Consider the following 144,179-nt stretch of genomic DNA (forward strand, 5'->3'; position numbering starts at 1 on the left):
TTGTCTGGTGTTAAACTTCAAGGTTGAGCGTCCGCTGTCAACAACAAAAATTAATAACATACATATCCTCATTCCAGGGGAACGACTAGCACTAGTGCATTGACAGAGTTCTGTGAAAATATAGGGCGTAACTTCACGCTTCAAACTTAACAAACGTAACGAACGTTCGGTAACTATTCAACAATATGATATTAAGCGTAACATGATGTATTCCAATGAGGATGAAAACTAAGGAACGCATTTATCGGCAGTGGGATTCAAACGATTCACCATCCGTTTGCAGCAAACTCACCGGAATAGCGTGCCACTGACAACCGCGCCACGCTGCTTGGGTTGGCGTGCCCGATAATAAATAATAGCACAATGAGAACACAACTGTCCGGCTGCATAGCTGCTTACTAGCCTTCCGTTCTTGAGGTCCCGGGTTCGATTCCCTTCTGGGCCAGGGATTATTAGTCTACATTAAAAAGTGCATTGCTATGACTCGGGGATTGAGTCTTTCTTCAACACTTGTTCGCAACGTACTCACCACCACATTAACACGTGGCATTTCTCTTCTAATGGCTGGCGTCAAGTCGGGCATGTAACCGTAAAACTCTGCCAAATCTCCTATAACCACTGACCCAGCAGAAAAAGTGGGATGAAATTCCGTGTAATAGAAACTATCCCAGTGGCATTGCTGCTCGCTTCTGCCCAAGACAGTTCGGGTTTGATTCCCGGCCAATGCATGTGGGATTCACGAAATGAAATGTCACATCCTATAGGTAGAGTCCTGCACGGATGCGGATATCCGCGAAATTAGTGTCATGGCGGATGCAATGTGGATAATTTTGCTGACAGTTTCTAAATAATGTTTATTAATTTTTTCTCACGTAGCCTATTCTTTTGTTTTGGTGTGATCCTTTACAGTGGTATTGGAGATTGGTTTTTAATTTTGCTATTTGTTTTACGTCGCACCGACACAGATAGGTTTTATGGCGGCGATGGGATAGGAAAGGCCTAGGAATGGAAACGAAGCGGCCATGGCCTTCACTAAGGTACAACCCCAGCATTTGCCTGGTGTAAAAATGGGAAACCATCTTCAGGGGGGCCGGCAGTGGGGTTCGATCCCACTATCTCCGGTCGCAAGCTCACAGCTGCGCACCCCTACCGCACGGCCAACTCGCCCGGGGTTTCTGACTTTGGGGGGGGTCTGATGCCAGGTATATGGGCTACTGTATTATGTAAACAGATATATCCGCATCAACACTTTGGGTGTAATATACTATAGTTAATATTTACACTATCCGCGGATAACAATTCGCCGATGCGAATAACCATTCGTGGATGCGAATGCGGGTGCGGATAATATTTTGTATATCCACGCAGGGCTCTACTTATGGGTCGGATTCCGCATAATAATAACAATAATAATAATAATAATAATATAATAATAATAATAATAATAATAATAATAATAATAATAATAATAATAATAATAATAATAATAATAATAATAATAATAATAATCGTATGGCCTCAGCTGCCGTGTGTAGACATTTGAATTTGACGCCAGCTGACAGTCTGCTCGTCGATTTCGACTTTCCGTTCCTACCAGATGACAGACAGAGTAAACCGAATCTCTCTTGGGCGCCTGCGGCTGAGATTTAATGATTTTTTTTTTCGGGTAAACACCAAATGTGTAACCAGAGATCTTTTACATGCCGACATCGTACGACATGGAGTCTCGAACAGACCTTTGCCCTTCAAAAATCCGACTACCTCTGCCCGGTTTGAACCCACTATCTTTGGATCCGGAGGCCGACATTCTGCCACTGATTCACAAAAAAAAAATGGAGGTCTTACAGAAAATGATCACACAAGTAAAGTTCACGTAAAATTCTAAGCGTAATTACCTTATTTTGATAGAAAAAATGGGCAAAGCGTTTGTGTACTTTTTAGAGAGTAACACACTCGAACAGATTGGTCGTGGAAAATAGTGCTCATTGTTAGAGCAGGTGTTCGAAATGTTCACCATTGGCAGTAAATATATGCTTGCCACCTTCGAAGAAGATTCTGTGACCTCGTGGTTCTTGACATGTCCTGAGCAGTTTCCAAGACACGTTCCTGGAGGTTTTGCAAGGATCCCACATCTCTGTGATACACTTTAGATTCCATGTACCCTCAAAATGAATAATCTATGGGGTTTAGATCGAGGCAGATCAGTGGTTACTGACTGATAGTACGCCGATATGGAGTCCTTCTTTGTGTAAATCGTTGAGCGAACATCTCCGCAGCTGCACGAGCATTCTGTTCTACTTCGCCGTAAAAGTAACTCATGTCCGAATATTCAATCGATGTGACCCCCTGCGTCCCCCAACCACAGAGGGTACACAGAGAGAGAGAGAGAGAGAGAGAGAGAGAGAGGGAAAGAGAGAGAGAGAGAGAGAGAGAGAGAGAGAGAGAGAGAGAGAAAGAAGTGATCCGTCACTGCGAAGAATGAAGTAAAGGGCCACGACACGAGGGGCGTGAAAATGAGACTCCCTAAGCCTCGAATGCTCTAATACCATCGGGGTCGGAAAAGAACAAGAGTTGACCAAGTGAGGTCGGACAGGATAGATGAAAGTGAGGAGTCTGGCACAAGTAACTGGAAGCAATGCCAGGACTCAGCTAAGAGCCCCATGGTCACCAACCTACGCTCTCGACTTGTGAACGACTGCGGTCCCTTTTAGTCGCCTCTTACGACAGGAAGGGGATACCGCGAGTGTATTATTCATCTGCGTCGCCCACCCACAGTTGCTAATATGTAACTGACAGAAGTTTACTCGGAGACCTCGGGTTCGATTTCAGAGTCATGCAATCGAGAGAGACCAACAGCGGAGTTGCCTGATATGAGTGGCAGGGAGCCCAGTCATGATAGCTAAGCAATAGGGCTGAGAATGCCATCACCCCGACCACGTGGCACTCTGCAATCCTCTGGCTGGGCAACAGTGCACTTGGCAGTACAAGGCCCTAAATGAGCTGTTTATGTCACAGGGTTTGGTTTTAATTAGCAGAAGTTTGAGTATCGCCAGTAACGGCGAGACTGACCAGTCGATCTGCCACTGTCTAAGCAGAGTCTTGGAGGGGCGTGCCGCACCAACCAAAGAACCCAAATGGCATGTCTGGGCAAAACTCTGTAAACGCATACGGTCCACCCATCCAAAAGCTGGTTCTATTGCTAACACTAAGATCATTCATTGTTCGTATGTCAAGAAGAAAAGTTGATGTCTACCGCTGCGTACATCACGTTTGCCTTGACAAAAATCGATTTCCGTTTATGGCCATAAATAAATTGCAAGGGCAGGCTTTTAAGGAAATTAACATTCTCATTTCTAAGGTAGCATTCAATCACGGGGAGTTATGTATGACGTTCAGTTGGGTGAAGGTTCTGAAAAAACCTATAAATATTCTTAACCTAAACAAGAGAAGAGACCAATTTTCCGTCAGAATGTAAACATAAAAATAATCATTTATACAGAAATGCTGTTGCAATGTTACACAACGCACCGTCCACAGAATTAATTAAGAATGATAAAAATCTAAAATATGATTACCATTTAGTTTTTGTTATTTTTTGTTATTTGCTTTTACGTCGCACCAATACAGATAGGTCTTATGGCGACGATGGGACAGGAAAGGGCTAGGAGTGGGAAGGAAGCGACAGTAGCCTTCATTAAGGTACAGCCCCAGAATTTGCCTGATGTAAAAATAGGAAACCATGGAAAACCATATTCGGGTCTGCCGACAGTGGGGTCCGAGCCCGCTATCTCCCAGGTGCAAGCTCACAGCCGCGCACCCCTACCCCCACGGTCAACTCGCCCAGGACCATTTAATTGGAAAGTGTAATACAGTATTTAAGATGAATTGAGGCTTTTGTTCCAACAAGCCACTTGTTTGGTTGTATTCTGAGGGTAGGATTACTGTGAGCGTCAACGCAGTAAGTAAGTAAGTAAGTAAGTAAGTAAGTAAGTAAGTAAGTAAGTAAGTAAGTAAGTAAGTAAGTAAGTAAGTAAGTAAGTAATAATAATAATAATAATAATAATAATAATAATAATAATAATAATAATAATAATAATAATAATTGCTTCGCTCCCAGCTGCGACATCTTGTTATGTCCCATTGGGAGATGGAGTGGCAGGCCATTCCACTTCCCAATAAGCTGAGAGCGATAAAAGGAACAACGAAGGTATGGAGGACTTCCCTTCGGGCTTCGCGGAGGGAAGCCGTGGTATTATGTCGTCTTCGGATCGGCCACGGTATCTTGACTCACTCGCATCTTTTGAAAGGAGAACCCCCTCCGGTGTGTACCTGCGGCGACCATCTTACCGTGGTACACATCCTTACGGAGTGTGTGGACCTGGTCGATCTGCGCCGTAGTCTTAACCTTCCGAGTACTATCTCCCTTATCTTGCGTGATGACGAGCAGTCAGCAGACCTTGTCATCCGCTTTATGAGGGATAGTGGACTGTTTTCTCGTATGTGATGCTGTCCTTTGTCCTAGTGTGTTTTGTGTCACTTTCGCTTTTATCCTATTGACTTAATTTTAGTTTGTGTTGCGTATTTTAATGTGTTATTTTAACGTCTCTCGTAAATTATGTACTACCAGGCAATGCCTTATTCTTTTGTTTTCCTGTAGATTCTCTTATTTTATTCGAAAATAAGGCATTGCGTATTAGATCCACTGATTGTTTTAATCTCACCCTCATTTTTCTCCATCATTTTTTTTAACTCTAGTCAGTGGATATGTTTTTTTTTTTAAATTTTAACATCATCTCTCATGTCGTTTATCTCATTCCATTAGGGGCCGATGACCTTCGATGTTAGGCCCCTTTAAACAACAAGCATCATCATCATCAATAATAATTGCACGTGGCTATTGCTAGCTTGGTGCAGTGCTTGTAAGGCAGAGGGTGAGCGGCATCTGCCACGTATGGGAAAATCCGTGTTATTGTGATGAAGTATAGTGATTTGTGTATTGTATGAGTTGTAAGGATGTTAGGAACAGCGCAAACACCTGACCTCCGAGCCAGGGTAATTAACATTTTTAATGATATAGGGCAGGGCCTCTCAAACGGACCCTTCGATATATCGGAGGCTCTTTCTGTCCGTTGTTGGCCGGTATCCACTTTCAGTCGTCGTTTACACGGATGGCTCGAGAACAGACTCTGCTTTTGTTGTCGACACTGATAGGATTCTTTTTGCTCTCGCGGGAACCTGTAGTGTGTTCATCGCATAGCTCTATGCTATCCGTGAAGTTCTGCGGTATGCACTGTCCGATGAGCGCCGACACTTTCTTTTGTGTACTGACTCCTTGAGCTCGCTACAGTCTATTGATACCTGTTTCCCTCGGCACGCTCTAGTGCAGCGGATCCAGGACCTTGTTGGCCTGGTGTTCGGATAGCAGCACCAGAATCACGTTTATATGGCTCCCAAGCCACATGGGTGTAGAAGGAAACGAGATAGCCAAGGAGTCAGCCCCAGTTGCCTTACCAGGTTCCAGCAAGTGATATTCTCTCTCAGCTGAGACATCTGGTTATGTCCCATTCTTCTTCCAAATAAGCTGAGTGCGATAAAAGGTACAACGAAGGTATGGAGGACTTCTCCTTTGGGTTTCTCGGAGGGAAGCTGTGGTATTATGTCGTCTTCGGATCGGCCACGGTATACTAACGCACTCGCGTTTATTGAAAGAAGAACCTCCTCCAGTGTGTACTTGCGGCGATCATCCTACAGTGGTACACATTCTTACGGAGTGCGTGGACCTGGTCGGTCTGCGCCGTAGGCTAAAACTTCCCCGTACCATCTCCCTCATCCTGCGTGATGACGAGCAGTCCGCAGACCTCGTCATCCGTTTTATGAGGGATAGTGGTATTTTTTATCGTGTGTTCCAGTGTATTTATGTTCACTGCGCTTTTATCCCATTGACTTTATTTTAGTTAGTGTTGCGTATTTTAATGTGTTATTTTAACTTCTAACTTGAATTATATATATCTGCCTTATTCCTTTGCCACCTGTATTTTCTATTATTTTATAATAAATAAGGCGTTTTGAATTAGATTCACTGATTGTTTTAAACTCCTAACCATTTTCCATCACCATTATTTTAACGCCAATCAGTGGATACATTTTAAAATTTTAATTATCATATCTTGTCGTCCATCTTGTTCCATTAGGGGCTGATGACCTTCGATGTTAGGCCCCTTTAAATAACAAGCATCATCATCATCAGACCTATCTGCGTCGGTGTGACGTAAAGCCAATTGTACAAAAAAGTTTCGCGAAATTATCCCAGCGATTTAACCTTTATAATAGACACCTGGATTGTATTATTATTACTATTTTTGCAATTGGCTGTTTCGTCGCACCAACACAGATAGGTCTTATGGCGACGATGGGACAGGGAAGGCCTAAGATTGGGAAAGAAGTGACCGTGGCCATTATTAAAGGTCAGCTCCAGCACTTGCCTGGTGTGAAAATGGGAAACTACGGAAAACCATCTTCAGGGCTGCCAACAGTGGAATATTATTATTATTATTATTATTATTATTATTATTATTATTATTATTATTATTATTATTATTATTATTTCGCTTGTGGTTTAACGTCCCATTAGCACATGAAATGTTTTCGGTGACGTGAGGATAGGAAAGGGCTAAGATCGGGAAGATAGAAGCAGTGACCTTAATTAGCCCCAGCATTTGCCTGGTGTGAAAATGGAAAACCACGGAAGATCATCTTCAAAGCTGCAGACGGTGGGATTCGAACCCACTGTCTCTAGAATGCAAGCTCACGGCTACGGAGCCCTAACCGCATAGCCATCTCGCTCGGCACAGATCACTGAAGAACTATGAGGTAAAAATATAATACATGTAGGTAATAGGTTTCGGGACCAACATTAACTGTGCGTTCGGTACCTTACGCTGAAAAAATGAAATGGCGTATGGCTTTTTGTGCCGGGTGTTTCCGAGGACATGTTCGCCTCGCCAGGGGCATGTCTTTCGATTTGACGCCCGTAGACGAACTGCGCGCCGTGATGAGGATGAAATGATGATGAAGCCGTCACATACACCCAGCCCCCGTGCCAGAGAAATTAACCTGTGATGGTTAAAATTCCTTAACCTGCTGAGAATCGAACCCGCGACCGCTGTGACCAAAGGCCAACACGTTAACCATTTAGCCATGGAGCCGGAAGTACCTTACGCTGATCGCGTGAGACTCTCTCTCTTCCATTAAGAATGGCAGCCATCGGACAAGCAAGCGTGGACCAAGACAGCAGTAGTCCTGTTCCAAACCAGGATTTAAATTCTTGAACAAGTGGAAATTCGAACCTGGTTCCTTCGGGAGCAGGTTGAGTCACCCCCCGTTATGCTTCTCGTCGGGGCTAGCAGAGAAATTACGCACAAGAACAGAACATATTTTCATTCATTCACTCATAGGAGCCTCCGTGGCTCAGACGGCAGCGCGTCGGCCACTCACCGCTGGATACCGTGGTTCAAATCCCGGTCACTCCATGTGAGATTTGTGCTGGACAAAGCGGAGGCGGGACAGGTATTTCTCCGGGTACTCCGCTTTTCCCTGTCATCATTCATTCCAGCAACACTCTCCATTCTCATTTCATAGCATCTATCAGTCATTAATAAATCACTTTGGGAGTGGCGACCCCATCGTACTAATAGCCTATATCTGCTTCATTCATTCCATCCCTGACCCGGTCAATGACTGGAAAGCAGGTTGTAGGTTTTTGAATTCACTCATATGAGCTTTGTTGTTTCATTTAGTAACATGACTATGAGGGGTGACTTCTGTTAGAGTACCAAACTCCTAACATTTCCTACTCTGCATAATAGTGTAATCGTGTGCTGTCCTCAACGAGTGAGAAATCGAACTGGATCTATCGGGTAGCAGATAGTGACAGTACGTGTACGCTTCACCACGAGGCAGGAGGCGACTGACACACAAATACAAAATATAATTTTTCATTCATTCACTGGAGATCTGATATCGAAGTGATGTTAGTTGTGGGATGCCTGTTGTTTATTATACACTATTAAATACATTCTGCATACATTAATGTAGTAGTTCATTTGTCAACTTGACTCTGAGTAGTAGGTTTCTGTTAAAATATAAATGTAACAACATTTTATCATCATCATCATCATCTGTTTACCCTCCAGGTTCGGTTTTTCCCTCGGACTCAGCGAGGGATCCCACTTCTACCGCCTCAAGGGCAGTGTCCTGGAGCTTCAGACTCTTGGTCGGGGGATACAACCGGGGAGTATGACCAGTACCTCGCCCAGGCGGCCTCACCTGCTATGATGAACAGGGGCCTTGTAGGGGGATGCGAAGATTGGAAGGGATAGACAAGGAAGCGGCCGTGGCCTTAAGTTAGGCACCATCCCGGCATTCGCCTGGAGGTGAAGTGGGAAACCACGGAAAACCACTTCGAGGATGGCTGAGGTGGGAATCGAACCCACCTCTACTCAGTTGACCTCCCGAGGCTGAGTGGACCCCGTTCCAGCCCTCGTACCACTTTTCAAATTTCGTGGCAGAGCCGGGAATCGAACCCGGACCTCCGGGGATGGCAGCTAATCACGCTAACCACTACACCACAGAGGCGGACAACAACATTTTATACTCTACATAATAATGAAATAGTGTGATGATACTTAAAATACTGTTTTCCAGGTGGTAGAATTTGACAGGAAACAAAAAAGGCCAGGAACTTACAAGGTGACAAGCCAAATACGTTAAATTTCACTTCATAGCGCGAATAGCATTTTCTGACTGCAACTTCTTATTAGAATAAAAGATGTTAGAGAGGTCATGCACTGCGAAAGTCATTCAAGGAAATTATACATATCTACTGTTTATTTTAAACGAATGCATACTTATTGCCTCGAGCATACTAGATGGCATATTTAAAACCCATCAGTTGCTTAATATAGTCCAGTTTTCACAATTTAAAAATTGAAGTTATACATATAAAGTTAATTGGTAACGTTAGCAAACCTTATATTGTATTCCCTTACGGCTCACTGCCGGCCATTTAGTCAATGTCATGTTCTGTAATGAGGAGACGGGAACCTGACTGTGAGACTAGATTTTCATAGCATTTATATGTACATAACAATAAAATCGATGCACCTGCTCCAACTATTCTTGACTCAACCATTCCTTCTTGAACATAGATTACATTTGATTCATAGTTCATAATTGGATTTTGTATTAGGAATTTAATTTTGAAGATACGCCATAGGCTTACACGTTTCTGCTAAGTTATACAAACTTCAACTTAAAAATACTCCGGAGTAATCCTAATATGAAATAATGTAATGGGAATAACTATCTTTACTCTAAACACGTAAGGGCTCGTTTTATAGTTCTATGTTTCTAGTCAGTAGGGGCTACCTGGCCGAGGCGGTAAAGGCGTGCTCGGTTCGCCCGGAAGAACGTGAGTTCGAATCCCCGTCAGGAAGTCGTAAAATTTAAGAAATGAGATTTCCACTTCCGGAGATGCATATGGCCCTGAGGTTCGCTCCGCCTACACCAAAAATGAGTACCAGGTTAATTCATGGGGGCAAAGGCGGCCGGGCGTAGAGCTAACCACTCTACCCTACCACGTTCCGAGGTTAACAATGGTGGAAGCCTTCACCTTCCACTCCTCCAAGGGCCTTCATGGCCTGTACGGAGGTGGCTTTGATTTGCTTTGTTTCTATTCAGTTACTAAATTCTAAACTAAGTGTTTTGTACCTTATCTAATTTTTACACTTTACGCGAAACTTAATATTAATTAAAATATACTTCTACCTAAAAACACTAACATAACTATGTACATAAATAAAAGTAATTAAGTTCACGTGATGATAATAATTAAAAAGAATCGTAATAACAACCTGTTTCCTTATCGGACGCGTGGTGTTAGTTGGTTGGGGGCTCACCGGTCTTGTCCGGAGCGTCTGAAGGGGGTTAAATAAAATACCTCTCGCGGACCAAAATTTGGCGCAGCCAGAATGCATCCTGTGGCAATCTCTAAGGCTCAATACCTTAGCTGTAACACGGAGGTCGATGGCGATCTCCCAGATATCTTCAACTTACTAGCATGATGGCGACAGCTAACAAAGCAACTACCCCAGGTACTAGTAGACTTACTAAGTTTCCTCGGTCGTCGGTTTCTCGGTCCGGCTCCATGGCTAAATGGACTTTGGTCGAAGAGGTCCCGAGTTCGATTCCCGGCCGCGTCGTAGATTTTAACCTTCATTGGTTAATTCCGGTGGCTCTGGCGTTGGGGGTGTGTGTCTTCAGCATTAGAATTCGTTATAGATAAGACCCTATCTAAAATATGCGCAATTCGCCTATAAAGCGTCAACTCAAAGACCTGGATTCTGTTGTTATTATTATTGTCATGGATTCTGGAGAATCATACGAGAATGTACTGGAGTTTTCCAAATCTTTTCGCCCAAAATGCAAATATTTTAAAAATAACTACTACAACGAACTACTATTTCGGAGACGCCAATGTGCCGGAATTTAGTACCGCCGGAATTCTTTTACATGCCAGTAAATCTACCGCCACGAAGATGACGTATTTGAGTACCTTCAAATACCTCCGGACTGAGCCAGGATCGAACCTGCCAAGTTGGCGTCAAAAGGTCAGCACCTCAACCGTCTGAGCCACTCAGCCTGGCGCAAATATTTATTGGCACTTAAAAACATCTATACACTTCTTAATATTGACAAGCTAAAGCGCCTAATGGACACATTAGACGAATTCAACATCAACATTTGAGCACTCTAAGAAAGCAGGTATACTGATGAAGATCATTTTGACTCAGGAAGCGTTTAAAGGCAAACCAAAAATCCTCATCCATAACAAACCATTATAATTCGGCACCGGATTTGCAGCCAGAAGAAATATCAGAAACTCAGTGCTAAATTTTATATCTCCTTCTGAAATAACTTAATGCTTTCGATCAAATCAGGAAACAAAGCTTATACACTTATCAGTACCCAAGTATCTACAAACACAAACAAAGAGACCTGCAGAATGTAGGGAAGTTCTGGGAACTACTACGAGAATCTACAGCCAAATCTCCAAAACACAGTATCAACATTCTGCTGGGAGACTTCAATGCTCAAACTGGCAAAGAAAGAGCATTCAGGACTACTATATTATGTCTCTAGCCTGTTCACTAATGAACCAATATAAATGGAGAAAAAGTAATTTTCTTTTGTGAGGAATTATATCTCAAATGAATACCAACCATTTCCTGATGCTTCCACACAAGGAAACAGCATGGAGATCTCCGAACATACAATTAGGTGAATTATAACTCGAACATGTGGCCATTTCCAAGAAAACCAAAAAGAAATTATGAGTGTTAAGGTCAAAAGAGGAATTGCTGACTCCGCCACCACCTATCTATTATAAAAGTAAACTTTCAATTTAAAAGCCAGAAACCCAGAACAACCAGAAACCAAAGGTACGACCCGGAATTTCTTAAACAAAACCCAAATACCTGCCTTACGAATATATCTAGGATTATCCTTACAACTGGCTAAAACTCAAAGGCACTCTCGAAAGCTTCCCAAAACATGAAACGCAAACACAGATGACAATGCCACAGAACTTAGAATTGCGATCTGGAAAAAAATGGAATTCCCTTCAACCTGATCAAAATCGGCATGAACTGATTAAAATCCAGAAACAAACCCCGAAAAACGCAAATATGATCCAAACACACTGGGAGAAATCGAACAAGATTTGAAGAAGAACAACACACATAATGTCTACAGAAGACTAAGAGAAGAATTATCAAAGTACCAGGCACCCAGTTTCTGTTTCAAACGTCCAGATGAAACTCTGGAAACAAATAATGAGAAATATTTTGAAGTCCTAGCAAATTATTTCAACGACCAATTAAAATGTGAACGTAGGAAAGAACAACTAATCTTTGAAAAACCTACACCAAACTAGACTCAGTACCCCCACATTAGAAGAAGTCAAACAAATAATCAGGGAACTATAAGACGGCAAATCATCAGGAGAAGATAGAATAATAAACCGTTAGAGGAGATACTCTCACTTGGAGTGTGTGTAAGTAGAGTATCGTCCTGTGTTATGAATTTACCGAGCTCAGAACATTTTAACCAAGCCTCGGACCTATGGGAGTAACGGCATCACACTCCCATTTGACAGGCGAGGGCCTCCTTGGAAACAACTTGGCGAACGAAATGGAACAATATTAATGGGGCTTATGGAAGAAAGAATGTAGAACTGACTGAGTCAGCAAAGAGGATGCATCTGGATGTGTTATGAGTAAGTGATATTCGGGTAAGGGGAGAAACGAAGAAGAGATAGCAGATTATAAAGCGTACTAGACGGGTGGTAAAAAGGGAAGGACAGAGTGTGGGGTAGAACTGTTTATCAGGTATACTATTGCACGCAACATATCTTCTGTTAGGCACGTAAATGAGCGAATGATGTGTATAGATTTGGCAGTTAGAGAAATTAGGACGAGAATTTTATCAGTGTATTCACCATGTGAGGGTGCATATGAGGATGAAATTGGAAAGTTTTATGAAGCATTGAGTGACATCGTAGTCAGGGTCAACAGCAAGGATAGCATAGTGCAAATGGGCGATTTCAATGCGAGAGTTGGTATTAGAAGTGAAGGATATGAAAGAGTGATTGGTAAATGTGGGGAAGATATGGAAACTAATGGGAATGGGAAGGGTTTTCTGGACTTCTGTCTTAGTATGGTGTTACCAGTTTCGAATACATTTTTCAAGCATAAGGCTATTCATAGCTACACAAGGGAGGCTAGGGGTACCAGATCCATAATAGACTCTGTCTCAACCGACTTCGAAATCAGGAAGTCTGTTAGGAATGTACGTGTTTTTCGGAGATATTTTTATGATACAGTCCACTATCTGATCTGTAGTGAACTAAGTATCTCTAGGCCTAGGATAGAGAAAATGTAATTTGTCTGAAAACGAATAAGGGTAGAAAATATTCAGGACGAGTAAATTAGACAGAACTACACGTATGATTAGTGAGAAGTTTCGAACAGTGGACGGTAAGCAGGATCAGGATATAGAAAGAGAATGGGTGACATGCAATGATGCTGTAGAAGAAACAGCAAGGGAATGTCTAGGAACGACCGTGTGTAAAGATGGGGAAAAGTGAACATCTTGGTGGAATGATGAAGTGAGAGCAGCTTGTAAACGTGAAGAAAAGGCTTATCTGAAATGGTTCCAATCAGGGGCCGATGCAGACAGGGGATTTTACGTAGATCAAAGAAACAGAGCAAAAAAAAAATGTTGAATCCAAATAGAAGCCATCGGAAGATTTTAACAATAACCTGGAAAGGGTAGGCAAGGCAGGAGAGAATAATATCTGGACAGTAATAAAGAATCTTAGGAAGGGAGGGAAAAAGGTAATGAACAGAGTTTTGGGTAATTCAGGTGATCTCATAATAGATCCCAGTGAATCACTGGACAGGGGGAGGGAATATTTTGAAAATCTTCTCAACGTAAAAGGAAATCTTCCTGGTAGTGTCACGAACAACCACGGTCATGGGGAGGGGGAAAATGATGTTTGTGAAATTACGCTTGAGGAAGTGGAAAGGATGGTAAATAAATTTTATTGTCATAAAACAGCAGGAAAAGATGAAATTAGAACTGAAATTGTGAAGTATAGTGGAAAGGCAGGGATTAAATGGCTTCATAGGGTAGTAAGACTAACATGGAGGGTTAGCAAGGTACCTTCAGCCGTAATTGCACCTATCTATAAGCAAGGGAACAGGAAGGATTGCAACAACTATCGAGCTATCTCATTGATTGATTAGTATACCAGGCAAAGTATTCACTGGCATCTTGGAAGGGAGGGTGCGATCAGTGGTTGAGAGGAATTTGGATGAAAACCCGTGTGGTTTCAGACGACATAGGGACTGTCATGATCAGATTTTCAGTATGTGCAAAGTAATTGAAAATGTTACGAGAGAAATAGACAGTTGTGTTTATGTTTCGTAGATACGAAGCATATGAAGGGGTACCGAGAGAAAAGATGTTCGCCATACAGGGGAACTATGGAATTAAAGGTACATTATGTAAAATTAATCAAATGCATTATATTGACAATTGTTCTGCAGTGAGAATTGATGGTAAAGTGAGTTCTTGGTTCAGGGTATTTACAGGGGTTAGACCAGGCTATAATCTTTCACATTTGCCATTCGTAGTTTACATGGATCATCTGCTGAAAGGTATAAAGTGGCAGGGAGGGATTCAGTTAGGTGGAAATGTAGTAAGCAATCTGGCCTATGCTGACGACTTGGTCTTAATGGTAGATTGTGCCGAATGCCTGCAGTCTAATATCTTGGATCATGAAAATAGGCGCAATTAATAGAGTATAAAAATTAGCCTTTTGAAGACTAAATTGATGTCAGTAGGTAAGAAATTGAACAAAATTATTGTCAGAGTGGTGATACAAAGCTGGAACAGGTAGATAATTTTAAGTATTTATGTTGTGTTTTCTCCCAGAATGGTAATATAGTAAGTGAGATTGAATCAAGTTGTAGTAAAGCTAATGCAGTGAGCTCGCAGTTGCGATCAACAGTATTGTGTAAGAAGGAAGTCCGCTATTTTCAGACCAACTTTGACTTACGGCAGCGAAATCTGGGTGGACTCATGATATCTTATTCATAAGTTAGAAGTAACAGACGTGAAGGTAGCGAGAATGATTTCTGGTACAAACAGGTGGGAACACTGGAAAGATGGCACTCGGAATGAGGAGATACATTCTAAGTTGGGAATGAACTCGATGGATGAATCTGTACGCATGAACCGACTTCAGTGGTGGGGTCATGTGAGGCGAATGAAGGAGGATAGGTTATCTAGGAGCATAATGGACTCTATTATGGGGCTGAGAAAAGTAGAGGGAGACCATGACGACGGTGGTTAGATTCAGTTTCTAACGAATTAAAGATAGAGATATAGAACTAAATGTGGCCACAGCACGAATTTCAAATAGAGGATTGTGGCGACGTTTAGTAAGTTCACAGTTGTTTACAGACTGAACGCTGAAAAGCATAGCGGTCTATATCTGGCTCCATGGCTAAATGGTTAGCATGCTGGCCTTTGGTCACAGGGGTCCCGGGTTCGATTTCCGGCAGGGTTGGAAATTTTAACCATCATTGGTTAATTTCTCTGGCACGGGGGCTGGGTGTATGTGTCGTCTCCTTCATCATTTCATCTTCATCACGACGCGCAGGTCGCCTACGGATGTCAAATCGAAAGACCTGCATCTGGCGAGCCGATTATGTCCTCGGACACTCCCGGCACAAAAAGCCATACGCCATATCATTTCATTTCATAAGGGTCTATAATGGTAATGTATGTATATGTATGTTGGAAAGAAGTGTTTCGTGAATGGATAGGAGGAACGCCGGTATAGCAGGCATTTCAGGTTGCAGTTAGGCAACCCTTTCCATCGCGTCTGACGCGTAACACATGACTTAAGTCCCGCTGCTAACTGCCAATGCTAAGCAACGTCACTGCATAACAGCGGTTTGCTTGCTGATTTTGACACTTCCAAACAAATGCAGACGAATGGATAGCACTGTCCTGTGTGCCATTTTATGAACCACAACATATTCAATTCTCATTGAAATCCCTTCATGGAAACGGAAGTTATTCAATATAATGTAACCTGAAGAAATCGCGTGACGTAGCAGGTCCAGCGGTATATAAAGGAGCCTGCCAGAGCACTTATCAGCTTACTCACCATCGAGAGGTCTGCCTAGTAGGTTCGTTAGTGAACTCAGTGATAACATCCCGTCTTAGGACGAAGTTACGTTCCACTACGAACTTAGAATTCCACGGGTGAGAAGTGGGACTTCAACTCTTCGAGAACTTTGAATTTCGTGAGTGCGAAGTGGACTTTAAACTCTTCTAACACTTAGAACTTCTCTTGGTGGGTTGAACTTACATTTCTAACATTCGTGTGAACGAACTTCAAATTTTTCTCATTGAACTGGTTCGACTTCGTTCGAACTTTGAATATTTCATCTGAAATTAACTTTAACTTCATTTATTTTGCTCAGGCAAAGAACTTCGAACATTTCTCGTAAGAAATATCTTAACTTCATTCTTGAAGTGCAGAACTTTAATAGAATAAACTCTTTTAGTTAACAAGTGACATATAATATATTCCCACTACACTGAGTGTAATTGTAGACTGTTAACAAAAGAAAGAATGCCTCTCATTCATTAGGAAACTCAACCCAAGTCCGATGCGTATTCTTGTAGAATAACTTCGTGTGATACAAGACTTGCATCTTTAGTGTTAACTGTCGGTGTTCGTGCTCGTTTCCGCGAATAAACTCTTTCGTTTGACGCATTAAATTAGTTCAATTTACTTTCAGTATGGCAAGTAACCACCAGGTCTTTTTTAATGGACATTCGAACATAGTTCAATTCCTTTTCTGTGTGACAAGTAACTACGAGTTCGATTCTGATTGATATTCGAACCAAAGTCAGTTTTCTACGTTTCCTACTGGATTAGTAATTACGTGTTCGATTCTATCTGACATTCGTACCTAACTCAATCTAGTATTCGCATTATCAGTGAAAGTCAACGAATTCCTTTAAACAAATGCAAACCGAATTCGAGTGATACAGAATACGCTGATTCTAGTGAAATTCGGGGAACTTTCTAATTCTGGACAGTCGCTCAACGTAACCAACGAGTGAAGTAGACCCCGCAACGAGACCGTCCAGAACATCCAGACCTTATAGAACTTTCATCAAGGGAACATTGTTCCATGGTGCCTATAGGGATTCTATGGTGAGGACAGCCCAGCTGACGAGCCCAGGGGGACGTTGTTCCATGGGGACGACATCGCCTGCTGAACGACGAGGAGGACAACACCCCAGAACAGTCGCACTTGTAAAATGTGATACACCCTTGCATTACTTAATAAACTCAGTTCTTTGAAAAGACTCAAATTATTGAACTGATCTCCTCTCTCTGTACCCGCTCAAATAATGTGCCGTAACCACCCTGCAAACTCTCATGCTCAATCAAATAAAAAAGTAAAGTATGGGCATTTCCTGGTACAGTACAAATTGGCAGACTACTTGAAAACAAAATTCACCTCGATTGCTTAGCATTTTGTAGATGCAATTGCATTCCTTTCCAACAGTAGAAAAGAAACAAACAAATCCACAGCAGAACACGAAATAGTGGCCAAAACCGGACTCAAAATTTCACTTGAAAAGACGCAGTATATGGAAGGAATTAAATCAAGATTCGGCAATAAATTATTCATCACCAAATTCGGTATAAAACTACCAAGTACATAAGTTCAACTGTCAATGCAAAAGTATTATTCAACCAGAAGAGGTAAATCGGGAAGCAGACAAAGGAAGATCGTGCTAAACTGCAGAGAGCTTACAATATCACCAGGAACAGAAACAACAAAAATCTGTATTAAAAATGCAAAATTACGGCAGTACAACACAGTCATCAAACCAGAGGCACTTAATGTATCCAAATCCGAAATAAACGGCGGCAGGTCACAAGTGGAGACATCGTAAAACAACAGTGGTAAATTACTCAGAAAATCTTGGGACAAAAATACGACAATGGAATTTGCATGAAAAAAGAAACCGCAGGAAATTTATTGTCACAGAAAAATCACGGCAATTAAAATTCTACGGACACTTACACAGAATATATAACAACTGACTGACAAATAAACTTCTAAACCTAGTACTATCACTGACAATCTGCAACAATTATTTAATGGAAATAAAGGACACCTTGAATAAGTTGGTATTGACGGGGAAACCATTCGAAATAGTGAAAAATTTAGAAGCTTAATAATCAAATATAAATTTGCAGAGACACCTGAAATAAAACATTCATAATGGACAGAACAACGCCGAAAAACACCCGGTGTACAAATGAAGATATATTGAAAAGAAAAGAAATGTTTGCATTAAACGAGTTCAAACGCGCTCCTTACAGTAGTTGGTATAACGAATCAAGAATAATAATTATTATTATTATCATTATTTATTGGTACAGGAGGGTATGCAGTAATATTAGTACGCCTAGGTTCAGTATGCAATACGTTCTTATCCATAGCTTTGATATGTCACATTCCAGGCGGTTCACCAGTGCCGCACTTTCTACTTGTAAGTGTCCCGCATGCAATAACGAAAAATGGGATGTCTAATAACGGTTCAGAGGGGTATTACTGCCTGAAGATAGGTGACGTCAGAATACGAAGAGATAACAACCCGACGGCCAATTGCGCTACACTTCTAATGTACCCCTTGCGTTAGAAAGCCTCGTTTCGAGCGCATAGTAGTTGGCTGGTATTTGGTACAGCTGTGCTAAGGTTTCTGTCAACATATCGACGATGGCTGGTGTGTTCAGCAACCACGAATACGCAGGTATAATTTTAATCTGTGAAGAAACTGGTTGGAATGCAGTCGAGGGTCGCAAACGGTATGCACAAGAGTTTCCAAATGGTCGCCCGCATTCTGTACAGGTATTTTGCCAAATATAATTGCAATTAAGAGATAATGGATCGTTCAAGACACATACAAATAACTTTTTAGTGGTGACGTCTATAAATTAATGAACGATTATACTTTATTTTCTGCATCTTTGGCCTATTTACAAATGTAACCTCTTATTTGTTTCACATCGGAAATATAGCACGTTGTGGCACTCCTTTTCAAGCCAGCGTTTAGGCATCCCATTCATCATTAGTGTATGCGGGACAGTTCGCCTGTCAGTTCATTAATCTTCCTTTTCTTTTCCTGTTCTGTTAGGGCCTAATATATTTGTTAGAATGTTCCTAATTTTCCGTTTTCCTTGTGTAGGTTAGACATTCAGAAGCGTATAATGCTTATCGCCTTATCACTGTGATGTAATGTTTTAATTTCGTTCTGATGGATAATGACTTCTTATTATGTATGTCCTTCCTTCCCACTCCTGTCCCATTCCTGTCTCACCATCACCGTCGGTTCGACGGAAAGCAAACTGTAACAAATTTTCTATACTATCACTGCTATAAATGAGAAGTTCAAATTACGATTTGTTTGTTCTGTCCTGTGACAAGAAACATATTCAGAAATAGCGTTCATCGACAAACAGCAACAAGAATAATGGTAATTCTCAAATTGAATTTAGCTATCATAACTTGAAGATGCTGGAAAATTTGTCTTAATCGTTAGCACCCTATTATATGAGATCGTTAAAAGTTCCTTTTCCGTCGCTCTAAAACATATGGGTAATATTTTTTTAAATTTGGAATACATTATATTAAGTTATTAACGGTTAGGTTAGTAAACACTTAATAATACTACTGCTGAGAAATAGGCAGAACGTCGACTAAGAGTTATGGAGACAGAAACACTGTGAGATGGTCAGCCGGTGTTACTAGTTGGGCATTATTTGCAGAGGAGACAAACTAAACGATGTGACGTTGCGCTGATCCAGAGAAAAATGTAAGGAAGTCGAATACGATGGTATGTACGTGTGCTTCCTTACCATACTGTGCCATTCCACTATTCCAGCACTCATGCTCAATCGAATTAAGACGGACGCTATTACTAGTAATGGAGTTAGGCACAATGAATAAATTACATAAGATATCAATGAACTGAGAGTAACGCAAAGTTGGAATGAATAAAATCGTGGTGGCAGCGACTAAGACAAAATAGATATTCGAATCGTTATGGACGACACTGTTTAAAAATACAAATGAAAGCTTAACTCAAATGCATGGACGTGTTCTGCAGAAGAAGTGGTAAAATTGCATCAAATTATTAGAAACAGTGAAGGAAATAAAAATAAATTTGTTTATAGGACATATATTAGTCTACAGCACAAGAAGATATTATAAGATTTAACGAATACGCGTAAAATAATAAAACACGCCACATAAACTGATTCGCAGCGGCAACTAAGAAGAGAGACGACAAGGCCGTGATTTCAATAAATAATAATATTTACTATTCCGCACTAGAGACGATAAACAACAATATTAAAGCCATTCTTTATTATAACAAATTGAACTATCTGCAGACATATGAGAGATCTAATAGAAACATTGCTATTATACGAAGTTATATTAAGCGGAACCCAATTATATAATTCATATTAGAAGGCTTTGGAACTGTTATAATGTCACAGCTGATCTCATTATGTATTCTGTATTCTCAATCCAGTTTTTGAACGAAACCATGGCTTACTAAGAAGACTGGGAGTCGACTATCCGGATAATTCCGAACTGGACCGACATGGCTGAGATGACCCCTGGCCTACCATGACACCAACGATGCCGGCCAAGCAGAGCTGTAGAGCATGACCAAATGATAAATATCATTCCGGAAAGTGATGAAAAAAGATAAGGTTTCTAAAATCATGTGTATAAATAAATAATAACAAGGTTAGGATGTCTGTAGTTAAAGCCTACATTGATAGATATGTGTTTATAGAGTCTTCAGAATGACTTAAATTACATTATATTCTCGCGAGTGATAATTTTTGCCTATGATATAAGGAAATGGGTAGTCTTCACCAAATATAAGTCAAACTCAAAGTTAGGAAGTAATAAAGCGTTAATAGTGTTCTAATGAAAACAAAAAATCCCAATTAGGCATGTTATACTGTACCATATGTGGAATGTTAATAAGAGGGATAATTTTAGGACCTTCGATACGCAATACCAAGTGATATTACGATGTGTAGAGGTTATATGTTACTGTAATAAATTAGGGTATGCATTACATATGGAGAAAATGGCAAACTGAAAACATGTTAACATTATTTGATAGGATATTGGTCTGATACTGCGAGTAAATGTAAATTCTTCGAGTGACAGAAAAGAGATATATAGTTGAAATATATGAGGGAATATGAAGTGACATATAGTAAAATGAGTTATGATGAAAACATAACAATATCATATGTTGTGAATGAAGTATTTGTTGAATGAATATGTAATACTACGACGAGATATGAAATATAAATGATTTACTGGAAGAGTAAGGAAGGAAATATTGTCGCACAGCAGGATCATATATGTGTATTATACAGTAGCAGTATATTGTCCGAGAATCCATATCCTAGATTAATGGTGTCGTGGTTATTCATACAGATACTTATGGAATATCGTTGTAGGTCGAGGTCATCAAAAAGGAATTCTTATAAGAATAATTGTCTGTCACTTGCATATTTTAACCTAATATTATTATTTTAAAAGCCATTTTTTTCAAATAATGATGGCGTGACGGAGATTAACATGGAAAATTACTATCATATTCTGTGATAAATATAATTGAGATTAGATACTATATAGTGTCATCAAAAATGATTTTCCATAGGCACAATAATATTAGAATAACTCGCACATTAGGTCATTTATTAAGATATTTGGTCACATTTGAGAATCTTATCATTCTATTAGACACACCCAATGATTACTTGCGCTAAAATGAATTGATATAAAGTATGATTATGTTTAACATGGTAATTTTAACTTAAATAGAAGCAGATTTCTGCTGTCGAGTGAGGATTTTTCAGAAGCTTATATTGAAATGCTACGAAATAAGATATCAATCTTGTGTTAACAAAACTTCTCCTAAGCAAAGTTAATGAAAACTAATGTAAAATAAGCAAAAGTGTTGTGCTTTAGGTGATTCTTGAACAACAGACGATATGATAATGTACAGAATGGTCCTTTAGATCGACACAACCAATAATTTCCCATGCCAAGATGCAATCTATATTTTAATGGATATTTTATTGGATATAATAATTTAAAAATAGTGAAAGATAGCAGAGGCAAGAAGCCAAATAGCATAATTGATGCCGATTATATAACCACAGATGATTATTACACATGAGAAGAATGAATAATAATCAAATTTTAAACATAATAGAATTATCCACTTTCTGGCAATTTCATGATACGTCAGATGGAGACGTTCATCATTTCCGATGATAGTTAATTTTATATAGCGTATCCGTGTTTTTTGAATACCACGATAAAATCTTTTTTAAAATAATGAGCCCTGAGATCTAGCCGGGATATCTTTGCTTCAGCAATCCTGGACGCGGGATGGGCGTAATACGACTACAATGATGTGGTGAGAAATTGATATAGCAATTATTGCATCCATTGCGAAATAGTAACTCACAAGACGGTAAGCTTAAATCTGAAATTGAGCTAATTTGTCATGACCAGGAGATGTTGGAAAATGTTTTCGTAGTTAACAACTCATAGTTCTTCAATAAATGAGGTTATTATAATTACGTTATTCTATTCTTCTTTCGTTGTTAGTTTCAGGACGTTCTAACACGCTAAAGCCCGCCGGAGAGATATCTAAGGGAGGACCTAAGCAGGGGTATAGAGTAATAAATACGTAACAAGATTGCGAGCAACTGCAAAAAGATCTTGACAGTGTTGTGAGATGGACAGCGGGCAATGGTATGATAATAAACGGGGTTAAAAGTCAGGTTGTGAGATTCACAAATAGCAAAAGTCCTGTTCGTTTTAATTACTGCGTTGATGGGTTGAAAGATCCTTATGGGGATCACTGTAAGTACCTAGGTGTTAATCTAAGGAAAGCCCTTCATTGGGGTAATCACATAAATGAGATTGTAAATAAAGGGTACATATCTCCGCACATGGTTAGGAAGGTACTTAGGGGTTGTAGTAAGGATGTCAAGGAGAGGGCATACAAGTCTCTGGTAAGACCTCAACTAGACTATGGTTCCAGTGTATGGGACCCTCACCAGGATTACTTGATTCGAGAACTGGAAAAATCCAAACAAAAGCAGTTCGGTTTTTTTGTGGGTGATTGCCGAAAAAAGAGTAGCGTTACAAAAGTGTTGCAAAGTTTGGCCTGGGAAGACTTGGGAGAAAGGAGACGAGCTGCTTGACTAAGTGGTACGTTCCGAGGTGTCAGTGGAGAGTTGGCGTGGAATGACGTTAGTAGACGAATAAGTTTGAGTGGTGTTTATAAAAATAGGAAAGATCAGAATATGAAGATAGAGTTGGAATTCAAGAGGACAAATTGGGGCAAATATTCATTTATACGTAGGGGAGTTAGTGATTGGAATAATTTACCAAGGGAGATGTTTAATAAATTTTGTACATTCTTTGCGTCGTTTAAGGAAAGGCTAGGAAAACAACATATAGGGAATCTGCCACTTGTTCGACGGCTCTAAATGCAGATCACTTTTGATTGATTGATTGATTGATTGATTGATTGATTGATTGATTGATTGATTGATTGATTGATTGATTGATTGATTGATTGATTGATTGATTGATTGATTGATTGATTGATTGATGATGATGATGATGCTTGTTGTTTTAAGGGGCCTAACATCGAAGGTCATCGGCCCCTAATGGTACGAAATGAAAGAACAAAAATTGCAAAGGCATCCACTGACCAAAATAAAAATAAAATATGGCATGAAGAATGAATGGATGGATAGAAACTCAACAAAACACAAACCAAACAAACAAAAACCAGTGGATCGGACTCAATACAGATCGAAAATAACATTATTACCGACCAAGGAACCACTTATAAAGCACAATGATGCTTGGTGTCTAAAGGGGGTGCAAAATCCACGTCTAAGGCCCCACAGAATGGTACATGTCGCGAGTAAAATAGAACCATGGTATGTGTCATGTTGGGGTATTAATCAGAAGTAGCGAAGACTCACGGTGTTCCACAAAAGATGGTACTACTCACAAGTATTGCAATACGTACAAGTAACGCAGACCTATGGTGTGACTCACACAATGGCCCAACTCAGAGTCAATGCAAACCAAGAAGGTTCCCCACCTAGGTGTACTAACTACGGGCGCCGGTATTCCCGTGGTGTTCCTCACATAGTGGGTACTAATAACAGGCAACGCAGACCCACGGTGCTGCTCATATAGTGGTACAACTCACAGGCTACGCCCAGACCCGCGGTGTTGCACACATGGGTACGACGCACGGGTACTGGAATCCACCAGGCCAGGCTTTTACTGCTACTAATCACAAACCTATTTCGTACCGAATTTAGTGGTACTACTCGCAAGTACAGGCAACCTATGGTGTTCCCCGCGTGATGGTACGATTCAAAATACGTTTCATGGTTCTAATTCAGTCAGCCCTTGGTCGCCCCTTTTAGTCGCCTCTTACGACAGGCAGGGGATACCGCGGGTGTATTCTACATGTGCGACCCCCACCCGCAGGGGGTAGTGTGTTTGGTCCGCGAGAGGTATTTTATTTCCCTCAAGTTCGCCGGCAAGCCGGTTAGGACCCCCCTATCCGCCACCTGGGACGCGCCACGTGGGAGTATCACCTCTCCCCCTGCTACGCCTGCGTAACAGGTTCGTGGGATTGATTGATTGATTGATTGATTGATTGATTGATTGATTGATTGATTGATTGATTGATTGATTGATTGATTGATTGATTGATTGATTGATTGATTGATTGATTGATTGATTGATTGATTGATTGATTGATTGATTGAACGTTAGGGTGATAAACTATACAATGACATGTCAATCCAATTTTTTGCCCCATCGAAAGTTATACATGGTCATAGGAAAACCACAAAACCTGATGGCGGTGTCATAATGAGGCGTACAAGGCATGAATAGGAGTGAGAGGTTTCCCGTTTCTTTCCTTACGCGTCCAGAAAGTGCTATTGCAGCACAACTGGCCCTAAATGTAGCACAACGAGACGTAATACTCGTCCTCCGGACATCATTACCGAGCACCATCCATAACTCGATACTGACACAGCCATAAAATACGACAGCATGAAGAGTGGGAATCTACCCCGACATGGCACTCGACTGAACGGAGACAGCACAGCTACATAGTGGACCCTGCCATTAGGTGGAACAAACGCTGATAAACATTAACATGTTAGAAAGGAATGATAAATTTAGGGCATGAGATTTGTATCTGTTCCTGTGCCGGAAGGCTAATTAAATACGTGCTGAAACCACTCTCTGTAGGATGTAAACACACACGGTACTTTAGACGATAATGATCGTGAAAACTTTCTAAGATGCTATCTTCGAACCATTGCGGTATCAATGTAGCAGAAGCTAGAAATTGGGAACAGTAATGGTTGCTAAGCAGACCTGTATCGCACAAACTACCATGTTGTTCATCATTATGAAAATAACTTGGTTGCTTAGTCTCATCTCTGTCTCTAAACATTGCTAGTACAGTAGCAGAGATAGTTATTTCTCAGTCGCTTTCATTCTACGTTAAAAATTAAGTTGGCCTAAACGTAAAACAAGCGACTCACGGAGAACATTAACAACAGCTGTATAGCGCATAAGTTGCTTACATAGGTGCACAAGTATCTGGCAGATGTAGGTGTCAAGAAGGAAGAGGTAGAGGACAGAAACACATTTAAGTAAAAGTATGTGGGAATGAGGAATGCTCCCGAAAATCCACTGGTCAAACCTCGGAATATCTCGATGCAAGGGCCAGAAAGGAGAAGACGAAGACAAGGATCTTTGGTGAGAATGCAAGGCGAAGGGCATTAGTCCCCGTGACAGAATCGCAGGTAGATTGTGTAAGGCTGTCTGTATCGATGAATGAATTAATTATACAATAACTTCTGAGCTTTATCTCTTGCTACTTTATTTTAATGTTAATGTCATTTGGCCTCCGGAGAGGCTTAGTGTAGGTTCTTCCAGTTGACGTCTGCACGACCTGTGAGAATAGGGCACTAATTATGACGAATTCTAATGCTGAATACAGTACACACACCGAGTTCCCGAACCATCGAACTTAACAGATGAAGGTAAAAATCCCCGACCCAGTCGGAAATCGACACGTGACCCAAGAGACCAAAATACTGCCCGCTAACCATCTAGCCATGGAATAGGAAAACTTGGTAATTAACGATTAGGATAAGTGAAGGTTCCTCTAGAAAGGAATGAGATAGCCTAAATATACACTTAAGAAAATGGAAATTGCAACACCATGAAGGCATTGGTCGTTTGTATTGATTTTCTAGATATGGAACGATGCCATGTAGGTATGTAAACGATCAAAGTTTCAGACCCATTAGATTGTTGCTACAGGTCTCCCCACGTGATTGGTTGTGGAGGAATCAACTCCAGTATACGGACTCTGGTGTAGCGTAGTTGACTTGCAGTCTATGCAGTGAAGTGTTCCCCGTCAAACATGTCTCGACGACAGAGAAGAGCACGCTATCAACAACTGTCGCCGTTTGAGAGGGCTCGGATAATTGGGCTGTGTGAGGCTGGATTATCGCTAAGGACTGTCGCTGCACGTGTTGGCCGACAGGCATCTACGGTACAACGTGTATGGCAGCAGTGGACGGAACCCCATGCAACAGCAGCGCAAATTCGAGCAGCTTTGGCACCCCACGTTACACAACAAACAGTTGGTAATCGCCTGCGTGCAGCTGGCTTACGAGCCCGTATCCCTGCAGAAGGTGTTCCATTGACCCCACAACAGCGACGTGTAAGGCTGGCCAGGTGTTGAGAAAGATCGACGGGGGTCAACGAATGGCATAGGGTCGTCTTTAGTGATGAATCGCGCTTCTGTCTTGCCCACAGTGATCGCCGGAATCGTGTGCGCCGACGTACCGGGGAGAGGGGCCGCCCACATCTTATTGTCGAGAGGCACACAAGACCAACACCAAGCATTATGGTCTGGGGAGCTATTGGCTTTAATGTGAAATCACAATTAGTGCTTGTTGAGTGCTCGACAGTACGTTGATAGGGTACTCAATCTAGTGGTTGTCCCTACGATGTCGAATATTGCTAATGGGATGTTTCAGCACAATGGCCGGGTTCATACTGCACGTATCTCCAGAGAAGCTCTCCACGACATCACAACCTTAGAATGGTCCGCCAGATCCCCGGACCTCAGTCCTATTGAGCATGCGTGAGACATGATGTGTCGACAACTGGCCAACCGTCCTCAGCCACCCACAACTCTGGAACAACTGACCCGTGCAGTGCAGCAAGCATGTGTCACAATTCCTCAGGAAGCGATCCAGGGCCTTATTGACCCCATGCCTCGACGAATTCATCAATGTATTGCAGCTCGTGGTGGGCACATCCTGTATTGATTGTTGTCTAAACTTGCGGTTAGAGGGACCTGAAAGTGTAATTATCGAATCACAACCGAACACTCGTCCTGCATGTTCAATTGCAGCAATGTAGCACCACTCCTTCTGGGTGTTGCAATTTCCATTTTCTTCAGTGTATGTATATTTATTTATTTATTTATTTATTTATTTATTTATTTATTTATTTATTTATTTATTTATTTATTTATTTATTTATTTACATACAGTATGTGAGCCATTTCATTGTAATAGAAACTTACTGTACACATTATGTTTTCTTGGAGACCGCCTCTGTGTTGTAGCGGTTAGGGTGTTTAACTGCCAACCCTAGAGGACCGCGTTCGATTCGCGGCTCTGCCACGAAATTTTAAAAGTGGTACGAGGGCTGGAAAGGGGTCCACTCAGCATCGAGTGGTCAGAGGCGGGTTCGATTTCCACCTCAGCCATCCTCGAAGTAGTTTTTCCGTGGTTTTCCACTTCTCCTCCAGACAGGTGCCGGTTTGGTACTGTGCCATTCCACTATTCCAGAAATTAAGATCAATCAAATTTAGACGAACGAGATTACTCGTAATGAAAGTAAACACGATGAATAAATTATATAAAATGTTTTTTGCTAGTGGCTTTCCATCGCACCGACAGAGAGAGGTCTTATGGTGACGATGGGATAGGAAAGGCTTAGGAGTTGGAAGGAAGCGGCCGTGGCCTTAATTAAGGTACAGTCCCAACATTAGCCTGGTGTGAAAATGGTAAACCACGGAAAACCATCTTCAGGGCTGCCGACAGAGGGATTCGAACCCACTATCTCCCGGATGCAAACTCACAGCCGCGCGCCCCTAATAGCACGGTCAACTCGCCCGGTATATAAAATGTCAAGGAAATTGAGAGTAAGGCAAAGTCGGAATAAATAAGATCGCGATGGCAGTGACCAAGACGAAATAGATATTCAAATCGTAAAAACCAACACTGTTTAAAGAAACAAAAATGAAAAGCTAACTCAAGGGACTACACGTATTCGGAGCAAGAAGCTGCATAAAACCTAAAAGATTAATAACGAGAGAAGAATTCAGGAAAAAGAAAGATATTTATAACGTCCAAACAAAATATTATAGAAGAATATATAAAAAGATTAAATAATACGCGTAAAATATTGAATTACGAGAAGTGTAAATCAAGTACTAGCGGCATTGAAAATCTTTAAAGACAAGGCCGTGAATTTAAGAGCAGATTTTCAATACATCTCAGCGTAAGCCATCCATAACTCGAAAAGCTATTCTATACGAGATAAATTCTAAATATTAGCAGACATATTGAGATATGATAGCAATTGAGATTATACGAAGCAATATTAAGCGGAATTAAGTAGTTAAATAATGTTACAAGGCTTTGAAAATAATAATATGTCACAGCTGATTTCATCAACGTTTTTCGTCTTTTCAACCGAGCTTTTAAGGAGATCATGGCTTGCTCAGATTTGAGATTGCCTATCGGATGATTCCTAGCTGGACCGACATGGCAGAAATGACCTCTGGTGCCTGATGACATCACGAAGACCGGCCAAGTAGAAATACCAGAATCCAGAGCTGCGGAAGATGACCAGATTACAGATATCATTCAGGAAAGTGAAGGAAAAAGAGAATTTAATAAAATATACATATTTCAATATGAAAGAACAAGGTTAGTATTTTATACTTAAAGCCCACAGTAACAGATATGTGTTCAGTGTTTTCAGAATGATTTAAATGATATTAGATTCTCGCAATTTATTTATATGTGCCAATGATGTAAAGGAATAGGTAGTCTTATCAGAAATAAGACAAACCCCAGTTAATGAATGTAATAAAGCAACAACTATGTTTCAATTAGAGAAAAGAATCCCAATTAGCCATGTTATACCGTATCATATGTGAAGTGTATAAGAGGAATCATTTTCGATACGCAATGCCAAGTGATATTATGATAAATAGAGGTTACATGTTTCCATAATAAATTAAGATATATGTTAGATACGGATATGATGAGAGACTGAAGATTTATGAATGTTATTTAAGAATATATTGATCCGCTACGACGAGTATTTGAAAATAAGATTATTTAAGCATCAAATAACATACATATGCGAAATGTATGAAAAGATATGATGATATATGATATAAAATTATGATGAAGATATTATGCAGTTATATGATGAAAATGGAGAATATATTGAAGGAATAAGTATTGTTACGACGAAATATGAGATGTAAATGATGTATTTGAAATGTTAGGAGAGAAATATTGACGCACAGTAGGATCATATAGACTACATTCATTATGCAATGATAATGTATTCTTCGAGAATCCATATCATAAATGCTAATGGTGAAATGGTAGCACATACATGAAATGTTATTATATATTAAGGTCATCAAAAAATCCCTATAAGTTTGATTAGTTACTCATTTGGATATTTTAACTTGATACTTCTATTCTGATATCACATCTTCCCAAAATAACGATGGCATACATAGGTTAACGTGGATAATTATTACTGTACCGGGAAGTACACCTCAACCCCGCGCATTTAAAAGAAGCGCCTCGAAGAACGTTATCTATCATACAAAACTTGAAACAGCTAGTACAGGAAGTTGGGACATTGACCAACAGATGTCACCACTAAAGGGATAGATTAATGTGACATTTTAAGGTTGCCTAAACTGACTGGATTTCTTGTGTTTTTGGGTGTTTGCCACAACCATTTCAAGAAGTTTTGGACTTTTGTCCATAGATGTCTCTATTAACAAATTGATGTCATGCACTCTGGTGCAAAGAGGACCAACTAGTAATTGAAATACATTTTGTGTTTATGGGTTTTCTGATCAGAATGGACTTTCTTAGTTTTTTATATTTCAAGGTTTGCAACACTTCTTATTCATCCCGCCAACGTGGGATTCTAACCAATCATAAATTTCATGTATTTATTTTTCAGCCAATCGTACGCTTCTTGTACCTATTTTATCCGTCAATAAAAATAAGAGGGAGTGTCCGGTTTTAGTCCAGTGCCTTCTAGAACCCCCTTCTCGGGTATAAAAGCTGACGCCTTTTCGAGTTAACTTGTCTTTCGATCGTCGTCTTACTGAGTGTGTGTGTTAAGACAGGAACCGGGTCCTCAATCTTCGGCAGGCAGAACATCAGCTAAGGTAATGGCCAACAGTTATTGCATCTAAATAGTTACCTCTGCAAGCTGACCCGAGAGGAAGGTTCCAATCTTTAACTATGTAACTGTCAATTTCCTAAAATTTGCTCCTTCTCATGTAAAATTTCATGTAAGTCCTAAGGACTTCAGCTGTAAATCTGGGATAGAGAGTGCGTTACCCTCTCGAATTCCCCTCCAATCGATTTAGATGTGACTACGGTTTTGGTAACTGCTTTTCTCTTGTAAATTGTAAATTAACTTGTCCATCTAGTCACCTCAGTAGTTTGGGATTAGCCTCTGCATCATCGGGCCGCGAGCCCAAGTAGGGTTTTTACCTTGGTTTTCAAGGAGCGCAAGTGTACGCCTCCATCCTTTTTTGAGTTTGGGCCAGTAATTTAACCGGTTCTTTTTCACGAAGGCCCATTAGAATAGGTAGTAGATACCCCTGTTTAAACTGAAAGATAATTAATATGGTATTGTAAATTGTAGGTTGTGCCTAGAGAGGCCTGAAGGTGTAATTGTATTGAGCAGAGACGCTTTTGCCTTGAGTAGGCCGTAAGAGTTCAGGAGCGCTGTCTCCATGGTAGAATTTGTAGAGCATGTAAGCTCTTTTGTGGTAATGTAATAGATATTTGTGTACTATTGAGTGGTGCCTTTGGAAGGCCATAAATTGTAACCGTTGGAGCAAAATGCTCTTGAAAATTGTGGTTTGGGAGATATCTCTCCTTGTCTATCTAACTAAACGCAATATTTGAGATATTGGGACCTTGTAAATTATGAAAGTTAAGCTCAATATTGTAAATTACTAATTCTTGGTTTCTCTGTTCTGTACCAAAATTGCTCTGGACCTGAAATTTTGTTCTTTCACCAAGTGAAGAGTTTTGTTGAAATTTAATATCTGAAAAGAAATATAACCTTTATTTTAAAGTTTTAAATTCATCTTTGACTCTCGTAGATAGACCCATTCCAGCCCGCACATTCTTTGATCCACGAAAATACGGTAACAATTACTATATTGTATGACGAATATACCTGAGAGTAGATATCACATAGTATCTTCAAAGAAGAGCTTCCCTTGGCAAAATACTTAGAGCATATTGGGCCATTTATTGATACACTTGGGTATAGTTGAGAATATCATTCATTACCTTGTTATACGTCCAATGATGATTTGCTTTTAATAATTAATTGATATCGAATATGATAATGGTTAATGCAATAATTTAATTTCAACACGAACAGACTTGTGTTATAGATTAAGACACATCATTTTCCGGAAGCTTCTCTTGAGGCGGTAGAGGTGGGATTCCTCGCTGACTCTGACGGATAAACCAACCCTGGAGGGTAAACTGATTAAGAAAGAAAGAAAGAAAGAAAGAAAGAAAGAAAGAAAGAAAGAAAGAAAGAAAGAAAGAAAGAAAGAAAGAAAGAAAGAAATGTTTTGTTGAAAACTATTTATATACTTAATTTTGTATATATGTGTTATCAAGAACATACAAGATTACCGGTCATATTTTAAAGAAATGTGGCTTTTAGAATGCATCTATAGTATCCCCTGCCTGTCGTAAGAGGTGACAAAACTGGTACCTCCTAGAGGGTTCTCAAATTATGACTCCACCTGTGGGTGGGGGCGGTGGAATACATCCACCGTACACTCAGCCTGTCGTAAAAGGCGACTAAAGGAGCTCTGAACTTTGGAGCGTGGGTTGGCGGCAACGCTTCTCCTAGGTGTGTCTAGCATACTTCCACTTGTGTCAGGCTTCTCACCTCCATCTTTCCTGCCTGACCTCACTTGGTCAATTCTTGTTCTTTTCCGACCCCGACCGAATTTTGTTCCCGCCCTTCGAGGCCCTCGTCTTTCTTTGGCCAATACCTTCCATTTTCATGTTACCGAACCCCTTCCATTTTCTCCCTCTGATTAGTGTTAATAGAGGGGGATTACCCAGTCGTACTTCCTATTAAAACAGTAATCACCAACACCACTCCAAATTTACGAGAGTCTTACCGGGCGATTTGGACGTATGATGAGGGGCGCGCAGCTGTGAGCTTGCTTCCGGGAGATGGTGGGTTTGAATTCGACTGTCAGCAGCGCTGAAGATGGTTTTCCATTGTTTACCATTTTTAAACCAGGCAGATGCTTGGGCTGCACCTTATATAAGCTCACGGCCACTTCCTTCCTATAGGCTTTTCCTTTCCCGCCGTCACCATGAGACCTGTCTGTGTCGGTGCGACGTAATGCGAATTGGAAAAAGGAAACGAGAGAGTCTTTGGCGATCCCCGAGCACCTAGCTGAGTCCGACATTGCTTCGACTTACTATGCCAGGCCCTCACTTTCACCTTCCTTGATCAATTCTTGTTCTATTCCGACCTCGACGGTATTATCTTTGTGCGGCCTAGGTTGATTTTCATTTTCATTACCTTCTATGGCCTTTTCATTACTTGTTTCAATTATTCGGAGAATGTGTTAAAAGACAATGACCGGGCGAGTTGGCCGTGCGCATAGAGGCGCGCGGCTGTGAGCTTGCATCCGGGAGATAGTAGGTTCGAATCCCACTATCGGCAGCCCTGAAAATGGTTTTCCGTGGTTTCCCATTTTCACACCAGGCAAATGCTGGGATTGTACCTTAATTAAGGCCACGGCCGCTTCCTTCCAACTCCTAGGCCTTTCCTATCCCATCGTCGCCATAAGACCTATCTGTGTCGGTGCGACGTAAAGCCCCGAGCAAAAAAAAAAAGAGGATGCTTGCCCAGTTGCCTTTCTCCTTGAAACAATAACAACCCCATCACCGCTATCACTAAGGACAGAACGGAGCGAGTTGGCCGTGCGACAAGGGGCGCGCAGTTGTGAACTTGAATTCGGGAGATAGTGGTTTCGAATTCCACTGTTGGCAGCCCTGAAGATGGTTTTCCGGGGCTTCCCATTTTCGTACTTGCCAAATGCTGACGCTGTACCTTAATTAAGGCCACGGCCGCTTCCTCCCTACACCTTGCCCTTTGCTGTCCCATCGCAGCCATAAGACGTATCTGTGTCGGTACGATGTAAAACCAATTGTAAAAGAGAATCTAATGGCAGATACCTTATTTTCACAGTACGTAAAGTATTTTCACAACAACACATCGTTAAAATGTTATTATCTGCACGAATGTAGTTGCAATAATATTTCGGTGACAAAGCTCTCGATCAAAAGCAGCGCCTAGTCATTAACACCACTGGACTATAGATATTTACAGATTTTGTTCCAGCCACACGATTTCCTCAGCTGATCAGCTGTCTTTCAATGAGATCGGCTTGTCAGGACTGATACTCACGTTGTTTTGCCTTTAAACCATTTCAGACCTCAAGATTTCCTCCTTACAGAGAGAATACACTAAAAAATAAAAAGTGAAATTGAGTGCATAAGAGAATTTAAAGAATCACATAAAAGTATATTTAGAAATAAATTTATTGGTTTTCATGACGTGTTCGTTCCTACATATGACAAGCAATGAAAGTTATTTGTCTAATTTTATCCAGACATAAATGTTGAGGAATGTAAATCACATTCAAAATATGCATCTTCTTCTCGTTCTTCCTTACTCAACTATTTGAGGTCGGCACTGCGTGTGGATTAAGCAAAGTTTTACGGCTGAATACCCTTCCTGGTACCAGTCCTATGTAGGGGCGGGGGATATATTAAAATCGCGTTTACTTTGGTGGTTAGGAGTGTAAACGGTTGTATGCAAAGGAAGATGTGTTTTAAGACGAACAAAAATACCCACTTACCGAGATAGAGGAATTAACCAAACACGGTTAAAATCCCCGGCCTGACTGGGAAATAAACTCGGGACCCTTTGATCCGAAAGCCAGTACGCTGACCATTCAATGAAAGAGACAGACTCTGCTAGATGACATCTCTATTTCTGTTACAAAAACTAACCTGTCAACGACGGCTACACGACAGCTAGGCTTTATACAATATTAAACATCGTGCATATTTATTTATTTATTTATTTATTTATTTATTTATTTATTTATTTATTTATTTATTTATTTATTTATTTAATTTAATTTAAAAATTGAAAAAATAATAAAGTGCATTTCCTAATATATGCTCAATTAGGTTTTCAGGTTGCTGTTTTATTTATTCACTTCCTTTAACCAAATTATTCTGTATGTTAATAAAAGCAGAATCAGAGAAATCTCTGAAAACCTACAAGCCATTTCAAAAGTATAAGCAGCGAGGAAGCATTAGGGGAAAAGTAAACTAGGCTATTTGTGGACATTCTAATGGACTCTTGGTTTTCAAACGATTAGAACACAACCAGCAGATTCATTAGGAAATGTCAATCATTTGCCAGCTGACCATGCCTTTCATGCAACCCCCTTCCCAAACTCCCTGTTCCTTACCCATAGTACAAAAAATTTTTTTACACTTTCCTAGTTCCTGTTCAGTGCAGAGAACATTAAGTCTTACGGATGAACTCTACGCGCCAATTTCTGTACAGCACCTGCGGAAAGAAGGTGTAATAATTTATAGGCACAAGGCCGATTTCGATTACTCGCTCAACGAGCTAGCGGCTAAAGTGAGAGAAATGAGAAATTCTGCTCAATTTCAGTGCTACTATGAAAACTTAAATATACTGCCCGACAAGAAACGTTAGCATCCAGAAGGATTGGTCCAATATGATCCCATTACGGTATACGTGAATACCATTGATGTGTGAATAAATGGTTAATGCGTCATAGCACCGTCCTGGTGTCGATAAGTTGTTACCAGTCAACTGCTTTGAGTCAGACAGTTAAGCAAGACGTGCAGAGAGGACTACGTACAGTAACAAGCATCCGCGATGCCTCGCAGACGCGTTAGACGGCCTATCCACTAACTGACAGCATTTGACAGAGGCTGCATCGTGGAAGTGCATGAGGCTCGTTGGTCGTATCATACAATTGGCAGGCATATAGGCCATTCAGGTGTCACAGGGGCCTGATGTTGGACACAATGTGTACAGGAGAGCACTTAATCACGTCGTGTAGGTTCGGGTCGACCAAGAAACGCGATTCCGAGGGAGGACCGTCGTATGGTGCGCCAAGCATTGCGGGATCCCATAACTTCGACACGCGCAATCCGCAAACATATACATACCGGAGACTCTACAACATAATATGAGTTCCCGCACAATGTCTCGACGACTCGCATCCGCCGAATTAGGGTCCTATCACCACACGCGTCGGTTGCTATTGACACCAGAACACCAACAATTGAGTCTGGAGTGGTGCCGTGCCCGGGAGGCATGGACAAAAGATGACTGGCGTTGTATCATGTTCAGCGATGAGTCCCGCTTCTCCATAACCTGCGATTACCATCGAGTGCGGGTTTTTGGCGGCGTCGAGGGCAGAGGGCAGATCCTGCCCATACTGTGTAAAGACACACAGGCGTAATCTCTGACATCAAGGTGTGGGGAGTCATAGGATATGCGTTCAGGTCACCTATAATAGTGCTTCGGTAGACTTTGACGGCACAGCGATACGTCACAGACATTCTGCGTCCGTACGTCCTACCATTTACGGCACAGCAGCCTGGGGCAGTGTTCCAATAAGATAATGCACGTCCACACACATCATGTGTGTCTATGAGCTACGTAGAGCATGTTGAGGTCCTTCCCTGGCCAGCAAGATCCCTGGATCTCTCCATCATTGAACACGTGTAGGATGACATTGGACAGGGACTCCGTCCCAGTACCAACCTGCGGGATCTGGTGGGATAGCTGCAACAACTGTGGAGGCGAACTTGCCTCAGGAGAGGATCTGAAGGCACTCTGACACCATTCCGAACGGCATAAGGGCATGCATTGTGGCCAGGGGTAAGTTCGACAACCTACTGACCTGGCGCCATCATTTCACCTGTAACTGTCAACGGCCTTGACTCTTTCATTCCATACTGTAATTACTTCAATAAAGGCACACGGTCTTTCAGCATGTGTAGTTTCATTCACTTCCAACCACTCCTTCTGGGTGTTTAAACGTTTTTGGCCAGGAAGTGTATGATAATGGTAACCTATACTAATTTTTGTATCATTACGACTCGTATCTAATTCCACATCTAAAAGGATATCTCGGTAGTGATATTTGCAACCACCTAGACCACAGAGTTCATTACATCTCTATACTTAATGACTTGTTGGAGTGGCTTCCTAACCCGCGAACTAAATCGAGAGAAAATAGCTCACATTGTTTTATGCCATTATCAGTAGACCCACCGTGCACAATTATGCACATTGATTTTGTTGTAGCATATAATGGACCTTAAAAATCACCTATAGAACTCAGGATGTATTTTTCACAATTCTGAACATCAGATAGATCAAATTTGGCACTGGTGCAGCTAACTAGTCTATTTAATAGGGAGCTTAGAAGGAGAACTTAGCTGACGATCATTTGGTCGTCAAAGTAAGGGAATATATAAGAACCGTGTAGTTTTGATTTATTGCTATCGAATGTGTGTAAAACATTTCTGGTAAATTCTGTGTAAGTATAACATTTTATTATAACCTACCAAAGCTCCGCATCTTAAAATGATAATTAAGCTTATAGAAATTATGATAATAGAACTGAGTTGAAATAGATTTTTGTACAGCACACACAAGTTTGGAATGAAGGGACTGTTTAGGAAATCGTACGTGGAGAATTTTAATGTTTTTGTTACAACGTCTGTGCATTCGTAAAGAAAGCGAGATTGTCGATAAGTGAGTGTGATATCGGACTACTGTCAGCGAGCCTCTAATTTTCCAGGATTTCCGATTTTTCGTTCCAGGAAACCCATACGCATTTGTCAAGATTTGAACCATCCGTGCCTTTGTGAGAAGCCAGTCAGAGGGCTATTCAGGAATTAGTCTCGCAGGCGATCATATTTTCTAATGTTTCATCTTAAATAAACATTCTTGCCGAATATTACAGAGATAAGGCTATAAATAAATCAGGTTAAAATACATCGGACATCAAGTAAAAACGAGCTGTATATTCCCTCAGGCACCCACCAGTTTGTATGATTTTCGATGGCTTACAGAAACTGATCAAGAATACAAGTACAACGAGCTGACGAGCACAGATGAAAGAGTACGCTCTATACCACAAGGAAATAACAACTGAATGACAATAAAAAGGTGGAGACTTAAAGGTTTGGTAACGACGACTAATGTGAGCGATCACCAAAGTAGATAGTTATGTCTGTCTATCGGTCAGTTTTTGTTTGTCTTAGAGGCCACAGCAAACAATACAAATACCATGATCTCTACAACTCTTAGTGTCTGGTAGAAAATTGTATTATTATTATTATTATTATAATTAAAGAAGAATACGTTTTAATAAAATTGTTATTGTTTTAATGTTCCCCTCACTACTTTTTGAAGGTTTTCGGAGATGCCGACGTGCCGGAGTTTCGTCCAGCGGGAGTTCTTTTACGTGCCAGTAAATTTAGCGACACGAGGCTGACGTATCTCAGTACCTTCAAATACCATCAGACTGAGCCAGGATAGGACCTGCCAAGTTGAGGTCAGAAGGCCAGGGCCTCAACCGTCTGAGCCACTCAGTCCAGCAGAATACGTTTTATCAGAGGACATATTCGGTCAAAAGCGACATATGGACAAGAACACTCTGGCGTGGTCATAGCTACTATGTTCAGTGTGTGGAAAATAAGTCTAGAGTACACGTTTCGTTCATCTATTAGCGCATATGTTAAGACAACTAAGAACCGCCTATTTTTCTTACAATTGTCTTTGCGTCGTACCGACACAGGTCGGTCTTATGGCGACGATGGGATAGAAAAGGGCTAGGAGTGGGAAGGAAGCGGCCGTGGCCTTGACTAAGGTACAGGCCCATCCCAGCATTTGCTTGGTGCGGAAATAGGGAACCACAGAAAACAATCTTCAGGGCTGCCGACAGTGGGGTTCGAACCCACTGGATAGTGACCTCACTTTAGCGACTGCAGCTATCGAGCTCGGTAATTGTCTATTAGAATAAAGTAGAAACACATTCTTCGAAGTTATACTGAATAATACGAATAAAACAATAACGCCCGAGCATAATTCCTCGGCATATGGTATTCGGGATAAGCGAAAGTTCCTATAAAAATGAGCATGTAATGTCCAAAAATAAAAAAATATTATTAAAAATGTTTATTTTTGTGTCGTTTCATTATTCACGAAATCTGTTTAAAAGAAAGCCGGACTGAGCAGCTCTGGCTTAGAACGCTGGCCTTCTGAGCTCAAGTTGGTGGATTCGATCCTGGTTCAGTCCGATGGTGTTTGAAAGTGCTGAAATATGTCAGCCTCATATCGGTAAATTTATCGATACGCAAAAGAATTCTTGCGGAACAAAATTAGGCTTACTTGAGAGAGGCTACCCACTTTCATCTTTCCTATCAATCCGCGCATGGTCAACACTTGTTCTTTTCCGACTCCACCGATATTAGGTTTTCGAGGCCTAGGGAGTCCTTCATTGTCACGCCCTTCCTGGCCCTTGTCTTTCTCTTGCCAGTACCTACATTTTTGAAGTGTCCGAACTCTTCCATTTTACTTCTGATTAGTGGAGGATGGTTGCCCAGCTGTACTTCCTCTTAAGACAATAATAGACACCACCACCACCACCACAAAATATCAGCACCTTGGCGTCTCCAGAAACTGTAAAAGTAGGTACAGGGACGTAAAATAAATAATGTACGTTTAAAGAAAATTTGTTTCGACTAAATCGTTATCATTTTTATTATATGAATTATATTAAGAACAACATCAACATGTATTTATTCCTAAAAATACTACAGATTTTAAGAAACACTGGAACGCACGAAATCGCACTGAGGAAGGAATTTTTAAAATGCCATTAAATCTACTGGTACTGCTTGGGTCACTCGCAGCTTACAACATGAAAGAATCGTGCCTAGCCAACAGCACACCGGAGCTGGTCAAGCCGTGCCTGTATTAAGACATCCGTATGCAACTGTACATTATACGGAGTAATGTACACAGAAGTATTCCCGGAGCCAGAAAATGATTACGCATTACGATTGAAAAGGTGCGCTTATTAATCACCATGCCCCTTAGAATGACATTACATTGAATTTTAAAGAAAACCGAGCAAGTGGCCGTGCGGTTAGGGTCGATCAGCTGTGAGTTTGCATTCGGGATGTAGTGTGTTCGAGTCCCACTGTCGGCAACCCTGAAGATGGTTTTCCATTGTTTCACATTTTTGCACCAGACAAATGTTGGGGCTGTACGTTAATTAATGCCATGGCCACTTCCTTCTCAACTCCTCGCCCTTTCCTATCCCATCGTCGCAATAAGACCAATCTGTGTCGGTGCGACGTAAAGCAAACTGGAAAGAAAAAAAATGAGAGAAGAGGTGAGTGATATTGTTTGTTTGCCTCTCAACAACGCGGCTGGTCATGCTAGCCCGGGAGGGCATATATAGCAAGTAGAGATACAATTTTCCGCTAGTACGTCGACACTGTATTGTGCTTATTACAGCATAGCTTGCAATGGTGTCGCTACCGGCGTGCTGGCCGGCCAATGTCTTGGGAATGTGTAGTATCCAGCTGATGAGCTCATGTCACGCTGGTAATTTTTTACGATTGAGTTTCCTGAATTTTATTTAGCTATCTCAATCGGAAGTCATATTCTTGGTCAACGCGGCTGCAGTTCCAAGTCGGATTTCTAAAATATCAAGTCCGTGGTCGGCCGTGGTTCACTTCTGACGAAGCAGACAAAAGTTTTCAGGAATGAATGCATTTGAGTCTCATTTTGCACGATAAAAAACCAAAACGAAAACATGTCTATTATTCCAGGCAGTGAAAGCGTCAATGTAAATAAATTTTCGAATGTTTAACATGGAGATAGTCAATGACTCTATGTTAATAAGGATACCAGAGTATGTGGGAAGGCCCATATATTTTATAGTTATCGTTTACATTGTCAAAAGCGATTTCACTTTTGAATCAATTGCTAATTAGGGGAGTGGCGATATTTTTGCCGCATATAATTGATAATCAGAGGAGTAACCTATTGTAATACAAATCTTCCGGACAAAGCAAACGCGACATTGTGACTGTACCTGCGGCAGTCCGGTTGTTCTCTGGTGCCATACATCGATACATCATGGCCTGTTTGATTCATGGCTGTCATAAATTACCAGCCCCAGAATGAACACATTTAGTCCACCCTAGGGGCTGTAGTGTTTCACTTTTATAAATATGGTAATACTGGCCCCAGGCGTGCCACTCTCTAACGACTGAATTTAAATCCAATTTCAATTCTGTGTGCTGAAGAGGTTGCAGCCAGTGGCGACATTATGAGTCACATCCAACAGAGGAGTGAAATCTTGTTCTGTCAAGTGAGGTTAACCTTATTACCCTACTTTAAAATTATGGCACTGCGTACTGAAAATACCAGCGACTTCGTAGTGTTCGACAGTCGAAGTAGGAGGCAAAATATACCATGAAAACGAGACTGCCAATGAATGTCCGTTCATTAATAGCAATTAAAGTGTTATGAACGTCAGCAACTACTGTTCAGACAATTTATTTTACAAAGAAAACAATCACGTTCGATTTGTTGTTGGTGATTTTAAGAGATGTCGGGGTGCCAGAATTTTATCCTGGAAAGAAATATTATCCCGTATCTGTGCTCTACTGACACTCTCTCACTGTTGAACGATTTCTTCCAATGCGACTGATGTATTGCCAATTGAAGAATGGGCATCGTAACCAGAGAAAACGATGGAATGATGCTATTAAGTCTGCGATGAACAAGTGTCTAATTGACATCAGCAACTTGGAGGCTTATGTGGTGAAGTATTTCCCATAAAAGCTCACATAATTTGAAAAACAGTGGTGAAGAAATAAGCGGCAGACTCTGTAAGAATAAAAAACTTTGATAGACGATGTTCCAGTATTGCGGTAGACCTAGTGGTTCTGGAAGATTGCTTCCTTCAGCCATCTAAGAATCCATAATCGGCTATACTGAGACGCACTCGAAAGATAATTTGTATACTCGCTTGCGAATTCAAATCTGTGATCTCGATCTCCTAAGATGGTCACAACGCTAAAATAAAAAAGTTGAAAATGTGAACGTCCTACGGGTTCGAACCATAATTTCCTCTTCCCGGAGTGACATTCTATTAGACACCGCTAGGACGGTCAAAACGTGAGGAAGACACATTAAGACCGTCGATGTTAAACCCACTGTCTTTACAGACATAGACACATGGAGAGGTGATGATTTGGGTTTGAATCCCTTGGTAGACACATTTTAAGATGTTTCGGCTCCCTTTCTTCTTCGTTTGTTCCATTACCATCGATAACTTTGACAGTACATTGTAGATTTTTCGAAACCATTGAAGCCCGGTCAGATTGTTTAGGATGAGACAGAGCTACGTGCTTTGAGAGCGGTCCTAGAAGTAAGTAAGCAACCACTTTACTCTCTCATTAACTTTCTGAATATATAATCGTACTTCTTTGGGGTGAATATTCTACCTCAGAATAGTTCATTATTAGCGTACCATTTTCCTTGGCCTTTAGAAGGGAAACGAATGATCAAAAGGCAATGAAAGCATTGAGATCTAACTGCAGGATCCAAAATGATTACTTCATCATGGTCTGAAGACATTTGACAATGTACGCCCATGTATACGTTCTTGAACATAATAGATCCTACACCCCAAGACAGAACTTTGTGAGTAGAGTGCAGAATTGTCATAAAATGTTGGCGATTGGCGATTAATTCCGTGAACTTATATGGCTTTTATATGAGTTGTTCGTAATCTCTAAACTATGGTTTAATACAGGCCTATGCATGACTCATCGCAGGAAGCCATGGATCAGAGAGCTTCTGAATGATGTCATATTCCACCATTCTCCTTCCAATTGTACACATTGAATAGCCGGAATATAAACATTTAATGTCAACTTATCTGAAATGTGTTTTAAAAGAGGCAAATCCAGAACTTCACAGGTTAAAGAATAGCGTCAACACTTCGTTGATGTTATTGGCTAAACAGTGAGGTATGGAGTCGACTATTATCTAATACAAACAAAGAAAAATCTCGTGAATCTGAATGTAAGATCTTATTGATTTATTGTTAAGTTCAGCGGACACTTTGATCAAATTGTATACAACTTACATACTGTTCAGGACAATTGTGATGGCAATAATGGAAATTATTGTTGTTTAAATGGGCCTAACAGCTAGGTCATCGGCCCCAGATGGATCAGGACAATTGTGAAAGTTAAACATAATTTTAAATAAGTAGTGACTTTAAATACACCATCCAAATGACACCACGTAAGTTGTTATGGTGACTTGTGACTTCATCAATCGCTGACCATTAAGTTCGACTCTCGATCTAGGCAAGTATTTTTGCATGTCCGACTGTTTCGGATTCCACGAAATATCACAGAAGAAATAACCGATTATTTGGCTATTTAGTAGAAAATAGTTTTGGATACACTGGGCAATCACGTGTACACACATAACAAATACGATAAATTTACTTCAGTCAGTCAGTCAGTCAGTGATCCATAGTTTTATAGTTCTTGGTAACACATGTTTTGTTGTTTATGAATTATGTCCCTTCAGTACATCAGTAAGGACATTTCTATGAATATGCAGTTGTATGGTAATATCAATATTAAAACATGCCATTATATGATGTGATTTATGCCAGGAGATCCCAGTGTTGTTGCTCATTTAGTACCACCCGGAGGACACGTGTAGGGAAATTTCAGGTAAAACCTACGGACGTTGAGCAACGTTGTCCCCGCAATCAGAAGTGTAGACTCTGAGTCTTAGGAACATCTGCGAAGCCACACATAGTGTCTATCTTCTCCATGACTGCCGTAGTATTGCACGTTATAAATTTCATATTAGAGCCCGTATTGTCAAAGTATCAACTTGTGAAAATTTAGATTTGATAATTCCACCTTTATGTTACTGTAATTATATTTATTACTAGAGATGGGAATTATAGGCACGAATAGGTTAGAATGCAAATGTATTTGAACAAGGCGCAAGTGTATGTTACCCGCACGACGGTTCTGCGGTGAGATTTGCATAAATATTATCGATCTGAATTATCAGAAACCCTAAAATTTATGCAACTCCCCGACATATCTGTAGAGCGGCTAGTTTTCACTTGCGCCTTGTTCAAATACGTTTACATTCTAACCTATTCGTGCCTATAATTCCCATCTCTATTTATTACAAAGTCTACATTAAATTACACTCGTGAAACATGTTTCGTCCTCTTGTAGGACATCTTCAGTCACAAATACAAATTCATAACATTAAAAATAAGGCGAGGACACATTAAAATAAGTAAATCCAAAGTATTTGTATCTTGTGACGCGGCGTGATAGCGTCTTGTCAATCTTCAATGTTCATTTTTTTTTAGGCCTCTATTGTCAACACACAATCAGGTTCAACTTGGATCAGTATAACTCCACCTCCTAATCAAGAAATCTATTATAATGTGGCATCACCACAACACTGTTTTATGTACAATATGCACATAATTTTATTTGCATAGCCACTTACGGAGTTTTATAATTGACAAGTTGTTTTGAACAACAGTTTTAACATATGATTTTAATTGGACTTCATGCTTCATATCATGTTCACACCGCACCATTTTAACATTGAAGATTGACAAGACGCTATCACGCCACGTCACAGGATACAAAGACTTTGCATTTACTTATTTTAATATGTCCTCGCCTTATTTTTAATGTTATGTATTTGTATTCGTGACTGAAGATGTCCTATAATAGGACGAAACATGTTTCACGAATGTAATTTAATGTAGTCTTTGTAATAAAGACAATTACAGTATTGTAAAGGTGGAATTATAAAATCTAAATTTTCACAAGTTGATACCATGGTATTGGTGGTCAAACAAGATTGCTGACACATAAGGCAAATAATGTGAACCTATATATCAAGTGTCTCTCTTTGTAGTGTTATCTATGGATAGAATGCACACAAAAACAATATGGCTGATACTTAGGATACGACAGGAAGAAATATTTATGCCTAAAATAGGTGATAAACGATCACAAAACACTAACACACACCAAACACTTAATGCAGTGTCAAAAATACTGCCTAAAAACCACAAACACGTAGCATAGTTCTAACATATATGTAGAGATAAGACGCACAGGAAGCTTGCTGAAAGTAATTTCAACATGAATGACAGCTGGAAGCAATTATGGAAGACCTCTGCAACACCAGAGCAGCAAACCATGCCATGCATCATATCTAAGCCACCAGGTTTTGAGCTCGCCAGAAAAATTTGGTGTACTCTAAACCGAATCAGACCTAATTGTGGCAGATGTTCAGACTCCCTTTATAAATGGAAGAAAATTCCATCTCCCGAGTGTAGTTGTGGTGCTGTAAGAAAAAGTGTTCAGCATATTATCCAAGAATGCCCTTAGCATCCTTCCCATGAGATCCTTTTTTTTTTTTGCTTCTTTACGTCGCACCGACACAGATATGTCTTACGGCGACGATGGGATAGGAAAGGCCTAGGAATTGGAAGGAAGCGGCCGTGGCCTTAATTAAGGTACAACCCCGGTATTTGGCCTGGTGTGAAAATGGGAAACCACGGAAAACCATCTTCAGGGCTGCCGACAGTGGGGCTCGAACCCACTATCTCCCGATTACTGGATACTGGCCGCACTTAAGCGACTGCAGCTATCGAGCTCGGTCCCATGAGATCCAGCCGAGTTCCTGATGGCTACTCAAAATCTTGTTATTGCATAAGAGATACCAATCTGACATTGTGACATGTAAACTGTTTTAAAATACTTTTATTATGATGTGATTGTAAAACATACGATGAATAAATAATGGTATTAAAACTGACACTTAATTATCTGTATAACCTCTTTAAACAGTCTGGAATTTGAAATGATCAAAATCAACTTCAGCAAAATCGGATGAATATTTTTCAAAGCAACTTTCAATGATAAGTTTAAACATAATTCAAACGAAGGATAACGAATGCAGTGTTGTTGTTTCGTAAACTAAATATGTGCAGATGCGTTATACGTGGGTTGTAAATAAAGAAGCGGCAATATTCAATGAAGTAACAAGTACAATTTCAATCCATCAATGTAGTCACCCGCCAAATGCCACACCGTTTGATGACTGAGACCAACTCTTGCGGATAATTCTAGGACAGTCCATTGATGGTCTACAGAAATGAGACCATTCACGATGTCAATCTGGTCTTGAGGAATGCACGGCCGACCTGTGCGTTGCAAATCCGCAGCCTCATTCCGACCCTTACGAAATGCCTTGACTCATCATGCAAGCGTCGTATACGGTAATGGATTTTCACCACAGGCTTAACGTAGTCCTCGATAACATTCTGATGCATTTTTGCCACGGTCAACCTCGATTTTAATCCACTTTTTATAACATGTTTTAGAACATCCAGGCTACACAGCATTAACACTCCCAACTGGATACCCGTCAAATGGTCCGACTCGTTGGCTGACCGGCCAGCGTAACTGGCCTTCGGTTCAGAGGGTTCCGGGTTCGATTCCCGGCCGGATCGTGGATTTTAACCTTAATTGGTTAATTCCAATGGCACGGGGGCTGGGTGTATGTGTTGTCTTCATCATCATTTCACCCTCATCACGACGCGCAGGTCGCCTACGGGAGTCAAATAGAAAGACCTGCACCTGGCGAGCCGAACCCGTCCTGGGATATCCCGGCACTAAAAGCCATACGACATTTCTTTTTTTTACCTGTCAAATGCACGCTGCACATTGTCAACAGCGCTTTCATATTATATTTGTGCATGCCCGATCTCCTATGAGTGTGTGGACCACGTTGCTAATACTTTACTTACAGCCCTCGTATTTATGTAAACATTGTACCCATGCCAGTGATGTTTTGGAGTTAGTCAATCCTTTTCAAACTTATCGCTTTGACAATGTTACCACACGAGTTATAAGAAATATGAAATTGCTAACCTGTAGAACTACAGGGGCATTCTTTTATCTATTCAGGGGAATGTCACTCGCCCGGTCGCCTGCGCCGTGAGCATGTCTCCCGCCAAGCACTAACTTGAGTTTTCACGCAAGTTTTCCAGCACTTTATGAAGGTATTATGTATTTACACACGCTCAAGCAATGAAAATGGCATTGTAACAACTCACTGAGCACTGAACACGTGAACACTTGACCCATTACGCTGATAAAACTCTCAGAAAACGAGGGGAACGTGTGGCGCCGAGAAGCGCATTACAGTAAAGTGCTTGGCGGTGGACAAGGCCGCAGGGCTGGTGACCGGGCGAGTGACAATCCCCTGCATAGATAAAAGAATGTTCCTGTATATCATATGACACCTAAGAATGAAAGAATCATAAGGCGGATTATTTCTTAAATCAATCAATCAATCAATCAATCAATCAATCAATCAATCAATCAATCAATCAATCAATCAATCAATCAATCAATCAATCAATCAATCAACCAACCAATCAATCAATCAATCAATCAATCAATCAATCTACTGGGCGAGTTGACCGTGCAGTTAAAGGCGCGCGGCTGTGAGCTTGCATCCGGGAGATAATGCCTTCGAATCTCACTGTCGACAGCCCTGAAGATGGTTTTCCGTGGTTTCCCGTTTTCACACCAGGCAAATGCTGGGGGCTGTACCTTAACTGAGGCCACGGCCGCTTCCTTCCAACTCCTAGGCCTCTCCTATCCCATCGTCGCCTCAAGACCTGTCAATGTCGGTGCGACGTAAAACCACTAGCAAAAAGTCTATCTATCTATCTATCTATCTATCTATCTATCTATCTATCTATCTATCTATCTATCTATCTATCTATCTATCTATCACCACTGACCTCCATTTAGGGCTGTCACCCTGGTGACAGATCCCCTATCATTTGTGTACCTAGTCTTTTCTTAAACGATTTCAAAGTAATTGGACATTTATCAAACATATCCCTTCACAAATTATTCCAATCCCTAATTCCTCTTCCTAACGAGTATTTACTCCAGTTCGTTCTCATTAATTCCAACTTTTTCTTAATTATATTATCTTTCCTACTCTTAAAACTCCACTCAAACTTATTCGTCTACTAATGTCATTCCAAGCCATCTCTCCGCTGATACCTCGAAACATTCCGCTTAGTCAAGATGTTCGTCTCCTAAGTCTTCCCAGCCGAAATTGGCAACATTTTTGTAACACTACTCCTTTGTCGGATATCACCCAAAAGAATCGTGCTGCTTTCCTTTAAATCTTTTCCTGTTCTTGTATCAAGTATTTGTGGTGAGGGTCCCATGTAATAGAACCATGCTCTAATTGGGATCTTACCAGTGACTAGATATAATTCGACCAACGGTTCTAAACCTCTTATGTCAAGCTGCTGAGTGACGAAAAATAGGAGAAATGAATTATACTGAATAGAATAGAATAGAATAGAATAGAATAGAATAGAATAGAATAGAATAGAATAGAATAGAATACTCCCGTCTCCCAGTTCCGGATTGCCTGAAACTGGGGAGAGAGCATTCGTTTATTGCAATTCATTAAGTTTGATACATGACTTACATTTCCTTCTCACAGTTATTTGACTTTAACTATATTAAATATAATTTATTTTGTCCTAGACGTTAACAATATTATATAGTCTAGGACAACATGTATCTTCCCCTTTCTTAGCTTATTTAATACTACATTTAATATTAATTAAACCTACTAGTGGTGCTAACTCATTAATTACAATATAAACTAGCTACTTACTACTACTGTCCGGCCGCACCATCACCCCTGGTGAGAGAAAGGCCACCTTTCCTGTGATGGCACGACCGGCCCTAGCCATGGGGCCCAAGAGAGGACCCCACCGCTACCTCTACCAGATGACAGTGCAGCTCTCTCACCATCCCATTTGCGGCCGGCCACTTGGAGCTGGAACCGCTCTCGTCCTGTTCCCCGCCTCTCTCATTCCTCATCCCACATGTATCTCCATCCTTCTTTATGGTAGGATCGTCCCACCCCACCCTGTTACGAGCATGCCTTCCTTTCCTTTATCCATTTCCTATACATAAATAGTTAGAAAGCAGCACAAGCCCTCATATACACCACTAAGTGCCCTCAAAATATTTATATGAATTATACTGCCTGCACCTACAGAATTTAGTGTAAAACACTCGTTAGTTATTGATCATTGAACATTTTAGACTGAGTTGTCTGTAATAATGCTTATATAATAAAGTGAAACATCTGATAAAAGTGCAAGTTGTCAAATTACCTGTTGTAGTCATCTAAATTTAAAACAATTATCAAGTAAAAATAAAATTATATTCACCTTTCATGCCAAATCTCTGAAAATGTATTGAAATACACTACCTGAACAAAAGTATCCGGACACCTACCTGAAACAGCACTTAAGAGTTTACCCCTGTCACGATTCCTTCTATTGGACATTAATATGGGGTGAGTCGACCCTTCGCTCTTTCTGACATCTTGACGCAGAAGAATTGTCGAGATAAGAGGCTAGAGTATAGAAAGCAGCAGTCTGTGTGTAATGAAAACCTCGTAAATCTTAACCGCGAACGTATGAAGAACTTGACTTCCAGTGACGGGCGTATTAAGTAAAAATGTCTAAGTTGTCAACCCATTCATGATTTTTTTTATCCTAGTGGCTTTACGTCGCACCGACACGGATAGGTCTTACGGCAACGATGGGATAGGAAAGGCCTAGGAGTTGGAAGGAAGCGGCCGAGGCTTTAATTAAGGTACAGCCCCAGCATTTGCCTGGTGTGAAAATGGGAAACAACGGAAAACCATCTTCAGGGCTGCCGAAAGTAGGATTCGAACCCACTATCTCCCGGATGCAATCTCACAGCCGCGCGCCTCTAACTCGCCCGGTATTCATGATTCTATGATGCTATGCAACATACTTATATAAACCTATTGAGATGCCGGCCTGACTGGCTCAGACGGTTAAGGCTCAGTTTTTCTGAGCCGAAGTTGGCAGGTTCGATCCTGGCTCAGTCCGGTGGTATTTCAAGGTGGATTTACCGCAACGTAAAAGAACTCCCGTAGGACACAATTCGGCCACCTCGGCTTATCCGAAAACCTTGAAAGTCGTTAGTAGGACATAACACCATTATTATTATTATTATTATTATTATTATTATTATTATTATTATTATTATTATTATTATTATTATTATTATTATTATTATTATTGAGATGGACGTTTTTGTTTGGGGTACTATCAAGGGTACAGTATACGAGACTCTTGTATCTTGAAAGGAGGACCTTACCGCAAGAATCCAAGCAGCAACTAAAATACGGAGTACACAGCCACATGTCTTTGACCGTGTGCACCAATTTCTGCACCAGCGAAGCAGAATCTGTAAGTCAAGTTGGAAGTCGACAATCCAAACATTCTTGACAAAACGTGGAACGTACAGCAATCGTCATATCCGACGCACTGTCAGAATTTGACGCCCCAGAGCGCCTAAACCATGCATTTCCGGACATGGGTCGCATTCAGTGTGAATCACCTCTGTATTAACATAAAAACGTAAAAACTTACAGTTCATTAAGGGTTAGGAATGGGATGGAAATGGCCGTGATATTAATTAAGGTGCATCTCCAGCATTTACCTGGAGTGGATTGGGAAACTACGTAAAACCATCTTCTGGGCTGCTGGGATTCAAACCCAGCATCTCCTGACTCATGCTCAGAACTACGCGGCCTTAACGGCATGACCAACTCGTTCTACGGTATTATTAATATTATTATTATTGAAGTTGTGTACTATCCCTCTACATCTTGTGGTAACCAGTGTGTCTGGTAATCTTGCCGAGAGCAGTAACAAGGTAGCACGCCGATCGTATTACCTCAGCAAGTTTCTGCGAAGGAATGCAGGTAGACAAGTGTATTTGTTGAAATAAAGTGCTGGGTAATCGAAACTCGAGGAAGAGATCAGCAAATTACTTCCAGCTCGGTAGCAGTAGCTATTATCATCATGTTGGCTCGGTTCAAGGTTGTGCAAGCTCCACTGCCCCACTCAGTTGTCCAGGGCGTTAAGGTCACTGCTCTCTCGTTGGCGGACCTACTGAAAGACAGTGCGTCTTCTATCATGATGTATGTTAAACACACGTCATTGTTTAAAATGTAATTCCTACTTTCTCGCTCACTCCATCCAGCAATCGTTCACTCTCTCATAGAAACTCTACCTTTCATTCCTTCAGTCAAGCATTCTTTTTATTCTCCGTTGTTTTTTCCCGCATCGTCGTGGTGTAGGATATGTGACGTACATAAGGGACTGGCCCAGTTCTACTGCCAGATGGTCTTTCAGATTTCAATAATTTGAGGATATATGCATTCCACTATTATTGTACAGGTTTCTGTGGTAGTTGTAGAAAAATGGCATGACGTGTGTAAATGACGAGAAGTGTGTTACCTCAGGTAGTCCTGAAGTATATTTTTACAGCCAGATTATTTCTACTACGCAGCAGACACGACAGAATAATATCTTTCACATTTCTGCGTTAAACAGACTTTATACATTTAAACACCAAACGTTACTTACAATAAGAAAATGCCTGGAGGATCTGATGCCAGAGTGAACCTGCTATGCATATAACATTTCCCAGTATCATCTTTTAAATTCATTTTGAAGAATGAAAAAAAAAAAAAAAAAGATTGAAAATTTCTCTACATTCATACACAATCTGTACATTATTCTTGTTACTTTTAAGTCTGCAGGGATGTCTGGGCTCCATTTCTTTTGCAACTGTGTAGGCTATTTCTAAAGAGAACAATTTTTTAGTTGGTTCACTTTGGCAACAGACCCTCCAACTGATGTGCGGAGATGAGTTTCGATTTTAATGCTTCTAGGAGATGTTTGGATGACCTGGGTTAAGACAAACACCCAATCTCCGAATCAAAGGATTTTACCGAACGAGGCAAACACTCCAACACGTCCTGGAACTGAACCTAGGACTCTCTTCACCGAAGGCCGCTACCTTTATTTATTTATTTATTTATTTATTTATTAATACATCCATAACAGGGTATATCCCCAATTACAATGGATGGTACAAAATACATTCAATATATAAATGTTACCTATATGTACAAAATAATATATAACAATTAAAAACCAAGATTGCCTTGACTAAATTAAGAATAATTTTAACATATTTTCAATAAAACATACAAACATATAAAGTATTAAAGTTAAGGAAGATAAAACAAATAAGCAGAGAAAAAATATTCAAAAGAACGGCAAATACACGAACACATATACATTTGAAAAATAATAGTGGCATTACATACATCATATTTCAGTGCTGAATTTTCTCCAATAAATTATTCATTATAATGTAAATATTGTTTTAAAATTTTTGAAAATAAAGGAAGTGATAAAGCAAAATCTATTTGTCTGCTGTCTGAAGATATTTTGTTATATACTTCACACATTTTTACAACAGGTGAATTTTTATGATGTGAGTTGCTTGAGAAGGGGCAGTAAAATGTTTGTCTCAAACGAAGAGTTACTCCCTTGGTATTGAAGTTGATTCTTTTAAGAAACTCTTGGTTATCTAATATTCCATTAACTGTCTTGTAAAGAAATATCTGTTGAGCTAATATTCTACGTGTACTGAGCTGCATTAAACCAAATTCATTTAATAGAGTTCTATAAGAAACTCTTTGATGATATGATGATCGGTTATATTTTTTAAAATATAAATATCGCAAAAATTTGTTTTGTATTTTTTCTATTTCGTTAATTGTACACATGTACTGAGGAGACCACACTACACATGCATATTCAAGTTTACTTCTAACAAGATGACTGAATAAGATTTTAAAAGTATATTCATCGCTAAGTTCCCGAGTATTTCTAATAATAAACCCTAATTGTCTAAATCCATCATTTGTAATTTTGTGAATGTGACTGTTGAATGAAAGTTTTGAATCAAGCATAACACCCAGATCATTTACTAAATTACACCTCTGCAAGATCTCACCATTTATACTGTAGGTATTCACAGTCACATTCTTATTGCGAGAAAACGTGATCACAAAACACTTTTTAATATTGAAAAAAAGCCTGTTTGCAACACACCATTTGTAACAGTTGTTCAGATCGGCTTGCAATTCCATAGCATCATCATACCCCGTAATTTGCTTATAAATCTTTAAGTCGTCAGCAAAGAGTAAGCATTTTGAATATTTTATTACATTCGGTAAGTCATTTATAAATAATAAAAAAAACAATGGACCAAGATTTGAGCCCTGAGGGACTCCAGAATTAACTTTGAACTTGAATGAAGTATTTTGTGCGTAAGATACAAACTGTTTTCTGTCTAATAGATATGAAGAAATTAATTTCAGAAATTCAGAAGATAAACCAAATAATGATAATTTTCTCAAAAGAATACCATGATCAATTTTATCAAAAGCTTTTGCAAAATCAGTATAAACTGCATCGACAGGAAGCCCTTCATTCAATGAATCAGAAATATCCTGAATAAAGTTCATAAGATTAGTCGTAGTAGAACGCTTGGGATAAAACCCATGCTGAAATTCTGATACGTATGGTTTGATATGATTAAATATTCTAACATAGAGTATTTGTTCAAAGAGCTTCGCTGGAGCACATATTATTGAAATAGCTCTGTAGTTCTCAATTTTCGAACTATCACCAGATTTAAGGATCGGAGTTATTTTACTTATTTTCCAAATTTCAGGAAATATTTGCGTCTTTAAAATTAAATTATATATGGTACATAGTGGAACCATTAGCACCTCTGCACATCCTTTAATAATGTAAGGAGATATGTGATCAATTCCCGCCGATTTAGAAGCCTTAAGTTTTGTTACTGCATCTTTATACTCGTCTTCGCGTATGGGACCCATCTGCAAACTATGAGCAGTAATCATTGACACTGACTCGGAGGCTATATCTAAAGAAGGCTGGGGTGCATAAACAGTTTGAAAATAACATGCAAACGCATTGGCTATTCCTTGCGCAGTTACAAAATGTTTTCCACCATATGTCATACACTGTTTGAACAAACTATTATTTCGTTTACTTTTTATGAAACCCCAAAACGTTTTCGGATCATTTTTATATTATCCTGTGACTGTAATATATACAATTTATATGCCCTTGCAATAAGTGTCTTAGACTGTTTTCTTAATTGTTTGTACATGTGCTTTATGTGCTTCCTGTGAATCTCCTTTAATTTCAACATTTTAATTATATCTAATGTAAACCAACAAGGGTACGTTCTTTTCTTATTCACTGTTTTTTTAGGAACATATTTTGTGAAAAGGTTATTAAGGACTTCATAAAAATAGCTTACTGCATTGTTGGGGTCTTTGCTCAATAGTAACTGATTCCAGTCATACTTTTGTAACGATGCATACAACTCATAAAAATCGGCCTTCTTGAAATTGTAGATGCTGACAGGTAATATTTTGACTCTCTCAATGTTAGCAACCAGTTCAAAATATAAAGCAGGATGATTAGAATCTTCACGCACAAGGGGGCAATCTCTTCTGAATACATTAATATTTCCTACATAGTTGGACAGAACTAAATCAAGTGTTTTACCATTGGCATTTTTTACGTTATTAAACGAATTCAGATTGAGTAAAGCAATAAAGTTAGCCAGAGCAAGACATTTTGGTCCACAGTTAAGTAAATTACAGTTACTGTCATTGATCATAGGTAAGTTAAAATCACCCGTTATAACAACATTATAATGTTGTATGAATTCAATGTTTTCAAGTACAGCAAAAAAATTATTATAAGTTTCTAAATCAGAGTTTGGTGGAAAGTAAACAGTTACCACGAGATATACCTTTTCACCTAAAATAAATTTAACACAGACACATTCGATGTTCTCTACATCAATTTCTACAAGAACAGATTTAAAAGTATTGGCAACAGCTATCATAACACCACCACCTTTTTTATGAACACGATCTCGCCGAAAAACATTATATCTTGTATCAAATATTTCTCCATTATATACGTTCTTCGTCAACCATGACTCTGTAACCATAATCACGTCATAATTACTAGCAAGGACACTTGTGTATATCTCACTTATTTTGGTGTTCAACCCTCTAACATTCTGATAGTAAAATGATAACAATTTATCCCTTACAGCCATCTATATCATGCCAAATTCTTAACATCATCAATCGTTCTAAGAGTATATACATAAGTGTCACTTGCTTTCTTCCTAAGTTTAATATTTCCTGCATTATCCACCCACAAATATGCAAAATCTCTCTCCCTTTTCACCTTTCTCGCTTCGCTGAAAATAATCCTTCTGTTTAAAGTGAGATTTTGGTTGACATAGATAGGCCCCCCAGAGGTAAGTCCAATGTCAGCACAGCTCAAGTTACGTTTAACCTTACGCCTCTGGAGAAACATCCCTATCAAATCTTCTAACAAATTTCACGATAACTCCGGCGTGAGGTTGACTTACTGGCTTTTTTAACCTATGACATGTGTCAATCATATTATCAGTCACAGTAACATCTAATGCCCGACCTACATTTTTCACTAAGGAGATCACATCTTCATTTGGCGTTTCAGGAATTCCATGTATTTCCAGTGTATTCCGCCTTCCATATTGGTCTAGGTCATCTATTTGTTGCTGTAAGTTGCTGATCTTGTTCTTTAATGCACAGTTCTCTGATTTAAGGCTCTCAATAACTTCCTTACATGATTTCAATTCTTCTCCATGACTCTTGAGTAAAATAAAGTTTTCCTCCAGTTTCTCATGAACCGAGTTCAGAGATTTACCGAGCTCTACCTCAAGATTCTTACACGATTCCTTAACTTCTTTACTAATTGAAAGCAGAAGTCGATATATCTCGCTTACAGTCGGTATATGTTCTGCAACTTTACTGCCCTCCTGATCACTCACATTACTACAGGGAGTTTTCTCACAATTACTGCATAACCACATCTCATCATTGGATCGCAAGTTTTTCACGTACTCTTCCGTAAGATTTACACATGCACTATGAAATAGATTACTGCATAACTTGCACTGAATTTTTCCATTTACATCCTGACGTGCCACAGCTTTAGAACATTTCCCGCACAGACCCATATTACAACAGGAAATACTTGTGCTCTGTACAGATAAACTTTCGCAATGTTAGCTGTACTCGTTGCAATCGATTCAGTACAATACACTTTTACTCCTTGGAAACAGTGAACACTGAAGTTGGTAGCAGTTTGTAACAATCGATAGTTCACTTGACGCCACAGAAATTTCAACACTCTATGTTGGTAGCAACTTTGTAAACACTGTTATAGATTGCACTGAATCTCACTACAGTTTAAAAACTGATTTACAGCACTTAGTTGAGCTACAATTGAAATGTTTTTACGTCAGTTTAAACATGAGTACTTACAGTTTGAAAAAATTGCATCCTTTTCAGCCAAACATTACTATATCCACTATAAAATCTTGAAAGCCTAGAGCACAAGTCACTGCCTGCCTACCTCGCCATGACAATAGACAATAGCTCTCAGCTAATAAACCGAACATTTTTCGTGAAATGTATACATTATGTTTTTCCTCTCAACATTCTTTGCTCTTCAATTGAATTTGAGAAGATGTTACAAATGGTAGTATTCTGTCTTCCTGAGTCCGAGATGGTGGGTTCCTTTGTTCCCAAAATAATAAGTACATTATACGTTAAATACAAGCCTTCTTTTTCTCCGCGGTCTTTTCTCTATTACCGAGCTCCAGCACTTTGAATGGATTTAGCACATTCGTACTGCCGGATGCCTTTCCTGACGCCAACTCTAAGGGGAGGGAAGTATTCATTATTGCGTGTTTATATGATGGTTTATAGTGCAATATGATGTATGTAAATGAAGATAGATATTTATCAGAACGAACGCAACAAGCTAGACGAATTAACCACACAAGTTAAAAATCCACGACCAGGTCGGCAATTGAATCCGGGGCCCTCTGAACCGAAGACCACTTCGCTTACCATTCATCCAAGGAGCGAGACAAGTTAAATATAAATACAGCGCCCAATTTTTCTTATTTGAACCCTACTATTTGGTGGATGAAACCAGAATTACTTTCTTCAAAAAGACCAAGGTGGTGTCAATGTATTGGGCCGATGACCTTCGATGTTAGGCCCTTTTAAACAACAAGCATCATGAGTGAATGTCTGCATTACTAATCGCAACGAAAATATATGTTTTTTTTTCTTGTTGTTGTTTGAGTCACCAGTCCATAGACTGGTTTGATGCAGCCTCCATGATACCCTAACCTGTGGTAACGTTTTCATTTTTACGTGAATACTACATCTTACATCTCCTCTAATCTGCTTGTCAAATTCATACCTTGGTCTACCCTATCGTTCTTACCACTTGCACTTGCCTCAAAAACCTGGGTGTCTTAAGATGTGCCCTATCATTCTATTCCTTATTCGGGTTAAATTTCGCCAAGTCGTTCTCCTCCCAATAGTTCGATTTAGTGATTTAGTGATTCGATATACCCATCTAATCTTCAGCATTCTTCTGTAAAATCACATTTTCCTATTCAAAATCATCCCCACTGTGGCAAACTAGCGAAAGTGACGAACTACATGACCTGTACTTCTAAAGTTTTGGTCCAGATTTTATTAATTATATAATCTAGCCCAGGACCTCTCAAACGCCCAAAATCTCACGCGTGCAAACTGAGGCGCAGAGTTCCTGTGCACAGTGCATCGGGCCCACTCGGCTCGGATTTGGAGCGCTACGGACCAAGTGAGGAAGAGGGAGACAGGGGGAGCGAGTAAGACAGGCGTGGGGAAAGAGAGAGACAGCGCTATTGGTCCAATTCGAGGAGTGCGGGGTTCTGCACTCTGGTCAACCAAGCGAAGTCGTCTTTTGCACCGTGCACAGTGCATGCAACCTGAGAGGCCCTGAATTCTAACCTCTGACAAAGTCTCACATCTGCAGCTCGTTCTGTATGGTTAACATATAAAGCCAATCATTAAATATAACAGTTGATTTGGCGTGAGTAATCACAACTTCTTTCAGCTCCCCTAATTTTTTGACAATTTTCACATTCGTTAGTTTACCACAGCGGGGACGAAATGTTATCAACTAGATACCCCTACAAGCGCTCAGAAAAGTGCAATAGAAATTTAGATAAACCTTGTATATGATGTTAGAAAAGTGACAAACAGTGTTGAAGGAAATTTGCAGCCGATGTTAAAAGAGCATAAAAGAAGTAGACGCTTCCTTTCTTTAAAAAATGTAGATAAACTGCCGTGTATTAGCTAGCCACAAACTATCGATGGCGACATTAAACTTCTAGCAAAAAAAAAAAGTCGATGATAATGAGTTTCGGTCTTGCTTTTGAAAGGTGAACCACACATTTACAGTCAGGAAGCGTACACACTTGAGGAGACAAGCTCACAATCAAATTCAGATTCTTAGTAAACAATGCGCATTTTCTAAACAAGGATGAGTTAATTTAATTAGAATTCAGTGTAGCTGTTGCGAGCCTGGTAAGGCAAACCCTCCCCCGAGAGTGCGCTGAGTCTGTATTGTATAGGAATCTGCGTGTTAGTGCGGTGGAGGATGATGTTGTGTATGCTATAAGAATTGCAGGAATGGTGGGAACAGTCTCCGAGTCAAAAGAATTAGCAGTTTACGATTCAAATATCTCTACTCGGTGGGTAATCAAACCTGGGGAACCAAGGACCGAAGGCCCAGACGCTGAGTACTCTCCACAGAACATAAACTATCTTATAGAGCACGTGATAATTTTCACTTGTATATAGGCTGAGTAATGACGGAGACAAATTAATATTTTGTTCTATAGTGACAACCATCTCCTGCAACGAATCTATACTTCAAGTCTCGAACTATGAAACAGTAAATGACGGTTCTAAGTTCTAGGTATTGTAGAGCAGCTAATGTGATACATACCATCTCGAGCTCAAAGAGAACTTTCTAGTGGTACCCACCATGAGGGGTCGAAATGTGTATTTAGTAGGTCAAATTGTCGATTTCAGAAAAAAATCAACTTCACATTTTTGGCATCTCTTTGCTGTGTCTTTCTTTTGCGGTTCAGACCATTTTGTTCTATCTTTACACATCTTAACCACCTGCGTATGCCTTTTGGTTTCGGAGTTATTGGTAGCAAACCAAATTAAATGCTTCAAAACCATGACAATTTAAAAGCCATCTTGTGACCCGTATTTAACTGTGACCCATCGAGTGTCATGTCTGCTCTCACGCCAAACGGTACCTCAACCAATCGGATCGGATTTTTGGTCCCAGAGTCATAAGCCAGAATTTAAGCACACTATTTCGTTACACTAGATTTTCACTTCGAAAGGTGCATATGGCCCTTAGGTTCACTCAGCATACACCAAAAATTAGTACCAGGTTAATTCCTGAGGCAAAGGTGCCCGGGCGTAGAGCTAACCACTCTACCCCATCAAGTGCCGAGGTTACGGATAGTGGAAGCCTTTACCTTCCACTCCTCCAAGGGCCTTCATGGCCTGTACGGAGAAGACTTTGCTTTTGATTTACTATTCTTTTACACTAAGAAGGAATATGTTCTGACTTTATAGACTTTTCATGTCAAAATGTCCCATATACTACCTGTACAGTGTTTAGACCGGTGGCTCATTAACGAGCTGAATGCTGGCCTAGAGCATCAAAGCATGAACAGGCACTTCATGGTATGGAAATGAAGATGCTGCGGTGGTCCACTGGCTTGACTCGACCAGACCATATCAGGAACAATTCTGTGCGGAAGAAATACAAGGTTGCCCCAGTCACAAAGAAAATGCATGAATCATGCCTGCGATGGTATGGACATGCACTCCGGAGCAGTGAAACCTCAGTTGCAAAAACTGTCCATCAAGTGAACGTGGAGGGTCGCCTACCTCGAGGGCGACCTCAAACACGTTGGCTGGATAGGGTGAGAGAAGACATTCGGCTCACCAAACTCAGCCCTCGGGACGCTATGGATCGAGTGCAGCCAGTATACAACATTTGGGAGATGGTTTGCGTGTTTTCCAATTTTCACACCAGACAAATGCTGGGGCTGCACCTTACTTACAGTAGGCCACGGCCGCTTCTTTCCCACTCATAGCACTTTCCTCTCCCATCGTCGACATATGACCTATCTGTGTCGGTGCGACGTAACGCAAATGTTGAAGAAAAAATAGCTTTGGGTCGATTGAAGTGGAGGAAACATCGCAAGAAGGCAGAACCCAAATAAAGGGGAAAATGCAAAGATGATAACGATTATCTGGGATTCAAACCGCAGTCATCTCCATGAGAAGCTTGTGGAATCGTTATTTCGAAACGAAGATGAGTTCAGAGCAGATTCTTTCCTGAATATATGTAATTTCATTTTATTTTTTATTAACTGCAGTTCTCGGGGCCTTCAGTTCGATTCCCGGTACTGTCAAGGTATTTAGGTATGGTAGGAGGAATGTTGTGTGGTCAAAATGGTAAATGTAGATCACCTTCACTTCGGCTGTACCTAAAAAGATCCACACCACCTCGAGATGAGGACACGAGTTCTTTATGTTTTACCAAACTAGTAGCATTATAATACAAAAACCGGCTACATTTATAGTGCTCGTCGCTACAACCTAGCAAACTTTCTAATTCAATTTAATATCACCCCACTTACCGAATCATATGGCTTCAATATTTCTGCAATGCTAATTATTATTTTCCTCGTTCATTAACAAAAGTACTTAATGGATCATTAATATTTTAAGTATACCATTACACCTTAAGAGTACGGCCACCACCAAGAGAAGCAATTAGCATGATGTGCAGACAAAGGATGAGGTGTTGTCGGGATGGGCTATGTAATTACCGGCCATATTAAAACAGCTCCTCGTCAGTCGTGAACTATGAGCTCCTTGACTCAATGACTGGCTGATGAGTCTTCCCAGAAGAATAAATGAGGGGCATCCTAATTACATCTTCACGTTCTGTTTGATTAATAAGCTGTGTTGAGAACTTAGTGCTACGGGCGGTTTCATGATTAATCGTCTATTTTGTGTAATGGAATTAGGGTAAATAGAACTTTAAGGATTTCACTCTTCATGCACAATGAAACGGAAAATGCTATAATAAACCTCTCATATACACACAAGCACCCTTGATATTTTCTTTCTCTGATGTAAAATCCAACAAGCAGAATCTCACCAATCACCCTGGACGGAAACAAAATTTTTCACATTTTTGGAATTTTGACCCCTATAGGAGAATATGGTAATCAGCAAGGATAACATACCAAACACTGTTATCAACGCAGATGGAAACACCATTCAAATGGTGTCACATTTCAAGTACCTAGGATGCTGGCTTACACAAGAGTGGAATGTGGGTTTAGAAATCAAAGTCAGAATTAAAAGATCATGTGTGTAATCGTAAACTTCGATTCGAAACTCGTTGATTTGTAATGTGATGTTGGTGATGCTTTGCGTTTTCTTTGTTTTTTCCTGTTTTTCCTATTGGTTTAACGTTGCATTAACACATCGACGTAAGCATGGGAAAGGGCTAGGTAAGGTACAGCCCCAGCATTTGTTCGGAGTGAAAATCGGAAACCACGGAAAACGATCTCCAGGGCTGCCGACGGTGGGATTTGAGCCCCCCATGCCCTGAATGCAACCTCGCAGCTGCTTTTCGGCGTTTGCGGTTGGATGGTTAAGGTTTCATCAATGAACCGACCACAAGACACACCGCAGTTAGTTAAATATCTCATGGGTATACCACGTCACAAACGAGGAAGTAGTTAATCTGTCGTGCCGGGAAATCATCCTGTAACATCTCCGGAAATGAAATAGCCTGATACAACTGATTGCAAAAGGTAAGGCGGAATGCAAACGTGGGCGTGGATAGAGAAGGTTATCTTGGTCTCGGAACCTCCGACAGTGGTCCAACATCCATGTGCAGCTACTCCGATACGGAACACAAACAGGAAAAAATAATTCGTGATGGTCCCAGAAAAAGAAGAAGAATTTTAATTTTTGTAACAATTTGCTTTACGTCGCACCGACAGAGATAGGTTTTATGGCGACGATGGGATAGGAGAGGCTTAGGAGTTAGAAGGAAGCGGCCGTGGCCTTAATTAAGGTACAGTCCCAGCATTCGTATGGTGTGAAAATGGGAAACGACGGAAAACCATCTTCAGGGCTGCCGACAGTGGAGTTCGAACCCACTATCCCCCGGATGCAAACTCACAGCTACGCGTACCTAACCGCACGGCCAACTCGCCCAGTGAGGAAGAGAAAGAAGAAGAAGAAATAAAATCCAATTCCGAATGCAGTCCTCAACACTCAGTCAAAACATATAATCTTTCATTATCTTCAACTGGCTTTGTTGCATAAATTTTGAATTAGTACCGATTTGCTATTTCCATTATTGTCCAGAATTTGTTAAGCCTGTGCATGAAAATGATTGTTGAAAAATTGTTTAAAACTAAAATGGTTGTGGAGTGTTACTTATAGGAAGAACACAGGTTTTAAATGTTCTTCATCCCAGTTTTTTTTAAAACCTGTGTCGTTTTAATACTTCAATACCACTCCGATATTAGAATATCAGGAACTTCAAGTATGCCTAATCAACATCTGTCTGTCGCAACTATTTTATAGTTGTCTATTTATCACTTTAACTTTATCGCAACTACTTGCATTTTTATATATCAATTTATCGAAATGCCGCACTGAAACATCCTCCGTAAAATTGTTGACCTCAGACGCACAATCAACTGGATATAACTGTATTATTCTGATGAAGCCGACATACTCGGAGACTGAGCCCCGAATTGTTAAAATGCAGAAACAGTACAGTATATTTCCGCCCTGAAAGCTTTGTTCTCTGTAGAGGTTATGAATACCTATACAGGCAAATCCCATTATACGCGGATTCGTCATCCGCGATTTCGTATATACGCGATTTTGGTTTCAAGTCTAGTGCTGCCATCCGTTAAGAGTGCGTGGAAGCTGTAATACCTTAAGGTGGGTACAGACATACGTGCCGAACCTCTACGCGCATCTTTTGTCTTGTTGCTCGAGACGTGAATCGTCAGTTCCAATCAGTAGAGCTGTGAAGTTACACTTGACAGGTTTCGTATTTAAAACGCTGGATAAAATGAAAAGCTGTTGAAGGAAAGAAGGGTGTACCAAAGTCGTATTCGTTTGAAACAAAGTTAGAAGTTTTGGGTCGCTATGAGCAAGGTGAACGTATTGTTGACATTCAACATGCTTTGGGACTTAGTAAATCTACTGTGAAAAGTAATCGTGACAATGTGGAATCAATTCGAAAAGCTGCTCAATCTTCTACTAACTTATGTGTGACTAGAGTGACCAAATCTCGCTCAGAAGCGATGGAAAGAATGGATTGGTTTGAGCATCACATGCCTCTTTCTGGAGCTGCTATTCAAACTAAGGCCAAGAGCTTGTATGCCGAGTTTAGTTTATTATTGTGTGTTTCAATGTTAAATTTTTAAGTGTATACATTTTGTATAAAAAAGCGTTTCAAAAAATGATAATGGTTATTTTTTGTAAAAAAAAATACTAAGAATCATTGCTATTTTAAACTTAAAATGTGAGGAAACGGAAACCTAACCCTGTATTTTACATATAAAATGACACTCAATATCCGCGAAATCGGTTTGCGCGGCAAATCCGCGGAACGTAACTATCGCGTATAACGAGATCTACCTGTATATATTGAACCCTTTTGGTCAAAGGTCATGGGTTCAATGTATTATTTATTTCATATTTATGCACTTTTATTCGTTACTTATTCACTTTTGTAGTTATTCTCTAAGGAGTCAAAATAATACAACTCGAGCTTCAAAGTCTCCTTAAATAAACTCTGTACTTCTCTCTATTCTGTCACAGACAATCTGTAATTAAAGGGTGTAATTTTATTTCTTGTAGTCTATAGCAGAGGTTTTTAAATTATTATGAGATTTAATCCTTCACTCATGGCTAATGTTGTATGTCCGGCGCTCCCTTCTCGCTCCGCCAGCCAGCTACACGCGCGCCAGTGTGTCATTCTTCTAGCCTCGACGCGCAGCCCTCAGTGCGCGTGCCTGAACTGTCGTGTGTGTACTATAAAGAGGAACTCCCAGCCTGTCCAGATGCCCACTTGCCCCGGTGTCCAGCTCCAGAATACACCCTACGTCGAGCACGGAGGCTACTCCTCTTGAAAATGTGCTTCGACCAGGTGGACTGAATTTCTGGCAGTACGAGGTCTCACCTCTGGTCACCGCTCCTCTTATTCCGCTGCCCATATCCAGTCATACTATTACATACCGTTATATTTCCATAATTAATGCAAGCTCCCTTAGTTTCGCTAAGTAAGAATTCTTCCAACATTGAACTTGCTTTTATGAACTCAGCAAGGAAGGACTTTCCAAAACATTTATGTCAGTACTTCTGATAGTTTTCGACTATCGACTTTTCATATCAAGGACTATCTTTTCAAGATAGAAGTGGATGTAAATACTGCAAACTTGTATATAGTGTACAACAGCTAGACTCTTTCTCAAGATTCCTAATTCATTTTGCTTCAAGTTAAATTTCAGTTTTATTTGTGTAAATAGTGTATTTTGCATTTGAAGCGAATAATAAAGTTGTGTTTTGTAAATCTCAACCTTGGTTACAACAGCTAAAGTTTCAATGTACCCCCACGAAAAAACCTTAATTGATAGGTAAAAAATGAGTAAGTGGCTAATTATTATGGCTTTTTAAACTGACTATAAACTCTTATTATAAATACTCATAGTAAATAAGAAGATATTGTGAAAATTAACACATTTTTATAACACATCAAAAGAAACTTAAAGAGTTTGTGTCTGTATCTAGTATAATGCTGTACACCGGTATTAAAGTAACACAGGATACTCTCTTTATGTGAAACTTCCACAAAATGCTAGATTTTAGCTGAATATCAAATTAATAAATAAGGATGACAAATTTTCGATCTTAATTCTGGAAATCAGACACTGCGAACCATCAAAATTTGAATGTGATGGATGTGCCTGCATGAAGTGAGACAGTTTTCTGATGTGTAGCAGTCAGGTGAAAATTCAAGCTAAGCGTGGCTCCATATATACATATTTAACTTATTTCCATATTTTAATTTTTCTTCATTTTTCCCTGAAGGCTGCTCGCGACCCCACTTTAAGTCTTAGGTGTACACCTAGGGGTTCACGTACCACAGTTTGAGAACCACTGGTCTATAGGTTATATCTAACAGCATTTTGTCTTTCTCTGTTACTAAATGTTTTTTACAAACCCAGGAAAGAGTTTAAATTATAGAATATGTTGGCAGTTAATGGGTAAATAACAAATGCAGTATTTTATACTGAGAATCATTTGTCAGTCCTCTTACTAGATACGAGTATATGCAAATTTAGAATGATTTTGCATCGTATTTCTTTCTCAATACTCATGCTTTAACGTAGATCAGACGCTAGACTGCCAAGACCTAAACAGTTGCAGCCTATAACTTGTAGTTTCCAATTTGAACGTAGCTATTTTGCTACTGTAATTCTTCCACAGAACTGTTGCAACGAATTGTTTTAATAATACCTTATTGAGTGTGTGTAAGAATGATGGTAGAGGAGTTTAGAATAAGTTAGTCATAGGGGGCGCTCACATGAGGATTGATTTTCACCCATATGAGCGTCCACATGGTAGACTTTGTATAGGGGTGGCACTCACATGAAGATTGCTCTCCGCCCATGGGAGCGTCCACATAGTATAATTTTCGGGGGGAAAGGGGGGAGGAAGGGAATAACACAAGAGGGAGGGATAGGGCGGCCTATCTCAAAGGTTGTTGACAAAGGTGAATATATGGAGGTCGAGAGGGAGAGAGAGAGAGAGAAACGGGGCGCCTGGAGTGCTGGATTCCAGCGCGCGGGTGGCCTGTAATCAAACAGAATGGTGAGGATATAGCGTTGCCAACTGTGTAGAGGACCGGACGTTTCGTTCCAGGGAGGGCGGCACCATTTTTCCACACAAGCGGGGGGGGGGCGGTCAGTAAGGTAGTTATAAGGGTGTCACTCACATGTGGATAGGTCTCCCGCCCATGTGGGTGTCCACATAGTAGATTTAGTTCAATTTTATGTTTTAAGGGTGCCGCTTACTTGTGGCCCGGTTTTCCGCCCATGTGAGCGTCCACATAGTAGACTTAGTTTATTTTTATTTTGCGTCCACATGGTAGATTTAGTTCATGTTTTTCTCTTTGTAACGGGAACATGTATTTGGGCCGAAAGCCTGTAATGTTCTTCAACAAATATAAAATATAAAATAATAATACCTTATTCTGTCGTAGAGACAAATTACTTTTCAGAAAACAAATTAGTTTCATATGCAGAAAATTACATGCTGATAACAAAAATGTCAGGAGTCTCCAATTTAAACACCACCACTAAGCTTTTTCTCAAAAATATGTTATAATGCTTCATCGTTCCGAACTGTCGAGGATGATTGTGGTAGTGATTAATATTTTATAAGAAGCACATCTAGGCATCTTCATCAATCAGAACAGAGAAACTACAGAGGTGATCCTTCGAAGGATGCAGGTCCACGAGGAGCATGAAAACTGCAGTCTCCAGCCTCACCAAAGAAAATCGTCAGTGTTGGAAGAGAACAAGAACTGACCAAGGTAGGTCGAAAAGGAAAGATGGAAGTGAGGAACCAGTTACGAGACACATCTAGGTACCCGTGGTTGCTAACCTACGCTCAAATTTCAGAGTTCCTAGTAGTAACACGAACTATATCTGATGATTTGTAAGACCGTGAAAAGACAAATTGTCACAGTGTAAGGTTCTGAAAATTCTATTTGAGGAATGGTGATGAGAATAATAATGGCGTATGGCCTCCGGAAAGGCCTGGTTCGGGTCCTTTTCTCGTAGACGGCCTATTATTATTGTTATTGTTATTTATTGTCTTGTTTTATATGGCGGGACTCAGACTATGAAGCCTGCTATTCTGTCCGACCATATATACACCTGCATGAAGAGTTAAATATAAACTAAATTATCTACAACTTAATATCTTAAGGTATCAATTAAATGTTTTATTAACCTAATAACTTAGCTATGTTCTAATCCTACTATATTATAAAAAAATATTATTATTTATTAACCAGGTTTGACAGAGTTTCTTAAAGCGGAAGTGGTTTGACACGCTTCTAATTTCAGCGGGTAGGGAATTCCAAGTTCGGCTCTCGGCGACCACAAATAATCTACTGTAGCCAGTTGAGCGGTGAATGGGAATGCTTAGCACTGAGGTGGATGATGATCTGGTAGGAATATTAGAAGGTGATGCTAGGTAATGGAATTGTGTGGCAAGGTATTCACGTGTGTTAAGGTTCAGTATACGCTGTAACAGGGAAACAGTGTAAGTTTCGTCGCTCTCTTAAGCGTGGCAATGAAAGCCTGCCAAATGCGGAAGAAATTTGGCTAAACCTTGGTATAACTGGAATAAATCGAACACATGCGTTATGTGCCTTTTGGAGCTTGATGGAAAGTGAGGCGTTCAGGTTACTGTATACTACATCACAGTAGTCGAGTATTGGCATTACCGAACTTTGGATAAGCAGTTTTCTTACATTTTGGGGTGTAAATCTCCGAGTTTCTTAAGGGAATGTAAGGAATAAAACACTCGCTGACATATACCTGTTACATGATCGTTCCAACTAAGGTTTTTATCCATTATCATCCCTAAGTTTTTAACTGTGTCTTTGAATTGTAACTGAGTGCCTCTTAATGTTACTAAGTGGGTATGGACGTCTGTAAGTCGTGCGTGGGTTTCTTGGGTAGCTAAAAGAATACACTGCGATTTTTGGGCATTGAGTTTCAGTGCATGGTCATCGGTCCACCTACATATTCTTCGTAGGTCGTCATTCATATTATTTATTGCAGTCGGTAAGTCACGAGGATGTGCATGTGTATATATCTGTATGTCGTCTGCGTACACATGATATTGACAATGTTTAATTACTTGTGTTAGTCCTGAAATGAAGATCGAAAATAGGAGCGGTGCTAGCACTGACCCCTATTGTATTCCAGTCTCTACAGATTGCCATGAAGATAAATTTTTACCTGTAGATACACACTGCCGGCGATCAGAGAGATAGGAATACATCCAGGATAGTGTGCATTGTGAGAAATTAAGAGCACATAATTTTGCTATTAGTATGTCCGTGTCGACGCAGTCTAGAAGAGTTAAAACGGTAACTTCTCCCTTATCCATAGCTACTCCTATGTCATTTGTAACTTTAAACAGTGCAGTAGTCGTGCTATGATTGCTTCTAAAACCAGACTGGTATTTGTCAAGAAGCATATTGTTATTTAAATATGCGGTTATTTGTCTGTGAACTATTTTCTCCAAAATTTTGGACAGAAATGGTAAAATGCAAATGGATCGAAAGTCTTTGGGTTCCATGGGATTGTTGGTCTTAGGGAGTGGGCGAACAATTGCATATTTCCAAAGGGAAGGGTAATATGCCGGTTATCAGTTATTAGGCGACCTGCATGTCTGTGAAAATGAGGGCCCTGCCTAGGATGATTTCTAATGCTGAATACGCCACACACACTCAGCCCCCGAACCATTGGAATTAACCAATTAAGGTTGAAATCCCCAACCCTGCCAGGAATCGAACCCAGGACCCTATGGACCAAGGGTCAGCACGCTAACCATTTAGCCGGACATGGTGATGATGATGATGATGATGATGATGCTTGTTGTTTAAAGTGGCCTAACATCTAGGTCATCGGACCCTATTTGGAGAATGTCAATACTTCCTGTTTAGTTGAATATAGGCGCTTGTTTCTTACCTTTTGCTATTTCCTTTACGCCGCACCGACACAGATATGTCTTATGGCGACGATGGGACAGGAAATCCCTAGGAGTGGGAAGGAAGCGGCCGTGGCCTTAATTAAGGTACAGCCCCAGCATTTGCCTGGTGTGAAAATGGGAAACCACGGAAAACCATTTTCAGGGTTGCCGACAGTGGGGTTCGAACCTACTATCTCCCGAATACTGGATACTGGCCGCACTTAAGCGACTGCAGCTATCGAGCTCGGTGTTTCTTACCTTTAACCTCTCGTGAATGGTCTGGCTATTAGAAAATAAATTTTCACCCATTTGCTTTGATTTTAAGGAATATCTAATCTATTCCGTGGAGATGTTTTGTTCACCAGTGCAGTACAAGCACGGCAGGACAACAGCAGGAATTAGAAGTTGAATGCTCGAGAGGGGCTGCTACCCTTCACTCTTAGCGTTCATTCACGTATCAAGTACCATTGCACATAGAAGGGTCATATGAATCTACAGGAAATTAACATTTTTACACATATCTGTCTCTCCCTCCATTTTTTAGATTAACCTAATTTCTTCTTTCTTACTAATATTTTCTTTATTTTCTGAGTTGTATTTTACAACCCAAAAAGTGAATTATTCAGTTTAATGGTTAATATTTCAGTAGGATCAATGGAAGTAAACATTAAGATTTTTTGCAAAGTTACCCTGTACCTTCCGACTGCAAACAAAAATGTGTTTTCCATGTTAATGATGCTGTATCGCAATTATAGTGGGAATGACACTTTTTTGTTTGTTTGTTTGTTTGTTTGTTTGTTTGTTTGTTTGTTTGTTTGTTTGTTTGTTTGTTTGTTTGTTTGTTTGTTTGTTTGTTTGTTTGTTTGTTTGTTTGTTTGTTTGTTTGTTACCTGCTCCAACGTCCTCACTTATCGGCTTCGTACTCGTAGCAATGTTATAGTAATTTTGAACTATGGGCTGCCTGACCGAGGTGGTAAAGGCGAACTCGATTTGCTCGGAAGGACATGCGTCTGATTCCTCGTTAGGAAGGCGAAAATTTAGAAATGAGATTTCACTTATTGAGAGGAACACTAAGGTTCACTCAGCCTACACCAAAAATGAATACCAACCCAGCAAGCTGGCTAATTGGTACGAGTCACGAAGCTGTAACCTTACATTGGAGACACTGTGGGTTCACATCTTGCCATCGGCAATTTGTATTTTCCTATTTTCATACCAGGCAAATGCTAACGATGTGCCAATGAAGACCACAGCCACTTCCTTCCGTAAGTTCTTCGCCACCCAAAATGTATCTGATTTATTGCAACGTTACTAGCAAAAAATAAACTAATAAAAACCAAGTTAATCCTCAGGGGCAAAGAGCCGATGTTACGGGCAATGGAAACCTCCAAGAACCTCTCTAGGCCTGTATGGAGATGTGTTTGGCTGTGCTATATATTCCGAGTGTAAATACATTTATGTATAACAGGTTCTACCGGTTACGTCCCAGTGTTAGAGCACTAGAACATTTGTGTGTTAGTTCATCATGTCATGTACTCCAACGTCCTCTCTTGTCAGCTTGACATTCGTAGCAATTTTGAGTTGTAGTACTATTGAACTGAACCGTCAATTCCCATCTTGTTCATACTGTCATCTACTCTAACAAGCGTTTCGATGCTTAACAAGCGTGGCTCCAGTGGTCGTTAGACGATGATAAACCGCAGTGCTGTAAAGTGGTCTCTCGCTGCATATACCGTATTCCTCCACAGTAAGAAAATTCGATATGCTTGAGTGACTTCAATCACTGGTCGAATGAAAGGTGTGCAGGTGTCCACAGGTAGGAGTACTAATTGGTTTTGCTATTACGAGCAGTGGGCAGAATGGCCATTAGGACCTCAGCTCTCTTAACACCAGGACTGCTAATGGGGCTCTGCTGTTACCACCACCAAGGATATAATTACACTCAAGGAGAACCTGCGGTAACGTTCTCGAGTTAGTTTCCGTAAAATGATAACCTAGCGGGCAGAGTAATCAGCAGTAAGGCGCAATAAAAACATGGACACGATAATGACGTCAATCACATGCAGATCATATTCAATCTTCATATCTCATATTACACAGACGTTTCACAATACATTGACCTTCCAGGGAGCTTGAGACATGGTGAAATGAGGAAGAAAGGCTGAGGAAGAGGGATAGAGTGTTGGTTGTTATTATTGTTTTAAGAGGGAGTGCAGTTAGCTGCCTGGTGGTCATGATCGTCAAGTCAGTATAGTCTGACACCGTAGTTAGACGGTTCGAGTCCTATTGGCGTACAAATCAAGACCTCAGCAATGTTCGGAGATGGACGGCAGACAATGGTATAATGTAAAAGAATGTTATACCGTTGTCTGCCAACATAACTCGAACCGTCCAACCACGGCACAATGTTCTGAGATGGACAGCAGACAATGGTATAATAGTAAATTGCATGAGACTATGGTATAATAGTAAATTGCATGAGACTATGGAGTGGGAATGTGGGAAACTGAGAGTGGAATTTCTAGATCCTAATGGGTGGGTAGAAGACAGGGATCTGCACTCAGATGGCCTTCACTTAAACAGCAGTGGTACGTATAAGTTAGGAAATTTGTTTGCAAGGGTAATAGGGAGGTACACTCAGGGAACGGGGTTATCTGAGGAGCAAGAGATAAGGGTAGACAGATCTGAAGGTAAAGTAGGGATGAAAAAAATGTTAGCGCTGAACTGTAGAAGTAGTACAACTGGAGTAATACCACTAGAAGGAGAATGTGGAGGGAAAAAACTGGTCGCCTCTCCAGCTGGATGAAACCAAAAGAAAGCCTCCCTTCTGGCCACAAGGAGGTCTGGGCTACATGGAATGCGCTGAACAGACTACGGACTGGAGTTGGCAGAACCAAGCTGAATTTGCAGAAATGGGGGCTTCGAGTGCCTCTCCCTTCTGTGATTGTGGGGGAACTACAGACTGCTCAACACCTCCACCAGTAACAGTTACAGGGAGTAATTTAATAGATATACAGTATACTTACTCGATATTGTAATAGGAGTTAAATCATGGCTAAAAAATTATATAACGGATGCAGACATTTTCTCATGGAACTGAAGTGTGTATCGTAGAGATTGGATAGGAATGGTGGGAGGGGGAGTATTCATTCTGGTGAAAGAAGAATTTGTAAGCTACGAAAGTGATAGAACCAACTAGAGGGAAAAGTATCCTGGACGTGGTGCTGGTAAAACCAGAAGGGTGCCGATGACCTTCGATGTTATGCCCTTTTAAACAACAAGCAAGCAAAACCAGATGAGCTCTATAGAGAAACCGAAGCAGTTTTGTTTTTGTCGTAGTTAAACTTAAATGTGATAGAAAGGAAGGTCTTAAAAGTAGGACTATTAGGCAAAACGGTAAATAAAAATGTGAAGAGACTCTGGGATGGGTTTAAAGTAATTTTGAGGAATGTGAAAACAGGCGTGTACTTTTAAATGTGGTAAGGAATGGTAACGACCAGCCTTATTATAATACAGAAATGAAGAGACTAAGAAAGATGTGCAGATTGGAAAGAAATAGAGCTAGAAATGGCTTTGGAAGTAAGGAGAAATTGAAGGAACTTAGTAGGAAATTGAATCTAACGAAGAAGGCAGCTAAGGATAACATGATGGCAAGCATAATTGGCAGTCATACAAATTTTAGTGAAAATGGAGGCGTATGTATAGGTACTTTAAGGCAGAAACAGGTTCCAAGAAGGACATTCCAGGAATAATTAATGAACAAGGGGAGTGTCTATGTGAGAATCTTCAAAATGCAGAAGTATTCAATCAGCAGTATGTAAATATTGTTAGTTACAAGGATAATGTCCAGATAGAGGAGGTGACTAATGCTAAAGAAGTATTACAATTTACGCATGATAACAATGACATTTACAATAAGATACAAAATTTGAAAACTAGAAAAGCGGGTAAATTTGGTAACATTTCTGGGAATAGCCTATACTAAAGGTAATGGGCTGGGATATAGTATCATATCTGAAGTACTTATTTTATTATTGTTTGGTTGAAGGAGCTATACCAAATGAATGGAGAGTTGCTATAGTAGCCCCTTTGTATAACGGGAAGGGTGATAGACATAAAGCTGAAAATTACCCCCAGGCCAGTAAGTTTGACATGTGTTGAATGTAAGCTTTGGGAAGGCATTCTTTCTGTTTATATTAGACATGTTTGGGAAATTAATAACTGGTTCGATAGGAGGTAGTTCGGTTCTAGGAAAGGTTATTCCACTGAAGCTTAACTTGTAGGATTCCAGCAAGATATAGCAGATACCTTGGATTCCGGAAATGGACTGTATCGCGACTGACCCTATCTAAAACATTTGATAGGGTGGATCATGGGAGACTACTGGCAAACATGAGTGCAAATGGACTGACAAAAGAGTGACTGAATGGGTTGCTATATTTGTAGAAAACAGATCTCAGAGAGTAGATGTAGTTTTATCTGACCCTGTAATAATTAAGAGGGGAATTCCTCAAGGCAGTAGTACTGGACCTTTACGTTTTCTTATATATATAAATGATATGAGTAAAAAAGTGGAATCAGAGGTAAGGCTTTTTGCGGATGGTGTTATTCTGTATAGAGTAATAAATGTTACAAGGCTGTGAGCAACTGCAACATGACCTCGATAATGTTGTGAGATGGACAGCAGGCAATGGTATGTTGATAAACGGGGTTAAAAGTCAGGTTGTGAGTTTCACAAATAGGAAAAGTGCTCTCAGTTTTAATTACTGCGTTGTTGGGATGAAAGTTCCTTTTGGGAATCATTGTATGTACATGATTTTAAATATAGGGTGCAGATCTCTGCACATGGTTATAAGGGTATTTAGGGGTTGTAGTAGGGATGTAAAGGAGAGGGCATATAAGTCTCTTGTAAGACCCCAACTAGAGTATGGTTCCAGTGTATGGAACCCTCACCAGGAATACTTGATTCAAGAACTCGGAAAACTCCAAAGAAAAGCAGCTTGATTTGTTCTCGGTGATTTCCGACCAAAGAGTAACGTTACAAAAATGTTGAAAAGTTTGGGCTGGGAAGACTTGGGAGAAAGGAGAAGAACTGCTCGACTAAGTGGTATGTTCCGAGCTGTCAGTGGATAGATTGCGTGCAATGACATTAGTAGACGAATAAGTTTGAGCGGCGTCTTTAAAAGTAGGAAATATCATAATATGAAGGTAAAGTTGGAATTCAAGAGGACAAAGTGGGGAAAATATTCATTTATAGGAAGGGGAGTTAGGGATTGGTATAACTTACCAAGAGAAATGTTCAATAAACTTCCAATTTCTTTGAAATCATTTAAGAAATATCTAGGAAAACAACAGATAGGAAATCTGCACTCTGGGCGACTGCCCTAAATGCAGATCATTATTGATTGATTGATTGATTGATTGATTGATTGATTGATTGATTGATTGATTGATTGATTGATTGATTGATTGATTGATTGAAACACATTTCCTTGAAGCAAAAAATCCCATTAATCATCAGCGATTTTAGCGGCTTCCCTGTAACAGCATAACCTATGATGGTGCTATTTGAGGACCCAACCGGCATTCGGGCTGATGACCTAACAGACAGACAGACAGACAGACAGACAGACAGACAGACAGACAGACAGACAGACAGACAGACAGACAGACAGACAGACAGACAGACAGACAGACAGACAGACAGACAGACAGACAGACAGACAGACAGACAGACAGACAGACCTCAACCTCCACTTTAGTACACCAAAATTGAAGTACAATTTACAGGGTTTATTTGTAAAATAAATCTAAAAAATACGAAATAACACTAGTTTTCATTAGCATCACGGAGACTGCAGTAACCCAGGTAAAGTATACACAAATTGTCGTTGCGGGTCAGTCTCGTCCGAAACACTCGGAATGAAATGTGCAGCTAGGATAGTATGCCTACTTAGCTGGAAGCTGTACTTGGCAGTTAACAATGCCCATTTCGTGTACAGTTTCCTACTTACGGTAAAAAATTCCTTAATGAAGAGGAATTTGCTGAAATAAATTTAACATGATCATTTTTAATTGAAGCGAGAAAATATTCGTCGTACATTTAATTGGGTTCAATACCAGCCGCATTTGAATTCAACTAATATATACATTTTGTAACTACCTCTCCACCTCACCCCCTCCCCAACCCCGTGGGAGACTGTGATAGTGTACATCCTTGGTATCCTCTACCTGTCATGGCTGAAACGGGAACCACCAGGGGCTCTCAACTTGTAAACGTTGGTTGGTACCGCGGGTTCCCTAACTTCCACTTACTCGTTCTACACTCCTTACTTCCGTTTTTCCTATCTCGTCTCTCCTGACCAGCTTTTGTCCTTTTCTGACCCCGGCGATATTAGGTTTGACCGACCTAACAGTCTTTTATTTGTAAGCACTGCGTGTTTCTTCGTTCTTCGAAGGGTAGGACTTCTTTCGCCTTTTTCTCTGATTAGTGTTACGAGGAGACTTTTACCCATAAATAAATAAAAAATAAATGGAATCAGGAGCGAAAAGACATTCACATTGCAAGAATGAAGGAGTACTGGTCAAAGAAGAAAGCTGCTAGAGATAAGAACCACGTGGTCCATAGCAGGCCCAAACGGAACTAAAAATAAATAAATAAATAAATAAATAAATAAATAAATAAATAAATAAATAAATAAATAAATAAATAAATAAATAAATAAATAAATAAATACTTAATCTCCACTACTGTTGCCCAGATGACAGATCAGTTGTTTGCCTAGTTTTTTCTTAAATGATTTCGAAGAACTTTATTAAATTATTCCAATCCGTAATTCCTTTGTATCCTGATACGCTTTACTTTGTCTATTGAGGCAACCCCTAATTGCGGGAAGTCGTTGATTCATTCAATAAATATATATAAACGAATATTTGCTGAATTTTTCGCATTAAATAGCATAAATTTTTCTTCATATTATGATGTTTCTTACTTTTAAAAGCGCTAGCGAGGCTTATTCGTCTTCTAATATGATTGCAGTCCATCTTTCCGCGGACAGCTCGGAACATCCCGCTTAGTCGAACAGCTCGTCTCCTTATTTCTAAGTCTACCCAGCTCAAAGTTTGTAACATTTCCCCCACAATCACAGAAAGGAGAGGCACTCGAAGCCCCAATTTCTGCAAGTTCAGTTTGGTTCTGCCGACTCCAGTCCGTAGTCTGTTGAGCGCATTCCATGTAGCCCAGACCTCCTTGTGGCCAGAAGGCAGGCTTTCTTTTGGTATCATCCAGTTGGAGAGGCGACCAGTTCTTTCCCCCCACATTCACCCCAGTGGAAATATATTAATACGTAGCTACTTACAGAGGTCGTCATAAGGTACTTCCTACATTCCAACGCAGTAATTAAAACTGAGAGAATATTTTCTCATGATTTGACTTCAATCAATCAATCAATCAATCAATCAATCAATCAATCAATCAATCAATCAATCAATCAATCAATCAATCAATCAATCAATCAATCAACTCTTTTGTCGGAAATCACCCAGAACAAATCGAGCTGCTTTTCTTTGGATTTTTTCCAGTTCTTGAATCAGGTAATCCTGGTGAGGGTCCCATACACTGGAACCATACTCTAGTTGGGGTCTTACCAGAGACTTATATGCACTCTCCTTTACATCCTTACCATCAACTGTTTATCAACTGTGTTATTGTACGTACCGGTATGTCTTTGTGATTGCTCCACAAGTTCCAAATCCCATCAGGCATGCTTTTTTATCACTCTATCACCCACTCCCTTCGATCTTGTACTTTGCAGCATACCAGATTACTGAACGAAACTATCTTATAATGTAAGAGTCTTTATTTTTGCTATGTGCTTTACGTCGCACCGACACAGATGGGTCTTATGGCGACGATGGGATAGGGAAGGCCTAGGAGTGGGAAGGAAGCGGCCGTGACCTTAATTAAGGTACAGCCCCAGCATTTGCCTGGTGTGAAAATGGGAAACCACGGAAAACCATCTTCAGGGCTGCCGACAGGGGGATTCGAACCCACTATCTTCCGGCTGCAAGCTCACAGCTGCGCGACTCTAACCGCACGGCCAACCCGCCCGGTAAGTTGCATCATTACAGTCTATAGATGGTACATATAAATTATAGACTATGCACTATTTAATGCTAGGAATTCGGGCAACCATATTAATGTTGTATTTTAAGAAAAAAATAGTATTTTTAGTTTCAATAAGTATGCTTTGTTGTGCTTCTAATGGTATACATGAGTAAAATATATGATCTGACAAAACAACAAATTATATTGTTCTGATAGTATTCACTTAAAGTTATACTAAATAAATGCAAAATATTAACGCTAAATGAAAGTAAAAGAATAAATTCATCAGTAAAATTTTACACTAATCTTGCGAAAAGGTGCGAAAACAAAACAAAGCTCAGTTTACGTAGAAAGTTCTGAACCTGCAATACAGTTTACAGTTTATTTTTCAATGCATGAATCTCCCCTTCATCTTCATTGTTGAGATGTTGATTGAAAGCAAGCCGAATATGGACACCTAAATTTTCTTCTTTCGAAGACATTCTGCGAGATTTATGAATGCAACTAAGGGTCGATAAACTTCTTTCCACCGAGACACTGACTGGAGGAACTATCACAGCGTTCAGTATCATATGACATGGTGTTTGCCAAAAATTAAAAATAGAATATTGACGAAGACATTTCTTCATCGTTCAACGTGACCACATATACATCTTCATTATATAGTAATAGCCACGTAACGAAATACCCCAGAAAGTAAATATCGCCGCCCGATGTTCTTCTTTTCTCTATTTTGTAATGGCTGATCACTGCTGCCAACCTGCCTGGTTACATATTAAAATCACCAGACATAACCAAACAAACTAACCTCAATGTAAACACCGATAATAAATGTTTCCCTACCCTAGTAAATGATAAAAGTTAAGATGAAATAAATCAAGATATTCATAATTAAGTCGGTTTCCACGCTCAATGAGAAATTTAGGAAATAAACACCCTTTCTCACTCAAATTAATGTTACATATATCTGTCTTTATTTTGATATGCAGTAGGCGTACTATAACCATATTCTTGAAAATAGGGGCGTGTTAAACGATGCAATTTGTTTAATAAGTCTTTGCAGTGTGATTTTCGAAAGTCCAATGACTTCCCTTTCTTTTGCGCGAACATTTCCTTCTCTCTTCAATACCGGTAACCCGTAGCCTAAGGAGAGAGATTGGGCATATTTTCAGCCTGCAGGCTGGTATATCTTCACGGTTATCAGGAAACATATAGGAATACTAATGTGCCAAGCTACGTGAACGGAAATTAGGTCAGCTTCAAGCTCACTGCACAATTGAATATTAGTTCTACTATCTACTTCTATCGTTTTCACATACACCGAGGTGCCAGTATTTCGTCCCGCAAGAGTTCTTTATGTACCAGTAGATCTAGACATGAGGCTGGAGTATTTGAGCACTTTCAAATACCGCCGAACTCGAATCCGCCAACATGAGCTAGTCATACATTCTCTCCTTCACTCGCTTAAAATAATGTTAAACATTTCCTGCCTTTATTCCGATTCTGATGTATGCATTACTATAACTGCATTCTTAAAGAAAGGGGGGAGGGAATATAGATTGAATAATTCATTGCGGTTTCTGCAAGTTCAAGGACTTACCACATAAGACATATGTCCTTCCTTTTAATAATAATGCTAACAGCTTTACATCCCACTAAGAACTTTTACGGTTTTCGGCATTTGGCATTTTAAACATATTTTCAGCTTACAAGTTGGTGTATCTCAAGCTTACAACATTACCAGATTTTTACATATATATTGGCTTAAATCACATGAAGACAGGTTGTGATGCAAGAATTGGATAGGAAAGAGGGCTAGGATTTAAGATGTAAATAAGCGTACAGACACAGCACTAGCCTGAAATGAAAATGACGGGCAAAAAAAAACTTCAGACCTGCCAACTGTGGGGTTCGAATACATCACCATCTCCTGAAACCAAGCTAACAGCAATGTTATCAAACTGCACAGCCAGTTCACTCAGTTTCCTATGACGCGTAATAGGCCTACCACATGGGCGACCCACTTACCTGTATATGGATCTTCAATTCTTCAATTATACATGTATGCAAAAACATTATGCACCTTAGTAAGAGGTACTTCCCTAGTTGGTTCTCTGATTGGTGCACGTATAACAAATATGTTTGGGAAGAAATACTTTTATTTTATATTTATTTATATCATAAAGAAGTCATGTTGTCATAGCAAAACGAATACGCAACGAAGAAATGAATCCGAAGAGATAAGCATTATTTACTGCATTAAATATTAGTTTATTTACATGTTAAGCGATATGTAGTAGTAATAACAATAACAACAACAAACGTGTGCAATAAGGAAAAAGGAAATAAATACAAGTAAATATAAATATAATTTACAACATTTAGAGCCATTCCATGGTCACTGAATTACAAAGCAGGGGTATGAATAAACAAACATAATAAACATGAATACTAATATTTAAAAAGCAAAAAGCAAAGTCATCTCCGTACAAACCATGAAAGCCATTGGAAAGGGGGAAGGTGAAGGCTTCCACTATCCATGACGTTGGCACTTGGTGGGGTGGGGTGGAGTGGTTAGCTCAACGCATGACCGCCTTTGCCCCCAATAGTTAACTGGTACTCATTTATCATACGCAAAACATTCCTTCCAAATTACGTTAAACCTCTGTCACTCATTATTATTATTATTATTATTAATAAATTGCAAATGGGAAATACCCCGGTGGCAACGGTCACTTACAGTAATGTGATAATAAAGTTAACATAATTACCCAACTACAACAAAGAAACAAACAAACAAACAAACAACAAGAGTACAAGAAGCAGATATATGGAAGGAAAATATAACAAGAATTACTGCTAGTTTAATATTCTAAATCGAGCAACATCATATACAAATTCACACACAACTTAAGTATTTACAGTGCTTAACAATTTGGCTTACAATATTATAGGTTGACCTTACTACTAGCTTAACATTATAAGTGATAATAAAGTGAAGTTAAACCGTAATTACCCTACAACAACAACAACAACAACATTACAACAAGCAAGAAATACTACTAATTAAACTTTCTAAATCCAGTGTCATTATATACATATTCACACACAACTTAAGTATTTCCAGTACTTAACACCACAAATTACAATACTATAGATTGAACTTACTACTAGCTTAACACTACAAGTGATAATAAAGTTAAATCATACTACCCAACAACTACAACAACTCAAGTACAAAAAGGAATTCCATGGAAAAAAATATTACAAGAAATACTACTAGTCATTCTAAATCCAGCATCATGTACAGTTTCATACACAATTTAATTATTTCCAATACATCCGTATGCTGGTTTCTGGCCCTAATTTTATGCTTATGATAATTTCTCGATAAGTATGAGGGAGGTTAGATAGATAGATAGATAAAGAATGGGTGAACCCTGCCTTCGCAGGGCTCCACACGTAGGTCTGTGAAGACCCTTTGTGTCCCTTAAACGGGTTTGCCTAGTCCAGACCTAGTGCTCCTATAAAGGATACCAGTGCCCGGATGTTGGCATTCCTGATGTCTTCCAGGCTCACGAAATGTGAGCCAAGGTATCGATGTCTAGTGCTTGCAAGAGCCTCACACTGACATAACACATGCGCGGAGGTCTCCTCCTCCCTACCGCATCTTCTACACATCGGATCCTGACTGATTTTCATGATGTGTAGGTGTCTCTGTAAGGTATTGTCGCCTGTCAACAGTCCAACTACCATTCGCATTCTGGTCCTATTCAAATTTATCAGGACCTTTTTATAACTTTGGCTAGGCCCTTTGATAAGTTCACGTGCCTGCCTTGCTATAGTTAACCTCTTCCAAATGTCTTAAGTGAGACTGGTTTGTCCACTGGGATATTACCAGTTTCACGCTTCGGAGTGACACTCCCAGGAAGGGCTCTGGTCCTATAAAAGGACCTTTTGAGCCTTGTTTCGCTAGTTTGTCAGCTTCTTCATTTCCACTGATACCTGTGTGCCCAGGGACCCGTAATAGGGTAACTGAGCTAAATTCACACAGCTGATCTAACATCCTTTGGCATTCCCATACCATTTTTGATGTTGTTTTAACTGCACATAGTGCTTTTAACGCTTCCTGGCTATCGCTGCAAATAGTGATACAATGAGGGAGGTTATAACCTATTCCTAATACAACTCCAAGCAGCCCTTCCCGTATAGCTCTTATAAAGACCACACAGGCGAGCTCTAGTTCTTCTAGATTCAAGACTTTCCCAATTAATGGTATTCCTTCTATTCCCAGTTACGAAACGCATCGCTCTTCTTTGAACTTTCTCTAGGGAATTTATTAAACCAACATGCAGATCCATATTCGAGAATGGGTCTTACAACGTATTTATAACGTTTATTTAAACCTACTAGGGTGGTGAGCACATAAATAAGAATTCAATGAAAGTATTTTCCTTCTGGACCTTCATGCCAGACAGATTTTTTTTTTAAACAATTTTTTTTTCACTATAATATGATTTATCTATAGAGCAAAACCGCTATGCAGTGTGCGTATCATAGCAATCGAGATGGAATTGGTAATGTACTATGTATCTGTAGAGCCTATATACGACTTTTTACAATTACTTCTAAAGTGAATTTCAGCTGTGTGACAACGCTGAAAAGACTATGGACTTAGAGATTGGCATTCCTGAAGAGGGTTTTCTACACTTTCCCATTTTCACACATTGATTCAAGAGTCTGTATTGACTTGTGACAAAACGACTGTATTCTTCCGAAAACCACTGATAGGGACAGGTTTGGTTGTGATCCACCGAAAACAAATTATAATGACCGGTTAGGTAGTGATCCATCGAAAACCACTGATTGTCGCAGGGTTAGGTTAGGTTTGACAGGATTTGTAATTGAGCGACTGTTGTCATTGAAAAAACTGTCGTGACGACTGAAGGCAATAAACATAAAACTGAATCCATTGGTCTACAAAGTTTTCATTCAGTAGATACGCTAGGAACTGGCGAACCAAAACCGTACATACAAAGTTTACAGGAATCAACAAAACAGGATATTAATTCGTGGTACTCATTGTTCTTTAAAGAGAAGAAATATCCTGTCAACAATAGCTGCAGTGAACATGCTTTTTCACTATTATTGTCTGGCCCCATGGCTAAATGGTTAGCGTGCTGGCCTTTGGTCACAGGGTGTGGGTTTGATTCTCGACAGGGTGGGGAATTTGAACCACCGTTGGTTAATTTCTCTGGCACGGGGGCTGGGTGTATGTCGTCTTCATCAACATTTCACTATTATTGTGTAAAATAGAAACTTACTAGTTTTGACAAGTACAGTATGTTCAACAGCGACTCCTGAATGATGACGCGCAGGATGTCCAACCTCACTAATCTATGTTCCAGACTATTTCTACTTAAAAAATTGTATTTGTCCTTTAATGTGATTTTGCAATTTTTGCTGAATATTTATGTGGCTGAAATGAAGGTGGATAAGCTACATGGTCTCCTTTATATAGGAAGAATGTATCGTGGAAATTAACTCAATTTCGGTTTCATGTACATTACAGTTTCTCTAAGATATATTGATAGTAATTCAGTCATGTACGACGACGATGTATTTCATGGTAAAGACAGCTGCCTCTGTGGATCAGTGGTAGAGTGACGGCCTCCGAATCCCAATATAGCGGGTTCAAACCCGGCAGAGGTAGTCGGATTTTTGAAGGGCAGAAAAAAGTCCATTCGACACTTCATGTCGTACGATGTCGGCATGTAAAAGATCTCTGGTGACGCATTTGGTGTTTACCCGACAAAATTCATTAAATCTCAGCCACAGACGCCCAAGAGAGTTTCGGTTTACTCGGTCTGCCATCTAGTGGGCCTAGAGTATAACGGAACGTCAAAATTGACGAGCAGACAGCCAGATGGCGTCAACTTGAAATGTCTGCACATGGTAGCTGAGGCCATACGATTATTATTATTATTATTATTATTATTGTTATTATGGTAAAGACAAATTACTTTGCAATGCTATCTATCTTAATGGTAATGTACTATGTACCTCTACTAGTGTAGGCTACTGAGTGCTTGATTCGAAGCAGTGTATCGATTCATTCAGTGTCCGAGTGAATCGATTCACAGGAACGGCAAGCTCATGGCACACAAATCATGCACAATCACGGCTCAGTGAGCCACACGACACACACGGCTCCTTATAGGCACACTGGACACTGGCGGGGAGTCGAGCTTTCGCTGCAGTGAGCCACAGTGAATCATGGCACACTGAAAGAATCGTACGCAGTCATGGATCAGTGAGACACAACACACACATGGTTCATTATCGGTACACTGGACATTGGCGGGGAGCCGAACTTCCTCTGAAGCAATACATACAGAGTCATGGTACACTGAAAAAATCGTATGCTATAATGGACTCTCGAGCTCAGCTCATTTGAAAATAATACCTATTCGCATCCACTGTCCTCTTCTTACAGGGAGTTTTAAACAATACATGGATTTATTTGCAGTGTTAAAAAGATAGAACACAATTCCAAAGTACCTAGGTTGTAAGTAGGTAGTCAATTAGGTTATTCTAATTACTGTATTAGTTTAATCAATCAGTATCTTTATAAGTAGTTGACGTTCGACAATTACTTAAACTCAGCTCTCTAGCCTCCACACCTGGCTGAGTGGCTCAAACGGTCGAGGCGCTGGCCTTCTGAACCCAACTTGGCAGGGCCGAGCTCAGTGCGGTGGTATTTGAAGGTGCTCAGCCTCATGTCAGTAGATTTACTGACACATAAAAGAGCTCCTGCAGGACTAAATTCCAGCACCTCGACGTCTCAAAAAAAAACCTAAAAGTTGATAGTGGGACATAAAGCCAATAACATTATTATTTAGCCTACCCTATGACTATGAGTCATGCTCATGACCACTCGAAATTGTCTGTTTTATATTTGGAAGAACCACTCGGTATTCTCTTAGTTTGTATGTCGCATCATTGCACAATACTTCAATAATCGAATCACGAGGTTACCGATGTACGTGGACAGTGAGTATGTAAGTAGACTGATGCAATAGATTAAATAAATGATGTTTAATCAGAAAACCAGTGGGCTACTGTACATCTCCTGTAGCCTATACAAAATATGACGATTTTAAAAAAGCCTCTGCTGATAGAAAAAGACATTTTCAAAGATGACCGAGTTAGCTGGCCGTGCGTTTAGGGTCGCGTAGCTATGAGCTTGCATTCGGGGAATGGTGGGTTCAAATCCTACCGTCGGCAGCCGTTAAAATGGTTTTCGGTGGTTTCCCATTTTCACACCAGACACATGCTTGTGCTGTACCTTAATTAAGACCACGGCCGCTTCCTTCCCACTTCTAGCCCTTTCCTATCTCTTCTATCCTCTTTGTCGCCATAAGACCTATCTGTGTTGGTGCGACATAAAGCAAATTGATTTATATTTAATATGTGGGCTACTTATTGTGTACACAGGTATTTTTATATGTAATTCTCTCTATATATATACAGTATACGTGAGTTGTGACTTTCAGAGAACTGTGGAAAACCATTAGATAGTGTATAAAATTTAAGTTATGTCAGTATTTTAACAGGCGTACAATGTTTACATCGTGTATTGGTGACAGAGTGCTGTCTCCCTCTCTCTCTCCCCCCCTTGCCCGCTCCTCATCACATTGCGCCACAGCAGTTCTAGATAATTCCACTCCGATTGGACACTGATCCCCACCTGCACATCTATACCGCCCTGTAACTTGTAGATACACAATTCCCACAATTTTGAAATGTAACTTCGTTATATCAGAAAGGACGGGGCAATCAGAAATGTATTATTTCCCAGCAAAGTTATAACATTCTTAATCTCATGGAATGGCTCTTACAATGGTACAGCTAACTCCTCGGCTTCTCTTCTTTCTTCTTCTTCTTCTTCATCTTCTTCATCTTCCTCCTCCGATTCACTGCTTCCATGATGAATGACTAGTTCCTCCACTTCAGGAAGACCTCTCACCTCATTATTGTAGAACTCGACAATCTTCTTCTCAGTGTGTTTTACTTCATTTCTCCACATCTCTGCTGTCGCGTATAGGATATATTGAAGTATCACAACCTGACAAGTATATTATAAACTCCACTTGCATATATCCAATAAATAACATTTCCACTTGGCCTACCTGATCAAGAGATTCTTTCCACACAGCTGTAGCTCTGTCCAATCCGTGACCAGGTCTTGAAGCCACTGTTTTGTTATAATACTGTTTTGCCACAGACCATACAAATTCGATGGCATTGAAAAATGAGTGGTATGGAGGAAGTCGTAAGACAGTATGGCCTTCACTGTGCAGCATCTCGTCAACAATGTACCTGGTTTTAAAGAAACAGAGAAATATTGTTATGCATACATGAAAGTCAAATACACGAGTGTAAACAACATTATCTAAACTTATGTTTACGTGCTTCTGTACCTCTTTAAGTGACTTCGATTCATATTACACAACCTTTGCAGCTCATCTTTTGTGGCATTTTCTGGTGGAGAAACTCCATTCTGCCTTAACCATGACTGTAAATTAAAGGAAAAATAAAAATTAATTTCTGTAACATCATTAAACATCATTCAGTAGAAGGAAATATTCAATTAAGTATAATTACCACTAATTGATCCTTCCTCCATTTCGTTGTTGGTTGATGCTCAACAAGCTTACAGTGATATGGTGCATTATCCATTACAATAACACAGGGTCCTATATTTCTTAATCCTACGATTAATTGCGTCTTCACCCACATCTGAAATTTCTCGCTGTTCATAGCACCATGGTAATCCTGATTTCTCTTCAAGTTTGTAGCAAATATCAAATCAGCACCTGTAAGAATTTTAAGTTTTAGTATGAAGTTATTTGTTCTAAAAAAAGTATAGGCCTATTAATAAAAAATGTGATTTCTGTTGAATGATACAAAAAGCTGTCTGATTTTAAGTAAAACCAACTACTGTGTAGCAAAGTCACCTGATGATGAAGTCAATTAATTACTACTTACACTACTTTATCGTAACATCTCTCATGAATGTATCTCCATTAGTAGGCCTATATCTGGATTAGAAGTCCACGATCACTTGCATAAAAGATATAAGTATAAACACCCATTTCAATACCTTAGAACAAATGTAATTGCTGCGAACACTGAACCTATATCAGGCAGTAAGAAATAAGAAGCTTGGAAGGTGTTCAACAGTCAGGTATCAAGCACTGATTCAGGTGGAGATTGTCGAATGCAGAATAAACATAATAAATAGGCCTACAATACAAGTAATTTACTGATACAAATATCCAGTAATATTATATGAAAATACACTGAGTAAGTTTTGATTGAAATACCTCTCTAAGGTTAATCATTGGCCTAAAGTGAATACCTGCAAGTCTTTTTAATAACAGTGGAGAAGTCAAAATCAAAAACCACGTACAGAGCTCAATGAGCGGTAAGTTATAATGCCACTTCCGACCTAGTGCCAGTCAATTTCAATCAATCAGTCACCACTGATCTGCACTTAGGACAGAAGATGTAGTTTCAGGGATAGGCCTAGTATTTTCTTCAATAATTGCAAAGAATTTGGAAATTTATTGAACATCTCCCTTGGTAAATTATTCCAATCCCTAACTCCCTTCTTAAAAAAAAACAAATATTTGCCCCACTTTTCATCAACTTTAGCACTGTACTGTGATCTTACCTACTTTTAAAATACCACTGAAACGTATTCGTCTACCAATGTCATTCCACACCACCTATCCACCGACAGCTCGGAATATACCACTTAGTCCAGCAACTTGTCTCCTTTCACCCAAGTCTTCCCAGCCCAAACCCGACAAAATTTTTGTAACGCTACTCTTTTGTCAGAAATCACCCACAACAAATCGTGCTTCTGTCTTTTGAACTTTTCCAATTCTCAAACCAAGTAATCCCAGTGAGGGTCTCATACACAGGAACTGTACTTAAGTTGGGGTCTTATCAGAGACTTATGTGCCCCCCCCCCCTGCATCCGTACTACAAACCCTAAATACCCTCATAACTATGTAAAGAGAGATCACCTCACTACAATAAAATGAAGTAAAATAAATTAAGAACATACCAGGTACAAAGCCATCCTTCGTTCCAGCATGAACAATAACCAGTCTTCCTCCCTCAGACACAGGTCGACGAATTACTCCTTGAACATCATGTCCAGATTTGTGTGGTTTATTCCAGGAGTATGTGGGTGACCCTGAAAGACAAATGCACAATTGAAACCAAAGACACCTGATGAAGATAAATTATTCCAAGATTTTTTAAATGTAAAATGTAATATATAACATATATATTCACCATTCATAAAAATCCAAGTCTCATCCAAGAAAACAACAGGTTTTGGTTTCTCACTGTCCTTATTACGCATGTATTCCCTCAGAAAACAGGATCTCTTAAAACAAATGTCTTCATTTTCTCTAACATACGCATAGGGATCACCTTTACTCCACACAAACCCCATGGCCTTCAAAATTCTTCTTAATGATGTTTCGGAGCCCTTGTACAAATAAGTGTCATAATTTGCTTTCATGTGGTCGAAAACCTTTCTTACAGTTACGACTTCTCCTGTGGGAAGAAAAAAGAGAGTTACAAGGGACTCAAAAGAGCTGTATGACAATACATGCACAAAACATTTCTGGGAGCTTATCTCACCTGCGTGCCAATTTCTATAAATAATGTTGCAATAGATTCCTTATGAAGTCACCTTACCTTTATGTAATTTATCATAAATAAACCTTGCTATCGCTTCCTTAGAAAAACTGTCTATGCCGGTCACTGGATGTTCACGCTTTCGGCGTTTACCTGGTGTAGAAAATTCAACTCCCTTCTTGAAATTTCCTATTACTTTTCGGACTAAACCGAAACTACACTGTAAGAATACACACACAGAAATATATTACATACACATATACCATAAGTCAACATGAATACACAAAGGTTAAGTCTACGAACCGTATCGAAGTCGACACAAGACATGGTACCGGTATAGGCCTAGGCCTACATGATCAGGTTAGGTTAGGTTAGGTTCAGAATGAAATACTGCTCCTTTTCAACTGATTGTCATTATGCCAGAAACTTATCATAGAAACAAGATAAAAACGAACACTTACCCCAGTTAATAATGAAACTCTTGCCATTAGCTTCGTATCACTACGACTGATACCTTCTTCGTCGTCTTCCTGTTTCAATTGCTCGTAGCAATGTACAAGCATTTCTTGACCTGAAGCTTGTAAAGGACGTAACCTTGGTTTCCTTTTCGGAGGAGTTTTTGCAGATTTTTCTTCCTTCTTAGACATCCCAATCGAATTCTGTTCGTATAAGTATGGGACGAAATAGGAACGTAATTAATAAAATGATGTGCTCATCATTTCACACAAACTATGTTATTAAATGCATTATCCGAACATGCCACAATTCTACTTACCTGGTATTAGCCAAATAGATTTACAATCCCACAGAAAAAGAAAATATGCTTTAAATATTCTCGCAAATGTATCGCTAGTGACTTTAGAGGCAATGCGGTGGCAACACACAATTCACGCTAGAACAGTGACTGAACGTTGCCAACGTGCCAGATTAACGGTAACAGTAAGACGTCGTATCGGCAAGTAGGGTCCCTAAACTGTATGGTTACCGACACTGAAAAAGACCCAACATCAAGAAAAGTCACTATAAACCAATACCTTAATATTACAGGGTAGAAAGGGTAAGGTTGCACCCTTAGTGTACGTCCTTACACGGAGAGGACTATAGACTGTTATGGCTTTCAGCGTTCAGTCTGCGAGCCTCTGTGAAATTATTAAATGCACTCCACAATCCTCTACTTGTAACTAGCTCTATGGCATCTTTTAGTTCATACCTTTAAAATTTAAATAATCAGAATTTGAGTTAAACCATTCTCGTCTTGGTCTCCCTCTACTTCTATTACCTCCCATGACGAGTCCATTATTCTCTTAGGTAATCTAGCCTCCTCCATTCGCCTTACATGACCCCATCACCGAGGCAGGTTTATGCGTATCGCTTCATCAATCGAGTTAATGCCTAACTTTATCTCCTCATTCCGAGTACATTCCTGCCATTGTTACTATCTGTTTGCACGAGCTACTATCATGTCCCTTACTTCTAACTCATGAATAAGATATCCACCCAGCTTTCACTCCAGTACAGTAAAGTTGGTCTGAAAACGGGCCGGTGTGAAGGTCCGGGAGCTGACTCCTTTCTTACAGAATATTGTTGATCACAACTGCGACCTCACTGCATTAGGTTTGTTGTAGTTTGATCAATCTTACTTACTTGGAGATTAAACATCCTAAATATTTGAAACGATCTGTTTGTTCCAGTTCTGTATTCTCATTCAGTTCACTTAGGTTTCTTCCCTCCTGACATCACTATCGTCTTGGAAATGCTAACTTCCATATCATACTCGCTGCAGCTATTTTCAATTCCAAAATATTAGATTACAGGCTCTCGACACAATCTGCCATCAAGACCAAGTCGTCGGCATAGGTCAAACTGCTTACTACATTTCCACCTTACTCTGCCACTTGAAGCCTCGACTGATGGTTATTTAAAGGTTTTATTAACAGTTTCTGAAAACATGGACGTTACATATTTAGCGGGAAAAGGCGACATTTACTCTGTACAGAAGTGGAAGTTTGCAGAATAGTGAGCAATTTCTATTGCAGATAAATTGCAAACCTTTAAAGACCAGTGGAATGTGTCGGTAATAAATGTATTAAAATCCACGTTTTGAAACGTATCGTTACCATACCTAGATAGAATAAGGGAAACAATATTAAAATGAATATTTGCAGGTGAGGCCGCCTGGGCGAGGTACTGGTCATTCTCCCCAGTTGTATCCCCGACCATGAGTCTGAAGCTCTAGGACACTGCCCTTGAGGCGGTAGAGGTGGGATCCCTCGCTGAGTCCGAGGGAAAAGCCGACCCTGGAGGATAAATAGATTACGAACGAACGAACAAATGTGGTTATCAGCGCCATATTGACCTAAACAACACTTTTTAAATGAAGGACAGTATCAGCTTATAGTATCACCGGAATGCGGTGTACAAACATGCTGTTATGCTGCCACATCGTGAATGTTGGTGGCAAATGGTTTTGGCCCTTTAGACACTGCGTTTAGGCCACAAAGATCTACTATAGGCCGACATCATACTTCATCAAGAAACGTTGGTGAGGCTACTATTGCTCTGATAGCCTCAATTATTTGAGAAACAAGCTTCCCTCAACCCCACGGGACTAACTAAGGAGCTGTATAAAAAGAGAGGCAGTGGACAAAGTCAAACGAAAATGCGGGCAGGGGCAGTCACCGGGCACAACTCTGATTTAGGGTGAAATGGAAGACAAGTTAGATAGTCAATGCAATACAAGACAAAAACAAAGACAAAGACACCTCCGTACAGGCCATGAAGGCCCTTGGAGGAGTGGAAGGTAAAAGCTTCCACCATTGTTAACCGCGGCACGTGATGGGGTAGAGTGGTTAGCTCTACGCCCGGCCGCCTTTGCCCCCAGGAATTAACCTGGTACTCATTTTTGGTGTAGGCTGAGTGAACCTCAGGACCATATGCACCTCCGGAAGTGGAAATCTCGTTTCTTAAATTTTACGACTTCCTGACGGGGATTCGAACCCACGTCCTTCCGGGCGAACCGAGCACGCCTTTACCGCCTAGGCTAGGCAGCCCCTATAGTCAATGCAATACAATTTTATTTTCAAGTGGCCGATAATAACTACTAGAAGAGACGAATGACATCGTAGTGGGCAACTGTCAAATAAATAAATAAATAAATAAATAAATAAATAAATAAATAAATAAATAAATACCAACTTTTTGTACAACCGTTTTTACATCGCACCAACACAGATAGGTCTTATGGTGTCGATGGGATAGGGAAGGCCTAGGAGTGGGAAGGAAGCGGCCGTGGCCTTAATTAAGGTACAGCCCCAGCATTTGCCTGGTGTGAAAATGGGAAACCAAGGAAAACCATCTTCAGAGCTGCCGAGAGTGGGGTTAATGAATAAGAACAGATGAACTGATTTTATCTTAAGGTTGATATACTATTGGTGTTACTTATTGTGAACTAGCACATCTAGTCAGATTACGCGAGCATATGTTTCAATGCATTTCGTACCGTATTTTAAAATGTCTTACACTCTGGAACGTCTGCTCTCTTTGCCCAAAGTCTACCACAATGGCACCGTTTGGTTTATGGAATCCGCCAAAACTAGCCGTTTCTACGTTCTCGTAACTTCTCTTCGAGTGCCTTCGTTACCATTCAGAGACAGGCAATGTTATATGTTATTTGACCAGGGTCTGATATGGCCTAGTATGTATATATAATTACAATGGACGAGTTTCGCATGTTACCAGTGTAGCGTAGTGGTAAGGTTGTGGACTGTTATTCATGAGCTGATGCGTTCGAACAATATCTACCGTTTTTTTAGAGAGAAAACATAATTTCACCTGTCTCTTTACTTTTTTAAATGATCTGTTTTACGTCGCAAGGACACAGATACCTGTAGGTCTTAAGGTGACGATGGAATATACAAGTCTTAGGAGTTGGAAGGAAGCAACCATGGCCTTAATAAAGTACAACCCCAAGATTCACCTGGTGTGAAAATGGGAAACCACGGAAAACCATATTCAGGACTGCCGACAGTGGGGGGTTCGAACCCAATCAACCGAATGCAAGCTGATAGCTACGTGGCCCAAACTCCACAGTAACTTGCTCAGTCACGGTCTCGTTAATTGCTCCTGTCTTTTTTATGACTGTTCTGGTAACTAACGTCAGGTTCATGTATTTATTATGCCACGACTTTATCATTATTTCTTATAGCATTAAGGATGCATATCGAGGGAAAACAATTCGTCAAAAATATATATTTCGTGTCGTAAACCATCTTAGAAAATCCGAACAATTCAAAGTTCAACAAGAACAACAACAACAACAACAACAAGAACAATAACAACAACGAAAAGGCCACGATTCAATATTTAGTCTACGTTCCTCCCTACTCGATCACAACTTGCAGTCGAGTGGACATGAAATCGACTACTATTTTCAAATAACGACATTGGCATCCTAGACATCCTGGATGAGCTCCCGTAGGTCTGAACCTACTTTTCCGTATATGCTTCTTAACTTGTGCCCATATATTCTCAATTGGATTGAAGTTCGGAGAGCCAGTCTATCAGTTCGACATCCTGGTTTCTTCACAAACCAGTCTCGAATCAATTGATATGTGTGGACTGGATGATTATCCTGCTGAAATTGAAGAATTCCAAAAAGACATAACAACGTAGTAGAAAGAATCATATAGCGTTCCATCAAGCGTTGATATTTCTCCTGATCCAATTTCCCGCGAATGCGATGGATTGTGCACACTCCACGGCGATAAATTCGCCTGCAAAACAAGGCAGATATTCCACGACCGTCGGCCAGACTTTACGACTGCAACTTCATAATCCGAAGATATAAATGTAGGATCCAATGCACTTGCTAACTTGGTAGTGGGCTTTGGCTGTAACATTCACCCTTCCTTTTACACAGTGCGAAAACAACTCGAAAAGAGAAACATAGGATAGTTAATTAAACTCTATAGTTATTTTCAGTGGTATTATCTCAAATTCAATACTAAGATTTGTGTCAAACCCCCAAATGGGCAACCGAAGAAGTTATATGAGCCTCCTCTCTAATGTCTAGACGAAGCAACCAACGTCAACTATGCGTCGTGGTTCTGTACTTCATGGACAAACCACTAACATCATCCATTGAGACGCATACTAAACCTTCTAATACGTCTCACTGACTTTTAAAAATATTCTTTCTTTGACAATTTGACGTTGGTCTCACTATTTGGACATATAAATGCATGTTGAAAAATTGTCATAGTACTGTCACAGTCTTCTCCCAGGTGCTTAAAATTTTGTGCCATTTCTTTTATCTCTCGTACTCTCTTCTACTTTTCACTTCAGTATTTTGTCATTTAATTGTTCTGTTTCTATCAACTGAGAGTTACTCACTAATTTTTTTTAATTTTGGAAGAATATGTCGTCATTTTTTTTCTTTTTTTTTCTTTTTTTTTTACTAGTTGCTTTACGTCGCACCGACACAGATAGGTCTTATGGCGACGTTGGGACAGGGAAGGGCTGGGAGCGGGAGGGAAGCGGCCGTGGCCTTAATTAAGGTACAGCCCCAGCATTTGCCTGATGTGAAAATGGGAAACCACGGAAAACCATTTTCAGGGCTGCCGACAGTGGGGTTCGAACCTACTATCTCCCGAATACTGGATACTGGCCGCACTTAAGCGACTGCAGCAATCGAGCTCGGTGTGTTGGATCTTGATCTCGTGTTGTATGACTATAAGACGCAAGTTGTTAAGTCTCAGTTTACATACGAGAGTCCTTTATTGATTAATCAAGAACTTATTACCATGAAAGCTGTAAGGCTTTTGCATTCGAGAACAGAAAGTCATTTTTAGGCCTTTCTCATCATGCCAGGCGCGCATTTTTGGACGCACTTTCGGAATGAACTTTCTCAGATCGTCTCGACCACTTTGCGAAAGATTTTTGCCATATTATGACTCATCTATCATTCACTCCTTCCGAAAACATTTCATAAACACACGCATGTGGCAGTAAATAACTGTACATCAATTTATTACGAATCCACGTGTTTCAACCAATATAACTGTGCTGGTATTATGTGCAAAGTGAATGCGATATACTGGTAATTATTTCCCTAAGGAATACGCTACCTACGGAAGGCAAGTATGCAACGAATGTCATTATAATACGTTTTAAAATAATTACAATAATATTCTATTTGTATCTGATTAAGTGAACATCCCCTTTTCAAAAATTTGTTCAATAATACCAATTAGCATTTGATCGTAGCTCTTCGATCACTTGAATTTAGAACGGAAGAACGTTAAGCAGCGTTAATTCGGCGTGTAAGACACTTAAATGTCTCATTTTCGGAATTATGCATTGTATTTTTATAATTTTTCCCACTATCCCACATTTTAATGTAGTAATTTCCGGAGACTAAAAGTATTATATTTTTTTGCGTTGCACCGACACAGATAGGTCTTATGGCGACGACGGGATAGGAAAGGCCTAGGAGTATGTAGGAAGCGGTCGTTGGCCTTAATTAAGGTACATCCTCAACATTTGCCTGGTGCAAAAAAATGGGGAAACCACGAAAATTCATCTTCATGGCTACCGACAGTGGGGTTCGAACCCACTATCTGCCGGATGCAAGTTCACAGCTGCGCGCCTCTAACGGCACCGCCAACTCGTCCGGTGTTAAAAGTTTCAATGATATTTAAAACAGTGTGTATTCAAAGTGTAAGAGTATGCTGGCATTTAAAATAGTCTTAATGGACCTATTCATTATGTAAGACAGCTCCTGAGTTATCATTATCGTGCGATCTAGTATTTGAACACTTCTCTAACCGTGGCTAGTGTTAAATAAGTATTAGTTATTTAACAAAGGAAGTGGAAAGTGATATCAAGTGAGGTCTCTCGACCTTAGTCAAGAGAACACAATACACCCACAGGATGAAGTTTCAAGCTCAGGCTTAATGAGTTTTCACCTGTGTAGGAGACCAATCAATCATCTTGTGGAACAGAAGAGGCGCCTGGCTCGTCCATCCAGAAGTCACTCCAGTAACAGATCTAGCACATACCATGTGAATTTCTCACATGCACTCTTTGTTCTACCTCTAAAGAATTTGAATTTCCTTTGCTTTTGTTTAATAATTTTTTTGGGAATATTAATGTATTTTTGATAGTGTTTCAGCGATTCCATCTATTGCAGGGTTTAAGATAAAGAAATCCAGATATTACGCCGATTCTAATCCTAGGTAATTACAGTTAAAGGAACTACTGATTCCGATGTGTAATAATCTGGAGCAGCGTACTGTAACTTCTTCTAATAGCTTTCGATGAATCACAAGGACGTGATTTATTATTTTTAAAATCCCACATGTATTGGTTAGGATTCGCACCACAGCCAAGTTGGTGAGAATTCGGTGACAATGCCACTCGGCTATAATGTCCACCTATCACCCCCACTTTCTATGAATTATATTCGAATGAGTGAATGTTTTCTTCATGGGCACACATCCAATCAGATCAAATATGGTAGTATCAGCACCTACACAATAACATATCTTTTATTTTTCATTCAGATAACATAGTGTTAAATGTTATCAACTGACTACCTGAGGTGCTAAAGGTATACTCACATCACTGGAAGGGACGTGTGCTTTTATTCTCTGTTAGAAATTCCACAAATTAAAAAAATAACTTCCTCTTCTAGAAATACGCATGGTCATAGGATTCACTTAATCTACACTACCAATTACCACCTATTGTTTCGTTAATTCTCCACTAAAGTGACCAATCTGCCTTCCTTGAGTTATATGCATTTCTTTCTCATACTGGATTGCGGATCTAAAACCTTCACCTAACACCGATCTTACCCTACCAGAACTATACCACTGATATTTCCTTCTGTTCCATTGCCTATTAACATGTACCGATGGAAGTCATAAATGACCTTATATGACGAGACGATGAATTCATCTCTCCTGTGTCCCAATAACAAATAAAATAAATCCCTATATATTCCTTGCTTGTATAATTTACTGGCTGAGTGGGCTTTGTCCTGAGTGCCAAAAAAGAAACAAAAAGACCTACACTACCGCTCTGTTCATCTTTGTTCTGGGGATGAGCTCTTACATTTCACTCCTCCATAGAACTTCATGGCCTGTGAGGAGATGACGTTGCTCTATATTTGTGCCCAATGCCCGAGACACTTAATTTCATTTCATAAAATATTAGAAGGAGTGATGATTGCATGACTACGCGCAAATAACTTATAGCGCTCGGCTGCGTTACGTTCACCTGAACGAAGTCCGGCTCCATGGCTAAATGGTTAGCGTGATGGCCTTTGGCCACAGGGATACTGGATTCGATTCCCGGCAGGGTCGGGAATTTTAACCGTAATTGGTTAATTCCGCTGGCACTGGGGCAGGGTGTGTTTGTCGTCTTCATCATAATTTCATCCTCATCACGACGCGCAGGTCGCCTACGGGTGTTAAATCAAAAGTTCTGCATCTGGCGAGCCATTCCCATTTTTTCCTGAAAGAACATACTGTACAGTAGGTTAAGTTCCCAGTCAGAAGTCTATCAAATTAGAAATGGAATTCCAGTTCTTGAGAGGCTGAAGTAATGCTCAGCAGCTGCAACTCAGCTATGGTCATTCTTCCGGCCACTTTTTCTCGCGACGATTCGTCATGGTACTATATATGATGTTCTGTTGTCGACAAGAGGAAGTATGGAAGGCCACGAACATTTCTCAACAGGACGGGTTACCTTGAAACCTTGCACACTTATTCCATTTGTGCTGCTGTTCTTGGCAAAGATTGGAGAATGCGATTTGGAAGGAGGTTGAAAGAAATACTGCAGTTTCTATTTCTTTAAAGTGATTTATCTCCGCGACATCAATAATTATAAACTCGTTCATACCAAAACACGTGGCTTTATATATGCCAAAAGTGACTCAGATATCTCACTGAACTGGCCATTAAAAATGTCTTCAGGTCCAAATGTAACAATGTAACACTTCAGCAGGTGCTTAATCATGTCACGGTTAACCTTTATGCCATTCGAAATAAATACAAATGTTTTTTTTCTATTTGTTTTACATCGCACCGACACAGATAGGTCTCATGGTTACGATGGGATAGGAAATGCCTAGGAATGGGAAGTAATTAGGCCGTGGCCTTAATTAAGGTACAGGCCCGGAATTTTCCTTGTGTGAAAATGGGAAACCACGGAAAACCACCTTCAGGGCTGCCGAGAGTGGGGTTCGAACGCACTATCTCCCGGAGGCAAGCTCACAGCTGCGCGCTGTGGCCAACTCTCCCGGTAATACAAATGTTTAACACCCCATTTAAGTAATCATCCAGACACACACTTCTAATAACAAAATTTGATGCATCTATGCCACATGCACTCAATTTAAATGAAAGAATGCTCTAAGTGTGGCTGTCTAGTATCGATACTTCGATAAACGTTTGCTTCTAGGGCAACATTTACGGCCTCCGACTGATCTTAAGATCAGTAACAATCAAAAAGGTCCGCCTCTGTGGTGTAGTGGTTAGTGTGATTAGCTGCCACCCTCGGAGACCCGGGTTCGATTTCCGGCTCTGCCACGAAATTTGAAAAGTGGTATGAGGGCTGGAACGGGGTCCACTCAGCCTCGGGAGGTCAACTGAGGTGGGTTCGATTCCCACCCCAGCCATCCTGGAAGTGGTTTTCCATGGTTTCCCACTTCTCCAGGCAAATGTCGGGATGGTACCCAACTTAAGGCCACGGCCGCTTCCTTCCCTCTTCCTTGTCTATCCCTTCCAATTTTCCCATCCCGCCGCAAGGCCCCTGTTCAGCATAGCAGGTGAGGTCGCCTGGGCGAGGTACTGGTCATCCTCCCCAGTTGTATTCCACGACGCAATGCCTGAAGCTCCGGGACACTGCCCTTGAGGCGGTAGAGGTGGAATCCCTCGCTGAGTCCGAGGGAAAAACCGGCCCTGGAGGGTAAGATGATTAAGAAAGAAAGAAAGAAAGAACCATCAAAAAGACATTAATAACAATAATAATAATAATAATAATAATAATAATAATAATAATGATAATAATGAAAAATAAACATCCACAGCCTATTTCCAGTCATTCGACTCGGTCAGGAATGGGATGAATGAAGCCACCATCTAGCGGCGAGGATAGGAATTGTGCCAGCTGCCGAACTCTGTCGCACTCCACTGAGGCAATTATTAATGAATGACTGATGCAATGAAATGATATTGGAGAGTGTTGCTGGAACGAAATATGACAGGGAAAACCGGAGTACCCGGAGTAAAACCTGTCCCGCCTCCGCTTTGTCCAGCACAAATCTCAGATGGAGTGGCCGGGATTTGACCCACGGAACCCAGCGGTGAGAGGCCGGCGCGCTGCCGCCTGAGTCACGGAGGCTTAATAATAGTAATAATAATTACAAGAACAACCGTGCTGTTTTAGTCTTGCGTTTAACGAGTTAAAATATCGTCTATGTTGCACGATTATATTATTCCCTTAGTCAAAACTTAAAGGAAACTTGGAAATTCAGTTTTATGATACAAACCACGCTTTGTATGTATGTATGTATGTATGTATGTATGTATGTATGTATGTATGCATGTATGTATGTATGTATGTGTATATATGTATGCAGTACGTATGTATGTATGTATGTAAAATGTGGTAACTTCTTTAGGTGTACCTAACAACACAGTACGAATGCATAGTAGGATGGGGACTGGACTAGTACGGCAATAACAAGTCCTGTTTGCATAACAGAGGGCTCCACTGTCATCCGGATGTTTGGAAGGTGTCATTGTCAGTTAAAAGGTGCAAATTTGTATGAAACTCAGACTAAGTGGAGTGTAGAGTTCATAAGCTGATCATACGGGCCGAGAAAGGCAACGGGGGAAGCAGTGTTTGAATGAAATCACTTATGCGCTGTAAATATGTTCGTGACTCGCTGACTTACTTTTGAAACATATAAAACTGTATTTAACTTGAAACATTTGGAATTCTGCATTTTAAATGGAAATTATGAAAATTAATATTCATTAAATAAAATACACGATCATTGAACCCTGGACTCACACTTACTTCTTACCTGCTTACTTACACATACGTTATTTGAAGGGCGCCAGCTACCACTCAGTGCAAAATAATAGAATGAGAATCTTGACTATCTCTAGGGTGTGGGGTAATAAGCTTACTTTCGACAACATACCATACAAGTTCTGGGAAAAGGAGATTGGCGTTCGGTTTCCCCATTAATTTTGAGGTTAAGATATTTTACTGTCATTGAAATAAAACTATGAATTCGTTTGATAGAACAAAATATATTCTTTAAATAATATATAAAAAAATAGTGAGTCTTGTTGCGATAAAACAGATGAGAATATGAAATTATGACATTGCAACTGAAAGAAACTAGGCATGGATTTGAATTCTTCTTGACCGGACATTTAACAATTTATACAAAATATATCCCTCACTGTTTCACTTGACTGTACCTTCAACACTTTGAGTGTAATTACGACGTATTCCTTAAATCTGGTGTTTACTGTAGATGTGTCACGCCTAATTTGGTGATGTATCCATGTGACTGCTTCTTCTCCATATCATATGACTTCTTTGTAAGTCTGGATGGTATCACTTCTTTACAAGTGTGTCCATCAGTTCATCATCCACTTCTTCTCTCTTCACCTTCCGTTTAACTATTGACTCCCGTTGACTGACTGAGGCCACTCCATCTTCGCTCACTCTCCGACCAACTGTGGTCTCTGCTTCCAATTGAATAACGACTGTTCACTTATCCATTTTGGCTTCTTCACTATACTGCTTCCGTTTAAATAATGACTGACGCTACAATATGCAGCCACCTTATATAGACGTTGGTTGACGCATCTACGTAATCTCCAGAAATAAGTATGATGTACTCCTACCGCGCGGCAAATATTACATACAGTTGTGAAACCGCCGCCGGCTCGCTGGGTTTCTCAAAGAAAGTGAGCTCAGTGCTAACTAAATACGATGACGTAGCCATGGCGTAGCGATGACTTAGCAGAAATGTCAGCAGTATTGCACAATATAACAACGTCACATCCACATCTGATATATCGAAACTCTCACTGTGCAGGTATTTAATGTTAATCTACATATACGTATATATGCCTACACTCAATTACAAATACGGAAGCGAAAAGCATTGCATAATGGAATTGAATAATAATTATAACAAAATAATAGTAATCTCACAGATAAAATAATAATAATAATAATAATAATAATAATAATAATAATAATAATAATAATAATAATATCACGATGCAATAATAATAATAAAATACAGATATTACGTTGTAACGGGATTTGAACCGTTACAGCGCTTATACTGCATCAAGAAGGCTAGTAGCAGAGGGGCGTTGCCAGATTGCTGGAGTTCATTCAGAGTACATTTTTGTATCTGTGCAAACGTTTACAGGAGACTGGAGGTATTGAGAGACGCCCCGGCACGGCCCACCGAAGGAAAATAACTCCAGGGCAGGGTCGAATTGTGCATCTACAAACTCTCAGAAACAGGCTTCAAGAGGCTACTTTCAGATCTCGACGACCTGTCTGCTCAAGTACCTGCACTGGATAGACGACATCGTGACAGGAGATCATCTGCACAGGCAGCGAAGAATCTGGAATCGTGTGCTGTTCTCAGATTAATCCCGTTTCATGTTATATCGTCCAGACGGTCCTTGGCAAGTCCGGAGAAGACGTGGGAAGCGATTTTATCTGGTAGATGTACAATTTACAGTTGTTTATGGAGATTTTGTGGTGTGGGCAGCCAAAAATTAAGTCTTGACACGAAAACCGATCTCATGATTATTCGCAGTGGAGTCTTTACTGATCGACAGTAAATTGACGAGATCTTAATGCCACACGTAATTCCTCACGTGAGGCAACTTGGAGAAAGCGCAATGTTCATACATGATAATGCAAGAGCGCATGGTGCCAACATCGTTTGGAGATACCTGCAAGAGCATCGCGTGCAACGAATGGAGCGACAGTCTATAAGTCCCGACTTTGTTCTGATCAAACTGGTCTAGGATCAACTGGAGCAACAAATGCAAGTGACTAATTTATCAACCCAAGCACTACAAGCCCTTGAAGATGCCCTTTTGGAAGAGTGGGATTGTCTGCCTCAATTGAACTTGTGGTGCCTTGTCAGAAGCATGAGAAGGCGTTGTAAAGGTGTTTTCCATGCAACGGGTGGCAATATTCCTTACTAACACGCTTAATTACCACGTAGCCCTTTTGGTGTATGACCAGGGACCACACTGTTCATGACACATTATACTATAAAGTCGTGTACTGGGTGCCCAAAGAACGCTTTTCAATTCAATGATTGTTACAAAGAAATTCTCGAAATATATATCTTGCTTTCTACACGGCCATTGTACCTCCGGAAAGAACTGACTGAGAAGAAAGGAACTTGTAAGGATTAAATGAATAGAAGGTAAATAACTTAGGCAGGGAACACAAATATTGAAGAGCACGGAACAAGAACACAAAAAACGCAGGCAAAGGAGGACGAAAATATTAGTCAAGGTTGGTCGGAGTGTGATTTTATTGTAGTTAAGCAACGAACAATTAATTGTTATGGACTAAGTTAACGAAGTCAAAGTGTACACACAACATATCAAATTACCTACTACCACAGAAACACGCAATGATTGTGAATGAGGAAGATCTTCGAATATATGATACAGTACAGTTTTTATACATACTTGTGCGATATTCCTTCTTCTTCTGAGTTACATACCGTATTTTGTAAATATCTCCGTCATTATGCGTCGTGCAATAAATATGTATTCGGTATAAATATTGGAAATTGCAATTGCAATAACTTTTGTTACACATTGTTGATGATGATGATGCTTGTTGTTTAAAGCGGCCTAACATCTAAGGTCATCGGCCCCTGTTGCACATTGTTTCCGTAGACCTAATATTGTATGTTGTATGTTGGGTATTCAGCCCGAAGGCTGGTTTGATCCTCTGCAGCTCCGCCAACAGCTGTCATAAATAGCCTAGGCGTCACTGAAGAAGCGTACGAGGGAAATGAGGAGTGAGGTAGTTTCCCGTTGCTTTCCTCACCGAACCTAATATTAACGGAGATATTTAGTAATGATCGTTTTTATTTTCTTGTAAAACCCTACTCCATGCGATGGTTTTGAAGTCATATGCACCTAATAACACAACCCTGAATGCGTCGATCCCAAACACAGAGTTTGGTTGACGTATGTTTCAGCTGATTTTCAGTTTAAGAAAGCAAACATGCAGACAGAGAACAAAACGTAAAACACTTTCAGATGATCAATATTACACATGAAACGAATAATTATCAAGAAATTTGGCTGAAATAATAAATGTACTGCCACACGATCGTAACGATTTCATTTATAAGAGAGTTAGAGAATTGCTGCTGTAAAGAGACTACATAGTTCATTCCCTTCTCAGTACAACGTTTCCAGGTATTCAGGCATGAATGAGGTTTTACCATTCCGAATGATTCCTGGAATCATTTGTTCTATTTCTATTAATTTTAATTTTTTTCTACAGTATATTTAAATTCAAGTTTTAATCTTTGGTTCACTTTATTCAGAAGTTTATCTTCCTGGCATCCAACGTTATTTTACATTTCACGGATAATGGTTAACAGATAGATATAAAATGATTATAATACAAAAATTGTTAAGAGTATTTTTATTGAACTAAATAAGATATGGCTACAATGCATATTAAATTTTATCAAAAGCCTCAAATGTGAAAAATCTGTACTTGCTATTGTTACTTCATGTCGGTAACACTGGATGATTTGGTTTATAAAAAGCCATATGCTTATTAAACGTGAACTCTCTCTGATTACTTTTGTTCAGCAAGGGTCTACAGTAGTGCTAGAGATAAGAATAGAAAAGAAACAGCCGTGGCCTATATGCTAGGTACCATACAACATCAACCTGGAATGGAAATGGGAAATAAATATAGTAATAGCTTAGAAGTAAATTAGTGCAAAACATCTGAACACAGATGTGTGCTGTATAAGTTAGTCAACAGTTATGGTAATTTCTTTTATGCCACTCACTGAAGAGGTAATATTATTATGAACACAATACAGGGCCACAATAGGGGAGAACTGGCAGGCCCAACCACATCACAGGCACTAAAATACCATCTGCCCTGGAGACTTCAATGCTCGAACGAACATGAATCCTCGTAACCACGAAAGCTAGAAGCGTATCGGAATACCTTAATACCAGTGGTATGAAACAACCTATAGAGTACACTTCCGTTCACAAGAGAATATGCTTTATTTCAACAGTCTCGAAAAACACATGCGCCGAAGTTGCAAAGCTAACAAACTTCCACCGCAAAATACCGGAAGGACACATATGCGAATAATCAGATGTAAACATGTGTAAAAATATAAATAGCTTAAGTAATGAAAATTGCTATTATGTAATAATATGCTATGTTATATTTATGTAAGTATAGAAATGTAACATTGTAGTTAATTTTACATTTTCACCTTTAATTTGTATTGTATATACATTATATATATATACAATTTACAAAACATCCCTCAGTTGAAGTTTGCCACTATGGACAAAGCACAACGAAACAATGAAGAGTATAATTTCGAATTACAATGACAATTTTGTTGAGTACATTATTCTTAAAATATCGTTAAAATACAAAAGTTATAACATGTAGCAATGACTTCTGAATAAAGAAATGGAACCTCGTAAAGCTAAAAAAGTAATATTTCATAATTCTGGGACATCTAAATTAAACTGCTTCCAAACATTTACAATGAGTCTAGGAGTAGTTCCTCGAGCTCCTTCCATTAATCCTATTAGGTTCATGTCCTTCAATACAAATTTATCAGTATAATAACTGAAATTAATACTACAATTAACGCTTGTACCATTTAAAAATGTCTTGGCCATGCTCTGACCTTGATGTTTTCAACTAATCTTTGAACATGCTTTTTATGCTCTGTTTATAGATCTTACGTTAGTTGTATTATTCTTAGCCTGCTTTCTGAGAAGTAAGGTATGCAGAGAACAGAAAACAAGAGCCTGAAGAGGTTCGAAGATGATTCTAATTGTCTTCATCATCAGATTAAATACCTTATCAAAATGTTACAACCCCTGTGGGTGTGGGATGCAGATGAAGAATACACACAAGGTACGCTCTGCCTGTCGTAAGAGGCGATAAAAAGGTAACCCAGGGCCTTTTAACTTCAGAGCGTGGGTTGGCGACCACGGGGCCCTTAGCTGAGTCCCAGCATTGCTTCCAATTACTTGTGCCAGGCTCCTCACTTTCATCTATCCTGTCCGACCTCCCTTGGTCAACTCTTGTTTTTTTCCGACCCCGACGGTATTAGAGCATTCGAGGCCTAGGAAGTCCTTCATTTTCATGCCCTTCGTGTCCTTTCCTTTCTCGGTATTCCATTTTTCGATGTGTCGGATCCCTTCCTTTTTTCTCTCTCTGACCCGCTGTGTGTGGGGGACACAGATGAAAAATACACGCACGGTATCCCCTGCGTGTCGTAAGAGGTGAGTAAAAGGGGCGACCAAGGGATAATTGAATTAGAATCATGAGATTATTGTGATTAGTGCCTACCATCACGCGAAGAAGACCATGGGTCGCATTTACATGCGAGTAGTACCACTATGTGAGGTACACAATAGGGTTGTGATTATTAGCAACAGTAGGCGGATCACTATGGGTTTACTGTAAAGTACCCGTGATTGGTACCACTATATGTGGAATACCACGGGCTTATGTTGCCTGTGATTAGTACCATTATGTGAGAAAAGCCACAGGTCAGAGCGTTGTCTGTGATTAATACCACTATATGAGCGACACCATGGGTCTGCTTTGCCTGTGATTAGTATCCACTATGTGAAGAACACCACGGGATAGTTCGGGTCCCTGTGATTAGTACACCAATGTGAGGAATACCATGGCTTTGCGTTGCCTATGAGTGGTGCCGTTATGTAAGAAACATCTGCGTTACCTGTGCGTAGTACATTACCTGTGAGTAGTACTTCAATGAGTGGAACACCGTGAGTCTACGTTGCTTGTGATTAGTACCGCTAGATGAAATACCATAGTTCTGCTTTACTAGCGGTAATTACCATTAAGAGGGGCTGTTGACATGGATTTTGGAACTCTTTAGACAATAAGCGTCATGGATTTAGGTTTGTATTTTAAAAGTAGTCCCTTGGTCAGTAATATTATTGTCATAAGATAGTTTCTGGGAAAGTTCGTAATCATTGTTCATCGTCTCTTGTTTTGAATTCTAGTCAGTGGATTGATTTTGTAATTATTTTTAACTTTCAATATTGTGAGTTGCATCCGATGACTATTTTAAATTTATATTCATCCATACATTCTTCATCATTAAACTTTTAATTCTGGTCAGTGGATGAATTTTTGACTTTTGAATTTTCATTACATTTCGCAGCATTAGGGGCCGATGGCGTAGATGTTAGGCGCCTTTAAGCATCATCATCACCATCGTCAAAATCTTATATATCAGAGACTTCAGTTATTTGTATAGTAATATTGTGATAAGAAAATCGTTTTGTGTTTATGTTCAGTGAGGTGGTTGATTATTCAACAGACTTTAGAGCATTATTTATTTATTTATTTAATGCTAGTCAGATACAGGTACGAAGTACACCATTTTCCACTGACTGTATAACAATATTACATATTAGCAGTAACAAAAACATACAATAGAAATGTTAACAAAGAAGTGCCTTTGTTAATAAGTTCTTTAGAAATTAGATAACGAATAACACAAGTAACAAGTGGTAAAAACATATTGTATATAATAACGTCCACGCCACTAGTAATGTTTCGGCCTGGTTGTCAAGAGGGAATCGAGAGCTTACTCCTTTAGTATACATTTCGGTTTGATTTTGAAGAGATGATAGTGAACGAAGATGTCAGTTTCATGCAGGGCATTTGCTGCTGATGGAAGGGGATTGAATATGGAGTGTTGCTAGAGTGTTAGGCCCACACGAGGAATATGGAACAGTGATATATTTCGGATTGTACGTGGATGAACATGTAACGGGAAATGGGGTAACAAAGATGTGCATTTAAGGATACCATTAACAATTTTGATTGAAAGCAATGATCTGTAGACGTTTACTCAGGTCCAGGATGTAGAAATATGACAGAATTATTTTGGTACTAGACGCACACTGTCTCAGGTCGTGGTTGTGGACGTTCAAAATGTACGCAAAGAATGAAAAATGCGCGGTTAATATTATTCACATTTGTGGAGGCAGCCGATGACCAGACAGGGAAGCAGAAATCAATGACAGAAATAACATAAGTATAATTTAAGAGTGTGTAAGTCACGAATTTCAGTAAATCTACACAAAAGTCCAAGAGATCTCATGGCACGGGATTTAACTTGGTCTATATGAAAAGGGAAAATTACTTTTATATCATGAATGATTCCAAAACCTTTGACCTGAGTAACAACCTTCAGTGGAGTGCCGTTTATTTTATGCCTATAAGTAAGCTCACGTTCATCTAATCAAATCAAAATGTTAACACATTTTCAGCATTCATTTTAAGTTTCCACCTACTTATACAGTCGTCGCACAAGTCCAAAGCATTTTGAAAGATATCACTAGCAATGTTCTTAAAAATGTTTAAATCATCAGCATGTAGTGATATCGAATATGGGATCCTCTTTATGTCATCTCTGAGGTCATCTAGAAAGGTAGAAAACAGTACATATATTAGAATTCCTCCTTGTGGAACGCCAGACGAGACTTTCAGGTATCAGGAGATAGATGCAGGACGTACGACTCGCTGTTGACGATGGACAAGATAGTTGTTAATGAGATTTAAGAGATTGCCATGAATATTAAACCTGTGGAACAGTTTCAATGTGAAGTGCTTTTGCCAGGTGAATGTAAATTACATCCAACTGCATCTTGTTAGCGATGGCGGAGGTAGCCTACTGATTGAAGACTGATAGATTTGTTAGGCATGATTTACCCTCCACAAAATCAAGGGGCTGTGAAATACATCAGGCAGTAGCGTAAACATTTTTCAGTAACTGCAGAGAGGATAGATGTGATCTAAATGAGCCTGCATAAGTAGAGGTTATGTCTGTCAGCGGATTCATGAATGGGTAATAACCTGTTTCCAAGCGTCAGGAAAAGATTCACAATCTACGTACTGATTGAGAATACGAGAAAGAGAGAGAGAGAGAGAGAGGGGGGGGGGGAAGCATAAAGAGTATGCAGTATTTTTTGACAGAAAATTGACGTACGGTAATTCATCAGGGCCAGAGGCCCTACAAGTCTGAAGACCAAGAAGAATTTAAAGAACTTCATCAGACAATGTTGTTACACTTGCTAATGAGTGATAGCGTGCTTCTTGTACGGGCTGAAAGATAAGATTGGGATGAGAAGTTTGGAGAAGTGTGTATTGAAGTGGTGTGACCTCATTTTGTATGGAACTGGAATATTATTTTCGTTCATGTTATCTGGAATTCTAGAAGTTCTTTCCGTGAAGACACACATGACATTATTTCTTTAACTAAAAATAAAAAGCAAATTACATCACAAATAAATGTTCAATTGATGGCAAAAACGTGTTGTTCCTCAATGAAAACTAATTTGTTTACTTACTAATAAGTAATTGTGTTAAAAAATTAAAGAAATATCAAAGTATTTTCAATGAATGCCGAGAAAAATCACGAAAACTCAATATTTAATTCAATGACCATTCATTGTTCGATGACATTTAGGCCTTTTGGGTCGACTTTTCTTCACATACCTTATAGACAGTAGCCCATGGTGCAGCCATTCTGATCATCAGAATTATTTTATTTATCCTGCTGCTTACGTGCCACCAATGTATAATTCAATAAGAAGGCCTGTTCATATTTCATTCATTTTTTTTCACTCATAACAACACAACCATACACATTCGTAAGGGAACAGTAGTCTCCTGTGTCTCTTCTGTCCACGGTTGAGAGCAGCTGACCAAGAAGCTTTCCTCATAGAGGTCGGAGCCTCAGGCAAACACCGTAATATAATGCGCGCATGGTTATAACGGAATTCGTTGGACAAGAGAGCCTTTTAACTTCATCAGTCACCGAACAGCATGCCTAGCTGCCATTGTAGTGCGGAGAACACAATAGTCGATTCAGGTTTGTGGATTCAAAATTATATTCTAAACCGGCCGTATGTTAAATCATTACCAAAAGAAACCTTACTACCCCGAACAACTCTCCTATAGAATGATCAGAATTATCTTACAAATAACTGAAATAAAATTTCAATATCACACAAAACGTTGTATCTCATATTAACTAAAGAAAGAGTAATTACTTAATTAGATCATATTTCTTGCACGGAAATGATTATTTTCCGGAAGATTACTAGGATATGAAATGGTATTTATTTCATTTCAAAGACTTCGAGACATTAAGCTATATTCAAGTTAAAACTCGGTCAGAGTTGTCCTGCAATGAAAGCAATTAAATGTTAATAATGATGTCGTTGGCTTGATGACCCTAGTTTTTGGAGACGTCTAGATGCCGGAATTTAGTCCCGCAGGAGTTCTTTTACGTGCCAGTAAGTCTACTAACACGAGGCTGACGTAATTGAGCACCTTCAAATACCACCGGACTGAGCCAGGATCGAACCTGCCAAGTTGTGTCAGAAGGCCAGTGCCCCAACCGTCTGAGCAATAAAATGTTTAGAATAACCCTTGAACAAATTCGACACAATGTTAAAAGGAGATTCATTTCACTATAATTTGTGACTGAATCATCCATATTTCATAGGATTGAGCGCAAAATTAAGAGGGAAAGACAATTAAATTTTGCCTATCAGATGAATTATTGAAGATAAAATATCAGTTACTAAACAATACATTTGTTTTAATGTTCTTTTAAGTTGATTTATCACACATCGCTCAACATGTTCTGTTGGTGTGTGTGAGTTACTACATTGTTGCAGTTAGAGATGATTAATCTCTTTGAAGAGAAAAGTGTTCACACTGGTCTTAACAAATAACCTGATTCAGTCCAATTATTCAAGCCAAACTCAATGAACAAATGATAAATCCTAAATGAGTCCTGGTCAGTCAAATAACAACAACAACAGGTTACCTTTTTAATGTCGAGTAAACGGAATATATAGGGAATGAGATTTTATCGTAAAGGCACGTAGTATCTCTCTTGAAACGTCACCAGGAAACGGTGGCAAACTCGTTGTTACCTCTCCTCGAATACAATACTGCCTGTAGAATTTGCAGTATCACACCAAATAATTCACCACCTGAAGAGGCATTCGTCGCCTCTGTGGTGCAGTGGTTAGCGTGATTAGCTGCCACCCCCAGAGGTCTGGGTTCGATTCGCGGCTCTGCCACGAAATTTGAAAAGTGGTACGAGGGCTGGAATGGCGTCCACTCAGCCTGGAAGTGGTTTTCCGTGGTTTCCCAATTCTCCTCCAGGCAAATGCCGGGATGGTACCTCACTTAAGGCCACGGCCACTTCCTTCCCTCTTCCTTGCCTGTCCCATCCAATCTCCCCATCCCTCTACAAGGCTCCTGTTCAGCATAGCAGGTGAGGCCGCCTGGGCGAGGTACTGGTCATTCTCCCCCGTTGTACTCCCGACCCAAAGTCTGAAGCTCCAGGACACTGCCCTTGAGGCGGTAGAGGTGGGATCCCTCGCTGAGTCCGAGGGAAAAGCCAACCCTGGAGGGTAAACAGATTGAGAAGAAGAAGAACATTCATGTAGGAACAAAACGAAAACAATCACTGGAACATACAGTTCTTACTGCACTTCACCTTCACTGGGTCTACAGTACTCTCATTTTGCTCGACAAATTATAACTTATAACATCTAAAAGCGTAATAGTTTATATGCACTGCTAAAAGTAACACAAATCCAAAACATGAAAAATAACAGTCCGCCTCTGTGGTGTAGTAGTTAGCGTGATTAGCTGCCACCCCCGGAGGTCCGGGTTCGATTCCCGGCTCTGCCACGCAATTTGAAAAGTGGTACGAGGGCTGGAACGGGGTCCACTCAGCCTCGGGAGGTCAACTGAGTAGAGGTGGGTTCGATTCCCACCTCAACCATCCTGGAAGTGGTTTTCCGTGGTTTCCCACTTCTCCTACAGGCACATGCCGGGATGGTACCTAACTTAAGGCCACGGCCGCTTCCTTCCCTCTTCCTTGTCTATCCCTTCCAATCTTCCCATCCCTCCACAAGGCCCCTGTTCAGCATAGCAGGTGAGGCCGCCTGGGCGAGTTACTGGTCATACTCCCCAGTTGTATCCCCCGACCAAGAGTCTGAAGCTCCAGGACACTGCCCTTGAGGCGGTAGAGGTGGGATCTCTAGCTAAGTCCGAGGGAAAAACCGAACCTGGAGGGTAAACAGATGATAATGATGATGAAAAATAACAAATAATATAGGCTTGTAAAATTTCAAAAATTTCAACTAATTTGTACATAATTTATGTTTTGATTTCAAATCCTTATCATTATCCTCGATCACGACTAGACTTTTTACAGACTTAATATGTAAATATGGAAAATGTTATTAATACAGTATATACTAAAATTCTGTAGATTGCAAACCTGAAAATAGTTCCATGTCCATGTTTATATTTTAACTATCGTTATTACCTTAATAAATCCTGATGATAATTTCCTCATTTTCCTTCAAAGCACATCCTGGCACTTCTCTGCTTACAAGTAGCCTCTGGCTATTATCTCAGGCGAAGGTCTAGTAATAGCTGAGTTCAAAAGAGAGGCACAGTGTAGTTGTGGAACAAAGAAACAATCCAGCATATCGAGTCACAATTCTATAACTGAATGGCTGTATAGAATAACGTTATAAATCATTATTTGGTGTCCTATTCGTTGGCTGAACGGTCAGCGTACTGGCCTTCGGTTCAGAGGGTCCCGGGTTCGATTCCCGGCCGGGTCGGAGATTTTAACCTTTATTAGTTAATTCCTACGGCACGGGGGCTGGGTGTATGTGTTGTCTTCATCATCATTTGATCCTCATCACGACGCGCAGGTCGCCTACGGGTGTCAAATAGAAAATACCTGCATCTGGCGAGCCAAACCCGTCCTGGGATATCCCGGCACTAATAGCCATACGACATTTCATTTCATTATTTGATAGATTTTTCTCGGGGAAAATAGCATATTACACACCTTGTTTCATGTAGGTTACCATTATCATGAAAGTATTTGCACTAGTTTTAATCCTGTGGTGTTTAATTTTTTAATTTTATTCCTTATTTACCAATATGTAATGAATCAATTTTGATCTTTGCGAAAAGTGATTAACAGTGGTATTCCAGGCATTCCTTACATTATTGGGAAAGTAAAAGAGATTAATTGAACATAATCGATCGTGTGAAGAATAGAATGTCGAATGTTTGTATTTTAGACACAATCTCTTTCAAAAATTTGTATTCTCTTGTTGCCTACTATTTTTCCCAATTTTCTGTCGCCCCATGGATCATTTTTCATTTATCGCGGTTTAGCTATAACGCGGGGTAAAACATGCCCCACGACAATCGAATTAAAGCGAGTTTCTACTGTATATCCGTTAATGCCCACCGTAAGAAAATGTGGATGTGAGACGTTTAAGTTTGGAAATCTGTTTTTCTGTTATTTGTATCATACGAAGTTCTTAGTTACGAAAAATCTTGAACAGAGATAACTGAGAATTCGTCATAGACCTCCCTTCTAACTGCCATCCACTCACCAAGAATCAAATGATTAATAGCTTAATTTCCAGTCCCTCTCTCCATAAAATTCTAGTATATGCTCAACTTCATAAAACTGCGTTAAGGAATTTCACATGATATCATAGCACAAAAAGATGTGACTCAATCCATTTTCAAATTTGGTTCACCTAATTCGAAATTAACAAAACGTATTAGACAAAGATTTCATGTTATAGACAAAATTTTCTCCTCATAGGCTCTTCACTAACACAAACCACTGCAGACAATGCGTGAGACTGAAACTCTTCCTCGTGTGCTCAGGAGCTGTTCCCAAGGAGGGAAACTGAATATTAAAAAGTGCAACACCATAAGTGAGATACTGGTCAGTGTTCTACATAGTAAGGAATTATTATAAGTTTATGGAGAAGTACACTGTCTGGTCGACGACGGAAGCAACAGACGAACAGGCTTTATTACCATAAATAGTCTGCAGTGGATTGGAAAGATCGTTAAACGAACGATTCACTTCATAACGTCAGATGCTCAACCAGAAGATGTTAACAAAGAAAAGAAGATAATTTTTGAGTCAACGTTAGGAACTTTTTCTAGATAAATTTCAAATCAACCATCTTAAGGTCTACTTTCGGCTCGAAATGAATAAATACGAAATTCTTTGTTGACTAGAGAACATACTTTAATCTAGGAAAAAGTGTTGTGACCACAGTAATAAAGTAGTCTATAGCCAATTTCAAATGTAATTTATATGAATAGCTGACAATCATTAAATTCAATTTGTGCTAGTATGAACTCTTCACTTAGAAAAACAAATATAAGTTATCGTGTGTCGCTTTGGCTGACCCACTTTGATTCTGATTATATCAAAAATAAAAGTTCATTATTTCATGTTTACCTCCAAATAATCATTCACTAGTTTGGAAATTTTTGCCGTCAGTATTTACTCCGTTCACCGAAGTCTGAAGAAAAGAAGGACTAATGTAACGAAACTACAGAACATAGCCTGTAGTGCAGAGACATGAGATTAGGTGGTATCAAAATATACGATCAGTAAGTGAGACAGCCCAAGACTACCGTGGGAGGCTCAGTTGTAGATTACATGAACGTGTGGTCGTAGGGTGTTGTCGAAGAGATCAATTTACGGGGTGTTACAAGCTACTTGCTCAACCCGGACAGTTTATTGCAGTGGGCTCCACAGACAACTATTTCTCGTGAGACACCACCGTATCCTATAAAGAAGGAAATGTATTTATTCCCTCCACCATATTGAGTACAAATCTCTTACTCGCACTTCAAGATCACTTGATTATGGAGTCGTATAAAGCGCATTCTCGAGGAGACAGATATTTGATACAGTTTTCGGAGTTCTAACATTTCTTCCAGGACGATTAAGTTCACAATCTTCTGTAATTGCCTATACTTCCTTCGCACTTACCATTAAAACAGTAACAGACATCAAATAATTTGAAATGGAAGATCATTTAGGTACATACACTCATATATTTTCTTTACAAACTTTTGTAATTTTTCAGTGTTCTCTCATCCAGCTTCTGTGAATGATCTAAGAGCTTCTATAATCCTATATTCATTCATTTAAAGAGGGTACTCAACGTCTATTAACAAACGAACATATCTTTCGCACCACCATCCCCATATTTTAATGCGAATGGCTCATTTTACAGATTTTATAGGTCTGAACTCGGAATATCATTCAAAATATTCACGAGTTTTATTGAACTATGCAAAATAAAAAAGAATTCAATTAAGCATATGTAATTAGCATACGTATATTGTTAACTTCGTACAAGGTGTTGCACCTGTGTTGGCTCATTTACTAGCGTTGCTAAATATGACGTGGAAGACTCGGGATCGAATCCCATATGGCATGTTTCTCCCTAGTATTTTTAAAAATATGTCATTTCTTTTTATACTTGTTTTATTTTATTTCTTTTTCCGTTGTAATTGAGGAGGCCTACCTCGTTTACACCAATATTAATATGAATTCACATACGGTATAATATAAACCGATTCCTTAAAATCCTACAACTTAAACAGGTAGTTAAATAAATAATTAGGCCCTTTGGGCCTACATATTCCAGATTCATTATGCTATACGGTATATTGCTATAGGGTAAGAATGTTTTCAATTTCACAGAAATTTAAAATGATATAAACAGACTACCTTGCCCAATATATATATAAAAAACCTAGGTACTTACAATGATCCCCAAAAGGAACTTTCAGCCCGTCAACGCAGTAATTAAAACTGAGAGAACTTTTCCTATTTGTGAAACTCACAACCTGACTTTTAACCCCGTTTATCATCATACAATTGCCCACCGTCCATCTCACAACACTATCGAGGTCACCCTGCAGCCGCTCACAATCTTGTAACTTATTTATTACTCTGTACAGAATAACATCATCTGCAAATAGCCTTATCTCTGATTCCACTCCTTTACACATATCATTGATATATACAAGAAAATATAAAGGTCCAATAATACTGCCTTGAGGAATTCCCCTCTTAATTTTTACAGGGTCAGATAAAGCTTCGCCTACTCTAATTCTCTGAGTTATATTTTCTAGAAATATAGCCACCCATTCAGTCACTCTTTTTTCTAGTCCAATAGCACTCATTTTTGCCAGGAGTCTTCCATGATCTACCCTATCAAGTGCCTTAGATAGGTCAATCGCAATACAGTACATTTGGCCTCCTGAATCCAGGATATCTGCTATATCTTGCTGAAATCCTACAAGCTGAGCTTCAGTGGAATAACCTTTCCTAAATCCAAACTGCCTTCTGTCAAACCAGTTATTAATTTCGCAAACATGTCTAATATAATCAGAAAGAATGTTTTCCCAAAGCATACATGTAATGTATGTCAAACTGACTGGCCTGTAATTTTCAGCTTTATGCCTATCACCCTTTCCTTTATACACAGGGGCTACTATAGCAACTCTCCATTCATTTGGTATAGCTCCTTCAACCAAACAATCAAATAAGTATTTCAGATATGGTACTATATACCAACCCATTGCCTTTAGTATATCCCCAGAAATCTTATACATTCCAGCTGCTTTTCTAGTTCTCAAATTTTGTATCATACTGTAAATGTCATTGTTTTCATAGGTAAATTTTAATACTTCTTTAGTATTACTCATCTCCCCTATCTGGACATTATCCTTGTAACCAACAATCTTTACATACTGCTGACTGAATACTTCTGCCTTTTGAAGATCCTCGTATACACACTCCCCTTTTTCATTAATGATTCCTGGAATGTCCTTCTTTGAACCTGTTTCTGCCTTAAAATACCTATACATACCCTTCCATTTTTCACTAAAATTTGTATGACCACCAATTATGTTTGCCATTATGTTGGCCTTAGCTGACTTCTTTGCCAGATTCAATTTCCTAGTAAGTTCCTTCAATTTCTCCTTACTTCCACAACCATTTCTAACTCTATTTCGTTCCAACCTGCACCTCCTGCTTAACCTCTTTATTTCTCTGTTATAATATAGTGGATCTTTACCATTCCTTGCCACCTTTGAAGGTGCAATCCTATCTTCACATTCCTCAACAATTGCTTTAAACCCATCCCAGAGTCTGTTTACATTTTTATTTACCATTTTCCAGCGATCATAGTTACTTTTTAAAAACTTCCTCATGCCTGTTTTGTCAGCCATATGGTACTGCCTATTAGTCCTAATTTTAATACCTTCCTTTCTTTCACATGTATTTTTAACTAAATGTCAAGATGAAAAGCAAACACTTTTGCAAGCATAAAGAGCCAGAACATATTCATTATTTACTGTCTTGATTCTTTATAAGACGATTTATATTTCCTCTGAAGAACCTTTAGCTCAACTTAATGTACTAATTAATCACTTTCTTCTTGTATACAGAAGTAAACTTTTGGCAATAGTCTACCTGCTTTTTTAAGAGCGTATTGAATAATATAACAGTGCAAAATGGCATGAAGTGCTCTCCACTACATGGTATTCTCCCATTATAGACAATGACCTTGTTTATTTTATTTCTTAATTAAAATCAAAATGATTTATGATGTACCCGTCTTCATATTCACGGAACTTCACGTTGCTTCTTGCGACAAAACATTTAGAAACTTCAACTAGCCGGACTGAGTGGCCCAGACGGTTGAGGCGCTGGCTGTCTGACCCCAACTTGGCAGGTTCGATCCTGGCTCGGTCCGGTGGTATTTGAATGTGCTCAAATATATCAGCCTCGTGTCGGTAGATTTACTGGCACGTAAAAGAACTCCTGCGGGACTAAATTCCGGCACCTCAGCATCTCCGAAAACCGTAAAAGCAGTTAGTAGGACGTAAAGCAGATAACATCATCGAAACTTCAGCTTCTTCTTCCAATTTCTTTACATAGTTTTGCACAGATATTTTGTCACTTTCGTACTTGTAAAATTATTATCCTTTAGAAACATAACAATAAATAAATCGATTTTTTTAATTAGGACGTATTTTTGGCAGAACTTATCATCCAAATTTGTAAGTCGTTGTCATGCTTGATGACAGGAATGACTATGCCCTCTCGCCACTGAGACGGAAAATCACCCTCTCTCCAGATTGAACACACTAAGGTGTTTCAACATCTGGTTATGGATGTTGTTCGGTCCAGGAGACGTGTCCTTGCAAAGCGCCAAGGCGCTACGGAGTTCCCACTCCGTAAAGGGCACATTGTAGTCCTCTGAAGCTTGAGTGGCAAAACAAAGGTGATGAAGTTCTGCCTCCCGCTTCAGAGAGAGAAAATCAGGATGATAATTCCCGGGCCCAGATACATCCGCGAAATGACAAGCTAGATGGTTCGCAATCGTGAGAGGGTCAGTGGCGACACTGCCTGCAATGGAGATCCCCGGTACAGTAGATGATCCTTGGATACCCGAAATCCGTCGAAGCTTAGTACACACTTGAGATGATGGAGTATGTGACGTCATAGACGACACATATCTCTCCCATGAAGCCTTCTTACTTTGGCGAATAAGAACTCGCGCTATAGCGTGGAGTTTCTTAAATGTTACCAAGTTGGCCGCAGTAGGCTGTCTGCGGTAACGTTTGTGAGCGCGACGGCGTTCTTTGATAGCTGCTGCTATTTCTTCGTTCCACCAAGGAACGATTTTTCGGCGAGGAGTCCCCGAGAAGAACGGAATGGACTCCTCAACAGAAGCAAGAATAACTTGGGTGATATAAGTTATTTCCTCGTCGACGGTCCGCCGGATATCGTCGTTAACGACAGCTAGTGATGTGTACTTTGGCCAATGGGTATGTTTAAGAATCCATCGAGGGGGAGCCTCGACGGATTTGTGTTTCATCAAAGTAAGAAGGATGGCAAAATAGTCACTGTCACAAAGATCGTCGTATGCATTCCACCAAAACAGCGGAACCACCGTTCGACTGCATAGACTTACGTCTATACGAGAATAGGTGCCGTAACGTACACTAAAGTGAGTTGGTTCCCCTGTGTTCAAAATACATAAATACAGCTCTGTTACTAAAGTTTCCAGCTCTCTTCCCCGGGGGCAAGGCGAATCAGAGCCCCATATAGGGTGATGGGCGTTAAAATTATCCATTAAGAGGAAGGGAGGTGGAAGCTGATATATAAGATCAGTGACATCATTTATGTTAAGAGCCAGGCCTGGTGGAAAATAAACATTACATACTGCCGCTATGACAGGCAGCGGTACGCAAACAGCTACAGCCTCAAGCGAGGTTCGTAATGAAACCTCTTCGCTGTAGGTATCAGAACGTACAAAAATGCCATCGCCACCGGAAGCTCGGTGAACATAATATCGTTCTGTCGAGTATAGTCCGAAATTTCTAAAGACCGTATGATGACCAGGTCTGAAGTTGTTCTCCTGAATACAGACTATACTCGCTACGTACTCACTAATGAGCTGCCGTAGCTCAGCAAGATGCCTATTATAACCGTTACAGTTCCATTGTAACAGTGCCATATTGTAAGTGTGGACTTCTGAGGTTTAGGATAGGAGCAGCGTAATGTTACCTAACCTAACCTACACTCACATCCCCATCCGAAGGTGGAGACTCATGTTCCATGTGCATCTCCCCGTCACTAGACGACGTGATGCAGGCCTTCAGTTTCTTTGACTTAGACCGGGGGTGGGGTTTCCTCCTACGTGGGGAGCGCGCAGGTCTTCCAGAAGGAAGACCCGCTGTCGCAGAATCAGGCCTTCCAGGTGGAGGGCGTGAGGCCCCATTTGTATGAGATATAGAAGAACGCCTGTTACGGGCGCTCTTCTTCCCCGCCGTCGATTCTTGTTTAGACGGGCTGGGAGGTTATTTCCCAGCCCTGGTCGACGATGCCGCCTCCGCCGGCTTAGGCGCGGCTTTCGCCGACCTTGTGGGGGAAGGAGACGTTGTCTTCTTCCCCTTCTGTGCCGGCGTAGGTTTCCTAGTCGGCACAGGTATATTGGTGGTCGAAGGCCGGGTTGGACCCACTTTCTAGCTTGTTCTCTTTGCGGCGTTGCTCGCAGGAGCAACTGCCGCCTTGGGCGCAGTGATCTTCTGGTAAGGTGTTCCAGTTGAAAATGGGGAACCTGGCAAGGACTGTGCTATCAAGCTAAAGTCTAGTGTCTTGGCCGGTGCATTCAGAGAATTAAACTTACGGTGCGCTTCCTGGTAGGAAAGACCATCCAGGGTCTTTATCTTCCGGATCTTCTTCTCACTCAGATAGGTCGGACCGTTCCCGATCCCGAGGAGAATGAAGACCAGAGCAGTTAGTGCACTTGTACGGAGGTGTGCACTCCACCGCGCCGTGAGCTACTTTCCCACATGTGCCACACACAGACTGATTCGAACAACGAGATACCATGTGTCCGAATCTCTGGCGTTGATAGCACCGCATAGGAGGCGGGATGTACGGCCTCACATCGCAACGATAGGTTGTTACCTTGACTTTCTCTGGCAACGCTGGCAATTTGAAGGAGACGATAAACGCACCCGTGGCAACGTCTTCACCGTTGACTTTCTGTGTGATACGCCGGACGTGGGTCACACCACGGTGCTTCATGTCTTCCATCAATTCATCGTCAGTGTTCAGGATGAGATCACGGTGGAAAATAACTCCACGAACCAGATTCAAGGTTTTGTGCTCTTCCACATTGACGGGGATATCGCCAAAGTGGTCGCACTTAAGCAACCGATCTGCTTGGAGCGCAGTGCTCGTCTTTAAAAGTAAACCAACATTGCGCATTTTCTTCAGGTCCTCAAGTTCACCGTAGACACCTTCAGTGTGGCGACTAAATAGAATGGATTTCACCAGCTTGAAGTCATGCCCATCGGTCCTGGTAGCAACCAGGTCCCTAGGGAAGCTGGAACCCAGACCAATTCGCTGCGTTTGTTCCCAAGGGGTTGCACCCCTTAGGGAATCAAAAGTTAAAGACTTGGGTAGCGAACTACCCGAGGTGGCAGGCGGAAGTTGTTTCGACGCCATGCCCAAAATCATCCTCCCTGAATGCCACCCACTCCGATAAGGGGTCTCTGTAGCCGAACCAAGGAGCCAAGGCAATACCCACCTGGTCGTAGCAGATATTGCCCGGGTTCCGATGTTGGACGATGCCTAATACGGGATGACTGAGGCAATGAGCACTAGGACTCCCTTCCTCCAGTCACCCGCAATAGCATGTACCCCATAGCGTGTACAGAGCAGTAAATATAGGAATAAATACATAAAAATAATTAATATGTCCTTCTGGCATACGTCTGTGCGGGGACCTGTGATGTCAGGCGGATACCACTGCCCGGGTACATGACACTCCCACCCGCCGCGTCCTGGGTGGTTGCTGGCACGGGCTTTTGAGCGTAGTCGCACACATACGAGCTCCATCGCCGAGCAGCACGCACATCAAAAATTTAGAATGGTCTACATCTAACCCTAAAAAAACAATAAAAAATAAAGAGGGGACCATGGCCACATGACCCTTTAAGTCGCCTTCTACGACAGGCAGGGATTACCTATGGATGTATTCAGCCTCTCCCATCCACAGGAGGTCCAACACATTTTACCAAACCACAATCCATGTCCGCGCCTAGGTCGCCCCTTTTTGTCGCCTCATACGACAGGCAGGGGATACCGCGGGTGCATTCTACATGTGCGTCCCCAACCCGCAGGGGGTAGTGTGTTTGGTCCGCGAGGGGTATTTTATTTCCCTCAAGTCCGCCGAGAAGCCGGTTAGGAGCCCCCTATCCACCACCTGGGACGCGCCACGTGGGAGTATCACCTCTCCCCCTGCTACGACAGCGTAGTAGGTTCGTGCTGTGGATCCTGAGGGAGCAAACCAAGAATTTAATGTTCCCAAAAATCGTGAATATATAAATCAGTTGTTATCAGGCTTCCGTCGCCGGCAGGTATTACTGGATGACTCCCAGAGTTTTCTAAAGCCTGCTTAAAAGTTACTTACAAGAAAATCGACCAAGAGACAGGAAGTTTGTACTTGAGATGGACAATGCATCCTATCATTCGCAGCAAATTGCACGATTCCCTTCAATGAACAGCACCGTGAAAGACATTGTGCATTTCATGGAATTCAATAATATTGCCGTGCCTAACCCCATACCCATTAATGCAGTTATCCTAGAAGTAATAAAACCAGTCAATATCAGTAAGAGGTATACAGTAGAGGCGCTGCCAGCCTCATATCACATGAAGGGTTACGGCTTTCTTCTTACCACTGTATAATAACTCCAGGTGAAATCATAAGTTAGGAGAAACAATTTTAACCCAACATTAAATGGTTCTGTATCCCAGTTTTTGTCTAGTGGTGCTGTAACAGTCGGTCATGAAGCTTGGGCGTCGTATGTTCAACACAAAATTAAGAAAAGAAATTGTATAATATCAACATGGCAAGTACAGAAGGTATTTATGAAACACTATAATAGAGAATAACGACGCTGATGAGTAGAGATAAGGAAACAAAATTACAATTTTATTACAGAGTTTAGAAATAAACCAATCCAGTTTACTGACATTGGTTATATATTGGTGATGAATAGGGCCCGGATGTTTATGCAGTAATAGTTTAGAATGCAAACTACTGAAGCGAGTGACAAGTAGAGTCTATCCGCATGACGGTAATGCTATGAAGTTTGCATAAACATTAGGGGTTCATCCCATTAGAACCTCTAGAATTTATGTTACTTTCACTACATTACGTTAGAGCGGGCTAGTCGACATTTCCTGCTATATCATTTTGTTAGTAGGGTGCGCATCAAGGACTGTGTGGAGAAATGTAGTGCATGCAAATGAATGTTATTAGGCTGAAGTTGCCGATCCGCATTACACAGATGGCTAAATGGTTGCATACCCGGCGTACTAAGACACCAAATCGGAACAAATTTTCACAACCGTTCTCTAACGTAATGCAGTGGGAGTAACATACATTCTAGGGGTTCTAATGGACCGAACCCCTAATCTTTATGCAAACCTCATAGCACTACCGTCGTGCGGGTAGACTTTACTTATTACTCGCTTCAGTAACTTTGCATTCTAACCTATTACTGCATAAATATCTGGGCCCTAGTGATGAAAACAGAAACGTTATTCGAGACGTCTGATGGCTTAATTAATGAAATTGCCCTTAAATAGAATGGATCAACATATCAAACGATTGGGCCCACATAATTAATTTTATAACTGTTCGTTAATCATTCTGTAATGGAATATAAACAACAATGAGCCGACTGCTACACTGGGGCGAAACGCAGGTAATTACACGATTGAAAAATCCCAAAGAGCGCATATGTTTTTAACAATTAGTTCTTAACACTCATAACCGCTTAAAGATCCAAACTTAAATAACTGTAGACTTGGCAAAATAAAAGCCGGAAACTTACCGCGTACTTTTGTTAATTCCAGGTATGAAGTTGCCTGCAAAAGCTCTTCCAAAAAACGACTTATTGAGACATGGACCTTCGATATGCGATGAAAAACCTATCAACTATTTTATGAACGAAAAAATAACAAATAATCAACTTTGCATCTACGTCACTATGGAAATAAACTTTACAAATCATGAACCTCGTAATAGAATTCTCTCATACACAACAGTAAGAGAGAACATAGAATATAATTTACACGAAGTATGACGAACAATGTAAATGATGAGGACTTATCGATAGACGAACAATCTACAAGATGTCCAAAAAAACACTGACAACGTTTAGTATGTTGTACGGGAAGGCAAACAGATCCGTTTTCAAGACGGAACTCATATCCAGAAACTCACGGCTTGGACATTCTAGCGCATCGAAGTGTGAGATGGGTGTGCGTTCCGCATGTCCTCAATAAACCCAACATGTGTAGCACATCGGGATTATTACAAACGGGGTTCGAATTGTTTACCCCCTATAGCATTGCAGAGCCTACATCGGCGGTGCTGAGCCTCACGCACATGACCCAATACGTGCGGTTGTCTTTGAAAAATTTCAATCGCTCTGTGAAGTTGTTCAATAAGGTCCTCCGCTGACGTTACGGGAGTGGCATACCATATTCTCCTTCCTACCTAAGTAGAACTATCCAGCTGCTCTTAGTCATCTCTCGATGGCATGATGTGTGGTACGCCTGTTTGGAAAACGTCCCACATACAATCTTGCAATCCGCTTTGCCGTATGCACTCATCATGTCGATCACTTCCGCAGCTGTGAATGGTACATGTCACACTGCTGTTAACAACGTTACTGCACTGGCAGACTACAGTACACAAGCAACGCAGTAGAATGCGCATCAAGCACTGTGTGGAGAAATGTAGCGCATGCGCAGGAATGTTATTAGGCTGAATTTGTCCAGCCGCAGTACACAGATGGATAAATGATTGCATACCTGGCGTATTAAGACACTAAAGCGGAACACAATGTCACAACCGTTCTCAGACTTCGACGCTCTCCGGCGCCCAAACCGTGCGTTTCCGGACAGGGGCTCCTTATTGAAAACCGATCAGTCGCCATCCCGCACAACATAGTAAGCCTTGTCGGTATTTTGGGGGGACATTCTGTATAAATTCTAGCCGACCTCAATTGATTAGTAAGTTTGTCATTGTTCTGTCCTCAAAATAACGAAATGTTAAAATATTACAACTTCTAATCGTTGGGTTCCGCCATGCTAAGGAACTTCTGCAGGATGAAATTCGGCCAAGGCCGGTGTCTCTTAAAAGCTACAAATGTGAAGAGATATTATGATTATTTATAAATGTTAGAGATATTATCTTCTATATAAATAACATCGTAACGACCGTATGTCTGTACATTGACAATTTGGGCGAAATTTCAGTACAGTTACCCTTTTCAAGTGTAATAATGACCATCTGCATACTTTTCAGCTTTAGTGTCTATTTGTTTGTCTGTTTGAGTTCTTTTAACTTGAAAACTGCTGGATATATTTCCACCAAACAAGTTATATAGAATCCACCTGTCCTTGGGTAGGTTCTACGGCCAATATTATTTCTGAATACCTACATTTACTGAGGGTTTAGCCGAAACCGAAACCATGATTTTACACTCCCACAAAAATGCACATCTAAAGTTATGGAAATCTACCATCCTGATTGGAAATCAATTTCTATAACCTGTCTGTCATGTGCAGCGTTTCGATAGGACAATTAATAAGGGAGATATCATTAACGGACATTTTTTTCAACACAAGTCCCAACGGACTTAACTCAAAAGCGGGTTCGTGTAAGGAGTATTTCTTATAACTTGAAAACTACTGAAGATTCTTCAGCCAAACTTTATATTTACCATCCACCAGTCTAAAGGTAGGTTTTAAGGCCCATACTATTTCAAATTCCCGGAATAATATGGGATTTTATTTGAAACAGAAACAGTGATTTTACTCTTCCACAACACATACAAGACCAAGCTAATTGGAAATCGACCAACCTTGATGGAAATCCATTTCTAAATTTTTTTCTCATATTTCGTGGCTAAATGGTAAGACCTATCACAAAACGGATGGCACAATCTCCGTTAAATTTGGAGTGATCTACAACTTTCGTCCTATGATTTTTTTCGTATCTCTATCCCTTATACGTATTATCTCCATTTCTCGATTTTAAGCAAATTTTCCACTTTTACACACATAATTCATGCTTTGAATCACTTGTAGGAAAAATAGAATCATCAAATTCTACACGAACATTGGTCCATCCAGTAGCTATACGTGAGCCAAACGCTATGTTTATAGCTATCACTGTGAGACAATCTTACCCAAATTTCGCACTATTCAAAGTTTCTAACTCATTCTGACACATGAATAGATGAGATACGGGGAAATATCATAGGACCAGCCATTTAGCCCGCTAAATACGGCGTCTTGTGGTACAATACTCTTGTCGTTATAACGTACCGTTTTGCTGCAGTTAATCTGTAAATGAAGGTCTGCAATATTGTAAACATGCATATACTTTCGTACGTCAATCTATATATATTCATTGATGTCGATTTGAAGCGACCAAGAAAGGACGTGACTGCTAATGTAATCAGTACTCCCCACGTCGACTTTAACTGGCAGTAGGAATGGTTTTTTCTCCAATCTTGTGTAACTGGCTTAGTAAGGACGGCCTAGCATTGTAATGAATAATTCCCTTCTCAATTTGACATGCGGAAGGCAAGGTATCATGCAGGTTTGTTAAAAAATCCTCTACCCGATTGTGTTTGGCTGTAGACAAGTGTACCCGCCATTATAAACAAATGTACCCATGTAAAATGTGACTGGTGTTATCCATAGTGGCGTACTATTTTAATGGAAACTCACCAACTCGGTGCGACTGGCTTGCAGTAAGCTGGCTGGCAGTAGGAAAACGGGCCTGTCATTATGATAACAGGACAACTCAATTTTGATTGGCAGTAGGGAAGTTGCCTGTCATTATAATAAAAGCTCTTCAACCGTAATCTGTTTGGAAGTAGGAAAGGCGCGACCAAGGAATGATGACATCACAACCATGAAACTATTTGTGCTTAGAACCATTACGTGAGGAGCACCATGGATCTACGTTACCAATGAGTATTGCCTTGATGTGAGGAACGCCACGGTTCTGTGGTTCGTAGGGTCTACGATCGTGTGTATTCCACCGAAGCGGGGGAGCGGGCATTCGGCTGCGCGAACTAATGTTCATGTGCCGTAACGTTGTGCTGGAATGTGTCGGCTCTCCTGGGTTCAGAATAGATCTGCGCTACCTGTGAGTAGTACCACTTTACGAGAAGCACCATGGGTGTACGTTACCTGTGATTAGTATCACTATGTGAGAAAAACCACGGGTTTGGCTGGTGCCCGTGATTAGTACCATTATGTACGAAAACCATGGGTTTGTGTCACCTGAGGGTAGTTCCATTTTGTGACGAATACCGTGGGTTTGTATTACCTGTGGTTGTTATCACAATGCGTCATATACCGTGGGTCTACATTACCTATAATTAGTAGCACTATTTGAACAACACCATGAGTATACGTTGTCTGTGATTAGTTCCACGTAGTGAGGGACACCACGGGAATAATGGCATCCGTGATCAGTCCCACTATGTGCGGTGCACCATGGGTCTGCGTTGCTTGTGAGTTGAACCCTTATGTGCGAAACACCATGGGATTTTGTTACCTGTGAGTGATGTCATTGTGTGCGACAAACGATGGGTCCACATTTCCTGTGATTAGTATCACCATTAGAGAAACACCATGAGTCTATGTTACCTGCGGTCGGTACCATTAAAGCAGAAGCACCATAATTCTACCTCCCAGTGATTAGTACCATTATGTGGGGCCGGCGACCTAGATTTTGGAAGCCTTTAGATAATAATGCATCATTCCAGTAATTCAGGATTCGTGAACTGGATCCGCTTATTGTTTTTGTTTCACTACATTTTGTTCATCATCATTCGTTGTATATTTTAATCAGTGGATATATTTTGAAGTTTTAATTTTTTTCGTTCACCTGTTACCATTAGGGGCTGATGTCCTAGGTGTTAGGCCCCTTTAAACAAGAAACATCATCATCGGTAGGAAAGGGGGCCTGCCATTATAACGAGAACTCCCCGAATCGATTGTGACCGCGCTAAAGTCAATGGGGCCTGCCATTATAATGTAAACTTCCCAATTCGAAAGTGAATGGCAGTAGGCAAGTGAGCCTGCCGTTATCATCACAACTTCGCAACTCACACTTTACATTGGAAACAACGTAGGAGGACCTGCCCATGCTGTTTCTCGGATAACGCTAAGGGACATGAAATTTAAAGGAAGTCTTATTCACTGCATGTACAATAATTTACTTTGATATCCGTATACAATGTAGAATACCGTAGCGAAACACGGGTACATTTGCTAGTCTTGATAGTAAAATGGAAAAACAGTTCATAGTCAAATTGTAGTAAAGAACTGTGAGATATCATACTGAATCATTGGTGGTGATTATTGTTGATTAAAGGGGTTTAACATGTAGGTCCACGGCCCTGTAATGATAGAACGTACCGGAATAATATATAAACAGATAACGAATTATAATGATGTAATTAATCTTTACAGAATAAAAGAGAGAACAACACTACTTGTTCTAGAGATACAATCGAATCTTCAACAATTATGTAGCCAACAATCAAGTTTTCTAAGTTGCAGTAATACACTTACTTGTTACAAAAGATAAATGATAAAGGATAAAGGAACTATTGGATCAGTTTTAAAAGTAATTTCCATGAAAACTGAAATGACTCACCATATCAATAATGTAGTAGACAAAATAACCTCAACAAAGTATAATCTGATGTCAACATTCCATTACTCTCAAATCAGCTGTGAAGGCATCCTCTATTCATTCTCCAGTACCTGAAACTATTATTACGTTTTATAGCAGGGCCTCTCAAACGCCCAAAATATCACGCGTGCAAATCGAGGCACAAGAGCTCCGTGCACTGTGCATCGGTTCCACTCGGATCGGCTCGGACCAACGCTTCGTCTCTGGGCTAAGCTCGGCTCAACTCGGCTCGGATATGGATCTCTACAGAGCAAGTGAGGAAGAGGGAGACAGGGGGAGCGAGCGAGACAGGCGTGGGGAAAGACAGAGACAGCACTATTGCTCCAAATCGAGGAGTGGGGGTCTGCACTCTGGGCAACCAAGCGAAGTCGTCTTTTGCACCGAGAAGCCCTGGTCTAAAGAAATAGAAGAGCAATATGAATACTAATATATAATGTTTACACTTACGGCAAAGATATACTCCAATGTGGACAACATGATGTTAAGAGTAGCTATGCAAATAGTGAACGATAAATATAACTCGAAGGAAAGGGATATCATATTGTTTAGGCGGCTGATAATACGTTTAAGATATTAGCATTTTAATAGAGGAGATTTTAAGAGTAATACATTTCAGGACTTACTGTCTTATTTTCTCACCTGATGAAAGGTTTTCTTCAAATATACGCCGACAAATGCTTCACCTGGTTAATGAAACTTTACATCCGCGATCACGTAACTAATAGCTCCCATTTGTACTAATTACCATCGCGAATATTAAATAAATTTAGAATTAATTTCAATAAACGCGACTGATCAAGTAATCACACGCAGTTAAGGTTAATTATGTCAGAACAGCATTCCATCGTGTAATGAAACGAGCGATCAGTGAAGGCTATTTTGTATGGTACTAGCAACATAAATGTCTTTGTTTATTACGTGGAACATATATCATTAGTCATGCAGGTATCCCCAAGGGTGAAGTACTGAAATGTTTTAAAGTATCGGGCCAGTAAACAACAAACCTCAGTAGGCAAGTAGGCTAATCACCACCAAACATTTTCAAGATCCTATATTTCAATAAAGGGCTTTCTAAGATCTATTTTTAATTGCCAGTCCTTCAGAGTATGGTCTCTTAATTTTATTTGATCAATCTCTGTAGAATTCTCCTTCTGATCTCCGTTCATGGAATCTGTGAAGTAGCAGTGGGAAAATGAGCTTTCAGCACAAGCTATCTAGTTCAATGAGTATTCGAAGCGGATGGAATAGAGTGGGAAAGGGAGAATCATGTTGATTCTCACTGCTGGTAGACAGTAAAGGAAGCGTGCACGGTCAGTCTGTGCCCTCTCCTGAATAATGTCATGCGTGACCTTACTTGACAGACTTCGCAAAGAAAATATTAGCTGTAAATTTTCATACCGCCAACTGGATTTCATTTCCTCGTAGCCATCTAGCCGGAACTCATAAGATTTCTTGCGATGGAGGCTTTTCAACACAATGGATTGTGGTGTAATACCACATATAATAACAATAATAATAATAATAATAATAATAATAATAATAATAATAATAATCGTATGGCCTCAGCTGCCGTGTGCAAGCAATTTGATGCCATCTGGTTCCTTACTCGTCAATTTCGACGTTCCGTTTTACTCTAGGCCTCCTAGAGGGCAGACTATATCGAATTACTCTTCGGCGTCTATGGCTTTTAATTAATTTTGTCAGGTACTTGATTACTGTTTGGATGAAGGAGCTATGCCAAATGAATGGAGAGTTGCTATAGTGGTCCCAGTGTACAATGGACAGGGTGATAAACATACAGCGGACAATTACAGACCAGTCAGCTTGACATGTGTTGCATGCTCGGTCAGTAAGGATAAACTTACACGATTCTAGCAAGATATAGTAGATATTTTAAATTGAGGAAGTCAAATTATGGACTGTATCGCTATTGACCCCTCCAAGGCTTTTGACAGGACAGATCATGAAAGACTACTGATGAAAATTAGTGCTTTTAGACTAGACAGAAGAGTGATTAAATGGGTGACTACTCCCTGTGCGTGGGGGACGCATATGAAGAATTCACCCACGGTATCCCCTGCCTGCCGTAATAGCCGGCTAAAAGGGGCGATCAAGGGATGATTTTATTAGAACCATGAAACTACTTGTAATTAGTACCATCATACGGGTAATACCATGGGTCGCTTTACTCGCGAGAAGTACCACTATGTTAGGAACATACCAAGTTTGTGATTAGTAGCAGTTTTAATTAGGATGATATAATGAATGTACCTCATGTGGATTGCTTTTATTTTTATAAGGAAAGATCTTCGCTGGGGGTAATCATATTCACGAGGTTGTGAATAAAGGTTACAAATCCTTTCATATTTTTATGAGTATATTTATGTTTCGTAGCAAGGTTGTAACGTAGAGACTTCAAAATTCACTGGCAAGATCCCAATTAGAGTGTGGTGCTAGTGTATGGGCCCCTCACCAGGGTTCTCCAATTCAAGAACTAGAAAAAGTCCAAACGAAAACAGTACTACTTGTTCTTGGCAATTGTAGACGAACGAGTAACGTTACGAAAATGTTACATGTTTGGGCTGGGAATATTTGAGGGTAAGGAGAGGAACTACTAGACTAAGCGGTATGTTTCGGGCTGTCAGTTTTTTTACAATTTGTTTTACGTCACACCAACACAGATACGTCTTAAGACGATGGGATGGGAAAGGCCCAGGAGTGGGAAGGAAGCGGCTGTGCTTTGGTTGAGGTACAGCCCCAGCATTTGTCTGGTGTGAAAATGGGAAACCACGGAAAACCATTTTCAGGGCTGCCGACAGTGGGGTTCGAAGAAAAGGAGAAACATTAGTACATGAATAAGTTTAAGTGGAGATTTTAAAAGTAGGAAAGATCATAAACGAAGGTAAAGTTCGAATTCAAGAGGACTAATGATTTCAAAGGAATTGCACTTTTATCGAACATTTCCCTTAGAAAAAAATATCCCAGTCTTTAACACCTATTTGTACCAAATCATCCTGCGAACAATGACCGGGATTCGAAACACGGCCATATTGGTTACAAGCTAGTGACGACGTCACTCCGTTGACAAGCAAAACCAATAGCGCTAATATTGCTAATGGTTAATGTTAGTCATTTCTTTAAGCTTCTAGGATGCTATAAATCCTGGTAAATTCATGTCTATTTTCAGGTTTTATATCTACCTCTATGCATCGCTGTTCCTTCGCTTGCGAAGCCTTCTATCTTTCGCTGGCGAGACTTAGTGGCTTCTGGTATGGGCTAGATAATTTGATACTTTCATCGATCTGTCTCAGTCTCACCATTGGTTTTGGCGATATCTGAGAATATCTTAAGGTATGGGCTATTCTAGTATAACATCGTTCCTTATGCAGCCAGTCCCTGTTGTAAATTGTGTGAAAAGGCTGCTCATAGGGTCGGTTGTTACATGCATTTCAGTGGGCTTGAAGACTGATATTTAACAGCAACTTCTGGCTCGGTGAGGAAAGCAACGGGAAACTACATCACGCATACTTTGCCTAGTATTCCTCTTCAGTGACGCCTAGGCAAGCTACGCTAGCCGATGGCAGAGATGTTGAGGATCAAACTAGCTTTAGGGCCGATTACCCACTCAACGTATATTTTACATGGCTATATTTTGATTTCATTTTATTAGTATAAATTTCCTCCCTAATATCTTGAAAATTTCACTCAACAACTTTCCAAGGTTTAATGTAAAAGTGAATTTGATGTCTCAGAAAACCTTTAAGCCACCAAAAACTACCGGTCCCGTCGCTTTGGAAATAAAGTTTCACACTGCGACAAAGAGTATAGTTATTCTTGCAGCCGTGCGCTGTTTTGCTACTGAACTTCGGTATCGGAACCCTCGCCCATAATCAGTCCTCTAGGAAAATTTCTGGAATTTTGGATTTTTCTAGTGGTCATGAGGTATTAGGTTCTCAAAACCAAGTTTCTAGAGTACGTCTAACTGCCTCCTGGTGGTGGTGGTGGTAATTATTGTTCGAGTGAAGGTACAACTGGGAAACAATCCTATCTTAACACTAATCACTAAGGAAAAATAAGAGGTTCCGGTATTTGTAAGAATGAAGGTATCGTTCAAAGATGAGCGTGGAAATGAAATTGATAGGCTCCCTAACCTCATAAATCTACTGTTGTCGAGATCGAAAGAGAACAGTTGACCAGGGGAGCTCTGATAGGAAAGTTGAAACGGAGGAGCCTGGCAGAAGTAACTGGAAGCAATGTCAGGCTCATCTAACTGTCCCTGTATCCCCGAAAATGGATTTTCAGTTGCCTCATGCGACAGGTAGGGGTACTGTGGATATATTCTACCTCCCCCATTCACAGGGGGTCTGTATGTGCGTCCTCATTAAATTAAATGATGTTTATTATCATTTTACGCCCTTACATCGATACACTTCGACATCAATGTATTAGTGGAGATTAGTAGATTGGTGCTCGTCAATATTCTGCGAAAAGACGGCATTGGAAGAAGAAGAAGAAGAAGAACAGAAAAAGAAGATTTTCACTTAAAGACCGCACCAGCGTGGTTAGCTGCAGGCTGCAGTCAGCACTCTTGTCAGCTCTCGAACTCGGAGAAGATGGATTAGGTATGCTGAGAAAATTTGGGAGAATGGGAGAATGATCATCTTAAATGTTCGCCATGGTTCTCTGACACATCAACGTGAACGACATGGCGGGTTATGGACATTCCTGCCGTCAAAATGTTAGTAAGTTTTGGTCAAACCCATATATAAAAGGAGATAGCTTGCTAACTATTGTAATACTGGTATCGGGTGATTATTATTATTATTATTATTATTGTTATTATTATTATTATTATTATTATTATTATTATTATTATTATTATTATTATTATTATTATTATTATTATTATTATTATTAAGAAAATATCGTGGCTCGCAGAGTGATAAAAATCGTGTGGGTTGAATAGCTGGGCAAGGAATTAACTAAAGCAGAACTTTACCAATTTTGAAAATTTATTTTTTCCCTTGTTTTTTAGTTTAGAATTTGAGAAATTGAAAATCTGAATGAATAAGAACAATATTAATGAGCTCGCCGGCTCTAACAATATAGGGGACTTAGAAGTTCGAACATCAGGTACAAAACTTATAATTATCAATTTGCTGATTTACACAGAAAAGAGTCTTATTGCTCTTGACAGACACAGAAATTTCAAGAGCACGATTAGCTCCGATCATTTACACTACATGGGAGTCTGCGCTCCAAAATTAGTCCAGCCTCGCAGAGGCATCAGTTTCTTACAGTGCACTCAAGTTCCACCCGACAACCTATCGGTTGTCCTCACATTAAAATATGTATACACAGTTGCCCGATGTGGGATTATCTATTCCTTAATAGTTATATAATTCACTGTTCCCAAAGGGAACTAACACCAGAAAATATTGCCGAATAAACAGGGGCATGACTGCCCGTACTAAATGGCCTTAATGACAAAAGAACAAAAGGTAGGTTTTAACCGGCCATAAAGAAAATGCAAGGAGGCGAAACACCTGCATTCCTTCTAGAAATTGAAGACCTCGGTGCAAGAAGGGGACATCTCCATTTTACAAAACTTTTCAGAAACAACGAAAAACGTTTAAAAAAAATTTTTTAAAGATTTTATTTTTATATTTTGCATTAGTTTAGACTTTGTCACTTAAAAACCGAATTCAATGGTATTTTCTGAAAAGAAATTAATTATTTGTTCTTCATATAATATACGGCTTAAATATTCATGTATGTATTGGAGTTATCCTATTTTTGCTCCAAATACATGTGTTTTTATTGGTTTTCATGCTAAAAAAGGAGAGAATAGTGACAGAAACAATCATATATTTTGGAAATAGTACAGTAGGTTACATGTTTGCTGTATGACAAAAACAATGTTGTATTTTGATAATAGTAAACTAAGTTACTTTCTTCGTTACGTGACAGCATTTCTTTTTAATCATCATAATACCCATCTTCTGCATCAATCGTGTTACTTATAGCATCATTTTCTTGAATCAGTTCATTGTAAAACCACAAGCAATTTGGGGGAGCATATTTTTCAAGTAACTCCTTCACATCTTTGAATCTTCGCTGTTTTATTTTCAAAGGCCCATGGTAAAGAACGTTGTCATATTCGGGTAGGTAGAAAGTAATCTTTGGTTTATCTAGCAGGAAAGCGTCTTTTACTAAAGGCACTACGGCTGCCGAAGAACTGCACAACATGATGTCTTTGGTGTACTCCACATATCTGTACTTCGATATTGTGAACTTACTGCCTTTAGTAGGTTTCTTGGGAGCTGTCCCATGCTTCCCCCGAACCACAGACTGCTACAACTCCTTTCCTTTAATATCTTATGGAATATTAGTTGGAGCTGTATCGTTCTTCCACACAAACAGAGAGAATATTTTCTTCATGTATGTCAATAAAAAACAGAAAACCAGTACAAAGTGGAGCTGTCCCCTTCTTGCACCGTCTTCAATTGTTAAAATCATAAGAGGGCTTATGGCCCAAGTATACAGAGGCTAATTCTATACTGCACCAGGGTGACTAAATGAGAAACATTAATGCCAAATAAGTTTTAAGAAATTTAGAGGTTTTGGAAACTGTAGTCACCCCATGCCAAGTTTAATGGGAACCGACAGAGGGTATTCACTCTTTGTTCCCTTACATTACATATTTCCCAGTAGGGAATAGAACAGAGTCCTCAGACTTGCCGAGACTTCTACATTTAAACCACCAAATTCTAGAAATTTACATTAAATAAAAGAGGCTGAAACCTTCCTCTCACACTATCCGAAGGAGCTATCACATATCTATGAATAATCTGCCATTACCTTGAGTCGCTGGGCCTACCTTATCCAGGCCGTGCCCCTGCCTCCCTTAGGACACGTCGCACTCACAATGACTGGAGCAATTAAGACAATACGGCTCCAAAGTGCCCGGCTTTTATAGTAGATTAAAGGGAAGCTTCCAGAACTCTTTACTGATTGGCTGGATTCCTGTAAACGACCCCCTATTTTAATAGGCAAGAGAAAATATTTCCAACCTTTTTTTAGGTTGATTGCAATCGAGGAGGAACCTGCTGAAGTGTTGAGAACTTCGGCACATTAAACATTCCTAAGGACCAGGTTAATAAACACCGACAATAAATATTTCTTTATGAAATAATTAGAGTGTAGCCCGCTAGTGGGAACAATTAAACCGATGGTAGAGACATTTAACAGTTGAAGACCAAAGTATCTTGTAGTACACAAGTTCAAGTTCGTTGACATAGATGGCCTTAGAGAAGTCGCGCAATTTAACTAGCCGGGAAAGGTGTACCCCTGGTAGCATTATTATTATTATTATTATTATTATTATTGTTATTATTATTATTATTATTATTATTATTATTTCTTTTTCTTTCTTTCTTTCTTTCTTTCTTTCTTTCTTTCTTTCTATCTATCTTTCTTTCTTCCTTCCTTTCTCTCTTTCTTAATGTGTTTACCCTCCAGGGTTGGATTTTCCCTCGGACTCTGCGAAGTATCCCATTTCTAACGTCTCAACGGCAGTGTCCTGGAGCATGAGACTTTAGGCCGGGGGATACAACTGGGGAGGAGGACCATTATCTTGCCCAGGTGGTGTCACCTGTTTTGCTGAACAGAGGCCTTGTGCGGGGATGGGACGATTGGAAGGGATAGACAAGGAGCGGCCGTGGCCTTAAGTTAGGTACCATCCCGGCATTTGCCTGGAATAGAAGTGGAAAATCACAGAAATCCATTTCGAGGATGCCTGAGGAAGGAATAGAACACACCTCTACTCAGTTGACTTCCCGAAGCTGAGTAGACCCCGTTCCATCCCTCGTACCACTTTTCAAATTTGGTGGCAAAGCCGGTATCGAACCCGGGCCTCCAGGGGTGGCAGGTAATCACAGTGCCTACTAAACTATAGAGGCAAATATTATTATTATTATTATTATTATTATTATTATTATTATTATTATTATTATTATTATTATTATTATTATTATTATTATTATTATTATTATTATTATTCACTTAAGGCGACAAGCTTACTACTTTAACATTCTAAATTTGTTATCTAGTAGTGAAAGAGGAACTGGATTGAATTGCTAGTGATAAGGTAGCACGGTGGAAGGCTGTCTAGTTGTAAGGAAAGCAAAGCAAAGCCCCCCCCCCCCTCCTTCCGTATAGACCACGAAGTTCATTGTAGGTACTTTCGTTACACGTAACCGCCGCCTTTCCCCCAGGAATAAACCTGGTACTTATTAGTGTTTGGTGTAGACTGAATGAACCTCAGGGTTATATGCATCTCCAGAAGTGGGAGTCTCGTTTCGAATATTTTTTCGATTCCCTGACGACGAATCCAACAATGCGCTCGTGGGAGAATCGACCATGCATTTTCCACCTCGGATACTCAGCACCTTGCCGAGCACTTACTCCCGAAACAATAGTGGCCACCCTTATCAAGGATGTATAGATAATTTCAACGAGTAGACACTTATTACCCAATCAGTGGTCTTCAACATCAACGTGTATGGAATGCCAAAGTCCTGTTCCGTCATTCAAAACTCGAACTCCTCAGACATGAATGAACCTGTAATTTTGGGACGAGTCGGACACCCCACGTCTATCTCACCGATGCAGCTATTCTTACCGATATTGGCTATAAAATCCCGACCAGTCTTTCTGTTTGCTATTGGTTTTACGTCGCATCGACACAGATAGGTCTTATGGCGACGGTGGGATAGGGAAAACCCAGCAGTTGGAAGGAAGCGGCCGTGGCATTAATTAAGGTACAGCCCCAGTATTTTACTGGTGTGAAAATGGGAAACCACGGAAAACCACCTTCAGGGCTGCCGACAGTGGGATTCGAACCCACTATCTTTCGCATGCAAGCTCAAAGCCGCGCGCCCCTAATCGCACGGCCAACTCGCCAGGTCCGACCAGTTTTACTTAAATGTTTAGTACTCTTCTGAGACAAATATTACGACTTATCTACGAGGGCTTTAAATAAAGTAGGTAGTGCAACGTAGTCCAGACACTCGCAGAAGATCGGGCAGGCGCAAATACAGTAGGATATATGATCGGTCAGTTGGCGCTGTTGTCGTTGTGTAGTGTGCATTTGAAGGGCATCCAGTTGTGAGTGTTGCTGTGTGGTCTTAAAGTGAAGAGTGTCGATTTCACAGCTCCAAAGCATGTTTTCAAGAGGTGATCAGCGCTTGTGGATTAAAATCTATGGCAAAAATGCATCAGAATGTTATCGAGGATTCATGAAGCTTATGGTGAGAACACATTACGTACAGGACGGTTGCACGATGGGTCAAGGTGTTTCGTGCGGGTCGGATTGGGACTTTGGATTTACAGCGCGCAGTTCGGCCGTCCGTTCCTCAAGATGAGATTGACATCGCGAATGGTCTCGTTTCCGTTGACCATCGATGGACTGTGCGGGGATTATCCATAGAGGCATCTGTACTACGCGCAGTAGGGCGTTCCGTCACTGTCAACAACAGAGACAGCCTTGCCAACAGCCCCCAGTGGCTTCCCGACACAAAATGTAATAGACTTTGTGGGTGACAACATGAAGGAATGTAATGCAATTTTACTTGTCAGTTCCTTAAATATTGCGTTCTATCAATATTGCCTCTACTTTATTGACAGCCCTCGTAAGAAAAAAAGCCTTCCTGTACTTGGCAAGAACAGAAGATGTCAATGCCTAGAACAGGATCTCTCAGGGTGCATGCGCCCGCGCACTGTACGGTGCATGGTACAGGAGACAACTTCACTAGATTGACCAGAGTGCAAACCCCCACTCCACTTCTCCTACACCTGTCTCACCCGTTCTGCCTGTCTTCGCCTTCTCCACCTTCCCTTACTGTGAAATATTAATGTGCGGTGAGCGATGACACTGTTGTATGGGACAATGTTACCGGTGTTAAAACACTCTTCTTTCAATTTGGTTTGAGCTGAAAATTTATCTTCTCTAGCTGAGCTTCTCTTTATCTTTGCAATGATACCAGTTATGCCTGGAACAAGTGACCGGCTGACAGCAATTTGAGAGCCTTCTTTAAATTTCAATCAGAAATAGGCCTACTCGCACACAATCTAGTTTTCGTCAAGTCAGAACAGGAAAAAATACCTTTCACATATGCATGTGGAACCAATCATAGAAACAATCTTAGCAGCTTACAAAAATCTTCCTTCGACAAATTCTCTTAAAATTTGAGCAAAGCCTTTGTATTGGAAAATATATATTTTTGATTATCTCATAATTATTGTCCCACGTATTAAGCATTTGGCTTTATCGTCACGACTGATAAAAAATACGAAAGTTCCCAGTTCGATTGAAATGAACTTTCGGAAGTCTTTGCTTTCTTCGAAACAGGTTGCTCCATTATTATGTTGTGGTCTTCCACTTATCTATTTCACTGATAAACAAGCCGTCTATCACCGAACGATTCGTCGCTCTCAGCACACTACACCATCCGAGTCAAGCCGAGTTGAGCCGAGTCGGACCGATGCACAGTGCACGGAGTCTCTCCGCCTCGATTTGCACGCGTGAGATTTTGGGCGTTTGAGAGGCCTTGGCCTAGAAGAATAATCACAGTAACTTCAATATCCGAAAGGCAACTGCCGCACACAACCAAGGAGGGTGTCTAGGACTGACTGCAGCTGATGTCCTACAACCGTAGGCTTCTCCTTAATCTCGACACATCCACCATTGTGCCAAGCAAGAGCAATTGAAAATGCAAGGTGAATAAACGTGGTAGAATTGAAACAAGAATGATGTGGCAGCATTATAAAATAGTGGACGACACATTAACCAAGTTATGTGATGGATAAGGCTCGTGTGCTCTAAATCTTCCTGTGGACACTGGTTCTCGTTTCTACAACACCATATCAGTACATCAGCACAGGCAAGTATTTATTTCATGCAATAAAAATATTTTCAACTTACGGTTTGAAGAAGAGAACTGCCCATTACTTTTCGTGCTTAATAATAAAACGTTATTGTACGTGACAAGGGGACCTAGATAGTAATAAGCACAATCCATGATCACTCGATCACGTTTCGATATATCTCGAGTCAAATGACTGGCCATACGTGACCAAGCAATGAGGTAAGGATTTATCTAAGCCACTCATGTTAAGAGGATGTAAGGCGATGGATACATACAGCGAATCTCTAGAAAATCAACTGTCACCATGTTACCACGAACAGTAGGCCTACATGACACATGGTTGGTAATGATATTAAATAAACCGAGCTCGATAGCTGCAGTCGCTTAAGTGCGGCCAGTATCCAGTATTCGGGAGATAGTAGGTTCGAACCCCACTGTCGGCAGCCCTGAAAATGGTTTTCCGTGGTTTCCCATTTTCACACCAGGCAAATGCTGGGGCTGTACCTTAATTAAGGCCACGGCCGTTTCCTTCTCACTCCTAGCCCTTTCCTGTCCCATCGTCGCCGTAAGACCTATCTGTGTCGGTGCGGCGTAAAACAACTAGCAAAAGATATTAAATATTTTTGTAAGGTGCCTAACATCTAGGTCATCATCTAGCGAGTTGGCTACGTGGTTTGGGTAACGTATATATTATCTTGTATTCGGGAGATGATGGGTTCGATGCTCACTGCTAGCAGCCTTGGAAGATGGTTTTTTTGTGATTTCCCATTTTCTCACGAGGTAAATGCCACTTTCTTCCTAAACCTAATCCTTGCCCTGTCCTATTCCATCGATCCCACAAGACCTGTCAGTGTTGGTTTGACGTCAAACAAATAGCAAAAGAAGTCTAGGTCATCGGCTTCTTCTTCTTCTTCTTCTTCTTCTTATTGACCACTTTTCCCACACCTTGTGGGGTCGCGGGTGCAAACTATGTCACACATACGGATATGACTCTGTTTTATAGCCGAATGCCCTTCCTGACGCCAATCCTATGTGGAGGGATATAATCACTATTGCGCGTTTCTGTCGTGGGTTGTCTGAGTATGAAATGGAGAGCCAGAAGAATTAATCTCACGCGGGAATCAAACCCGGGTCCCTCTGAACCGAAGGCCTCAATATTGACTATTCAGCCAAAGAACTTGTCTGATACACAATTCCTTGTCTGTCATAAAAGGAGTTTGTAAAAGGATTTTAAAACACGAATAAAATATGATCGATTTAAAAATACATTCACAAATATGAAATTAAAATGTAAAGTAAATTTTAAAAGATATATCTAGAAGATATAAAAAACACATTTAAAAGATTCAAACAATTCAACGCTTAAATTAGCTTAAAAGATGTATTATGGTAAATAAAGTTCACAGCAAAAGCGAATAGTTAAAAATGTCTGATATAATGTTTTAATGGATAAATACAATAAAACAGACCACTGTCCTTCTTAAAACGGATGCCGAGGTCTGCTGACTGCTCGTCATCTCACAGTATGAGGGACATGATGCTAGGGACAGATAGGCCAGATCTATGTACTCCACGAGTACAGGAACTTGAACTACGTAGGAGGAGGGCAGGCTTCCATCCTCAGTAGGTGAGAGTACATAGCTATACTGCCACCGATCCTTCAACGGCATAATACAACTGATTTTTCCAATATGTCCGCAAAGAAGTTTTCTATACCTTGGTTTTCTACTGTATTGCTCTCAGCTTCCTAGATAAGTAGGAAGAAAATATTTTCAAATTACTTCTCTATTACTGAATCCGAGACCCATATATATTATTAAGGAAACAGGGGGTGTTAAAACGGTTGCTGCAGACATTGGACAGTCATATGGTGAGCGTGGTCACCTTCTCAGCCATGTGATTTAATTTTCATGACATCAGGCAGTTCCTTAGATTGGCTCACGAGACTGAGTGAACATCGTACCAGGATTAATCCTTATATAGGGTGCGAAGAGAATCCAGTACCACTGAGTTAGAGCAGGAACATTGCAACTACAACAGGGGTAGGCAGAAGCACTATCTTCACTGGAGCTTCATTTCCTCTAATACTAGACTTCATCTTAATTTCAACCATAAAACCACTACCGTTCTAAGGGGTTCCGACGGATTGAGAGAAATGGGTGATGATTACAGAGATCAAGATGAATATCGCTATTGGCTTTACGTCGCACCGACACAGATGTCTTGTGGCGACGATGGGACAGGAAAGAGCTAGGCCTGGTAAGGAAGCGGCCGTGGCCTTAATTGAGGTACAGCCCCAGCATTTGCCTGGTGTGAAAATGGGAAACCACAGAAAACCATCGTCAGGGCTGCCGACAGTGGGGTTCGAACCTACTAACTCCCGAATACTGGATGCTGGCCGCACTTAAGCGACTGCAGCTATCGACATAATTTACTTAGGCCACGCTCTTCCCTGTGTGACTTCTTTCGCTCAGATATAGCTCTTTTCCGATCTCACTCGTATTAGCATTGCGTAAAAGGGATTCTTTCATTCTATTGCTTCCATAGCTCCTTTTTTGTCATTTTATCAACGTTCAGAACTGTTATTTATTCTCTTTCGCCGCGTTTATGGATAAGGACCTAGATTTACCTTTTGAACTATAAATAATTCTTATATATGGATATATTTTAATTCATATCTAAATTTTTATATCATGTGATATGTGAAAATGTGACTCATCATCACCATTTTGCTTGAATTGCTTTCAAAATATGCGCCGCTTATTAATAGCTTATTATATGTATAAAACGTTTATCATGACTGAATCGTGTCAGTAAAGTATGGTATTAATTTAATTGCATACGAGGGATGCATGGCCCTGACCAATTATCTCTTAAGCGTGCGGCGGGAAGAATGACATCCAGTCTTGAACACCCGACTAAGGTCTAAAGTAAGAGCTGGTGCTTCGCCGACCTCACATAAGAAAATAAATATTATATTTTATATTATATGATGAATTGTCAGCATGCCTTCCTCGTGTATGCAGTGTTATACGGCAAAGACGAGTTAAATGAAACTTGGAAACAGAAATCTCTGGCCCTAAGCAACACTCTTTTAATTAATAATTAATTGAAATTTAACGAGGTGGGCGCTTTTTATTCTTAATCTACCTCGTTAATTACATTGAAGGTAAAAGGAAACTTTGAGTGAGTGTCTACTAAACAGAATATTCATGGGTAACAGTTTTAACCGTAGCGATTAAAGCTCCAAGAGATCAAGGTACACAGGGACTCATCGATGCATAAACTAACCTCGAAATCATTTCCTCATCACGCAGAATATTGGCTCAGACTGTAGAGCGACCACTTTTTAAAAATCAGAGATCTTAATTCGAATCTCAGCTCTAGAAACTGCCATCCTTACTTCAGAAAAATAGTAGGATGTGACCTTTATCAGGTGCCAAGGTACCTTCTCTAAATAGGTGCTGAATAAAAGGTGGCCACATGCTAATGAAGATTATAACGTACACTGTCAAGCGAACAGTGTTGATGTTCGATGTTATTCTTTTGATAAATTACTAACAGTAAATTTAATCATGCAGGAGGAATCAGTGATGAACTGTACCAGAGAACGCCGTCAAATACTAATTACATTTCTATAACATTAACAGAAGTTCAAAAATGCATACAAGTGAATGTAATTTCTCGACGTACAGACTGAAGAATGATATCTATTCTAGTTGACTTGTTGAATTTGAATATTTTTATATTAAATATCTGCTCTCTCGTCATCACTGTTTGTACGAGTTCGGTGAAGTAAGATGTAAGAAGTTTCGTCAATTAGTGCCATCTTCAGTGCGATAAAAGCAAGCCAGTTTTATTTTATAACAGTTTATTCGACGCTTTCAAGAAGAGATTATTGGTGACCAATTGCAAATTGTATTCTACAATCACACTAACACATTCTGTGCTGGTGACGCTTATAATCTCCAGGTGGGGGTGGTAGTGGTGGTGGTGGTGATGGTGGTTATTGTTTTAAGAGGAAGTACAACTAGGTAAACATCCTCTGTTAACAATAATCAGAAGGAAAACATGAAGGAGTTCTTACACTTCGGAAATGAAGGTATCACCAAAAGAAAGATAAGAACCTCGAAGGGCATGAAAATGAAGGACTCCGTAGGTCTCGTAAACCTAATACCATCGGGGTCGAAAGAGAACAAGTGTTGACCAAGGGAAGTCGGATGGGAAAGGAGCCTAGTACTAGTAAGTGGAAGCAATACTGAATTCAGTTAGAGGAGCCGAGGTCATAAACCCACACTCCAAATTTCATCCCCATTTTAGTCGCCTCTTACGACAAGTAGAGGACACCGTGGAAGTTAATCTACCGCCTCTATCCACACGGGGATATAGGCATCAGAGCATACTGTGAGCCCATGCAGTTGATGCTTATAAGAATTCTTTGGTGTTAAAATTACCTTAGAAGTCAACATTTGGTAAATACAAAACTCCAACTTCAAGATTTTACGTAATTATGATTTTACCTGTCCGCCTCTGTGGTGTAGTGGATAGCGTGATTAGCTGCCACCCCCGGAGGTCCGGGTTCGATTCCCGGCTCTGCCACGAAATTTGAAAAGTGGTATGAGGGCTGGAACGGGGTCCACTCAGCCTCGGGAGGTCAATTGAGTAGATGTGGGTTCGATTCCCACCTCAGCCATCCTGGAAGTGGTTTTCTGTGGTTTCCCACTTCACCTCTAGGCGAATGCCGGGATGGTACCTAACATAAGGCCACGGCCGCTTCCTTCCCTCTTCCTTGCCTATCCCTTCCAATCTTCCCATCCCTCCACAAGGCCCCTGTTCAGCATAGCAGGTGAGGCCGCCTGGGCGAGGTACTGGTCATTCTCCCCAGTTGTATCCCGACCAAGAGTCTGAAGCTCCAGGACACTGCCTTTGAGGCGGTAGATGTGGGATCCCTCGCTGTGTCCGAGGGAAAAGCCGACCCTGGAGGGTAAACAGATGATGATGATGATGATGATGATTTTACCACATTGAGGACGCAACGGTCCAAAAGACCACTACATAATGTGTAAAAAAAAAGATATAAGATTTTAAAACTGAAAGAGATACATTTCGAGCATTTGTATTCTCCAATTTGATAACGTTCGTACGTGAAAATATGGGTAATGAACACAAACAAGTATAGTCTTGTTTCCTAAGTTACTCGCAGAGACCAGTCAAATTACAACAGAAGTGCTTTACCGAGTTAATCTTCGTTATTTTCTTTCTGTCCGTGGAATAAACGTCATTACCTTGATATGATATATGGTGTTTCAAAATTATGGATATCCCACTATCGGCAGCCCTGAACATGGTTTTCCGTGGTTTCCCATTTTCACACCAGGCAAATGCTGGGGCTGTACCTTAATTAAGGCCACGGCCGCTTCCTTCCAACTCCTAGGCCTTTCCTATCCCATCGTCGCCATAAGACCTATCTGTGCCGGTGCGACGTAAAGCCCCTAGCAAAAAAAAAAAAGAAATTATAGATACAATCTTCAGGGTTGAGTAGAGGACAATTATACAGGCAGGAACGTGCTGTTAAATGTAGGTCAGGAAACGAGTTATTCCCGAAATACGATGTAAACTTATTCGCAACTATTACAACGTAGTTCATGCTTTATGTTCCAGCTAACAGGCTACACATTGAATGTCAACAGTCTTGCATTTGTAGTGGCATTTGAAGCAGTTACCATGGCACCATACACGTTTTCCGACGAAGAGATGGCCGACATCCATTCCGTGAATAGAAGTGTCAACGTGTCACTTCCAATGCTTCAACAAATGCAAAACGTTGTTGACATCTGGTGTGGAGCCTTGTGCCTTAGCCACAAAGCACGAAAAACGCTTTAACAGTTACAACCGTGGACCTCTGTTCATTAGGATTTCTTTCCTTGTTGCATTGCACTGTACACACTCCTGCAGCTTTCTCTAAGGCTCCTATATACGCTGGTGTTAGAGCCAGATAAGGTTCGGATTTTTTAAAATGAAAAACATATAGCCAAGTTTGGAGTAAAATATAAATTTCTAACTTTATCTGAGCTGAGTTTTACCCACCCCCAAATATTATTAAAAAGCTTAAAGGATTTTACAGCATAGAAGGCAAAGTTAAGTGTATGATACAACACTCACTTCAAATCTTAGACAGACTAGGGAACTGAAGAAGTGAGAGTTGTCTGGTAATTGGCATTTAAAAATAACTCTCATTCAAAGTTTACATTCTTAGGTCGAAAATGACTGTTACGACGATAATTTCCATGGCCATAACATGACTAAATATTCCCTAATTGCTGTTCTGCACGATCAAACGTATGTTACAAATCAAAAACTGATTCCGAGTACAATTTGACAGCTTGAATAGGATTGATAACCTCCTCAAATCCAGTAACAATCACATAAAACTTCCTTTTAAAAAGAATAATTATTTATTTAACATCCCTTACAGGTGCCAGAATAAATCGTCTCGGATGAGTTCTTTTACGTGTCAGTAAATCTACCGCCACGAGGCCGACGTATCTGAGTATCTTCAAATATTGCTGGATTTAGCTGAACCACCAATTCGAGCTGAAAAATCCAGTGGCTTGCCGCCTGAGACATCCAGTCCACTTTAAATTAAATGGTCTACATTATATTACAGTATTAAGTACACTGTATAAAAGTAGCACGAGATTCACTGCCAATACGAGGTAGTCACGTTGGTTGCATTTTTAAGAGGTATGTATGTTGGGTATTCAGCCCGAAGGCTGGTTTGATTCTCTGCAGCTCCGCCAATAGCTGTCATAATAATAGCCTAGGCGTCACTGAAGAGGCGTACTAGTTGTACAATAATCACCACCACCACCACCACCTGGCGCTTATAAGTATCACCAGCACAAAATGTGTTAGTGTAATTGTAGAATACAATTTGCAATTGGTCACCAATAATCTCTTCCTGAAAGCGTCGAATAAACTTTTATAAAATGAAACTGGCTTGCTTTGATCAAATTCAACAAGTCAACTAGAATAGATATCATTCTTCAGTCTGTACGTCGAGAAATTACATTCACTCCACATTCTTAGATCCCTAACAAAAGATAAATTCATCTTTACCCAGTGACATGCGTATAAATTACAAAGCCATGCATTAAGGAAACGGATTCCCTCATTTTTCATACTACTCACCTGGACTAATCCAATTCGAATTCCAGTGAGTGTAAGAGGAATGTTTGAAATCAAAATTGCTTTTCGTGTGGTTCAGGTTGTGTGTAAAGCTAGAGGTCCCGTGGCTATCGATATTAACAATCTCGTAAAACTTGTAAAGGTTGCTTTCTTGCAGGCTTGCTTTTGATTATTATTTTACCCAAAATAACTGGATAAAAGGATTAATACCCGGACAAATCTAGGCATATGCCGAGTTCGTGATCTACCAGTAGTCTAACATATATATCACAAAATCTAAACCTGTGGCACATATAGCCTTGTTACTGGCCTTCACCAACCAAGACAATTGTTGCCCTGATATTCGAGTTTCGTGACGATTTACTATGCCGTATTTCTCAACATTCTTGACCAAGTCCGTTGCCTCTCA

This window comes from Anabrus simplex, chromosome 4 (assembly GCF_040414725.1).
Source record: "Anabrus simplex isolate iqAnaSimp1 chromosome 4, ASM4041472v1, whole genome shotgun sequence".
NCBI classification, from domain to species: domain Eukaryota; kingdom Metazoa; phylum Arthropoda; class Insecta; order Orthoptera; family Tettigoniidae; genus Anabrus; species Anabrus simplex.